Raw genomic sequence first — 120,360 nt, 5'->3', positions numbered from 1 at the left:
GTTGGCTGAGAATTTACCTCTTCTAGTCTTATCAGTTAGGGTTAGAAATGTCTGATCATCTTCATCAATGTTCTGAGACTGCTGTTGAATGCTGGCTTATTTTAGCATATTTCAGCTCATATTTCTGAGCGGTGAACTTTTCAAAGAGAAGCAGTGTCTGTGGCTGCCACTCTTGTAACATCTTCTTTGAGTGGCCAAGTTTTCTGGGTTACTCAATTTCACAAGATGAAGTCACAGTGTTGAACATACTGTTGAATGCACTCAGTGGTTGGAAGCCACGTGGCTTGTATCCTCCTTGCTTGTGAACAGGGAGTGCAGTTGACATGTGTGTACATGTTTTCTTTTGCATTGGCAGTGCCCGTATATAATAAGTAGTCTTAGCACAATTGGAGGCTGTAGGAAACTCCAGGATAGAACAGGCTTAATTCTCAAAGAGTTCCTGAAATCCGTACCGTAGCCTTATGAATTGTTCCTGCTATTTCCTTGGTAACAAACGGTATTTTCAGCCCCACCTCACCCACAGTTCATATTTGCCCCTTTTCCCTGCATCCCACAGCACAGCAGTGCAAGTGTCACTGAACGGAAGCATATTCAGGCTCCATCTGAGAGTAGGAAACAGGACTCCAAACTTTTGTTTCCCATTTGGTCCTGGCGGCCCTCTGCAGCTCTGCGTTCATTGTTTGCCTCCTTAGTGCCAGTGCTTTTCTGTGAGGCTTCGGCTCTCCATGACCTTGCCAACAATATTTGGCCTTCTACTTGGAATTCTTCCAGTGCCTGGGACTAATGATAAGAATTCTTAGCACCTTTTGTGGGCCAGGGCTAGGTCCTCCTACATGGTTAATCCTTAGGGCAGCCTGGGGGATGGGAGGCACTATCTCATATTCGCTTGAGGAAACAGACTTACATTCAAACCTGAGATTCAGGCTTAAGTGATTCAAAAGTTGGTGTTCATTTTTCTGTGCCGCAGAATCTCAGAAAGAATACTCCTTGTATGTTACTGACAACCACTGGGCCTTTACTGTTCTAGCAGCAGTGAGAACAGACAAAGCTGAGATGGAGGGAAACGGTACTGTGTACAATAAGGATGTCATCCTTACAGAAAGCCTTTCTGTAAGCTTTCTTTTTATAGACGGAGTACCCGAGGCCTAAAGAGGTTAAGTCACTTAACCTCAGTCAATCTTGCCACCAATCTTGGTGGCACCAAGATTTCAGTCCAGATCAGTCTTACTCAGAACTCATGCATGCTCTTAGCACCATGTAATATTAAGCTAGACAACATGGAAATATGTTGAAATACATAAGGAATATATGTTGGAATGTATATCCAAGTAATCTACATTTTAAAAGTTTTATATAAGTAATCTCTGTACCCAACATGGGGCTCGAACTCATGGCCTTGAGATCAAGACTCACATGCTCTATTGACTGAGCCAGCCAGGCACCCCTCTGCATTACCTTTTTAATAAAAGGGATTGGTCAGTGCTAACTTCTGCAATGTGGCTATCCAAGACTGAGCAAAATGGTTTCCTGAAATTCCTGTATGTAGAACAGTGACATGGGGACATGTGGATGCAAGGGGTATGGTGAAACTTAAATGAGGCTTAGGTTTTAGGGCAAGAGCTATACAGTCTGATCTTTGTATTAAGTCTAATGATTCTTAACATAGAATGTTAAAGCTTCACTGGTGATTCATTTGTTACAAACATTTACTTTTTCTAATTGAAGGACAGATTGGTTCTCTGATATAAAGTAATTTTATGGAAATTCTGCTTTAAGTGATTCTTATATCTGAAAACACTAAACAAAAAAAATAGAACATAACTATTTACAATATTGAATAGTGATTATGAACTTGGACTCAGATTCTCTGGCTCTCTTCTACTGGCATTGTGACCTCAGCAAGTCACATAACCTCTCTGCCTCCATTTCCTCGTCTGTAAAATGGGGGTAATAGTACCTTGGGCAAAGTGTTGCTGTATTAAATGAGTCCATATATAGAGAGTACTTAGAACAGCACCTGGCACATTGAGTGCTAGGACAGCACGGTATGTCTTGTTGGTGTTGCTATTACTTTCAAGGTAATAAGTCTTTTATGTTGCAAATGCCCCTAAATATAAGTCATTGTACAAAGTTTTTCAGAGATTGGCAGCTAAGAGAGGATCCTGTTGAAATGTCTAGCAGGCATGTTGCCTGCCCTGGCAAGCTCTTCTGTGCAGATCTCTGGGCAGGGCAGTAGGGATGCATTCAAGGACAGGAGAAGGGAATGGAGACACATGCTTGCCAAGTGCTGCTGTACATCAGGTGCTTTCGGTATAGAAGGTTATGTGAACCTAACAATATCCATCTGAGGTAAGTGACTAGGATCAGTTGTTTGTTGTCACACAGTCTAGAAATGGTAGACTGTGCTTTCCAGGACCCCACAGTCTCCCAGGTACTGGAGTGCTGTCAAAAGGGGAAGGTGCCTCTGGGAGCGTCATGTTGTCCAATGTGGCCCTAGCACTGTGGCCCCATCATTGTTTGCTTTGAATGCTCTGATCTAGTGGGTACTCTTGAATGGTGGCCACCCTCGTGCCCACCACTTTGTAGGGGCCTCCATGAGTGTGCGTGTGCGTGAGGTCTGTGCATTGATGGGAAGCAAGGGGTGGCAGGATGCAGCCAGCAGCCTCTAAACCATAATAAAGAAATAGCATATAGGTGCTGGGGATGTGATGCTTAGGGCACTCTTAAAAAGTGCAAATGCAACATGGGTCTTAAAGGATTAGTCTGATACAAAATGCCTCCTCTGCTCCCCACCCCCCAAAAAAATCCCACATGAACCAGGAAGTGCCACTCTAGCTAACTGACAAAGTCAAAGCACAGAAGCAAATTTTGCAAAATTGGAAAATAAAGATGCTGACAAACCAGAGATTCCAGGCAGGTCTAAATTAGAAATTGGCTGAGGGGGAGAAAAAGTGATGAGGCCCCTAATGGATTCCAATGAGAATTCTTTAATTCACAGTCCTAATAGACCAGCAGTAGGCAAGGGACCTTGGGGATGAATATGCGCTCACCAAGTGAGGGGGTGGCTCAGTTCTGTTCACTAGAAACAGATGCGTGGGTGAGGTTTAAAGCTAGCAAGCTAGTTGGGACAGGGTGCCTACTTTACCCTCAGCCCTAGACAATCCTCTTCCTTCTTGTGTTTCACCTTCATCCCATCTTCTGGACCTTCTGCTGGGTCTGTGAACCGAGACTGATCACCTGGCCCTCAGCACTGTATGGATCAGGGCCCTTGGTAGGAAAGGACTCTGGCCACACTGCCGATGCGTATGGCTGCTGCTACTTCTGCTGGCATGGTGTCTGAAGGAGGACAGAGCAGAGGCTGTTGCAACTTTGGTTTGAAGGTGGTCTTCCCAAAGATCCCCCTTGATGGGATGCTTTCATCTATTTGTCTGCCTTTGGCTTTAAAATCTTAAAATCCTAACTTGATTGTGTTAGGATTGTGTTGATTGTGTTAGATTGTGTTAGGATTGTGTTGATTGTGTTTATGTTTGTGTCATATTTGTGGTCTGGCACATGAATATTGGACAAGGTCTCACAAATATTTAGAATCTGAGAATTCTAGAGGAGAAAGGAACCTTGGAGGTCAGCCATTCCAGTGGCCTGACTTGGCTTTGTTCTGGTGTCTGTCTTGAGAAGCAGTGACCCTGCAGGTGGGAAGGAAAGATAGGCAAGAAGAGGACAGCAAATACTATATTTTTTGTTCCAAGACAGGAAAAAAAAAAAAAAAAAAAACACTAAAGGGCTTTTGTGAAAATCTGAGTGGCCAAGAAAAGCTATAGTACTTATAGTAAGCGGACCTCATTTCACCTGCTGTCAACCTTGAGAAGTGGCAAGCCCTGTATCCCTGCAAGATCATCAGGACCCAGCCAGATCAGTGCACTGGACAGAAGTGCCTGTGGGCACAGAAGTGCCACAGCTTTTATCCTTGAGGATCAGAGCAGCCTCAGGACATGCACCAGGTCTTTCTCCCACTGCCTCCTGGGCCAGGGAGGAAGCACAAGTGAGAAAATGTATAGGAAAGCTCTTTATACACTTTGGATTAAGTTCATCCAAAGGCAGGGTGTGGAGGGCATGGTATTCTCTGGTCTGCCGTGCCCTCTCTGTACCTCCTCCATAGAAAACACAAGCCCTCCAGCTCTCCTCCTGACCCCTGTGCTAGGTGATACTTGCCATGGCCAGCATGGCCCAGACTTTCAGTCCCTTCCTTCTAGAGACAACCTGTACATCATTTGTTCTCTTCAGTGAGGAGTTATTTTGATTTAGACAAATTCAAAAGTGGGGAGTTTTCATAGTGTGTGTCCCTGCCACTGCTGCTCTGTTGTTCAGTTGGTAGTGAGAATCTGCTCAGCGCTACTTCTGAGCATTGTGCATCCCAGCGCCCAAGAATGCTTTCCTGTCCTGAAATGATACGGATTCAGCATCTTTCCCAAGCTCTGGAGGTTTGCTTTCTGCTAATTAGCAACTCATGGCCAGCTTGCAACATTATGGAAAATAGGCACATTTTATCATGTAAAAACTATAGCTCTGGGCATCATTTAACTGTATGACACTCAGGTGATAATCTGCTTTTGGAAAAGTTCTGTAAATGTATTTGTGTTTTTGAAAGTCTTAAAGTAACAGGACTATCTGGTGAATATGTAGCTTCCGCTCCCTCAGTGCACCAAGCTTCACTGTGCCTTCCCATAAACATTGCTAATCTCCCTCCCCCACCCCCACCCCCAAATCAGATCATCAGCATGTTGGCTGAAGTCTGGTCTTGGTTTTAATGGTCTTTGCTGTCAGTGGATTTTTTTTTTTAAGTTTATTTATTTTCACAGAGAACAAGTGTGGGGGGAGGGGGAAGGGGCAGAGAGAGAGAGGAGGACAGAGGATCTGAAGCGGACTCTGCTGAGTGCAGACAGCCTGATGCAGGGCTGGAATTCCGGAACTGTGAGATGATGACCTGGGCTGAAGTTGGATGTTTAACCGACTGAGCCTGCCAGGCCCCCATAATATACTGCCTTCTGCGGGCACACTGTCAACGGATGTTAAAGCGGTGTTCAAAACTCACCACACATGTGTCTTTACTAATAAGTTTTGCTAATTAACATTCTAGGTTTGGATATGCTTTTGCACAAAAGTATAAATCTATAAGGGAGAAACAGATACGTTCTCTGGAATTAGTTCAATGGAGATGGGAATGCGAAGGGCTTATGAAGGTTATGAGTTGCATTCCTTTGCTGTCCTGTGTGTTGGGTGTGCATGCATGCGCATCTGGTGCCACGGACCTGCCTGAGGACTCGCCCTCACTTAGTCCAGTCAGCCTAAAGCTTGGCCTTTTCATTTGGTTTCCTTTTCTAATTGATGTACCCTAGCCTGAAAAGTTCTCAGAGTTAAACATGAGCTCTATACCATTGCATCCTTTACCATGGACAGTGGGATTGCTAATGCTATTCAATTCTTTGGAGCAGGGGACCTGCCTATGACCAGGACTGCCATGGCTATGTCTCCATGTGGCCATTGTTGAAATAAACCCAGTGAAGTCTTTTTCACTGGCTCCTTCATTTTCACTTGATCAGATCCCTCTGGTTTTATTTCCTGAGCCCAAATGTAGCCCGGCATTTGATGGGTGCGGCCGACAGGAACTGCCTTTCTGCCACCTTTCCTTTCCTCTCGAGGTAAGAGGAGTCCTGGGGCATGCATGAAGCTACCTGTATGAGCTTAGCAGACAGGCCTGCTCTGAATCTCTTCTCTCTTAATTACCAGTTGTAGGAGTTTAGGCAAGTAACTCAACCTCTCTGTATCTCTTCATCAGTGAAATGTGGTGGCCAGGAGGATTAAATGAGATGAAGTTTGTGTGATGCTTTTCCCTGTGTCTGGCACATAGTGTCCAGTAAATGGTAGCCACGGTTATTAGCTGCCCAAGTCCAATCAGTACACTTTCAGCCTGCATCTCCCTGTCCTCCCTGCTACTTGGGTCCTTTCGATCTGTGTTCTTGTATTTTCAACTTTCTTTCCCTTAGCATAGAAATGAGTTGGGCTCACTTGTTTTAAATCCTCTTCCCCTCAACCCTGCATCTTTTCTGGTCCCATCCTAAATCCCTTGTCCCTTCACTCCTGGTGTCTCTCACCTCCTCATTCCTCAGCCCGCTGCACTCTGGAACCTGCTCCTCAGCCCAGTGAACTAACTCTCGCCAAGGTCACCAATGCTGTCTCACCTGACTGCCACAATGACTGCAGGCCTTCGCCGACATTCTCCCCGTAGCAGCGTGCTGTTCCCCACTCAAGGTAGGTCTCTGCCCTCTGGGGCTCCCTGCCCAGTGCCCCAGCAAGGGCCGAGGGCACTGTTCTTCAGACTGGAACCAGGCCCTTGGCCCAAGCCACAAATCAGACCAGGACACATTACCAGTGAAAGTGTTTAATAGTTAAATTATTTAAATAGACTTTTCAATTTCCATGGGAAATCATAATCCTATCTGTTTTTGCAAGAGCAGGAATAAAAAGAGTGCACACCCTTGGAGGGAATGAAGAGCTAGCACTGCATGGTGTCGCCAGTCACTGCTGGGATAGGAGGGATGGGCCCCCGAGAGGCCAAGGAGACCGTAACCAATGGGGGGAACCACCGGAGGAACTCAGCACGCACATGTTACTCAGGTTGGAAGCAAAATTAAAACCTAGCACCACTGGTGGGTGCTATGGAGGGGCTGGGGACTTGAGAATGCCACCATGGAGAAAGCCAGTCCCCCCAACAGATGCAAGAGGGGCAATGCAGAACTCAAAGGACAGAGCAGCAGAAGCATGGACAGACTTGAGCTGACAGTTTTAGGTCCGTAAACTTTGCTTCTCAGAGCTGTGTTCAAATTGGGGTGAGAGATGGTGTGTGGAAAGGGGAGCTCGCTTCGGCAGCACATATACTGAAGAAAAAAGGGGAGGCCGGTGCTAGTGTCCAGTGAGAGGTGGTGCAGATGGGGATCAAAATAACATTTTGCAGTTGGCATATAGCTGCCGCCCTACCTCCTTCAAGCTCGTGTTAGAGGTGAGAATAATTCTGCCCTGAGAAGCAACAAAAAGATGTGGGCACAGGACCCAAGGATTCTGTTTGAATATATCCCTATGATAATATATCATTTTTCAGTTTTAAGCCCATTTCCATTTTATACCCTCAGAGGATATAACAAATACTATTTTTTCCAATATATTTCACTTCCACCTCCCAAAAAACCAAAAACCAGACAAAATTTCTGCTAGCTTTGCCCTTTGGATGCTGAAGCTAGCTAGGCTCTATCCTTTTCTCTGGTCTGCAGATGAAGAGCAAAGCCACCACCCTCCCTGAACCCGAGGGCTGCACATTACCCCCAAGTCTGAGGCACTATCTCTGGGCAAGCCACCTGCACGGTAGCCAACTGAGAAAGGTAGGCAGGTAAGGCTTCCCACCACCACCGCCCCCCCCCCCTCCCTGCCACCTGAGCACCTGCGGCCATCCCTGAGCACTCACGGCTGCCTCACTGCAGGCAGCAAATAGTTGGCATCTCAGGGAGAAGAGGGGACAGGGGCCGTGCTGTCTGTTGCAGGCTGAGGCTGCTTCCCTTGGTTCCACCTGAGCCTGAGATGGGAAGGCAGTTTTTGTTTTATTATCCATTTGCATTTTACTTAGGGGAAGTGATGTGTTAGAGAGATGGGGTAATGTACGCATGCACCTTCCCATTTAATTTGACTGTAGGGCACCCCAAAAGGACACGCTCACTGCTCTGGTTGGACCTGGGAAAACCCAAAACTGCCTAATCTGAAGTGAAGTGAGGGCAACAGGCATCCTGCATGTGACCAGTTCCACGGCATAAACACACACACATCTACACCAGTACATACGCTGACACACGTACAGTACAAATGCTGTGCACAGCTGTTTTCTAATATAGTTTACAAAATATAGAATTTGGTATATTTGTTAGATCTCCAAGGTTTTCAATAATACAAAATAAAAAATACAAAAAAGACAAGTTGGGATCCTTGCCCTCCCCCCAACCACCAGTGGCATCTTTGTTTGCTTGTGGGTCTCTTATACGCATACAACTAGCATAGTCTAAAGAAGGGCACAGAAAGTTGTTTTATTTAATAAATATTTTCTTTTTCTCAGAACCACCCCTCCTTGCCTCGCGTCTTCTCGCCACCCCCTCACAATTTGTTCTGTTCCCCTCCAAGAGGCGTTGTCCACCTGTGTAGGTGAGGAGGAGGGCTGCGGAGAAGGCCGCAGTCCCTCCAGAGCCAGCACTCCTGCCAGCAAGCCCCTCCATGGGGCAGGGGCCGTGGCCTCTGTCAGGGGTTTAAAGGCTCACACAGGGAAGTGGACCCCTGGGGCCGCTGGGTTACCCTGGGCCAGAGTTGGGCCGCCGACCGACCCACCCACCCGAGGCTGAGGCCTCCCCCTCAGCTCTGTCGTTGCACACTCGGCTGCCACACACCGTAAGCACTCAGCAGCTCCTTTCCACCTGCGCAGCAGCATCCGTTAGAAAACTCGGGATTCGGATCGCGCCTAGCGGAGTCTTCTACGGAGGAAACATCTTTGGTCAGCTTGGTGCTCGCAGGACGCTGGCACCCTGGGGCCTGGGACGGAGGCTGCGGCCTGCCCACAAAGGCAGAAGCTGCTTCTGGAGTCAAAGTGGAGAATCTCACCGGCGCAGCCACGTGGGCTAGAGCGCAGGCTTCCACCTGCCCCCCCTCCGGCATACAAAGAAGCCATTTCCGTTTCTCTGGAGGCCAGGCTGCCTGGCATCACTGGCTGGCAGCTGCTAACTGAGCGGGGGCCCACCGTTGAGGAAGTAGGTCATCATCTCTCCTTTGCCCTTGACCTTGACCACACCCCTGCACTCCAGCTGGTATGTGTTGGCAGCCAGCACCTGGTACATGTCTGTGGTGACCTGAGGAGGCAAAGAAGGGGAGTGGATAGGCCATTGTTGAGCCAAGCCGTGAGCCTGTTGTCAGGCAGCTCTGTCCGACTGTCCCCAACACACAAGGGTGGGTGGCACCTCCCTGGCAGGGGCTCTCGGGGACTGACAGCTGCTCGCCCCTAGACTTGCCTGTTTGAAACAAGAAGGATGACAGCACCTACTTTGTGCCAGCCAGGGTGGCCTGTGGTCCCTGAACTGCCTGTCATTGTCCGCAATGAGAGAGGTGCAGAAGCTGAGCAGAACTGCTTAGGGCATCCACAGCATTCTGACACTGCCCCACTGATACCAAGCATGGGCCCAGCGTGTCCACCCAAGTCTCGCTCCAGGACAGATCAGCGATGTTCCTGGAAATTGGTTTTTCACACCACAGATGGAGAGCCACTGTTTCTCTCACTGAATCTATGAGGTAAATACTGTTATCTCAGCCTCAGGAAACCTAAATCACTTGCCTGAGGCTACATAGCTAACAAATGGCAGAGTGTGGATTCAGTTCTGTATCCTAGTGCCCACCTCTGCTATAGCTTTTGGAACAAAGAGGGGAACTCACCAGTGGCTTCAGTAATCACTGCACTATTGTAGGGCTGATGTGAGCAGCAATACAGATGAATGCTTCATGAAGTGACCCAAAAGCCATCTGAGTACAGCCCACACGCCCCGCCAGCCACCCCACAAAACCTCTGCTGAGGATCCTGGCCCTGCCTGGCTGTCAGGCCAGGGAAGAAGAGGCCAGAAATCTCTAGATGGGCTGCTGGAAGGTGACCCTACTGGGTTATCACGTGTATTCCACGAATGGGAAAGCCCTATGCAAAGGTGAGGTGCCGGGCCGTTGTGTGGCTGCTGACAGAGTCCCTCACACCTGTCTGTGGGTGGGGTCGGACACTCTGCAAGCACACATTCCTTTTCCCCCAGCTGCCATCTTGTTGTCCCTTCTCCCTTTGGCACAGGGATAGAAGTAAGAGAAAGCCATTTGGCCAGGTTCCTCCAACAGCACCTATCAGGCCAGGGCCGTGCTTGGGCTGACCCTTTGTTCAGAGGTCCCACAGAAGAGAGGATTTAAGGGACATTTAAGCAGTGTCAGTGTGAGCAAAGGGCCATGGAGAGAGCAGAGTTCAAACTTGGGAAAACAGATCAGGGAGGCTAAGTGACCTGCCCACTTATGGCAGGACTTATGGGGGCCCTGGGGGTTCAGAGGTACAGGAATACAGCCCAATCCAGGACCTCACTGTTGTCAGACGGGAGCAGAAGGAATTAAGGGCAGTCTAAGAAAAACAAAAGCAGTTGAAGAGAGGCCTGGGAATCGCAAGAGCCAGCTTGCACAGGATGAAGAGAGGAGAAAAAGTCTCTGGGTCTCTGGCCAGGCCCCTTGGCAACTAGGGTGGTGGGAGCACCATCCCAGGGATCACTGGCCTTCCCTGGTTCTATTGCACCAGGCCCTGAGTGCTGTGGGCTCCAACTGGCAAGACCTTGCTCCCTGCAACCATCTTGGTGTCCCCTTGTATGCCTGGGTCGTGGCATTAGCACTCCTGGTTTAGCATCAGCAGTGGTTCCCGCCTTTACTCCCCCAATTCCTTCTGTGGCCAGTAGAGGGCTTTGCACAGGAGTGAAGATCTGTCCAAGGTCCTGAGGGCCTGAAACACAATGATCTCCAAGCTCCCGAGACAGTGCCAGCTACCTTCAAAATTGGCTGCAGAAATTCTGACTGGGGACTGTGGGCAGCTTGCACTAGGGACCTGGAGTATCAGGCAGAGGCCCCCATGGGGGTGAGCTGGGTGGTGGATGCTCCGGCACTCACCTGGATGCGGTCAGGCACACCGGTGCTGTCCATGCGGCTGGCCACGTTCACCGTATTGCCCCAGATGTCGTACTGAGGCTTGCGAGCCCCGATCACCCCAGCCACCACGGGGCCAATATTGAGCCCTGCAGGGGACAGAAGTCAGCAATGTCATCAGGGCTCAGACCAGTGCTCACCACACTATCATTCCTCCCTTGACACTTAGCAAGTTCCTCTGGACTCAGTCTGAAGACCGCCAGTGTCCTCCAGGCCCGAGACCATGCTTTACCCTGCAGTTCCCACGAAATGCTTGCCAACCCAGACCATGGGGTCTGTTCCCACAGCACTGTTCCTGTGTCCTCGCCCCCAATCAGGTCTCAGCTCCTGCAAGTCCATCACCAGGACCACCTTCTTCAAGGATCCAGTGACTCACTGCAGCATCCCACTGCCTGTCCTTAATCATCCCTGTTGGTGGCATTTCAGTTTTCAGTTCATTCTAACCACACGTACCAGAACTCATCCTTTTCTTCCTCATCACTCCTGTTTCTTTCAGGGGCACAACCATTTTCATTCTTAGTACCTTGCTCCTAACCCACAGTGTCTTCTCTGTCCAGGTGATCCTCCCCTGGGCGTCTGAGCTCAGGCAGGGAGGCCACCGTGACCCAGCTCCAGGAAGCAAGGCTGCCATCTCCCTCCTGGCACTTCTGCTCTCATCTGTCCACCTTCCCGGTCCTAGGCACGCCAACCCCGATCACCCTGCCCCTCAGCCTTTGCCATGCTGGCTCCCCACCTCAAATGTCCTCCCTCCTCTTCAAGCAAGAACCTTACCCAACACACCTGGCTTAACTGACACTGTCTAGACATTTTCTGCTGTGTTTCCAAGCCCCTGGGCACTCCCCCTCCTCTCTCACATGGGGCCACATTAAACCTCCCTGTTGTGTGTGAAGTAGGACTGCAAACATAGCAGAAGCTCCCAAATAGAAACACCGTCCGTCCTTAAGACCCTTCCCTCCACGACCCTCCTCTCCAGTCCTGTCAAGGCCCTGCAGCTTTTTACCCGACCTGCTCTTCCCAGGCTGGACTGGCCAGAAGGCAAGCTCACCGATCTTCATCTGGAAGTTGTTGAAGGAGTGCTCATTGATGTACTTCATTTGGTCCATGAGCTTCATGGCAAAGTCAGCCAGGGCTTTGATGTGGGTCTTGCCCACCTTGTCATATGTAGAGTCATTGAGGCCTGAGGCAGCCATGTAGGTGCTGCCAATGGTCTTGATCTTTTCCAGCTGCCTGAACCGATCCTCGCTGATGATCTAGATGGAAGGAGGCCAAACTTGGGTTACCACCAAGGCTGGGGCACTGAAGTCTATGGGGGAAGGGCAACAGCATGGCCCCTCATGTCCTCCCAGTTCACACAGGAGGCCCAACTCCACACCAGCTCAGTGTGAGGCCAACAGAGCAGGCCTCCTCCCATACTTACCCATGTGTGGTCACCGTGAGTCACTGTCTGCCCTGCACCAAGAGCCCCAGGCCAGCCCACTAGTCACCTCAGCGTCTCTTGCCCCCAACAGGGGCTGGTGGCCTTCTCCTCCCTTCCCTGGCTCATACCCCATCCCTCCCAGGGACACCACCTCATCTTTGTCCAACGAGACACCCACCTTCTATCTCCATTGTCTGTCAAAAGCCTGCCCAGACCCAACTTCAGTCAATTCCAGCTACGCTCTGCCCCAGGAGCCTCATGGGCTGTTTCCAGCACAGCCCGTTCCCAGTTCCATCCTCCTCTTCCTCCTCCCAAGGCTCTGTATTCCCGCTGGGGTTGACCTTCTCACCCTCACCACTCAGGGGGCTCCCAGGGTCGAAATGCCCTATTGGGCACAGAACTCCCAGTACCTGGCACACACTAGGTGCTTGGCAAGGGTGTAGTAAATAAGACACGTTTGTGTTTCCACCTCTGCTATTCCGGGCTTTGCGTCTTTGTCCTGCCTTCTCCCTTGCCTAGGAGTCCCTCCTTCCTTGGACTCCCTCAAAGGCTGGGCCCCAGCCTGGTGGGAAAGGAACAGTGGCTGATGGAGAGTGGCTGGCAAGGTAGCTGGGCAGGGCCTCAGTGGGACAACAGACCTGCAGAGACTTCAAATTCCAAATGCCTGGGCTGGGACCCCCATTCTTCCACCTACTAGCACTGACCTTAGGCAAGCAGTGTCTCTAGGCCTGTTTTCTCCTTTGTAACACAATAGAGGAAGAAATGTAGGCAAGGTGCCTGTCTCCCCCGCCCCTCTCCTGTTTGCCCACCCGTCGCACCTCGTCAAAGTCGGCGATGATCTCATTGAGCAGTCGCAGGCACTCAACACCCTCATTGTTGGCCTCCAGCTCCACGTAGAACTCAGAGAAGTTGGCGATGGAGGCGAACATGACGGCCACGCACTCACACGACTGGTAGTAGAGCTCATCATTGCGTCGCTCGCGGGCCAGGAAGTGGGCGGCCACATCCTTGGGCAGGATGTTGTGCAGCAGCCGCCGGTTGTAGGCCTGCAGCTCCTCCATCTCCTCCTTTTCCTCCGTGGCCTAGGACACGGCACCCGGTCAAGAGAGGCATGCGGCCTGCCCGCGTGCACCCGAGACCTCCACTGTGCCCAGCCTCTGTCCCCCTGCTGTCCCCACCTCTGGCTTTCCATGAGGAAGCACCAGAAAAGTGAGACACTTGTACACATCCAACTGGGCTCTGCTTGCCTGCCCCTCGGAATGTGTTGGCCCCGAAGGAGGGAACCCCAGACTGGAAACGGGTCCTGGAAGACAGGTTGAGAGCATCCTGTCCGACCAAAGCTAGACCAAGGCAGGGGGTTACAGGGATGGCCAAAACCACAGCCCCAGTGGCCCTCCAGCTACCAAGTGCTCCACAACTGTCCATTTTCTTCTTCATATCAGGAAGTACAATCAGAAAAGCAGTTTGATAAGGATCACTTAATAGACCAACCCCACTGGGACGATGGCTTAAAGCCCCACCAATCTCCCTGGTTCCCACCAGAGCAGACTCACCCCAGGGCCAGAAGGTACAGATGCCCCAAAGTGCCAACAGGGGTGGGATGGGCACATCACCATTGACTTTGGTTCCCCCCAGTTTGGGTCCTGGGTCTGGGAAATTGGGGTTTGTGGTCACTCACCCTCTAGCTTAAGAGCCCTCAAATCAAAGAGGCCAACAGTGGCCCACAGCCTGAAGAGCAGAGATAGTTATGCACCAAAGTGTGCAAGGAGCCATCTGACCAGAGTTCATGTGACACAGGAGGTACACAGTGCAGTCTGCTAGCTTCCTCCCCCTTGATGGCAAACAAAATGGCCCCTTTAACTGGGAGTGATCATGTTGGTAAAACAGGCAGGTAAAGGGTCATTAGCAGGGCCATTGAAAAGATCTAGCCAGCCTGCTGGGGGCTTTCCTAACTAAACGTGGAGGCCTTTCTATTTGGCTGCAGCTACAACCTCCAAAAGCACCAGGACCACTTCCCTGGCTCTCCCTGTGGATGGTGGCTGCTCATGGGGAAACTGCTGGCACACCCACCCAAAGCCACAGGACCTGGGTCCAGCAGGTAGGGTAGAAAGCTCAGGGACCCCAGGACTCAGAGGCCTAGCCTTGCACCTGAGGTGAGAGGACCCACAGCCCATCAGTCCTAGAGCCACTGGAAACACAGCCTTGACAATAGGGGTTATGCCTAAGGAAGTTCCTGGATCCTGAGATGCCACGTGGGTCCAGTGGGACCTTTGCTTCTGAGATGCCTTGATCAGGCCCCTCCTCCCAAGTCACCCTCTGCCTAGCTCTGGTACAGGTGAGCCAGCGGGAGTAGGCCAGAGTGGGAATCTCTGTACTTCTCGAAGGTTACTCCCTGGAAGAGCCCCAGCCGGGCCATCTGCCTCGGAAAATGCACAGGCTGCCCACGGTGCTACTACTGCTGAGACCACATGCCTGGGGGCCCAGGAGCACTCTAGCTCCTTTGATCAGCCCAGCAGTGGCAGAAACATAACACATGCCCTTCCCAGAGTGCATCTGCCCAGTGCCAGGCAGCTGGTGGTGGAGGCTGGGGTTGAGATAGTCGGAGACTGGTTACTGCAGGGAGCACAGGCCAAGGGCCCAGGGTTCTGACCAGGAACTCCCACCACATCTGGACAACTCTGCCCTGAGACGTGACGTTGGGCAGCTCCCAACACAGCCAACCGCTTCTAGGATTAGGCTCTGGCCAGGTGGAGGGCTCAGGGGTCCACAGCCCCCTTGCTGATCCTAAGAAGGTCAATGCTGTGGGAGAGGGATAAGACCTGAGACCCAGTGGTCTGGCCAGGGGCAGGCTTGCGGATAAGGGTGTGTTCCTGGTACAGACGCTTCAGGGAAGCAAAGGACCTCGGGCTTCCCCAGCTCACTGCCAGCACCACACCCACCCACCATGACCTTAGATCCAACAGCAAAATTGGCTGCTGAGTTAGACTGGAGGGGTGGGGAGCACCCGACTATCACTCACACAACCCAAGGACCTGTGTTCAGGTTTTTGCTTGTTGGTATGTATTTGATGTTGTTCCACCTCCCAAAAGTCCTGGAGGAGGACGGGAGATGAAGGGACGTGTAAGCATCATGAGCCTGTTGCAGGGGTTCAGTGGAGAGAGGCTGACACGCCTGCCAGGTAGAGACATGCTCACCCCCAACTCCACACACCTGTGTACAGGCCTTCTTAATTGTTTTCAAAATGGGAGGGGAGCTGCGGTTGCCTGAACACTGGGGTGGGGTTGTGAGGGAAGCTCAGACTGCTCTGTTCAGCCCTGGCAGGCAGCCTCACTTCGACCCTGCGTACTCAGGAGCTAGACAAAGAAGCGGGGTGGGGTGACAGGGCAGCAGGTCACAAAGGCAGGCTGAGTGGCAGGCTCACCTGTCCCTTGCTTCCAGCCCTTTCTCGAGATCTTTGCCACACAAATGAGTGGCAGGACAACCACTGTCTTGGGGGTGGGGGACTTCCTTGGGGCTCACATGGGAGGTGGGGTGCGAGTGAGCAGAGAAGTGGAGGGAAATCAGCCCCAGGTCCCACAGAGCCTGGTCAGCCCCTAGGAGAGAGCTGGGGCCTCTGGGGAGCTTCCCCAGAGGCATGAGGGGCATGAGAGCTGGGAGGAGGCAGGGAGGCAGCAATCTGAGCCAGGAAGGTATGGCCTCACACTGGATATCCCCCGGGTCCCTCCCAACCCAGGGATGATAAGGGGGCATTCCACATGCAAAACAGTTTTCCCCCAACCTCAGGGCATCCGTTCAGTGGGGAATCTCAGCCAACCTCCTGCAAAACACAGCAGGGGCCACTGGATGCCCCATCTTTAAGAATGAAGTAACTGGAATAACAGGTCTGAGGCTGCCCACAAGGAAGACTTTCTCACCGTGGGCGCCCTCTCCTGGACCTTCTGAGTCGGTCCAGCAGGTAACAAGCAGCGGCTGGGTCCATCACTAGCACCTGGAGCATTACCCTGTGTGTGGCCCAGTGGCATCCCCTCCTCCGGGTTTTGACACCATCAGGGCACAGGGCACAAAGCCTGGAGGCTGGAGCACTTCCCTGGGCACTAGCACCCCACTGCCTCTGCCCCAACCTGGACCACCTCTCCCCAGGGCCAGGGCACAGCCACCTGTCCAGGCTTCCAGTTGATGGTCTTTGATGCCCCCTCAATCCTTTCTCCCCTGGAAGAGTCTTCAAGCCAGTTCTGGTCACATCAGGCCCTGCTCAGGAGCCTGCGGGACCAGCTCCTGCACTGCAGCCTCTGTGACATGGGGACTACGCATCCCACAGTCCTCACCTCCTGTCCGCTCCCCTCTCTCCTGACTCCTCGCTGCCCACACTACAGACTAGAGGCCATGCCTCCCCTCTGTCCCTGCCTCTGGATGCACACAGCAATGCCTGGCCAATATTTGTGACTTAAGAGCATATGTCTTGGGACCGTCAAAGTCCCAGCACTGTCAAGGGTGGGATGGTTTGGAATAAGCTCCAGGGTTTTGGCTCTTGGCTCCAGAAAGCAGGGAGCAGACCTGCTGGGACATGGGGCACAGATTAGTGGGACTGAGCAGGACACCTTTTCAGTGCAGGACGAAGTCTCAGCCCAGGTGATGAACTCGTTCACTCACAAAATGCTGTGAGGACTGGGTGTGTCCCCCATCCCAGTTCCAGTCCCAGGGCCACCCACCTGCAGTTTCCAGAGGAAGTCCAGGCGGGCGGTGGACTCTACTTGCTGGGCGTGCAGGTACAGGGCCAGCACGAAGACTGAGATGATGATGGGCGTCACCACCTTCAGCGCCACCTTGGTCGCATGCTCAGGGCTGCAGGCAGGAGGCAGATGCCTGGCACCTCATGGCAGGCTCAGAGGCCCCCTCAGGCCTTTGTCTTCCTCCTACTACTCCCCCTTCTCCTTAACCTCCCACTGAAATTTTGCCTGAGGTAATGCCTCCTCCAGGAAGCCGCCTCAGCTGGCAGCCCTGACTCAGCCCCTGCTCACACCAGCAGCTCAGCAGCCATTACTCCTTTCCTGATGCCCGCCTCTCCCCCATCACTGGGGAGCTTCCCTCTGGTCACATCAGTGGATAAATGAGGCCCTTGTAAAAGGCAGCATGTACATCCCAGGCGTCTCCCAGTGGACAAGATAGTGGTCGTGGGCATAGTAACAAGGGAGCCAGGCAGGCCATACTGGCCGTCTCTGGGCTTTGGGCAAGTCTCTTAACCTCTCTGAACCGTAGTTTCCTAATCTGTAAAATGGGATAACAATACCCACATTTTAAGAATTAAAGATACCAGGGGCACCTGGGTGGCTCAGCGAATTAAGTGTTCAACTCTTGATTTCAACTCAGGTCATGATCTCACAGTTGTGGGATCGAGCCCCTGCATCACGCTCCAGGCTGAGCATGGAGCCTGCCTGGGATTTTCTCTCTGTCCCTCCCCTGCTTGCGCTCTCTCTCCAAAATAAATAAATAAACATTAAAAAAGAAAAATACTGTACACAAAATTCCTTGTACAGCACCTGACAAACAGTAGGAACTCCACACCTGGTAGCTAATAATGACTAATTGCATTCCTGTTAACATTAATACATACTCTTCATAAAAGCTGCTCTCCCAAACCCTGCTTGCTCCCTGTCCCAGCAGAGAGCCTGAGCCTCGAACACTGCACAGACTCCCTGACCAGCAGTAGCCCTAGTTCAGGGCCTACCCCACAAAGCCCACAGGCCTTGCTGGCCCCTCTCTTCTGGCAGGGAGCCAGGGGGCACCAGCTCCTATTCTCCCGGGCCTGGGGTCTGACACATGCTCCTGGGGAAGAGTGGGAAGCCAGATGCCTTAAGGTGAGGTCTCTGGAAATGACCTGTGCGTCCTAGGTCATCTTGGGCTGGTGGGAATCGCACAAGAAGGGCATCTACCCAATGAGGCATCCTTGGTCCCTGGGGAGTAAAGGGCTTCCCTTGCCCCCTCCAGCCTTCTCCTTCACTGCCTACCTTACCTCAGAGGCCCCCTCCCCAATGGGCACCACTGCCTTCTCTGCTGGGCCCTGGGCTGCTGGCCTCTGGCAGCTCTAGGCCAAGGGCAGGGAGAGGCTGTGTCAGAGGACTTGGAGAGTATCCACTCACCACTGGGAGGTCCCGTTGTTGCTGAAGTCTCTGTGAACAGGAAGCGGGGAGGGCGGTTCGGGGCTGCTCTTCGACTTGGCAGTCTCCACTCCCGCTCTGCCCCCCTCCCCCGTTCTGTCTCCCACCTTGCTCTGCCCCTCCCACCGCCGTGCTCCCCCACCACTCCCAGCCCTGCTGCCCGTGCCTGATACCACTGCCCCCACTACGGTTGCTCCCTCATCCCCCGCCCCCAACACCCCTCTGGATCCAAGGAGACTTTCAGGATGGGAGGCTTACAGAAAGCTCAGCCCCAACTAGCATCTGGTCTCCGTGACCACAAATCACCCAAGCCCATACCTGGGACCCTGGGGCCCCCCAGCACCTCCGCCTGGACAGAAGCCAGCCCAGCCACCACCCCAGCCCTTTGCTGCATCCAGAGGAGAAGAAACACTACACCTATGCTGTGTCCAGTGTAGTTACCACAGCCACGTGTGGCTAGAGCCTTCAAGTGTGGCTAGTACAAGCTAAAATGTCCTGCAAGTGTAACACAGATACTAGGTTTTGAAGAATTAGTGTGGGAGAAAATGTAATAGGTTTCGTGAATCATTTTATATTGACTACATATTAAAATAATATCTTGAATATATTGGTTAAACAAAAATATGAAATTTGTATGCTTTGCCTTTTTAATATAGCTACTAGGAAAATTTTAAATTACATTGCATTATTTATCTATTGGACAGTGCTGCCCTGGAGCCAAGCCAGGGACTCCCAAACCAGAAATGACCTCTGTTCTCTGCTGCTGCTTCAGCAAAGGAGAGGGGAGGAGGGGGGAGGGGATGGGGGAAGGAACATGGTAGACCCTCGAGAAATATTTTTGGAAGAATGGGTAGATGGATGAATGGATCCCATCCTATAACTTGGAGAAAACACAGTTTGCTGCATTTTCTCAGGGGACACAGACCTGTCACATTTTTTGCACTTCCCAATGTATATGTGTGTGTGGGGGAGATAGAGTGATGGGAAGAAAAGAGCATTGATATCAGGCATTTTACCTACATTTTACTACTATAGGTATGATTCCCAATTTACTGGGAGCTAGGTAGCCTGAGGCACAACTCCCATGCCTGCTACCTAGATGTGGGACCTAACGACTCACCATCATAACTAGGAGCCTTTGAGCAGTGCACAGACTACCCAACCATCCTGGCAGCCCTGCCGACCTTGCTAAGTTGCTCTGAGGCTGAAAAGGGATAATGCATGTCCAGTGTCTAGCTCGAGGCAGGACATAGAGCCCATGAACAACAAAGGCTGTTCTTTTGCTCTCACAGACCTTGCCGTCCAGCTCTGTTGAATCTTTACCCCTCTGGGCCTGAGGTGCCACAGGCAGATGGAGTTAAGTGAAAATAGCTCATCAGAGACTGTCCTGAACAAATGAGGAACAATTCACTGAGGCCTGAGGGCAGGACTGAATAACAAACTGGAGGGGACAGCAGGACCTACTCACCCTGAGGCCACTCCCCCACCCACTGGGAAAGAGAGGAGGAAGACTAGACACTGGTGCTTTGCCCAGGTGGTAGGCTGGGGGGCAACACAACACTCCCCTTGCAAGCCCCCTGCAGCCCAGGTTCCCAGCCGCCTGCTCTTCCAACCTCCCTGCACTGCCCCAGACCCAGTGTGGGGAGCCACCTACATGGCGTTGGCGGTGACCAGCAGGTCAGCGTTGTCAAAGAGCGTGACGCGGGGCACCTCAACAATGAGCACGTATGTGAGCTCAATGGCCAGCATGAGCACCAGCTTCCCAATGCAGCTGATCTGCAGGAACACGGAGCAGGCCAGCAGGCTGAGCAGCACGCTGTAGGTGAAGTACTGCGGAGAGAGGGCAGCGGGCTTCAGCGCCCCGGCCCCACCCTTCCGGGCCCCACGCCCCGCCCCCCTGAGCCAACCACGTTTCGGCCAATGCGAACTTGTGACGAAACCAGAAGGGCCCTGGTTAGGAACCAGAAGATGGGGCTCTAGGCTGAGTCTGGCCAATGCTGGCAGCAGCGCCCAGTGGTTAGAGCAGAGCTCCAGGCTCAGGCAGACTTGAGTCGTAACTCTGATTCATTGTGGACTGTTGGTGTGACTTGCGCCATTTATTCAACTTTTCTAAGCCTCATTTTCCCCATCTGCAAAAGCTCCAATGTCACGGGCTCACCGCTGCCATTCCATGAGAGGAAGTGCCTGGTGCCCTCAGTAAATGCAGAGAGCACAGGCCCCAGCCCCTGACCTGCAACGTGAAATCCCATGGTTTGCAAACCGAAACTATTTTCATGACTAATGTGGTGGCAACATCTGAACTGGCCTTATTTGATGACAAAGCCTGCCCCACGTGATGTGATGCTAATTATCATCTTTAGCCTGCTTCTGGGGACGATTCATACATTTTGCTGCAGAAATATTACTGTATTTCATTATCAGGTGCTGCCCAGGCTACACTGGGGGTGTGAGATACTCTTTCAAACTCTGAAAAATTCCAAAGTTCTGAATCTGTCTGGCCCAGAAGGCTGCAGACCAGGGATTGTGTCCCTACACGATTTACCCTGGGGAAGTCCCTTCTGGTCTTGGAGCCTCGGTTTCTTTCTCAGACAATAGAGGAGCTGAACCAGAGACCTCGGAGGTTCCTTTCTGCTCTGTCGTCCCCTGATGCTAATCCTAGACATGCCATCGTCGTTATTTTGTTCTTTCTTTTAAATTTAGCATCGTGACTTCTGAGTCAGGCACTCAGACTCAATTTGCACTTCCTCTGCTTTGGGCTGGAGGCCAAATGGCAGTGGGGGACGCTCCCAGGTTGGACCTTGAGCCTCTTCAGGCCTTCAGGAACCCAGAGAGGGGATACAGAGGGCCCCCTGGGAGGGGCCAGCCTCAAGCCACTACCTGGAACAGGGGCAGAGGAAGGAGTAGGGGGGGGGTGTCCACCCAGATAAAAACAGCCCCAAGGATAATAATCCTGTCCTTGGGGGCGGGGGGGGTGTGTGGGGAGGGAGCCCCCAGGGCCAGCCTGGATGCCCATTCAGACCCTGAGCCAGACAGCCAGGAGGCCAAGGCTTACAGGTGGTGTCCCCAAGGGCCTTGGGATCTGTGAGGAGTTGCTGAATCAGAAGACATGTGAACCTGAGAGCTCTGTAGTCATCAAGGCCTGGGGTCAGTGGGACTGGAACCGGTCAGACTGGTGAGGGCTGAAGGCTGGGACCAACCATCTCCCTCAAGTGAGGAGCCGGAATAAGCCCTGCAGCCACCATCCCCACTCTCTTCGCCCACTCCTCAGCATCTGCCATGAAGCAGCAGCCACCAAGGGGCAACTGTAAGATCAAACAAGCCCCTGCTTCTCAGCAAACAGCCCTCAAGCAGCAGCTCCTGTGAGTTCCGCCAGCTGCACGAGGGAGCAGAGGCAGAAGGGAGACTCGGCTGCCTCCCCCCGCCCCACCGCCCCGGCAGGTTGGGAGGGCTCAGCCGGACCCAGCGGCAGGTGGAAGAGAGGCGCTTGTCTAGGTGAATGCTGGCGGGAGTCCTGCCCTTCATGGAGGTTCCCTTGTCCCATCTGTACAGGGGAGACGGATCGGGCTCCTTCCCAGGGCTGGGGGAGGGAGGCCAGCTCTGTGACTGCCCCGGCGGCCCTCACTGCAGTTCTGGACCTTTCTGTGAGTCACGGGGCCCTTTTGGAACTGGATGAAAGCTTGGACTTTCCCCAGAAAAGGGTAACAACTACCATCACCTCACAGGTTCCGTGAGAGCCCTGAAGGCATCTGGGGTATGGGACTACCCAGTGCATGCAGTAGATGCCCTGGGCTGGAAGCCTGGCCTCAGGCTCGGAGAGCTTCCTGAGGAAAAGGTAAATGAAGCACCGCACCTACCATCAGCACTTAATGCATGCTGCTCTCTAAGGGTTCTCGGTGTTTAAACCCAATAACCTATGGGTATGATTTCTTTGGGGGTAATGAAAATGTTCTACCTAGATTACGATGATGGCTGCACACATCTGTGAATATCCTAAAAGCCAATGAATTGTATGTACACTTTGAAAGGATGACCTTGATGGCAGTACTGGGTTGGGACTGGGTTCCTTTGCTTCCCTCCCTGCTCTCTGGCCCATAGCAGAGAAGCTCAGGCAGGTTCTCCTGAGGCAGGCCTGCTCCAAAGTGGAGGGTCCACAAACAGCTCTGCCCTCAGGTTAAGGCTAAGAATTCTGGAGCCAGAGGACCTGGGTGAAAGCTCTGGCTTTACCACTTCCTAGCTGTGTGACCTTGGGCAAGCGACTTACCCTCTCTGTGCCTCACTTTCATCTGTGTAAAAAAGATGTTAACAGTGTCTATGTCAAAGGGCTGCTGTGAGGACGAAATGAGTAAATCTATGTCAAATACTCAGCACAGTGCCTGGCCCACGGCAAGCATGCTGTTTTACTGTTGCATGGAGAAGGCTGGCCTCGTTCACTGATGTACGGCACACGGACTGAGAGACTGGGACAAGGTCTCTGGGATGGCTGTGAGCTTGAGAGCCCTTGACTCCCCCAGAGCAGCCAAAGGCAGAGAGGGAGCGGGGCAGAGGGGTCTGTCTGCACCCAGAGCCCCCTGCCCATTACCTCGGGGAAGTTGCAGTTGGGCCGGGGGCTGCTGCAGAAGCCCCGCTCGTCACCCAGGCTGTAGTTGACTGCCGACTCCACCACATGGCACGCGTTGACCTGGCTGGTGCTGATGTTGTGCTCGTCCGCCAGGCAGCCGAACAGGTCCTTGGAGTTACACATGAACTAGGGGCAGCGGGGGAGAGGGTCAGCTGTGGGGGCCAGGCGAGGGCAGCCCATCTCCACAGGGCAGCGGGTGTCTGTCCACCCTGGTCTCAGGTGCAGCCTGACACTGACAGGGGGGACAGGAGAGGAGCCTGGAAGAAGTCAAGGAGCCGGCAAGGTTGGCCCGGCTGCCCAGGCTAGGGCTCGTAAACGTCCCCTGGGGACTTCCTGAGTCTTTCTGGTCCCTCCAGCCTTGAGAGCAAGGAACTAAAAGCCTGTGTGAGAGGCTTTAGGAGTCAAATCTGAATCCAGACCTGAGAGGAAGACCGAATAAGAAATTCTGGGGGAGAGGGAGCTTCAGGGAGGCGTGGGGGGTAGAGCCACCTACCATGTTGACAAAAGCCGACAGGAACACCAGGGTGATGGTGAACACTCCGACCAGGGTGCTGTTCGTCTTGGACCGCACGATCTTCCTGGAAAGGGTCTGCAGCGGGGCCGGGAAGAGCTGAACCAAGGGAAGAGGAGGGAGAGAGAGACAGAACAGAGTTCAGTGAGGACTCTCCAGACCGCCATAGAGGAGCTGGGGGAGCCCTCCCTCCCCTCCACCTTTGTCTCGTGCCAGCATAACCCCAGGTCCTTTCTGAATGCCCTCCTAGTGTGCAAGTGTGCGATGGCTCACACCACTGACCCACTGCTCCCGGCCGACGACAGCACAGAATCTGCGGCTGGCCAGGAGTGAGTCTACCTGGGAAGCTTACAGGGGAGAGAGGCGTGGTGGAAGGAAAGGTGCTATCCGGGCCCCAGCAGAACAGAGGAAAAGGCACATGAATCCGCCATGTGAGTTCTGGGCCGGTCAGGGTTACAATCAGGCAGTTAAGGAAGCCTGGAAGGACCCAGAACTTTCCCAAGGAGGGTCAGAAGGCTTCTTGGCAGTAAGAAGCTGTGGGTCTGAGGACCTGGAGAAAACTTAGGGTCTGAAGGGAGGAAATGGGCTTGTGAGAAGGGGACAGAGTAGCATGTGAGCAGGAGGGTGGGGCCCTAGACAAGTGAATTAAGTGAACCTTTTGTTCAGGACTCCCATTGATCTCCTGTTTCCCCTCACCTACCCTCCCTACATTTCCTTCAATTAGACAAACAGCATGTCCAACCAAAGACCCACCTCAGTTTTGGTAGCTAAATGACTCAGTCCACTGTATCTACACAGTTGGCTTTGTCCACCATGGCGGGTGCCAGGGGTAAAGGCAGAGTGGGGAGTTAATTGGTTAATGGGTATAGAGGTTCAGTTTGGGAAGATGAAAAAGTTCTGGAGATGGACAGTGATGATGGTTGCACCAGAGAGTGAATTCATTTAATGCTGCTGAACTGTACATTTAAAAAGGTTACAATGGAGAATTTTGTATTATGTACCATTTAAGAAAGAAAGCAAAAAGACAACCCAGAGAATAGGAGAAAATTTTTGCAAACCATATCTCTAATAAGGGTGTTGCAACCAGAATACAGTAGTCTCCTCTTATGCGTGGGGATATATTCCAAGACCCCCCCCCAGAGGCCTAAAATTGTACACAGTACAGAAATGCATATATATTATGCTTTGTCCTATATACATACACTTAGCATAAAGTTTAATTTATAAATTAGGCATGGTTAGACATTAATAACAATAACTAATACAAACGTAGAACAATTACAAAAATATACTACAATAAAAGTTATGTGAATGTGGTCTCTCCTCTCTCTGAAAATATCTTATTGGATTCGCCCTTCTGCTGATGATGTGAGATGATAAAATGCCTACGTGATGTGAGGAAGCGAGGTGAATAATGTAGGTACCGTGAGGTAGTGTTAGGCTACTACTGACCTTCTGACGATACGTCAGAAGGAGGGTCATCTGTTTCCAGACCACAGGAACTGAAACCATAATAAATGAAATCATGGATAAGGGGGGGGACTACAGTATACAAGGAGCTCTTACAACTCAACAATAAGATAACCCAATTTAAAAATGGGACAATGATTTGAATAGGTATCTCTCCAAAGAATCTATACAAATGGCCAATGAGCACATGACATGAAAAGATGTTTGTTGTGAGTCATCAGGGAAATGCATATCAAAAACATGAGATACCAGCTCACACCCACCAGGATGGCTATAATCCAAAAGTCAGGTGATAATAAGTGTTGGTAAGGACATAGGGATATCAGAATCCTCATCCATTGCTGGTGGGAATGTAAAATAGTGCAGGTGCTTTGGAAAACAGGTTGGCAGTTTCTCAAAATGATCAACAGTTACCATATGACCCAACAACTGTACTTGTAGGTATATACCCAAGAGAACTGAAAACGTAAGTCCATGTAAAACCTCGTATACAAATGTTCATAGCAGTACTATTCATTATAGCTTGAAAGTGGAAACTACTCAAATTGATAAACTAAATGTGATATTTCCACAGAATGGAATGTCATTTGGCCATGAAAAGGAACAAAATGTTTTTACATGATATGACACGGGTGAACCTTGAGAGTATATGCTAAGTGAAAGAAGACAATCTCAAAAGGCCACACGTTGTAGGAGTTCAGGCAAATTCATATGGACAGAAAGGAGAGTTTGAGGCTGCCAGGGGCTGTGGCGAGCAGGGAATGAACAGCGACTGCTAAAAGGTATGGGGTTTCTTTTCAGGATGATGACAATGTTCTGGAATTATAGTGGTTAACAGTTGCCCAACTTTATGAATATACTAAAAACTACTGAATTACAGTTTCATCCACCTTCATAAAGGTGCATCTTATAGATGTGAATTGTATCTCAATAAGGAACTTATTACACAGCTCTTACCAGCTGCCTGACCCTGGGAAAATCATCAAGGGCTCTGAGCTGCAGCTTTCCTATTTATATGTAGGGGAGATCTATCTCCCAAGGTGGCCATGAAGACTCGGTGAAATGATGCATACTAAAGTGCTTTGTGAGCTGCTAAATTCAATAGAAAATTTAGTTAATATTTGCATTTTTAAAGAGCTCTATTGCCAGTAAAAGTGAAAATCCCTGTTTCCTATTGAAGGACTTTTTTTTCATAGATGGGGAAAGTGTTCTGGCACTAGTAAGAGGATCCCACTCTGAAAAGGTATGACAGATGGTTTCTAATTTTTGTCTGCTTGAAATGTTGCCATTCCATCCTATCCCCCGACCCATGTTATTTAAATAATTTCAGTTCTAATCACCCTATCCATCAATTGAAGGGTTTCTTTTATTATTTTGCACTCACCGATGAGATGTAGGCAAAAGTTATTAGTTATTAGAAATTGGCTGGGGAACAGGATATGCACACGGGCTTGCTTCCCGGGGAAGGTGGGACCAGGAGCCCCACAGGGGCCACCCAGAGGCCGGGAGAAGAACTGCAGGCTATTTTTAAAATTCAGGCTGGAAAAGTACTTCACATCTAACAAATGATTGACTTTTAATGCACTGGCTTGCTACAAGCCGATTTCCTTTGTCATCCTTTAAAAAGACCTGCTCTTCACTTTAAAACTTCAAATCTCCAGAAGATTTGACATCCTGCTCTGGTATCAGTTGATATAGAGTATCTCATCTCCTGTAGTCAAAAAGTTCATCTGTATGTTGACCCTAACTCCCATCATATTAATCCCAGTGCGGACGGTGAACGTCTTCACCTGGACAGAGTTTTCTCACAGAGATGCATCACAGCTGCCACCAGATTTTGGAGACTATTTTTTTTTTTTCCAGCAGGATAATTGTGCCTGTGCAAACAATTGTTCAATGCCTGCTCACTCACAATTAGAGCTCAAAAAACAAAAACAAAAAGATTAAAAAAAAATTCCAAACTAGTACATTCCCAGTCCGATGAACTCAAATCAATTCAACATGAATACAGGAGTGGGGACATAATTAATAAACCATGACTGGGGTGAAGGACAGTTTTGATCTCGGCCACTCTGAAAACCTCCAGGCAAATTGATGACCAGCCTGGGGTCCTGGTTCTGTGATGTGGGGTCAAGGTATTGCAGAGATGAAAAAAGGTGATGAAATCTAATGGGGGAAAAAATGAAGAAAACAGCCTTTTTGACAAGAAACTGATTTTAAAAAGCAGTAGCTCCTACTTTACGACATTTTTTTTTTTAAAGATATAAAAACTGCAGAGGCCAAACAAGGCAGGCTCCACACCACTGCACTCCTTGGGGTCAAATGGACATATTAACAAAAGCAGTGTCTTTGGGAGGAAGGACTGTGGCTCTGGAATCTAGAACCACTGGGGTTTAAATCCCAGCTATGGCACCTCCTAGCCCCAGGGCTTCAGGAAAGCTGCCTAACCTCTCTGAGCCTCACTGACCCCATCTGCAGTATGGATATGATAAACGCCCTCTTCAAAGCTTAGAAAACACAGCTCCAAGTGCAGAGCTGGGATGTGGACCCTCAACTGCCTGGCTCAACAGCCATGGGATGAACTGAAGATACGCCTCCTGGAGTGAAATGCTCTCTATCCCCAAAGAAACGTGTGTCTGGCAAAATGTATCCTCTAATAGACAAAACGTGCCCCTGAGCATGCTAGGAGAAGGTGAGTGTGGGGCTCTAAAGTCCCCACAGGACAGAAGATACCTAAGAGGTAAGAGGTACTGTAGTGTAGTAAGACCCTATTTCAGAAACTGGGGACAGTAGCCAGGCTGGGGTTGAAAGAAGTGCCAGCAAGGGCAGGGGGGTGCGGTGGTGGACTTCAGGCTGCAGGGAGGGAGAAGAGGTTTCTGGTGACTGCACAGAGCACACAGAGCCTAGAAGCAGCCCTGGCCACAGTTCCCAGGAGCTCAGGCAGTCAGGTCCCGGGAGTCTGTGGGAGACAAGCTAAGAGGAGCCAGCAGCCTGGAGGATGGAGATTTAAACACACACATGTATACACCTGTGCACGCAAGCATGCGCACACACGCCAAGAGCTATGTGGCCAAGTACTCCTTCTGTGCCTATCTACTCCCAAGCTCCAAAATGCAGGAAAGGAGTCTGGCCTTCCAAGTAAGAACGTGCTAATGAGCCACAGTAAAGACAGGGGGGCCCAGACCAGAAGGTGGGGAAAGGAGGCAGCCAACCTCTTCTACCCATCTGAGTGGAGGTAGCAGAAATGCTAGCATTGTCAGAAACAAGCATAGGAGGATGGGGCAGAAGTCACAGGGAGGCTGATGGAACAGTCAGAGGTGCCCAAAAAGAGGAGAGGCTGTACTCAGGAGACATGACTGAGCTCACCATCCCTGAAGGTAATCAAGCAGAGGCCAGCCCATCCTTATTATCATAAAGGGATTCCAGTCTCAGGTGGGTGTCTGGGCTGCTTCACTGCTCCAGCCATTTCCAATTTGAGATTCTGAGTCCGGACCCTTGTGTGATGGCAAGGAGGGATGCAGCGTGGCTTTTTCTTTTCTTTTTAAATTAAAAAAAAAATTTTTTTTAACGTTTATTTATTTTTGAGACAGAGAGAGACAGAGCATGAACAGGGGAGGGGCAGAGAGAGAGGCAGACACAGAATCTGAAACAGGCTCCAGGCTCTGAACGGTCAGCACAGAGCCCGACGCGGGGCTCGATCTCACGGACCGTGAGATCATGACCTGAGCCGAAGTCGGACGCTTAACCGACCAAGCCACCCAGGCGCCCCTCTTTTTTAATTTTTTTAACGTTTATTTATTTTTGAGAGACAGAGAGAGACAGAGCATGAGTGAGGGAAAGGCAGAGAGAGAGGGAGACACAGAATCTGAAGCAGCTAAAGGCTCTGAGCTGTCAGCACAGAGCCCGACACGGGGCTCAAACCCACAAACCGTGAGATCATGACCTGAGCTGAAGACAGACGCTTCACCATCTGAGCCACCCAGGCGCCCCTCAGCATGGCTTTTTCTAAGACAAGCAGCTGTGGGGCCCAGGGCAGCACAGATGCCGAGGGAAGGGAGGAGCGACGTGTGCAGATGCTCAGACTGGCCTTCTGAGACGGCATCGCCAGAAGAAAAGAAGTGCTCCAGGGATGATCCTTAGGGCAAAGCAGCCCGGAGACCGCGGGGCCCTGAAGGGAAGCTGATACTCTGAGCAGCGAGGCCAGGAGACCAAGACACCAGGTTAGCCCCAAGTCCCCAGAGATGTCTGTGAACCAGATCACGCTGTGTCAGGAAAGGACCAAACAGGCCCACCATGAAAAGGCCATCGGAGCACTCGGTGGGAAGTTCCAGAAAAACTTTCCCACAAAAAGGACCCAAGAAGCCATTCCCTGACAGACAGCTGACACAACTAACTTGGCTAATCCGACTAATTCAGTCGATACTTTCTTCACATTTCTCTCTACAAAAAGGTGAAAACATCGACATTTGAGCAAGTAAGGCCACGCTGTATTGGGGAAATGGGAAAACAAATGGAAAAGAGAAAGAAACCATGTCTGACAGAGCTGCCTGGCTTTGGATCCGCTGGGCTCATGCTGCGGGTAATTTAGAACTGTCATATCTCATCAGAAAGCCACTGCCCATGACTCCTGAAAAACTGTGCAAGTAAGATGAGAAATGTCTGGGTTCTGCTAAAGGGCAAGTGTTTTCGAAGTGAAAACAGAACGACACGGAAAATTCCAGTTCAGTCAGCTATAGGGCAATACCTTGAAAAGGTGATAAAATCAACTTTTAGTCCGTGCATCTGCAGGCAGTGTGCAGTGGGGTCCAGGACAGGCCGCGCCCGGCATTAGGGAAAGCGAGGCCAGTCCACCCTGCTGCACAGATGCCAGAGAAGTACCCCTGTCACATCTCAGTGTGCAAACAGTTCATCCACATGGAAGAGGAAAGAATAATGAAATGGAAGAGGAGTTCAAGCTACAGACAACTTCTCCAGTGAGGGTCTACTTCCCAGAAAGTGGAGAAATGCTGAGCAGATGGCGCATCAGAGGTGGTGGTGGGAGGGGGGGGAGTGCAGGGAAATGCAGTGAGGACCTCAAGGTGGGTACTACAGTCTACTTGACTCCTGGCCCAAAGGCCCAAATCAGCAGGTGTCAGATTTGTTACGCCAGGGAGCACTTTTCTCCTAAATAGTTTATAGAAGCTCTATATCTATAAGCTGGAAGCAGCAGCCTCTCCTGGTTGAGGGGGGTGTGTGCGGAGGGGCGAGGGATGGAGTGGGTGGGGGACAGGCACTCCATCCACCAGGCTCTCCCGCCGAGGGAACCCTGGCCACCACAGAAGCGTCAGAAAAATCATTGAGCTGGATAAAGGAATTGAGAATAAAATTATTGAAGGCGACATTGATTACAAAATAGATAGATTCAAAAAAACACAAAGAGGCAGGAATGATTTTCATAAATAATCTCGAACAGTGGCAAAAAGAATTCACTGAACCAAAGTATTAACTCAAAATAGCCAGTGCAGGCGGGGCCATGAGCCTTCCTCCCCCACCTCCACTCCCCCCTACCATCAGGAACACATGCCAATCAGGAAACATAAATGAAGTCAGAGCAGCTCAGATTTCTCAAAGCAGGGAACAGGAAAGAGAGAAGTCCAGATTCTAGTTTTAAAATTGTAGACTACATATAGCTTTGATTCAGACTTGAATAAGCTCATTGGGTAAGTGAAACAATGACTTTGCCTCAATTTATAACTTAAAAAGAGAGACGATTCTTTTGAATGTTCAGGTAAAGAATGTTTACAAGGCCTTTTTAGCTATGGTGCACCTTTTTTCTTAGGTTGTTGTGACTTTACTGTGGTAAAATACATGTACCATAAAATTTGCATTTTGGGTGCCTGGGTGGCTCAGTCAGTTAAGCGTCTGACTTCGGCTCAGGTCATAATCTCACGGCTTGTGAGTTTGAGCCCCGCATCGGGCTTTGTGCTGACAGCTCAGATCTTGGAGCCTGCTTTGGATTCTGTGTCTCCCTCTCCGCTCACACTCTGGCTCTCTCTCAAATTAGTAAATAAACATTAAAAAAAGATAAAAAATTTGCATTTTAACTGTACAAATTAGTGACATTAATTATATGCATAATGTGCAAACCATTACCACTCTATTTCCAAAATGCCCTAGTTTCAAAACCCTTCCATCACTCGATACAGAAACTCTGCACCCACGAAGCACTAATTCTCCATTCCCCATCCTGACAACCTCAGGACCCTCTATCTGCTTTCTGTCTCTATGAATTTGCCTATTCCAGATATTCTATACAAGTGGAATTATACAATACATGTCCCTTTGAGTCTGGCTTCTTTAAGCATGTTTTCAAGGTTCATCCATATTGTAGCATGTGTCAGAACTCCATTCCCTTCTGTGGGTAGGTAATAGTCCATTGCGTAGATATACCATTTTTGCTTATCTATTCATCTGTTGATGGACATTTGTGTTGTTTCCCCCTTTTGGCTACTGTGAATGTACCATGTACTTTCACAGCCACGAGATAGAGAAAGTGGAAGTGCTCCCGAGGGAAAAAGCAGGTTGGGAGTGAGGTGTAGGGGCAAGACAACAGAAAGACCAAAAGGCAGGAGGTGACTCGACACAGACTTGAGGAAGGAGCTGGTGGAGAGGCAGGGGACTAGGATTAAACCCTATGAGGCTGTGAAGTCACTGGCCAAGCACACAGCTCAACACGCCAACTGACCCAGGCCCACCCTGCCTCTCTCGGGGTGTCACCTTCTGTATCCGCTCAAGGAGAGGGCTAAACCACTCCGGAGGATTCCCAGTTGGGGGGTGGGGGGGGCTTCCAGTTCTGACAATTAGTCCACCAAGACCTTGACCATTAGGTAATTAAACAATTAACAGTCTAACAAAATACCCTGCTTTGAGTGTGGAGAGAGAAAGGGGACTCTGGAGGTGACAAAGGTCCAATCCTTCCAGAAGAAGAATGTGGTTCTTACTGCAGTGTGTGTAGGGAATGATGGCAGAGTCTGCCCCCCACCCTGCCCAGGGCTTGGCTCCAAGTGAGTGTTGAGGAGGAGCAGAGAAATGGTTACAGCAGAAGCCGGAGGGGCTTGTCCCTGCCTGAGGACAGAGTGCTTTCTGGGGCCAGGCTGTCCCACCAGGGAAGTCTTAAACCACTAGGGAAGGAAATGACGGAAAGGCTTGGTGGACAAAGCAAAGGGGAACCTGAGTGATTTCCACCACAGACCAGAATGGCTTGTGGCCAGGTCTCCTGAAGGACACAGCCTGCCTAAGAGGAGGCAGGGGAGAAAAACACAGAATAGGATTTTCTGCCCACATTATTAGCTGTGTGGCCCTGTTTGAAACACTGAACCACTCTGGGCCACTCTCCTCATCTATATGATGGGCGATTCAAAAGCCATCATCCCTGTGGTCCCCCCAGAGCCAATTCCAGGCACATGGGGACACTGAAGGGGTTGTTGAGAGAGGTCTCTTCCACACTCAGCCTTTTAGCAAATATTTATTGACCATTGCTCCAAGCAGGCATTGTGCTAGGTGCCCTTCCTTCATCCTACCGGATACCAAGGGGACAGACAGAAGAGGCAGTGACACTACCTCCTTGTTGCAAAGATTTGCAAAGGCAGATTAAAGTAGCCAACACAAATAAGGCTCCACTGACAAAGTGCTCCCTATAGTCGAGCTTGCTGCCAATGCCAATCAAGAGTTGTGCCCCAGCATAATGTACCCCTGACCCCAAGGGTGACTCCTGGGCTCCTAGGAGGAGCTCCTTATCAGTGGGCTGGGGAGGGAGGGAAGAAGGTGGCTGGGGGCTCAGGTGCGAGCTAGACTCACCTTCACGCAGGAATAAATCACGGACACAAACACCACCAAGGTCAGCAGCAGGAAACAGGTCAGGTAGAAACTCAACATGAACACGGAGCTGGAAAAAGAGAGGAGGTGGGGAATTCTGGGGCCCTGAAAACCTCTGGAAGGAAAAGAAAGTTGCTCCATTCCCCCTGAATCCATTGCCCAGTCTTTTCTAGCCCCTGATTCACTAAGAAGGGCTTACACAGCCTTGAGAACTGATTCAGGACCCCTCTGTAATGGTCTGGCTCCTGTCCTTGCCACCTCCCCGCACCTCCCTGTGGGGAGCAGAAGCCTGCAGCGGGGGGGGGGTGGGGGGGTGGGGGGGGAGGGGGGCTAAATGGAGAAGCAAGTGTCACCTGCTCAATATTTTGCCTAATTAAGGACCTGTTTTAAAAATCACCTGGTTATTCCCTCCAAGTAGTTACTCTCAGCTAGGATTAACTGTGAAAGCTGGAAACATTTGATAAACAGCCATCATTTTTAAAAATGCATTTGTCAGCAGCCCGACCAGACACTCTGAGAAACATCAGTGATGTATCCTTCTAGAGGAGAGAGTCCCTAAATCTTGTCCCCTGCCAAGCCCTACACCAAGTCCTACTCAATTTTGCTCCCCTGCTCTTCAGCCAGTTCAGCAAGAAAATGCAAGGAACCCCCCCACCTCCCCGCCCCTTCTTCCCGAGGCAGATCACCGGTGACTTTCACCATGGGCCAGAATCCTCAGACAAAAGTGTGGCCAGTGACTTTCCACCTGGAACCTTCGTTTGGCCCTCCTGGGGCAGGGGCTGGCCACGGTACACACCATCATATCAGGAGACCACAGAAGTCCCTTTTCCCTTTCAGGGAGTGAGAATGGCCTAGAGATGCCAGGCGTTGTGAGCTAGTTAAAGGCAAGTGGATGACTTGAAAAGGCAGGTGAATACCTCTAGAGAGGCATCCAAAGGGCGTCTGTGTTTCAGGCTCCCCCAGAGGCCAGCACTTAGATGCCTTACACAAATAGAACAAGGTAGAGAACTCTCTTCAGAGGGAAAGAAGGACCTTTAAAGTAGGTCTTTCCTGCTTCTGTAGAGAAAGGACTGCTAGAGAAAGACTTCCGTCAATGCCTTGGCAACCAGAGCTGCGGCCAGGGGGAATGAAGCCACTGTGGGCAGAGCAGGGAAGGAGGAAAACCCCGCCCACAAGCCATGCTGCAGAAAAAGAAAAGCGGCCCAGAGGCAGGGTTATGTGCCCAAGCTAAATGGACTAGCAGGTGCAGTGGGACAGAAGGACTAGGTTGCCTATTTATACCTGTAGCTCCATTTCAGTACCAGAAAAATTGGATCCTGTGGCAATAAGGACCCACAGTCCCACCAGCCCTGCGCCACCTCCGTGTGGGGGGCAATGGGCATCAGCTGCACAACCAGAGTGGAACTGGCTGCCAGTGTCTGGTATCCTGACAGAGTCATAGTGGGTATACATGTAATGGCTATCTCTGCAACAACGTGTCATTAAAAATTCAAGGCTTTGAGCAGCAAGACATGAAGGCATTGTGTACCTCCTGATAACATGCACTAAGAAGGACACATCACTTGTACGGGATTCTTGTCAAAAAAGCATAACCTCAGTCTAATCATGAGAAAACATCAGACAAGCACAAATTGAGACATCTGCACATTAATTGGCCAGTACTCATCAAGGGTGTTAAGGCCACAAAAGACAAATAAAGGCTGAGGAAGTATCACAGATTAGCTGGAGCCAAGGAGACAGAAGAGGTAAATGCAATGTGGGATCCTGGACTGGCCCCTGGGACACAAAAAGGCCATTAGGGGCAACACTGACGGAATTAGATTATGGTCACTAGTTACTAGTGTCACCCCAGTTACTAGTGTGTCATGCCAGTGTTAATCTCCTGGTTTCAACCATCACACTGCAGTTATGTAAGTGGTCAACATGAGGGAAAACTGGATGAAGGATGTACAGAAACCCTCCATAATACTTTTGTCACTTTTTTATAAGTCTATAATTATTTCAAAATGAAGAGTAGAAGGCATTGGGATGAGGGGCCCCTTCTGGATCAAGTTGGACTTAGGAGACATAACTGAACACAACCAGTGGGTCCTGGGTAGATCCTGGCTATGAATAAACTAACAGTTGAAGACATTGGGAGACAATTTTGGAAATCTGAACATGGACTTGGTGTTACACGACTGCAGAGAACCGCTGCTAATTTTGTCTGGTGTATAAGGCACTGTGGTTAAGAAGGGAAAGCCCTTAAAATAGGACTGTATTGAGGGTTTTTGAGGGGAGGGGGGAATGTCCTTTTGTCTAAAATTTAAATAAGCAGAAAAAAAACAGATAAATTATAAAATACCAACAATAGTTATACTTTACAGTATAGGGGATGGGTGCTGCTTATATTAATTACTTTTCTGTATGTTTGAAAGGTTGCATAAGAAGTAACAAATATGTGTACAGACATGGGCACACACACATACAAATGTATACACACACACACAAACAGACATGGAGCAGTTATCTTTCCTGTTTAGATGTGACTCTACTGTGACTATGTCCCTAACACTTCATCTCAAAAAGCCCACTGGCAACATCCGAGTGGTTCCTCAGAAGCTACAGGCCTCTGTAAGGGACACAGTCAGTCCTTGGAAGCATTCTAGAATATCTCTTTGAGGAAAGCCGTCAGAACCAGAAATCCATTCTTTAAAATACCCAGAGTTGCAGAAAACCCTTATCTTTTGAAGATGTATTGATGATTTTGCAAGAACCAAAGGTCACACAGAAGCAAACCTGAGTACTTTTGGGTGATTTAATGGGCAGCCGCAGTGTGGGTACAATGGGCCAAGATGACGAAGTGCCGACAAGGAGTCTCTCATGCAGCAAGGCAGTGCCCAGAGGGAAGTCTCCCACCCTGGAAGGAGCAACTCACCTCTCTGTCACAAGGGAGTCAGACTTGTAGCTTCCCGGTCCCACCGAGGACACATTTGGAAACTTCTCCCTCTAAACAGGCTTAGCGCAGACCTCCGCCTCTGCTCTCCTACATGACCTCCCCTCCCACCCTTGAAGCCCCACAGCCAGAGGGATGGTACTTACTGGGGCACGATGGTGATCTGGACAAAGCAGATGAAGAGGAAGACAAGCGAGGCACATGCCACATAGGCACCGAATCGGTCATCCACCTGCTTGGAGTACTGAGAGGGATGTGCGGGGTGAGAGGGGCAGAGACTCCATCCACTCCAGCCCCGCTCCACCCCAGAACACTCCCAAGACCTGGAGACCTGGAAGAACCAGCACTAGCCTTGGTGCTCAAGAAACCAGTCCAAAGCACTATAAAGTGGTGCCTGTTGGGGAGGACAGTTGAATTGTGTCAAATCAGAAACTTCCTGTAGGTCGGGTCACCATGACAGTAACTCGTCACGATCATGGCTCACATCACAGAGCGCCATCTGCGCACGAGGACACATATCAGGTCTATGGCATCCTTATGCATGGACGTAGGTACTGGACCTATATAGCTGCTACTTCCCAGGTGAGCGAGCTGGGGCTCAGAGAGGACATGAGGCTCACCCAAAATCACAGAGCTCGTCTCTGAGGGCCCAGCTCCCAGCCCCAGCTCCTCCCAAGACACCAACAGGCGGTGGGAACAGAGGCTGTGCTGGCACAGAGTCACCAGAGAGGGTGCTTTGTGACTCAGTTCCATTAACTGCTGGTGAACAGTGCTTGCCTCCTAGGCTTGCCTCACCGGACGATGACGTGAGTTCAACAAGCCCGTTTTAACTCAACACTGGGAAAACGCCGTGGCGTGGACAAAGACCCTGGACCAAGGTCTGGTTCTGGCTCTTTCACTACTTCACTGGTGGCCTAGAGCAAGTCACCCAACCTCTCAGTCACAATTTAAGGAGATGGGACAAAGAGATCTCAACTGACTGCCTCTTCCAAATGTTTTCCAGTGTGCCAGAGGCAGCAGGGGGATCCACTGGTGATGATAATGATAGCAATAATAGCAATAATAAAAATAACATAAACATAGCAATAATAAAAATAACATAAACAGCAATGGACATTCACGGAACATCTATGTGGCCAATACTATCTTATGTGCTTTCTATATATGGATTTATTTAATACTCACTATGACCCTATGAAGAAGGTATGTTAAATATCCCCATTTTTCCAGATAAGGAAATGGAGACATGAGGAAGTGAAGACTTCTCTCTTCTGACCATGAAAGTCCCCCTAAAATCTCCATCTACTGGGTAGCATGGCATTGGAGCAGAGGGAACGGAGACAAAGGGCTCTTTCCATGGTGATGGAGAGCAGAAGGGAGCCTTCTATTGTCCTGTCCCCTCCCCCTGGTTCTGGTTCTGCCCAGGGCCTCGTTCCCACCCAGGGTGCTGTACCTTCTTCTCTAAGTCAGGCTCCCTGAAGGTCAAGAGGAACTTGCGGACATGCTCAGACCGCAGCCTGTCGATGCTCCTGGCGTCAATGGCACGGCCCAGAAATTCGTCCACTTCATCCTCGGGGTTTGCACTTTCCTGGGCGTTCCTGGGAAGCAAGACATGCAGACACACCGCAGGCTGACCACCAGGGGGCGCCGCAAGAGGGCCCACTTGGGCCCATGCACCCAGGCCCATTAGAAGGGCCCTAATAAGGGCTGGGGAAGCTGGGACTGAGATCCGGAACCCAAGTCCCCCCGCTTCTTAACTGCACACATGCACAGAAAGCTGCCAGTGTCTGACCTTCTGGCTGAAGGGCCTCGCCGACAGTAAGACTTTTCTGACTCTACTCATATATTATTATAGTATAATATGACTTATCATCAAAGTTTTCATTGTTTTTCCCCACAGCTAACAGTCTCTGCTCTTCACTCTCCAGCGGTACCATCATCCTGAAATAAAGGCCAAGATACGGAGGCAAGACTGCTGCCCCAGGGGCTGTGAGCTACCCCGCTGCTTTAACCCGGCCCAGGGCACCCTCTGGGAAGCAGGTGTCATGATCAGGGTGCCAAACTAAAAGCCCATCACTCAAGGTGATGCCTAGTCCTTGAGTGGGGTTTCTGACAGCCCCCAAGAACCAGGAAATGGAAGAGAAAGAGGAGCACATTCCCTCAAGGCACCAGGATGTGGCCAGACCTGGTGACCAACGTGCAAGGTCTGCATTTTGCTGAGAGCAGCAGGCGCGTGTGTGTGCGTGCACACAGGTATGTGAAGAGCATGCACGTATGCAGTTGTGAGTGCACACATATGTCCACGTGTGTGTTTGTGGGAAGATTACAAACGGGCAGTGCCGAGCCCAGCCTCTCGGCCCTGGGCTCCTGGGCTGCCCATCTGTCAGCTGCAGTGCTCTGGTCATTCTCAGCCAAGGCTGTGTGGCCTCACTCCCCAAGCAATGCGGGGAAACTGAGCTATAAGACGAATGTGGGCCTATCCCCCAGGCCAAGAGAGCAGGAATAAAGAAGGGCATGTTACTCACTTGTCCTTGGGGTCTTCAAAGCCCTAAAAAAGAGGGACAGAGAGAGAAGGAAAGAAGTATGAGAACAGAGAGGATGGAGAACTGAGGCTTCCAGAGGGACTACGGGAAGGCTGCAGCTCATTTACTCTCTACGGCTCACCGAGGAGTCTGCACAGAGAGAGGACTGTCACCCAGGAGTTTGTCCTTCCTTCCCTCAGTGAATACAGCCAGGTTCTTCCTATGGGATATGCTCTGCTACGTGCTGGGGGCACACTGTGATTTCATGTCGCCCACTGGCAAAACTCACGTGTCTAAGCTCTTCCTGTCCCCACATCCAATTCCCCAACTCCCCTTGCCCCAGAGCCTGGGCTTGGTGGGTCCCTCTCAATTCTACCACTTACTCAGATGGAATAAGAGAAACCATTAAGTGACCACTGCCCCCACCCCAGCCTCACTGAGCACACAAAATCTGGGAATTCACATGTTTTGAGCTTAAGAAAGTTAAGCTCCAGTTACCTGTAACAGCTTTCCTAGCGTATGAGAACTAGCGTGTTCTTACAAAGCCAGGATTGGTTGGGGTGAGAAACCTGTGTTCCATGGGTTTGACTGCCGCTCACATACACAGGGCAGGGGTGAGTGTGAAGGTCCCTTACCGGTCTCCAAACTCAAATCCCTATTTATCTACGCAGTCCACAAAGGGACAGATGTGTCTCGGGGTGTGACCAGCTGTGGCAGAATGAAGGGTGGGTTCCCTAAAGTGGCAAAGGGGTGGAATCCAAGAGGTAGTGGAGGAGGTAGCAAGCAGCCCCAGGACTGTGTCAGGTAAGGCTCCAGTTGCCAGGGCAAGGACCGAGTGTGACCTGTGGTCTTTTGGGGCCCAGCGTGGGGCACACTGCTGGGCAAACGTGGAGGTCAGTAAGCGCCAGGTGAACCCAAGGCCAAATGAACACACCTCTCTTTATGCACACTGCAGACAGTTTGAAAATGCAAAAAGCATTCATGAGCCAGAGTTGCCAGGAACTAAAACAGATGTGGGGTCCACACCACACCCCATGTTCTCTTTTCTACCCCCCCCAGTGGAGGGCCCCAGGGGCCTCGGCAGCCTCTAGTGGCACATCCAAGTGCCCAACTGTGGACCCCGAGCTCCTCCGAGGATGCCAGACCCTTCTTGTCCTCTGAGAACCATCGGGCCCTCTGTCCAGGCTGTAAGACCCGGCCCACTTCACCATCCCAGCCCCAGGCTGGAGGAGTTGGTGTTAGTCAAGTGGGTGCTCCGCCTAGGGAGCAGGCCCAAGCTGGGTGCCCCCCCGCGATCCCTCAGAGCACGAGCTTGAGTGGGCAGCACAGGGCCTGGACAGGCCAGCTCTCCGCAGAATATGGTGAGGCGCTGGCACTGAATTCCACCACGGGGGCCAGCAAGGATTTTACTCCGGGACTGAGGACAACCAGGCTGTACTATGCTTATGCAGGTCTCTGCAGCTCAGAAATCTACCCGACACGTTTTTAACAAACCTATTTCTGACCTTCCCCTACGCTCCTTTGGTCATTTACTGGGGTTGGCTGGGGACTGGGTCCGGTGGATGCCATGTTAGTGTGGAGAGCTCAGCACTGGGTTAGGGTGTCGGCAAAAGAACCTTGGCAAATGGTTGTTAAGAACACAGTCCCGCAGATGGGTTCAAGTCTCACGATCTGCTTACTACTTCTAGAACAACGGTCCTCAGCCTGGCTAGGAGGACCCTCACATGGGTTCTGCCACAGCACCCAGCTCAGCTCAGGGGGTCCTGTGTGGTTCCCAATTCCGGTCCCTTGGCCCTAAAAGCAGGAACAGAGGCCACGGCCCCTCGGCTCATCCACACGGAGGTTCGTACGCCCGCTTGGCAAGCTGCTCATCTCCTCTGGGCACTCGGGCTCAGCCCGCTGCCCCCACAGAATGCAGAGCTTCCCTGGTTAGATGAGCAGATGCCCCTGCATGCCCTTCCTGTCAACCTTCTTATTAGTAAGTACCCTCAGGGACTTCACGACACTTGTGCCTAAGCACACACCAGAGCAGCTCGTCACTACGTTTTAAAAGCTGAGTAAAAGCCGAAACAAGATTTAAAGAAATAAGAGTGCTGCCTACAGGTTAGTACCTTTCTTAGTGTTCTCAGACACCGCTTAACCTAATCCTCCACCCCCACCATCGGTGGAAGTCAGGGTAGCATCTCTCCTTTTGAGCATCTTTACCAAAGATTTCAGGCAAGTTTTACACCAGAAGTCAGTGGTGTGCCTGGTGGCTGGCAGAACTACCCCCTCAACAGCCTAGACACTCAGACTGGGCGGGCTGGGGGCTGGAACTGGTCCTTTGACGCCGGCCTCTGGCGACTCTGCCTGGCCAGGATGAGGGATGGGAGTCTCTTCTCCCAAAGGCTGCTGCAGAGGCGTCCCCAACCCTGTTCTTCCACACACCTTCCCATCCCTCTGTGCTGGCGAGGCAGCTGATGCCACGGAGGAGCCTGGCAGCCAGTCTCCCCCGAGACGGCCCTTTCCCCAGTTACAGCCCTTCCGCTGATGGTTCCAAGGCTCCTGGTCCTAACAATGATTAATGCATCTGCTAAACCGGTGCTTATGCTCCAAACTGTCTCCTTTGGGACTCTGAAATAACTGAAGACTCTGCTTACACCAAGTATCTCCAAAGAAAAAAGCTTTCCAACAATTTTAAACAGAGAAAGCCCACCAGGCACCTTTCCTGCCTGCTTGTGGCTCTTCTTCCTCTCCTCTCCCCGCCTAGTCTCCTGCTCAGCTCTGTCCTCTCCCTCCTGTCTTTCTGCTCCTCTTCCCTCCCACCTGGATGAGAGCCTCCCTCTTTGCACCCAGCTCTCAGTGGCCCCACACTGTGCTCACCCCCTCTGGACCCAGTCACATGGATACAGAATCCACAGCAGATTATTAAAGGGCTAGGGTGAGAACAAAGAGGTCCACCGACTGCTCTTTGCCTTGAGGAGGGCCCCCCAGGGAGAGGGAATGTGGCTAGTGGCCTGGGCGGCACTGGCCAGACCTGTGAAGTCCAAGTTCAAAGCCCTGGGGGAAGGCTGGGTCCCTCCCACTCTGTTCCCTCATAACCTTCATGTCCTGCAAGTTGCTTCTTGACTGTCAAAAACTAAAATAGAGGTCTTGACTCAATTCATTTTTTGATCTTACACATTTTCCTTGAACCTCTGTCATCTGCTATTTGCCAGTTAGCAAGCAGCAGAGTGGCTGGGTCCCCAGCCTGTCCCTGGCTCAGTCAGCTGACTCAGCTGGATTTTCATGGAGTTTATCTCTAGTCCCTGCTGCTGTAGCTAAAACCTGCTCCAACCTACAGACCCCAAATTGGGGATCCTACTGCTGGCGCGCCCCACCTCATTCTTCTACCCTGGCGCGTGCGTGTGCGCGCTCTCTGTCTGTCTGTCTGTCTCTCTCTCTCTCTCACACACACACACACACACATACACACACATGGCTCCCCACAACCTGCTGCTTCACCCACCCCTCTCTCACGGTGGGCGACTCCCATGGGAACCAGGCTGCCTGTGAGCCAAGGAGTTTGTTCGGACATGGATGCCAAACTCTTTGATAAAAACAAAGGAAAACACTGCTGCCAGACCCTGACTTCTGTTACCCCTCTCCCTCTTCCTCTCACCCTCTGAATTCTTTGTCATCACTGACAGAACCCAGGCAGCACATCCTGAATTAGCCTGTTCTTGGTGTGTGTTTAGGGACAGTGGGGGGGCGGGGGGGTGTCTGTCCTCCAAGGCAGTTGGGGTCCCGTGTCCCCCGCCCCTTCCATGGCCTCTGCTCACCCCACAGAGTGCCCCGCAGTGAGCAGGGGCACTTCTCAGCACAGAGGGCAGAGGGGACCATCACCTGGCACTTCACCAAAAAGTACTGAGATGGTCTCTGAGCAACTGAGCCAAAGGATGTGTTTTCAGCTGCCCAGGAAGGGCACCTGATAAGCTGGTGCCCACCAGACAGTGCCAACGGACCACTGGAGGCTCTGGCTGGACTCAGGGGCTGCTTCCAGCCTGTGGGACTCATAGAGAGAGCCCAGGGCCAGAAATCAGGCATTCTGGCTCCTAGTCCAAAGTGGATTCTGTGGCTCTCCAGGTGCCATCAGGCAACACAAGGGGCCTGACCCCATCCTCACACTCAAGGAAGGCCCTAGCCCTGGAGAGTACTGCCCACCTGCTGTTCCCCCCACTACTCACCATCCGCTTCATCTCCTTGGACACCTGGTTGCCCCCTAGGTGGTTGTAGAAGGGACGCTCAGCCCCCCAGTGGGGCGGGTTGTGCCCAATGGAGTTGGTTCTCTGGCGATTCATCTTGGCGATCATGGCCTTTTCTTCTTTCTGGGAGTGCCAAACACATGCATCAGTCTGTGGGCAGAGCCTACCAGGTGAGCCCAAGTGGGCAGTTTCTCATGGCTCCCAGGTGCCTGGCCAGGTAGGGGCTGAGGCAGGTGCCCCTCTCTTCTGTGCACATCCTGGAGCCTAGACATCTGCCAGGATCCTAGAGCTCACTGGAGAAAGCATCTTAAATCCCTCCAAATTCCCCAACATAGCCCTAGCTGGCTTAGGTGGGAGGTTGGTCTTATGAGAAAGCAAAGAGGCTTTCCCAATTGTCACTGGCATAGAATCCTCAGGGGTGGGCAGAGCTTGGGTCTGAGGCGCTCAAGGTGAAGGAGGGAGAAGAAACCTAGGATTCCAATCCACTCAACTTATCCCAAACAACCATGTTCTGCCAGAGGGTGCAGTAAGACAGGCCCTGCTGCCCAGAAGGCAGCTCGGAGAGGTTTGGGTCACTAGAGCTTGAGATGCAAAGGCCGATAGACACTGTACAAATACACAAGCGGGGCCTCAGCTGGCTCCCCACGTGCCAACCATCATCTCTGTCTGTCCATCCATCCAATGGGCTCCAGTTGGAGGGCTGGAGAGGTCCTGGGGAGACCTGAGGCAGCCTTCCCCTCAACTTCCTCTCTGAGCCTGGGAAGGGAGCCCATCAGATCAGGGACACAGAGGGGAGGGGACACAGCCTACTTCAGCTGACATTGCTCTGGATGCGGGGTGTCACTCATCCTTTCTGGACCGCTTATCAAGAAGCTGGAAGAACACACCCCATAGAATCCAGGGTAGAAGGTAACAGCCCTCAGCCTGGGTGGGGCAGGAAGGTGGGGCTGAAGACCTCATCAACCTAGCAGAGGGGAGGGGGTGGGAGGAAGGCCTGGGAGGAGGTCAGTTCACTTGAACTATAGTCAAACAGTAAGCAAATGTTCAAAAATGTGACAAATAAGCCACCAGGTGCTCTCCCCAGAACGTATAAATCCTCCCATCCCTCTTCATGGTCTGTGGGGGGCCTGGCACAGCTCCCTGGAAGGGGCCCCACAGCCAGGACCTGTCTCCAGGGCTGCACTGCTGCGGCGGATGAGGTGCCCGTGTGATGTCCCTGTCAGGGTGGACACCTGTCCCAAGGAGCCCTGTATCCCTTTAAAAAATCAACCTCTGCTGTCACTCAACACTTTCTCTGAACTTTTCTCCCAGCTTAATTTTATCTTTAGTCTAATGTCTTTTTTTTTAATTTTTTTTTAATGTTTATTTATTTTTGAGAGAGAGAGAGAGACAGACAAACAGAGCATGAGCAGGGAAGGGGCAGAGAGAGAGGGAGACACAGACTCTGAAGCAGGCTTCAGGCTCTGAGCTGTCCGCACAGAGCCCAACACGGGGCTTGAACTCATGAGCCATGAGATCATGACCTGAGCCAAAACCAAGAGTCAGACGCTTAAACGACTGAGCCACCCAGGCACCCCTAGTCTAACTTCTTAAGAAAGGAAGAGGGAAGATTTCTCTGTCAAAAGGTTCTGACCAACAGGTCAGTTCAATGGAAAGATTCACCAGTAAAAGGCATTTTAATCTAGGGAGAAATAGAAAATGTTCTCTTCATTCACTTTAAAAATTAAGAACATGGAACATGACACTATTAAAAATAGAATGCCAAAGTCTGCTAATAATTCAGTTTTATATTTGGGCAAGTGTGGGATGGGACAAAGTGAGGGGGAAGAAGGGGACTATAAGGTGAAAGAAGGAAAGAACAGAGGTCCTCTCGAGAAATAAAGGTCTGCAGGGACAGAGACCTATTGAGACGAAGAGATAGGGAAGGAACGAATCCACCTAGTTCACGCAACAGACAAGGAGCAAGGCAGAGATGAAACCAATGGCTGGAGATACAGTAGATGACGGACAGACCTCCTAGTTGTTTTATTTCCATGCCCTGGCCTACTGCTATGTTGCTAACTGATTTGAGGCCTGTTGCATTTTTGCAACAGAAGCAAAATGAAAACATTCCCTCTTTGCTGTCAGCCGTCACAAGGCCTTTCTAACTCTCATGTCCTTCCTGAGATGCAGGAACCACGACCGTGTGAGGAATTCACGACTTGACTCAAGGGAAGAGTGAGAAGACAAGGTAGCGGCTGCCAAGAAACATTCCTCCCCAGAAGAAGAAGGCCGAGCAACCCCTGGAGCCCTCCCCCACCCACCTGGCCCACCCGGTCCACCCGGCCCCTCAGCCCTTGGCCCGACCCGCTTCTGGGTGCAGCGCAGGATGAGGAAGGTCTCAATGCTGTGCTCCTTGAGGTAGGCGTTGCGCTCGCCCCCACAGCCTGGCTCCACCTCATAGTCACCATTCAGGTAGTTGAGCGTGGCCTTGGTGATGTGGATGCGCCTGCAGGTGGGGAGAGATGCAGGGAGAGCAGGGCAGAAAACATGACTTCAGAACTCCAGTCCCCATACAGAACCACACTGCAACCGACTTGGCCACAGTTCAAACCCCAGGGCCCGAACCCTGGCTCAGATGCTAAGCCCAACTTAGATCCCAGCCTCAACACACTGCATCTCTCCACTGTTCAAGGTAGACCCCTTCCCACCTGACCACACCACATCACATCTACGTTATGTCATCCTCATCACAGAATACATCATTAGTCTGTCAGAAGGACACAGCCTGTCTCACAGATCTCACAAACCCGCTCAGGAGCCAGCAGTGACTCTGGCTGAGTACACGACTGAGTCCAGATACCCCAGCCTGGCACGAATGTTCTTTTAACACAGGCACTGTTTTTCCCACTGGTCCCTAAGCGGTCATGTGCTCTACTTCCATTCCTTGGAAATACCATGTTTCCTATACCTGTGCCTGTCCTCACTGTGGTCCCTCATCCTGGCCCTCTCTCCACTCCTACCTTCCTCACCTGTCCGAATCCCGCCCAGTCACCCTGGCCAGCTCACATCCTTTCCATCCTGGCCACCCCTGAAAATTACCCACAGTTCCTCCCTCCTCCAGAACTCTACCCCATCTATCACATCACACAACAAGTTGCCCTGTTTTGTGCAAATATCTTCTGGGTAAAGCCCGGGCAAAGGTTGAGAGGTTGCTCCCTACAACTTGCCATGGTGTGGTGCAAGTAATTTGTTAAGGAGAGGACCTTCTACTAAAATTCTGCCAACCCCATCCTGCCCACCCCCTGCCCCATGCCTCGGGACAGTCACCCTGAGTGGGGTTGGGTGGGAAGCAAAGTCTGGGCCCTCACTCACCCTGCCTTGCCTCCAGCTTCCATGTGGTTGGCCAGCGTGACGTCATTAGACCAGACGTCGAACTGCCACTTCCTGAGACCAAGGACACCGCAGTGTACTCGCCCGCTGTGAATTCCCACGCGCATGTTCACGTTCACCCCAGTCACCTCCCGGACCAACCTGGGGATGGAGCAGGGGTAAGGATGGGAGAGGGTCGGGGGCCAGGCACACAGAGTGGGGGCGGGGCTGGAAGGCACGGGGTCGGGGGTGTGACAGAAGGTGCAGGGGTCAAAGAGTCATTTCTCTCTGGTCCAGCCCAAATTCGGAGTCTGAGACTGTTCCACCCGAGGGGCACCGCACAGGCTGGGCCCTGGTGCTCAGGTGCTGTAAGAAGTGAGGCGTTGCTTCCCGGCATGGCCACAAGGGGGCACAGCGCCTCACACTACAACCCAGGACTCGCTGCTTCCCCACTAAGGTAACTAAGGTTCTCTTTGCTACCCTCAAGTCAATTCAGCTGTGTTCCGCATATTAGTGCTCGACCGAGACAGGGAAGTTATAGCCGCTTCAAACCCCATTCATAGAATACTCGGATCTGTCCACATTGCTGCTGCTTCTTGGACGTTAGCAGGATAACAGAGAAAGGTGGTTAACTATTTCAAGAGAGGACACATGTCCTGCTCAGGAGAGAAGGGGAGCCTGAGCAGGTGCAGGGGACCAGGGATGTTCCATGTGCTGGAAGACAGCACCAGTCCCCACCGCGGTGGCACATGCACCACACCCTGGGGCGCGGGGGCCTCTAGTAGATGGGTGGGCCCTCTGCAGGATGGAGAGTGTGATGGAAGCTATATTGCTCTGGGTGTATGTCTGAGGTGCAGGGTCTGCAGAAGAGGGTACAGGTGCTTGGGGGGGGAGGGGGTACACGGTGTGTACTCTTTAGGGACCTGGATACTCTCTGATACCCTGGGATAGATCTACTCAGCCAGCTGTGGGACCAGCAGTCTGACCTGGCCTAGAGGGCAGGCCCATCATGTGGACACTTGCCCTCCTCACCACCTCACTGGCAAGAGGCTGACGCCTGACACAGGAAAGACTGATGTCATTCATCATTGCTCTTGTCCTGGGATACCTCGGCTGTGGCTGCGCCTTCCATCCACAGTGCCTCCGGCCCCTTGCTTAGGTTGATAACATCTCATTCCGCCGAAATTTCTGTCTTAACTCTGGGGCCACTTCCTACATGAAGCCTCTCTTGGTCTTCCCAATGGAAACAACTGACCCTTCCTGGACCCTCCCATCTCGATTTGCCTCTCCCACCTGGTGGCGTCTGCTCGGCATGCCTGGTATCACAGCAGCGGGAGTCCCAGCCTCTCCCTCAACAGACTCCGTGCTTCCAGGCAAGGGAGGGAAGCACTGGCTAGCCCAAGCATGCAGGGGCAGTCAGTAAACACTGCAGAAAGGAACTCCACCAAACCGAATGGACCCTGCCACCTTCCTGGACAGCTACTCTGACTTCTGACCTTGTCCACTGTGGCTTTTCCTTTGCCCCTCCCTGGCTACTTCTGAACCTCGAAATTCCTGAGCCTAAGCTTGGATTACCCATACCTTTTCATGACTGGACCCCCTTCTCTGGCCAGCAGTGACCAAGAATTGGCCAAAGATGTTTTTTGCTATTGCTCCCAGGAAGGACGGGACACCTGTTTGCATCCACTTGCCCTGTTGTGTTACCCTGGGGACCTGTTTAATCCCTCTGAGTCCAACCTTACTCATCTGGAAAGAAATGGGACCAATGGGCTCTGCCCCTGGCTGGGTAGTCGTGGGACCTAAGAGACTAGGGTGCAATGCATAGGACCAGCACGACGGCCACCTGGTCCTCCTCTCTTGCAGAGGTGAGGCCACATCTCCCGCTACCCTGGAGTCTGCAAACCCCTCCCCTCCTAGAGGACATGTTCCCCTGGGAAAAGCTTCCTAGGCTGCTGTGGATAGAAGTTGCCCAGGAGAAGGCTCAAAGTCTAGAGGTGCAAATCAGCCCTCCAGCATGGCCACGGGGTCTTGGGAGACAGCTTTGCCCCAGTTTCCCTGCCTCTATTAGTTCCACCTGGAGGCTAGCTGGTCAGTTACTCAGGCTGTGGGACAGCACCCCCACAGATGGACAGTCCCCCCGCAGACTGGCACTTACGAGATGGCCTCAATCATGTCCATGCCCATCTCCACGCAGCAGTGAGCGTGGTCAGCCCTCGCTTCAGGCAGCCCAGAGACACAGTAATAACAATCCCCCAGGATCTTAATACGTAAACAGTGATTCTCCTGGAAAGCAAATTAATTTTAAAAATTAAAAATAGTAGGAAAGAGAAGTGGGAGGGAAAGAAACGGGAAGCAAACAGATTCACCCCATGCCTGGAATAACTTGCCTTTTAGGGCAGTGAGCACAGACCCAGTGCCGGCAGATGCATGGCCCCGGCCCCAGGACAGGCTTATCGGGACTGGCGGGGGGGGGGGGGGGGGGCGGTGGAGGACAGGCTGAGCAGCCCTCACAGAGGCATTCCAGCCTCCCCAGGCTCAGGAACTCACTTTTATGGTCACTGCTGAGACCCAAGAAGAATGCAGTTGGTCTGATGAGGGAGCAAATAGGGCAGAGACTCATCAGAGTGAGGAAGGTCCCAAGTTGAGAGCCAGCCCCTGGTTCTACTGCCAGGCCCCAGAGAATGCTCTGACTCTTGGCCTAAGGTTCTACGAACAGTTTGCTGATTCTCCTTCTTTTATAAAAAGACTGAAGCAGAAATGAGACCTAACCAAAGCTCATCTGACCCTCAGCCTGAGACTTATACCAAAAAGAATGCTGCTAAACCAGCAAGCACATGAGCGCTAAGATACCCACAGAGCTGAAGCACCCGCCCACTGCTGCTCCTGAACAGAGGAACTGGCAGGGTCACCCGACAGTCAGGGTGACCCATGACTAGGGTTGGGATGGGATGTCGTTAGTCACCAATTCTCCAAATCTGGCCCCTAGGAGTTACTCCATGAAGTGGGATGCTAGGACACACCAGTCCGTGTGGCCTGGACTCTCATTTAAGGCCCCCCCAAAACCCAAGGGCCCAGCATACACCCACTCGCCCCACCCACGTTCAGTGATAGAAACAACCAGTGAGGTGTGAGACCCGCCATCTAATGCCCTTGGCGGCCCTGCTGCCGCCTCTGACCAGCACTGGCCTCTCATCAATGATCTGGTCTGGTGTCCTGAGAGGGCAAAAGGGAACGTGTCCACATGTCGGTGATACCGCAGCAAGCAGCCCCTGACGAGCAAGGACTCTACAAGGGCCAGAGCATCACTCAAAGACACGAAAGCTGGGAAAGGATGACAGTGTCAGCAAGGGCCTAACGAACGAACGCACAGTTTACCACTCCAGGCCCCGGGTGCTACTTCCAATTTGCCAAACAGTGCAGCATCCTCTTTCCGGAAGCCTCTAGGGGGTGGCACGTAGCTGTCTGCAGGCCAGTTGCGACTCAGACTCATTCTCTTATCACTGGCCAACCTCATCAAGAAAATGGCTCTATGGCACCTAATTTGCCGACCAAACAGAAATTCCTCAGGGGCCTGGGCAGTGTTACCTGCAGGCCTTGCCACACCCCCCTCCTCAGATGGAGGGCTCGCCCACTTGCCCCCACCCGTGACCAGTGACAGTGTAAAAGTAAGGTGTGAGGATACGCAGCCACAGCCCGTGCAACCCCTCTGCCCCTCCCCAGTTCTCAACAGTGGACTCTGCCCAGCAGGGCACACGCTGGCACAGTGCCTGTCCCTGGGGTTCAGCGAGTCCTTGGCCACAGCACTCTCCCTCAGGCAGCCCAGATGGAGCCACCCTCTGGCTCCAGCACAGGCCCTTGGGTGCTGAGGACAGCAGGCAGGAGACTCACCGCAGCCAGCTTGTCGAAGCGGGCGAAGAGCTCATTGAGGGTCATGACTAGCTCCTGGGCAGTGCACTGGGACGCCAGGCTGGTGAAGCCCTCGATGTCAGCAAACAGGATGCTGGGGAGACAGGTGGAGGAAGACCCCCATGAGAGAGGGAGTTCAGGGGGACACAGCCAGGGCCACCCTCTGCCTTAGGAGAGCTGTTGGCCAGAAAGAGTCCAGGCCCAGGCGGGGGCAGGCGGGGGGCTCCAAATGGCTGCTGGGGAACAGATCAAGAGCCCTGGCACCAGAGAGTTGAGGATGCTGGCCTCTCCATGCTGGCCGGGAGATATGCTAGAGTCCTGCTTCCTGTGCTCTAATTGTGTCCTCACTCCCACTCAGGAGGAAAGATGGGACAGAGGCATATGAAGTCTGGGAGTATGCATCTGCCTGAGTTACCAAAGTCAGGGGCCTGCCCCCCTCCCCCAGTTCTGTCACCTTTTGGGCCTGCCCTGTTTAACTCCTGAGCAAACCCCTCAAGGTAACTGGGGCCTTTGATTCATCTGCTTGGAAAGTGTTTCAGGCCTAAAGGGCAGCCATATTAAGGTCTCACCTCTCCACCCTCCAGATAGGGTTTTAGACCCCAAGCCCTCCATCCCAAGGGAGTCCTCTAGAAGGGACAGACTAAAGCGGCCTAGGGGAGAGAGACAGAGAGGAAGACACAGCCAGCAAGCTTCTCTGGAAGCCTCCAACTCATCCCTGCCAGCAACTTCAGCCTCATCCCCAGGCACGTAGTCAAATGTACCAGCCGTTCCCCGCAGTGTGCATTGTGGATCTTCTATCCGTTTCTCTGGCTTTTGTTCAGGAGACTGAAAACGTCTTCCTTTTCTCCCACAGCACACTGCCAGAGGTGAGTCCTCAGGGCTGGAATGTGTAAGAGCCCCGAGAGTTCTTTTCTTTCCCCCCGGATGGACACAAAAATGTAATCACTCTCAGGTACTGAGATGCTCCCGGTGGCCCGGCTCACGGCTGGGAGTTTCCAAACTGTCTTCTCACCAAGTCCTCCAGGCAGCCCCAAAGCCAAGGCTTGGTGTCTTCTCACAAATGAGGAGGCTGCGCCTCCGGGAAGAAGCTGCAGACAGCAGTGCGGTGGGCTCCTTTGCCCAGGCCTGCGTTCTCCCCACTGCACCGCGAGGCTCTGAGGCACCTGACTCTTCCTTTTTCAAATGAAGAGCGTAGAACTAAACAGATTTTGTCATTTTATTTGGAAAATGTGTGTTGGTAAATTAAGCTTGTCTTTCTATCCTGATGCTTGATCTCTGGGGCCTTACTGACCCTGGGGAGCCTGTCTCTCCCAGGCTAGCCTTTCTTGGAGATAAGTCAAAACTCACGCTGGGGTCAGAGCCCGGCACCCCAACCGGCTCTCACACCCGGGGCCACTACTCCCCTGCCCTAATCACCCCAGGGACAAGTACGGGACCCGAGATAGTCCCTCTACTCCAGAGCCTGATGAAACTATTCAAACTAGCCCATCCCAAACCTGCTTATCCTGCCTCACCCATTCCTTTCCGCAGAAACCCCAATAAACGCTCTCGTCCACAGTGCCCTCTCACCCTGCCTCCCGATCCTCCACAGCGCTTCTGCACATGGCCCCCATGGTGTGTGCTATGCTCCCTTCTCTTGGGATGAATAACAAACGATCTTTTCAATGGCAGCTGCCTCCTGATCTATTTGCCTTTGTACACCTGGATAATAATAAAACCTACCTTTTAAAACAGCTGGACACTGTTCTGAGCACTTTGTGTGCATCAACTCACTTAAACATCATGACCATCCTATGAGGTTAGTATCCTCCTTTTACAAGTGAGAAAACAGACACAGAGAGATTGAGTCACTTGCCCATGGCAACCTGGCCAGGCTGTTGGCCCCACAGCCAACTTAAACCAATAAAAGCATAATTCAGTGGTCTGGCATTGTATATGGGGCAGAGAGGGGCAGATGGGCACTGCGGGTAGGCAAGTCCAGGACTCCATCAAGAGGGGGCACAGTTAGCAGCTGCTTGCCAGCTCACACGAGGTAAGGTGGAAGCAGAGACGAGCCAAATGGGGGGAAAGAAGAAAAGCTGAGGAGAAAGAAGAGGAACGGAGAGGAGATACACTGCTCCATCAGGCCACAGGACTAAGGACAGCAGACAGGCTGCTTCTGAGTGGACAGCTATGCAGGCAGGGGCTCAAGAGATGCAAAGGATTTGGGGTCTCCATCAGGCTTTGATGCCTGGGGTCTGACGGGGCAGATGGGCTCAGCACCCTGCCCAGAGGGAGTGCATGGTGTCTGCATGCGGGGTAAGAGGAGCAGGTGAGGGGAGGCCGCTATGCTCCAGATGCTGATCTCAGGCCCTAACTAGGTGCAGCCCCCTCCCCACCCACCTGCTGCTTCTCCAGCTCTCAGTCTCTTAGGCAACTGCCCCACTCCATTCAAGAACAAGGGAACCGGCTCTCAGTCTATGTGAAAGCACCATCACATAGTTGCTCTGGAAATTCTTTAACTCTCAAGACACCAAAGCCAATTGAGATTGGGATCAAGACCTGTTGCTCCAGAGTTAAGAAACATATGCATTCAGTTCAAGTCAGTTTTTCAAATGCAAAGCCAGGAGATACCAGGCCCAGCAGCAGCTCCATGCAGAGTAAAGCTACAGAGCAGACGCCTGGCCTCGGGGGGCTGATGAGACCCCCACAGCAGGAAGAGAAAAACGTCCTGAACCCGAACCGAACCCAGCAAGGCAGGATGACTACTACTAGGGTCAGGTAACCCACAGCACCGGGCCAAAAAGAGGAGTGGAGAGAGAGAGAATGGGCTGCCCCTAGAATCAGGAGTGTGGACCAGGGGTTCAGAGGGCAAGTACAGGATCCATCAAGAGGGGTCACACTCTGTAGATGTGACCCCCACACCTGCGGAGCTTACCTACCTACTCAGGAGGGACACTCCGGCAGGGCTGGCCATGGGCAGGCCTGCCATCGTTCTCCTTCTCCATAGGGGACCTTGCTGGGCCTTAGAGCACTGTCCTCCACAGCTGCTCACATCCTGCTAGACCAGTGGGCCTCAGACTTGGTGTCTGTTAGAAACACCAGGCACTTTCACAGGAGTGGTCCCTAAGCCCCACCCCCAGAGATTCTGGCTTAATTAGCCTGAGGTGGGGCTCTGCTCTTGATGGATTCTGTTCCGTTTTGTTTTATTTTAAGCTTCCCCGGTGATTCTAACATACAGCCACGGTTGAGAGCCACTGCACTAGTTTAAATGTCACTTCAAGGAGACCTTCATCACCCTATGTGAATCTATAACCCCTCCCATGTCTGTCTCCCTTCCCTGCTGTATTTTTCTCCACTGTACATTTCACTATTTAATATATTATTGCGGGTGTTTTTGTTATTATTATGCTCCTGTCTCTCTCTGTCCTCGCTAGAATGCAAAGTCCTTGAGGGAGGGATTTTGGCCTCGTCCATTCACTGCCACATCTCAGCTACCAGCACAACGTCTGGCACATGGAATAAATGTTCAGTAAAATTCACAACCGGATAACCGTCTGACTGAGACGGGTCACATCCCCCTCACCCTCTGCCTTATTCCCCACCCTCCCCCGCTCTCGCCCCACCCTGCACAATGCCCAGCCCGCAGCAGCTGCCTCTATTAGTCTCCTGCCATAGCAAAGTACTACAAGCTGCGTGGCTTGAAACAACAGAAATGTGTTCTCTCACAGTTCTGGAGGCTAGAGGTCGGAAATCCAGCTGTCACCTGGGCAGTCCTCCCTCTGAGACTCTGGGTAGGACCCTTCCTCGCCTCTTCCTACTTGCTGGTGGTGGCTGCCCACCCTCGGTATTCTGGGACTCAGGAGCTCTGTCACTCCAGTCTCTGCCTCTGTCCTCACACAGCGCTGTCCCTGTGTATCTGTGTCTTCGTCTTCTTTTAAGGACACCACTTATATTGGATTAGGGGCTCACCCTACACTAGCATCCTAATCTGATTTCATCTGCAAGGACCCTATATCCAAATAAGGCCATATTCACAGGGACCAGGGGTTAGGACTCCAACATATTTTGTAGGGAGACACAGTTCAACCCATAACAGTGCCTAATATAGGTTTGTTGAATGGAAGAGGATATGCACAGTTTGAAAGCAAGCAAGAGGCAAGGCCAGCAATTCCAACAGTTCTTCCTTCGACCCCATGGGGCCTCTTGGGATCCCAAGCAGGTTGCCTGAGACAGGAGCCTGTGGAGCCCAGGGCCTGGCATCAGCAGACACCACAACGACATCCACGGGATAAATGGTAGAATGGTTGCAGAGGCCATGAGCAGCTTCCTGGTTAATGCCAGGAGGTGTCGGAAACAACATCGACCACGCCAGTGTGTGAGGGGCCTGCAGGTGGCTGAGAAAGCCAGAGCCTCCCTCCAGACTGCTGGGATCTACTCTTTGTGCCCCCCCCCCACCCCCACTGCCGCCGCCGCCTGGGGCTTTCAACAGACACTGAGGAGTCAGAGAAGGTAGGCTGCTGGCTGGCTGACGAGTGGGTGGTGAGCCAGCCTGCTGGAGAGGAGAGGCTCAGAGCAGGCTCCTCACTTGTGCAGAGGTTTGGACAGGGTCTCTGAGGTCCCAGCTCTGAACATTTATGGAAATTCTGCCACCTCCACGTTCCCCCCACCTCCTGTCAAAGGCAAAGTCACCCTCCTCTGCTGCCTTGGGGGAGGCTTCTACTCAGCGGCTGTCACTCTGGAAGCTCCTCTGTTTCTGAGGTTGACCCAACTGCAGACTTCTCCTGGCCGAGGTTTCCTGATGTGCTCCTTGGTAATCCTCAGGGCCACTGTACAGCCATGCCAGGCCCAGACCTGCAGTCCGGTGTTCGTTCATTGATCAGCTCCCACTTGAGAGCTCATCTCGGCAACGCGATCAGGCCCTGGCGGTGGGCACGTGGAAGCAGGGTCGGCCGGCCCTGGCAATGCACTCCTCCCTAATTGCCTGCCATCCATCACTCGTGGTTGCCTGCCTCCTACTCCAGAGGCAAGAGCAGGCAGGCACTTCAGCCCAATTACCACAATAGGTCCTTCAGTGTTCCGTCGCAGCTCGGCTCAGCTTTTCCACACGTATTTGTGGGTAAGCACATTTCCTCACCGTTGCTCCCTCTTGCACCAACAGGTGCTGTGGCCTGATGAAGATGTTGGAGTCTGACCCCGCTCCCAAACAGAAGCCACTCCAGGGAGCGCGTGGGACGCCTAGATGCTGAGTTCTCGTGGTGGTCTGGGCGGGAGGCCATGCCCAGGACCTGCTGCTCTGATCTGCAGTCCTCAGCCCTGCGTGCAGAGGGGGCTCAAGAGATGCTAGAGGCAAACCGTCTGTTGAATTGGGCCCAGGAAAGGTCATCGGGTAGGGGCAGGAAGGGGGTATGGCCAGGTCTCAGCCCAAATCCCAGGATGTTGGGCCCAGCGGGGCTAAAGGTCTTAGGGAAGCAGGGCAAGAAGTGCTGTATGGGCCCCAGCAGCGTAGCCTGAGAAGTCCCAGCCACAGGCCAGGGGTCCCACTTGCTGCGGCATGCCTCCCACTTGCTTCAAGCCATACAACCTGGGGAGCCTCTCAGGTCCACACCCCTTGTAAGATAGAAGAGGAGTGATGGGTCACTCGCAAGCATTAGGTGAGCAGCACGGTCAGTGTTGTGTGGTCATATCAATATCTGGCTGAGAATGGACACCAGGTGACTGGGCATTTTCCAAGGGGTGGTGCAAAAACAATTAGAGCGGGGTATGTGGACCATGCCCTATCTGAGGGACAGGCTGGGAGAGGCAGAGGGGGAAGGCCAATGAGAGAATGCTGAACACAACGGATATCTGCACAGACTCCACCAGCAGGGCAATCCACCCGGGGACAGCCATGCCTTCTCCACTCTCACGGAAATGGACCCCTTCCTTCAGAACCTGGAAGGGACCCAAGACTGGCCTGACTATCAGGATTGGTTCCAGAGGGTCTGGGGTCGATCTATGCCCTGGAATCCGTGTTGCCAGCCTCAGGATCCCCTGCAGACCCCATTCCATCCCCTGAGCCCTTGATCTTGTTTCTGCCCACCAAATCCTACAGCCACCACCCAGACAATGGACTTTGTGTTCACAAAGCCTTGCAAGAGCTGGGGAAATGTATCTCAAAAGAGAAGCCCATGAGGGGGAGGGGACTGCACCAAGACCGAGCAGTAGTCAGTGACCTCTCAGTGATGAGAATGTGGTGCTTTCTATTGTCTTCTTATATTGTTGATTCCTAATTTGTCTACAAAGAACATACATCCTCATATAATAAAAGAGGTTGAAAACAAATCATATTTTTCTAGGATCTCATTCTAACCCTTCCATCTTCATGATATCTTCTCTGATATCTTTCTTGCTCTGATTTCTTACAAGAATCAGAATTTCACAGACATAGCCTGACACATTCAACAGGTTAGTGCTTCTTCAGCCTAACTTATCTCCCTTCCTACCTACCCACCCCAGGGCCCCCAATTTTGAGTCCAAAGAGCTAAAATAATAAGTCCTTGCTGGCCACTGGCTCCTTTGCCCACTGATCCCCATTCTGTGTCCAAGGACAAACTTAGGTCTCTTGTGAGGCCCAATTCCATGCGAGGAAGTGAAGAGACTAGAGCCCTTATACACTGCTGGTGGAAAGGTCAGAGGGTGAACCACTATGGAAAACAGTATGGACTTATTTAAAAAATTAAAAATAGGGGACACCTGGGTGGCTCTGTGAGTTAAGGGTCCGGCTCTTCATTTGGGCTCAGGTCATGATCTCACAGTTGTGAGATCGAGCCCCTTGTCAGGCTCCAAGCTGGGCATGGAGCCTGCTTAAGATTCATATTCTCATATTCTCTCATTCTCTCTCTCTCCCCCCCTCTCCTTACCCCTTTCCCTCTGGCCCTCCCCAACTTGTGCTCGCTCTCTCTCTCAAAAAAAAATTAAAAATGGGATTACATGCCATATGATATAGCAATTTCACTTCTAGATATACACCCAAAAGAACTGAAAGCAGGGACTCAAGAAGGTATTTGCACACCCATAGCACCATCATTCACAACAGCCAAAAGGTTGAAGCAACCCAAGTGTCCATCAACAAATGAATGGATAAACTAAATGTGGCACCTACATGCAATGGAATATCATTTAGCCTTAAAAAGGATGGAGAATCTGGGGTGCCTGGTGGCTCAGTCAGTTAAGTGTCCGACTTGGGCTCGGGTCATGATCTCATGTTCTGTGGGTTCAAGCACCGTGTCAGGCTCTGTGCTGACAGCTCAGAGCCTGGAGCCTGCTTCAGATTGTGTGCTTCCCTCTCTCTCTGCCCCTCCCTTGCTTGCACTCTTTCTCTCAAAAATAAAATAAACATTAAAAAATTAAAACAAAAAAGAATGGAAAGTCTGACACATGCTACAACATGCATGAACCTTGAATACGCTATGCTGAGTGACATAAGCCTGTCACAGAAGAACAGATACTCTATGATCCCACTTAAATAAGGTACCCACAGAAGCCAAATTCATAGGCAGAAAGTAGAATGGTGTTTGTCAGGGGCCAGGTGAGGGAGGTATGGGGAGCTGTTAACAGGTACAGAGTTTCAGTTTTGCAAGATGAAAAAAAGTTCTGGAGATGGACAGTGGTGGTGGTTTGCACCACAACGTGAATGGTTAAAATGGTCAGTTTTATACTATGTATATTTTACCACAAGTAAAATAATTAATTATTTAGTTAGTTAATTAAAGAGATAAGACCCAGCCCCAGTGGCTTCCCCCATGGGGCCAGCTGCGTTCTGAGGCTGCTGTCCTCATGGCACTGGGCTCGGCCCGGCCTCACTGGTGAGGCCCAGATACTCCCTGAGGGGCAAGCGTGGTATCTTTTCTGTCTACTCTTAGTCACTCCTGGCAAAGAGTGGCAGCACAATAAATGTGGAATGAATGAGATAATAATATAAAGGCCACCTCTGTCTATAACTGGTATAACGTAGAGCTCAGAATACTTTTCTTAATATCAGGTTGGAGACAGGAACGCTAGGTGTTTACAGAACCATCCCTCATGTGGTCGGATGCCGGGAATATGACTGGAGGTAAACATTTTCCCTCTCTGCCCACAGGGTGCACAATCCACCCACAGGTATCTGAGCATCACGGACGTTGTCGTGAGGCCATTACAATTCACAGCCATGCTGCAGCTGAGCCAGACACCAGAAAGACCTGGGGAATGCAGCCAAGTCCTTGAAGGAGACAGGAGAGGAGATGATAACCTTAAAAGGGGGAGGTTCAGGAGAGCCTGAGGGGAGAAGGGAAAGGAGGGGAAGTGAGTGAGAAGAGGGCAGCCTTCCCCACACCACCCCCCCAACACACACAACCCTGCTGTGCAGGGATGGGCATTACCTCAATTTCACCCCTGGGTTAGCAGCTCTTCCGGCCAGGCCCGTGAGAATGAGGCTGTGATTCGAGCCAATGAGCCAAGACCCCCATACTTCATCCAGGACCCCTCCCAAGGTCCAAACAGACGGGGCCAGGTGAGGAGTGTGTTACCTCAGCTGAGGACCAGTGCCCCAGGGAGGAGTTGGCACAGACGGCAGTCTGGAATGCTCTGTGTTCCTCCCACCATCTACAACCTTTAAAACCTAAGGGCTCCAACATAAGGACAGGTCATTCAGGCGTGGAGCTGTCTTCATTCAATAGCGACCCTTAATGGAAGTGGGGAATCCTTCAGTGCTCTTCAGAATCCTTCAGGTGCTCCCTGGCTCCTGAAACATTTGGGGTATTGGTCACCTGACCTTGACTCTTGCCTGGTAGCCTGCTTCACCTCCATAGGAGGAACAGTCTATAGCTACTGCCTGGGTGGGGGGCCTGGCCAGGGACACCCCCATAAGGAGTGAGTCTTAGGGCCCCGTCTTACAGGCTCTGTTCCTTTGTGGCTTCTATCATGACAGAATAATTGAGCAGTAAGTTTTGTAACATCGATAGCCTTCAAGAATGCAAAGCCCTACCCCCATTCCTCATGTGATACGTTCCCACATTACTAATTAATCCATTGTGTAGTGCATGTCTTCCTGAAAGGAAAGTGAGCCTGCCAATATCAGAGAGGGGGTCCCTCTCAGTTCCCACTGCAATCCCTGCCTCATAGCTAAGGGTCTGTGAGTGCAGTTGGTGGTCTCCACCCATGGAAGCAGAGGAAAACATCCACTGAATGAATGAGTAAGGGGACACCACTATTCCCCTTTACAGATGCGGAAACTGAGGCTCAGGTTAGGTGACTCATCCAAGTTCCCGCAGCTATTAAGTGGCAGAGCAGGGTGTGACCCAGGCTGTTCAACACAGACACTCATCTTGCTTCACAACGGTGACCTCTTGGCGAGGGCAACCTGGTGGCACATGAGCTCTGACAACATCTGTACACTTACTGTGACCCACGGGGATGTGCCTTCCCCTGCCGTGAGCTTCTAGGGCTGGCCCCTTCCTCCACCCTCACTGTCTCTCCTCCAAGGCAGAGCACTGGGACCCCCCAGCCCAGGGCTGTCTCTGCTGGCATGTGCTGGAGGCCCAGGATGGCACAGCCCCCCTCTGCTGGCTGCAGGAGAGGCAGGCATCTGGGGAGAGGACAGTGAGGAGGGCTCTCAAGCCACAGGTCTGACACCCAGCAAGGGCCCCAGCCCCACCGACCAGTCCAGCTAGAGGGGTTAACACATCTCCATCCGTCACCACATGAAAGACGGGAGAGGCTGGGGGCTCCAGGGAAGGGGTCTCCAAGGGTCCTTGGCCTCTGGTCCACCTCAATGCATAGCCAGCACCAAAGCACCTGACAGCCTCCTGGCAATCCCAGGAGCGACTTTTGTGTTGGGGGCCAGGAAAGGGTGAGGCCACAGAGCGCGTTGGGGGCCTGTTGTCACCCCTTCCTGCCCAGGCTAAACTCTCCCCACCCATTAGTCTCTTCCCCTTCCGTAGATCCAGGCCCAGCCTGTCACACCGCAGGGTTGATTTATTTTTCTTGTGGCCTTGCTCTCGGAGGGGCTAGAGGGCAGCACGTCGTCACCCTTTTAAATATTACCACTCCGCAGAGAATTGACAAGCGTGACTCCTCACCCCTCCACTCTCCAGCTAGAGAATCCCCAGGCCTTTCTTTGTTGATAGGAGCACGATAATAATCATAATAGCAGTACCAACAATAATAAATGTTCCCAATTACTGAACACATGTCCTGTGCCAGACGCTGCACTAAGTGCTTTCCTCACACGATTTCATTTGCTTTTCACAACCCTACGAGGTAAGTATTCTTCCTGCCCTATCATGTAGATGAGGAGACTGACGTTCACAGCATCAGTACCTATAACTTGCCCTGGTCACATGGCCACGAACAGCAGAGCTCGGGTGACTCGCAGGGCTGCCTGACCCCACGCCTAATCACTGTGCCATGAGCCCAGCCCCAAAGTGCCCTTCTACACTATGATGTCACCCCTCCACCTACTACTCAACCCCCAATCTGAGTCAAAGGTTCAACCCAAAAGAGACACCAAGTGTGCAATGTGTTTCCATCAAGAGCTGCAGCCAGGGTTGCTAATGGAACAAGAAACAGGGCTCCCGCGAGGTATTTGCATATGATTGCTTGTGGCTGGCCTCGGATGTGTACCAGCCACAACTAGCCTGGCAATTTCAGAGTCAGAATTATGTCTGTCCCTATAAAAAGGGCAGCATCTTGATTTGTCTCTCCTTTTATCTCTTTCCTGCTTGCTGTCATTGATCCTCTGCACGTCCTAAAACAGAAATACCCTCGTTGTGGCTGCAGGTCTGATTCTTGCCACATGGACACTGACGCTCCAGCCACTTTGTGATTAGAGTACTATTCTTTTTTTATTTCAATGTTTACTTATTTTTGAGAGAGAGAAAGACAGTGTATACACATGTGAGAGTGGGGGAGGGGCAGAGGGAGAGGGGACAGAGCATCTGAAATGGGCTCTGCACTGACAGCAGTGAGCCTGATGCGGGGCTTGAGCTCACAAGCTGTGAGATCATGACCTGAACCAAAGCTGGACACGCAACCGACCGAACCACACAGGCGTCCCTAGAGTACTAGTCTTTTACCCATCCAAAGTCAAGCCTCTGTGGGAGTGGAAGGGTGAGGGCGATGTCACCCCAGGGGTGGGCCACTCTTTGTGGTGGTGGAAGAGGCGTGAGTCAGCCCCTCTGACCAAACCCCCTTGCTGGAGGGATAGGGGCCCAAAGCCACTGAGAGGAGGAGATGAGTGGGCAAGGTGCTGGGCAGAGATGCAGAGGTGGCCGGATGTGTTAACCAAGTCAGGCTGAGAATCTATGCCTTCAATGCCAAACTGTTTCTGAGCACTAAATTTTCCTCATTCCCTTCGTGTTCTACCTTATATTTGAGTGGAATCTGCCAAAAGCACTGCCACACTGAGAACAGTCAAAGAAAGCACCTTTTGTCCAAGCTGTGTTTGGAAGGACGCCAGGGCCAGTGAGATGGTGAAGACAGGATCAAGAGAGAAAATCCCAGAAACAGGGAGCTCAGGGCTTTATATGTGCTAGAACCACTAGGCAGGTTACTCCTTCCCAACCTGATTTGGGCTTCTGGGATTTGTTCTAATAGGGAAGGCTCTTTCTTTCCATGTCATAGAGTCCCCAGATCTCAGGGGTTTCAATCACACAGGAAAGGCCCATGGTGGGTACACACACACACACACACACACACACACACACACACGCTAGAAGCCAAACCTCCTTCCTCTCTCTCTTCTGAGTCTCCCCTTGGCTTGGGGGCTCCCTGACTCCTTCCCACAAACCCTCATACACACTCCTTTCTCCTAAGCAATATAAAAAACCCCTAGTCAGGCTAGGTAAGAACTCTGATACCAAAAAGTTTCTGGAGACAGTTGTCCTAATTAACCAGCTCTGCGATCTTAGACAAATTAATCTCTGTGCCTCAGTTTCCTATAAAATGGAGATAATAATAGCACCAACCTCTTATATTGTGAGGACTCCGTGAATATAGTGAAGCATTGACCAGTGTGTGAGTTAAAGAAGGCACTATACAAGTTTAACTACTGTTGTTACCAATTATTCCACCTTGTGGGTCAGAGATGGGTGTGAGAAGAAGTGGGAAAACAGTATGTCAGCATGACCTACCAAGTCCTGGGCCCCACTTCTCTCTCTGAGCTTTGGGACACCTCCTGAGCAGACATGGGGGGGACTCGGCCATAGGCAGCCTTCTTCCTGCCGCTGTCTATGCTCTCCCTGCCTGACAGCGGAGCATGGGTGGGCTTCAGGGGGATTGGGGTACCCCCAAAATGGGGACAAAAGTGTTGTTCCGGTACCTTTTTCTCCCAAAGGTTTTGAGTCTGTTTTGGAAGATGGATACAGGACGCGTGGGCAGGAACAACGGTCTTAGATTCTAGGGCACACTTGGGAACTGGACAATTCTGCCTGAACTTCTGACAATTTCTACAGGAAAACACAGTGCCTGCCCCGCCCCCGTGGCCATCAACCTCACCTTGAAAGGACGTATATTTGTGTGTGTGTGTGTGTGTGTGTGTGCATGCACAGTAATTCATACTATCCCATTTAATCCCTTTATGAAAACTCAGCCCAAGCCTCAAAAGGTTCCCTCTACACCAGCCTTGGAAGACTTGTGGGGCCAAGGAAAACCTGCCCAGGGAGAAAGTAACTCTCTCAAAGGCAAACACAGTAGCTCCTTTTCTGGGCATATGGGAGGATTACTGGGCTCTCCAGGAAGCCATGCTGGATGAAGGCCACTGTATCGCTTCATGTCCCCATGGAACTCATAAGCAGATTTTGCACTCTATTAGTCTACATCTGTTTGCACGTCTCTGCTGCCGGCAGCTTCTGTCTAGAGAAGCGGCAAATGTGCAGTAAAAGGGGCATGGGCTTTGGGGCAGGCCAACCTAGATGTACCTCAGCTTTGCCACTCCTCGCTGAGTGACCCTGGGTGAGGGTCTTAGCCATTGCAAGCTAAGTCTCTAAACGAGGGATGCTGATAAGGGTCCCCACTTTGCTGCATGGTCAGGATGATTAGCAATAGATGGGTAATGGCTGGTTCAGCGCCTGACATACACTGGCTTAGAAGGCATGGAAGCTGCTAGATGGTGATGAAGGTTGAGACGATGATGGGGATATGTGGGTCCTAAGTCTGCTTTCTGTCTCCCTTGTTAGGCTAGGAATTTCCCCAACAGCTGGTGTTATTGCTTTCTCCTTTCTCCTCCTTCCTTCTATATCTTCTCCCTGCAACTTCACCTCCAACCTGTAGGGGTATGGTGCGGCCAGGGCGCCCCAGACAACACACACCCCAAAGCCACAGACCACCCTGTTGGGCTGTGCTCCCTTGAAGGGGAGGAGGTAGGGATGTTGTCTCCCTGGGGGATCAGTCCTTCCACCCCCAGCCTCACCCCCCAGCCTCATTCCTACCTCACGTTGTCATGTTTCTGGATGTAAATCTTATGGAACATCATATCCTCCTGCTTGGCATTGATGTCTGCTTTCATCTCCATGGCAACATGACGGGGCAGGACAGACAGCAGGAGCCGCTCCTGGGGAGGGAAGCACATGCTTTTGTCATAGCTCCTTCCACCTGCCTGGGTCCCCACCTGCAAAATCCTAGAAAACCTCTCAGGTCACCTGAAATCCACGGAGCTAACACCTGTGTGGGGGTGGGGCTAGAGTCATGCCCCCAGGGCTACTTGAATCCTGTCTCCCTGGGCAACCTCCTGGTTTTTCTGTGCACATACTTGGGGAAGAGCCCTCCTGGTGAACCTGTAGTACTGAGCCCCCTGGCATACTGGATGTCACCTGAGACTCCATGTGACCTCGTGCAAATTACTGAACCTCTCTGAGCCTCAGGTTCCTCATCTATAAATAGGGATGAGGTTGTTGAGAGCATTAAATGAGATGCATTCAATTAGTCATCAAATATTTACTGAGCACCTATCATGCTGGGTGCCAGGAGTTATAACTGTGAGTGAGACAGGCAAGGTTCCTCCTTCACAAAGCTCCCAGTCTCATGGGGGTGTGGGGTACTCTGCGGCACTGAGCAGGGGTACCTGACCCGGGCTGGGGAGAATGGGGTGGCCAGAGAAGGCTTCGCAGGGACCAGAAGGAGAAGGTTCAAGTGCTCCATTTCTACACAGGGGAGAGTAACCCAGAAGAGAGGGGAAATCACGCTGACTGACAAACTGAGAGAAGAGGTGGGAAAGAAGCAGGGAGAGGGGCCAGGGCCACACAGTGGAGGGGAGGGTCATGTGGGGCCCCGATAGGGTCTGGACTTGGCCTCCCTTCTGCGTCCTCCTCCCAGGCCCTCAGCTGTGGAGCTGAGCACGACACAGCAGCATCCTCGGGGGTATCTCATTGCATGCTCCCAGCACGCCCTGCATTGAAATCTGTGCTCTGCTCCAAACACAGAGAACCACGGGAAGCTTCCCAAGCTGCTGGTGGTGTTTTCTTGCCTTTGCACACAATCTCCTCAGCTAGACTCACCATCCTCACATATGGCTGGTAGCCCTCCTTCAGGCTTCCCCCCTTCCTGGCTCTGGCAGCAGCACCCCCTCACCACCCAGGGCCTTACTGCAGAATCCCTGATCACTTGGGGTTTTGGTAATTTGTTAACAGGGTCTCCCTGTAGCAATGAGATACCCCGAGGATGGGGCTGTGTTGTGCTCAGCTCCACAGCTGACGGCCTGCGTGCGGCCTGGAAAACACTGTTAATCTAGCGAGGGTGCTCTCTGTGGGTTAGCTTGGTCTCCCTGAGCACCAGTGGACATGGCCACTGAAGGCCACCTCCTATTTACTGAACTCTCAGTAAATGGTTACTGGTGACAAAAACAAAATAAAGAGCAATTCTGTGGAAATCCAAGACAGCTGGGAGAGAGTGTGCTACATACGGTTTATATCCATGAAAGATCTTCCTACAACTATAACCACTTCTGGGCTGAGGGTCAGGAAGGTGGGGGGGGCGTTGGGGAACAGTTCTGAGTCCCATTATCAGGTGGCACCGAGGAGTGTTCCCAAGGACCCAAGGGTGGGGGAAGGCCCGAGAGCCACAAGGCTCTGGCTGGGTGAGGAGTACCCGCCCCCAGTAAGTACGCCTCTCCTCCCTGGTATCTTGGCTCAGAACATGGTAAAGCAAATAGATTTTCTCTCCCAAATCCCTGTGGATTTGCTGGAATGTCCAGCCTGTCCAGGGCTAGTGGAAGTAAACGGTGATGAGCTATAAAATGTTCTTTTTACTGGAGAAGGGACAAGGTCCAGGAGTGAGAAGGGACACTCCCTAACACAAAAAGGGACGGATCTCTGGCAAGAGATGCCAGAGCCTGGAACTGGGATGAGAGAGGGGGCCGCTGAGGAGCGTAGGGGCCTTCAGTAGGTTGCAGAAGTGCAGCAAGCATGTCAGACAAAGACAGTGGGAGGACTCAGGGACACTGCTGAGCAAGGGTCTCATTCAAGAGCTGGACCAGGAGTTCAGACAGGGCCAAAAGAATGCCTGGGGCAGGCCAGGCCGCCGACTGGACAGCATGAGCTGGGGACCTGGCAGGACACAACAGCCACAGCGGCAGGGCTGGACAGGAAGCAGGGATAGGCAGCGACTCGCGGGGGCGGGGAGGAATGGTGCCAGAGCGTCACCCCCTTGCTCAGCCATCCAGATATGGCCAGCCCGTGCCATTAACTCCTCAGGATGCATCCAGATGGAGTCAGAGACCCTCTCACACTGTGGTCAAAGGGCACTTGGGACGTCCACAGCACACGCTCTGTGCCAGCGAGGAGGGTGCAGGGGACTACCGATGTCTAGGCCTTTGTCTCCCTTATCCCCAAGCTAGAAGGCAGCAGGACTCCATTCAGCTTGCTGGGTAGGCACAAACATAAGAAGAGAGGAGAACCTGCTTTGGAGTAACCTCATCTCTAACAACTACAACTGGTACAAGTCTAGTGGGGGCCCCCGTCACCCTGCTGACCTGCCCACACACTCCCCTGGGGTCACATGGTCCCATCTCCGGAGCTCCTGCCTGAGAGCTATTCAGCTCCATTGTGGCCCAGGGTCCCCAGACCTCATCTGGTTCACACGCAGGAGACGACACGATGGTCCTGAACCCCAAACAGGATGCCAGGCAGCCAGGAGGGGAACGCTGACCAGCCCTCAGTCCTTGCCCTGCCCTTACCCAAGAGAGCACACAGGGGCAGGACACCCTGCCCCAGTGCTCACTCGGAAAAGTCCTGCAAGTCTCTGGCCCACGTGAGTGGCTTACTTCCCTCCCAAAAGTTCTCTGAGGATGAGGTTTAGGGTGAGACAATCATCATCCTTTCTCTGAACCAACCAAACCCCAGAACTCAGCACAGAGGACGTGCCTGGCGAGGGTGTCCCAGGGGTTGACAGCTCTCCCTTCTCTCCTCTCTCATGGGGGAGCACCTGAATCCCAGGTGGGAATGCTGATGCAGACGCTCCTTCACCTCATCAGCACTGGGGACAGGTGGAGGGTGCTTTTCTGTGCCCAGGGCCTGGGCAGCCTGGCTTCTTTGCAGTCCACAGGGGAACACTGAGGAGGCAGTGGGCAAGGGCTGGGGTAGAGTTCTTTCTCCAAAGTCTCCCTAGAGCATGCCCACAGAGCCAGAAATGCTAGGCTCCCTCCAGGGAAAACATTCCCCTCTGGCTGGGTCCCTGCCCAGAAGACAGGGCAGGGCAGCTACAAGGAGCTGAGCTGGGGGTGGGGGTGGCGGGCAGCTGGGCTAAGGCAGGTCCTGGGCCTGTGCTCCCTGTAGCCACGAAAGGACAAGAGGGCCCTACTCACCTGTTGCTGGTTCTCCCGTTGTGAGTGGAGCCGTGCCTGGATGCACTCCCGGGTTTCCTGGAAGGCCTGTCTCTGAGAGACCTCAGCTGGGTAGTGGGTGCAGACACCCACGATGTTGGTGCAGGAGAAAATGAGGACATTGGAGACAAGCTGCAGAGGGAGAGATGAAGACACTGAGCTCAGGCCTGGAGCTCCAACCAGTCACTGGAGCCCCAACCCTGACCCTCCGGCCCCCAAGCATAGGGCCCCCAGCCTCAACATTAGCAAAAACCACCTAGCCGTGAGCAAACCAATGCCAAGGACACCCACCCATGGCTGACCACAGGGAGTAGCCAAGCATAATAGGTCAGGCTCTCTGACTTCCTCAAAGGCCAAAACTTGGCTGGCCTGTGACAGGTTATGGCCCTAAGGAACCAAGTCTCTGAATAATCATACTGAACGTGTCCATAGCCCCAGAGCTGAAAAGGTTGGGGATACTGGTGATGCTGTGATGGAGCTGTGTATTGTGGGAGGTGGCAGGGGCATTGCAAGGAAGGTTCCATAAGCATTGTGAGATTTCTTTTTTTGAAAGTGCGATAAAGTCCAGGGCAGGACAAAGGGCTACCCTTTGGCAGAGAATCCTTAGCTTATTATTATTTTTATATTAGCTTATTATTCCCCAGGGATCAACTGCGATGAAGCACGCACTTGCTGGCTACCCATGAGATACCCAGCACTGTGCTAAATCCCCTGGGAAATGAGAGACGGATAAGGTCCCCAGCCAGTAGGGATCAGTGGCAATAGCTGGTCTCATCTCCTCTTCCTCGGCTTCCATTCCTTCTCTGCACCAGCACCACAGCCCTCTGACAACTCCACCATACCAGCTGGAGAGCATCCACCATCACCCTCTGCTCCTCACTAATGCCCTTCTCCGTGCTGACTGAGGTATGTGTGTGGAAAAATACTACTGCCCCTCAGGTTACAGAGACAAGGTTGGAATTCTTTGGAAAGGAACATTTACTGAAAAGTGAAGGGAAAGCAAAACACAACACTACACACCCCACGAAAGCAAGTTTCACAGCACATTTCAGATCCTGGCAATGGTGCTGCTGAGACAAATTTTTTCTTGGTAGGTACAGCTCCTGGGATATCTAGGTAAACTAATCCTGGTCCTGCCCTGGCCTTAGGCCACACAGGACAGAAGCCATGCAGAGATGCTCAGGCTTCTAGGACTCCATCCCTCCCTTGAAAAACTTAATTCTTAGTCTCAACTATAGAAGGGGTAACCCTAATTGGCCCTCAAACCTTCCGTTATAGTTCCAGAAGCCCTCTGGGACTTCAGCTGCCTGGCGGTGACCTGGCAGACAGCCCTCCACACTCTTCTTCCAGGGTCCTCTTTGTCCACTGGATCCTAGAATTCCTGTCCTTGACTCAGGTCTGCATTCCACCTGAAGGCTTTCCCCACCCCAGCTCTGAGGTACTCTGACCTCTACCCAGGGTCCTCAGCCAGCTTAGGCCTGGAGGCCATGTGGGCTCATGCGGGATGTGGTGCCATGTTTCCCTGGAGACATCCTTTATAGTGACTGTCCCAATCCATGAACAGAAAGAGACTCTCTTTCCTGTCTCAAAGTCCTGCTCTCTCCTTGGCTACACAATAAATTCTGGTTTCCTGGCTGAAGGACATTATAAGCTCCCCTCACCCACCTCCTGGATATCTTCCAGATGCTTCCTGGATGTGCCTTCAGGGAAAGGGCAAACTCAGATTACCAGCTCCACCAACTCTTATGTTGACTCACAACTCCTCCAAACCCCATCCCAAACCTATCCAACCTCAGAATCCTACCATTGTCATTTCATGTAAAAACATGGCGGAGAAAAACACAACCTACTTATCACGAGGAAAGAAAACCCCTGCTCTACAGAAGCTTACAATCCAGGTGAAGAGATAAGTGGTCAAGACTGACAAAGAACCAGTGATAGGAAACAGAAACTGCCTCACACTAAGCAAGAGGGAGACGAGGGGAGCATGGGGGGCAGGAGGGCAGAGGAGGGCACACTGGGCCTGGGGTTGGAGGCATAATTGGTGAGTCTGGCAGGCATGGGAAAGGACATCCCTGGAAAGAGTATCCACTAAACTCATGTTTGTGAGGTACTCAGGGTCCTTGAAGAAATAATCCAGGCTTTCTGATCCTGAAGAGAAGTCCATAGAGAGAAGATAGAGCTGGAAAGGCAGACCAGAGCCAGACTGAAGGGGCATCTGAATGTCAGGCTGAGAGGCCTAGCACAATCCTTACAAAATAGGAGCATGAAGGACTAATGAAGGAAACAACAGCAGCATGAGCACATAGCTTCAAGAAGATAACCGGGGGCGCCTGGGTGGCTCGGTCGGTTGAGTGTGTGACTCTTGGCTTTGGCTCAGGTCATGATCTCACAGTTCATGGGCTGAAGTGCAGGGCCTGCTCAGATTCTCTCTCTCCCTCTTTCTCTGTCTGCTCCTGCCACACACATGCTCTCTCTCTCAAATTAAAAAAAAAAAAAAAAAAGAAGATGACGACTCATCAAGGGCAAAAGTAATGCAGGGAGTGGGAGACAGGTCAGGAGGCTGCCACAAAAGCCCAAAGATTTATATGAGGCTGGGGGCCAGGCAAAGCAGAGCTGACTCAGAAGAAGGAGCCCCTAAGACCAAGGGGATAAGGTTCAGGAAGAAATAGACTGTGGCCTACAGTAGTAACCAATGCAAGTGACTCTGAAGGAAAACCCTGAAGACATACCTCTAGGAAGTCACTGGGACCACTGAGAAAGAGATAAGGAAAAAGAAGGAAATGAGGAGATGAAGGCTGAAGGTACGATCTTCAGGGAATGCTGGAGCATGTTCTTCCCTAACTAGAACATTCTCCAGCATGCTCCTTTTTAAAAGGAAAGGAAGGTACCAGACGACTAAAAACAGGAGAAAGGAAAAACTGGGAAGGAGAAGATGAAGAGCTGCCCTCAGACAGGAAATTGCATCATAATAATGCCCCATGGCCAAGTGCGGTTTATCCCAGGAATGGAAGGCTGGTTCAACTTTGAAAAATCAGTGTAGGGTCACCTGGGTAGCTCAATTGGTTGAGCACCCGACTTCGGCTCAGGTCATGATCTCCCAGTTCGTGAGTTCAGGCTCGCTAATGTCAGCTAAGAGGCTGCTTCAGATCCTCTATCCCCCTCCCTGCCCCTCCCCCGTTTGTGCTGTCTCTCAAAAATAAACATTAAAAAACAAAAGAAAAGAAAAATCAATGTAATTCACCATATTAACAGACTAAATAGAAAAAAACGTATAGTTATTTCAGTAGTTACTGAAAAAATATACGGAAAAAATTCAACATCAGTGAACGGTTAAGAAAGAAAAACTCAGAGCACCTGGGTGGCTCACTCAGTTAAGTGTCCAACTTTGGCTCAGGTCATGATCTCACAGTTCATGGGTTCAAGCCCCATGTCAGGCTCTGTGCTGACAACTTGGGAGTCTGGAGCTTGCTTCAGATTCTGTGTTTCCCTCTCTGCCCCTTCCCCACTCGTGCTCTCTCTCTCTCTCACACACACACACTCTCTCTCTCAAAAATAAACATTAAAAAAAAGGAAAAAAAAGAAAAATTTGGATGCCTGGGTGACTCAGTCAGTTAAGCATTCAACTTCAGCCCAGGTCATGATCTCATGGTTCTTAAGTTTGAGCCCCATGTTGGGCTCTGTTCTAACAGCTCAGAGCCTGGAGCCTGCTTCAGATTCTGTCTGTCTGTCTCTCTCTGCAACCCCTCCACTCACACTCTGTCTCTCTCTCTCTCTCAAAAATAAATAATCATTTTTTAAAAAATTAGGAATGGAAGGGACAGTCCTCAATCTGATCAATGGCATATGCAAAAATGTATAGTTAACATCATACTTAATAGTGAAAGACTGAACGTTTCCTGCTAAGACCAGGAACAAAGCAAGACAGTGTCCTTTCATCACTCTTATTCAGCATTGTACTGGAGGTTCTAGACGATGCAATAAGACAGGAAAAAGACAGGAAAAAGGCATACAGATTGGAAAGGAAGAAATAAAACTGTCTATATTTGCAGATGACATGATTGTGTCATGAAAGTCTCCCCCAAATTCTACCAGAATTAATAAGCAAGTTTAAAAATATAAAGATACAAGATCACAGGATACCAGATCAATATATAAAAAGCAACTGCAATACTTGACAAATATTTCCTCCATAATAAAGTCAGTCAATGACTCAGTCTATTAACACACATATACACAACTGGGATAAGGCAGAGACAAGACTTAACCCAGTTGTGATAATTTGCTAAACCCATGCATCGCTTATCTTACCCAGCGGCCTTTCATTTACAAAAGAAAAAATTAATTCAAAAAAAAAGCAACTGCATTTCTATATGCAAGCAATTAACAATCAGACATGGAATCTTTTAAAGTAGCATTTAAATATCACCAAATCTATGAAATATTTATGGATTAACCTAACAAAAAGATGCAAACCTGTTCACTGAAAACTATAAAACACTGATGAAAGAAATCAAAAAGACCTGAATAAATGGAGAGATATACCATGTTTCACATGTTGGAAAATTCAATATTATTCAGATGTCAATTCTCCCCAAAATGATGTATAGCTGCAACACATTCATAATCAACATCCAACAAGATTTTTTTTAGATATTAACAAATTAACAAGCTGAGTTGATAATTTATATGGAAAAGCAAAGCAACTAGAATAGCCAAAATAATTTTGAGAAAGATGTTCTAGTTGGAAGACTCCCACTACTCAATAGCAAGACTTACTATAAAGCTGCAGTAATTAAGGTAGTGCAATACTGGCATAAGGACAGAAATACAGTTCAGTGGAATAAAATTGGGAGTCTATAAATAAACCCTTACATTTATGGTTAGTTGATATTTGACAAGGTATCAAGACAGTTCAGTGGGGGAAAACTACTCCTTTCAGTAAATGATGCTAGGATAACTTGATATCCATATGAAAAATAATGAAGTTGGATCCCCTACCTCACACCATATACAAAATTAACTCAAAGTGGATCAGAGACCTCAATGTAAGAGCTATAGCTATAAAACTCAGAAGAAAACATAAGAGTAAATCCTCATGACCTGGGATTAGACAATGATTTCTTAGTCATGACACCAATAGCACAGATGACAAAAATTTAAAAAAGATCAATTACACTTTGTCAAAATTAAAACCTTTTGCTCTTTAAAAGGCACCATCAAGAAACTAAAAAGACAACGTACCAAATGGAAGAAAATATCTGCAAATCATATATCATACTTTTATTTTTTACAAATATATAAAGACTAAAGACTAAAGAAAGGACAATCTTTTCAACAAATGGTGCCAGAACAATTGGCTATCCATAGGCCTAACTCAAACCTCACAAGATACATAAAAATTTACTCAAAATGGTTCACAGGCTCAAATGCAAATCTGAAACTGTTAAATTTCTACAAGAAAACACAGGACTTCAGGTTAGGTGAAGATTTCTCAGATGCAACAGCAAAATCATGATCCATAAAAGACATGAAATGATAAATTAAAAAATTAGATGTCATCCAAAAAACACTGGTCTTCAAAACACACTGTTAAGATAATGAAAAGACAAGTCACAGACTGGGAGAACTTATTTGTAAATCACATGTCTGATAAGAAGATTTGTACCCAGAATTCATAAAGAACTCTCAAAGTCAACAAGCAGAAAACGACCCACTTTTTAAAAGAGCAAAAGATCTGAATAGACAATTCACAAAATAAGATATAAAGATGGCAAATGAGCACACAGAAAGATGCTCAAAATCATTACCCATTAGGGAAACGCAAATTTTAAAAAAACAATGAGACACTACTAAGCACTATTAGAATGGCTAAAATTAAATTTAAAAAGGAAAAGGAAAAAGAATTGCCACACTGACACTGGTAAGAAAGCAGGGCAACTGCGTTCTCAGACCTTGCTATTAGAAATAAAAAGTAGTAGGGGTGCATGGGTGACTCAGCTGGTTGAGCATCCAACTCCTGATTTCTGTTCAGGGTCATGGGCTCTGTGCAGAGCATGGAGCCTGCCTAAGATTCTCTCTCTCCCTCTTTCTCTCTCTGCCCCTCTCCCCCACTCGTACTCTCTCTATAAAATTAACAAGAGTTGGCATTTCTCATGAAGTATTTCACATACTTGCCATATGACCAACAACCCCACTCCTAGGTATTTGCCCAAATGAAATGAAAAGTTTTGTTCACAAAGAGACCTGTGCAGGAATGTTTATGGAGTATTATTCATCTATAAAATGGAGAGATTTAATGATAACACACAACGTTGATGAGTCTCAAATACATTATGCTGAGTGAAAGAAGCCACACTCAAAAGGTCAGTTGCATGGCATTCTAGAAAAGGCAAAACTGTAGGGACTGAAAACAGACCAGTGGTTGCCAGGGGCTGGAGGGAGAGGATGACTAAAAGGGGCAGCAGGAGGAAATCCTTCTGGGGGATGGAACGGTTCCAGATCTTGATTGTGTTGGCGGTTACACATCTGTATGCCTTTGTCAAATGTCAAACCCACACAACTGTATACCAGAAGGGGTGAATTCTACTGCTTGTAAATTATACTTAAAAATAACAGGAGTAAGATGCAGGAGGGACTAAAAAAAAGAATGGGAAAGCCAGCCAAATAGAGAAAGAGCAGCCTTACCTCTCTGAGGCGAGAAAGAGGGGCCAGAGTCTATTTCGGGACATGACCCCGAAGGTAATTATCAACTGGCCGCTGGAGCATCTCAGTACTAATCCTCCTGGTCTCTCCTGCTGTAATCTGACCCCTCCTGCAGCCAGAAGGCCAGTAGCCACAGACGGTGCAAATCCAGGTAAAATGATGCCCAGTAACCCAATAGGGGTCCAAATGGCTTTGCTCAGCTTAGTGTGTCTCAGTGTTTCTCTCTCTCATTCACTAAACACAAAACGGGGTGAGCAGTTACAGGGTGCTGGGGTGTGGGTCAGGGGTCTTGAGCAAAGTCATTGGGAAGGATGACTGTGGCAATTTCACCCGAAAGTGAAAAAGAGATCGATGTCTGTTACACACACATACACCACTCACCAAAAAAGCAGAAATCTGCTCCCCAGTTCTCACAGGTGCTAATGCTCCTGTGCAGACACTAATGTTATGAATGGAGAGGAGACATAGTAAAATCTAATGGAATTCTGCTTAAAGCCTTCTTCTAGGAAGGAGTTTGTAGCTTAAACCTGATCTCACACCTTGAGCACAAGGGTCCAAATGCTGACTGGCTCTCTTCTCCACTAAAAACAATTTTTCAATTATTGAGCCCCTTGCAGACACAGTAAAAGTATAAACCCTGTCCTTATGTAAAAGAGTTGATTAGTAAATAGGAACAGGTATCATTCACAACAGCAGGGAAGCAAGGCCTAATTAAGGGTTTGTTGGTTTCCCTTGCGTGGACCTCGAGGGATGTATCTAACCACACAGAACATGTGCACACTCGAGTGTTTGTGTGTGTGTGTGCACCTACAGCAGGCAGAGTAATGAGGGGACCTGACAATACAGCAAACCTCAGCCCTGGGATTCGCCTCAGCATCTGCTTTTAAAACAAGCCCAGCAGATGGTTTGGGTCCAGGTGGTCTCAGGACCACACCAGGAGAAACCCCGGGGGAGGGGAATGTTTGGAATTCTAGTCTCTGCGTGGAAACCCAGGGGAGTTGCCTATGAATATTTACAATGCTGGCGGCAGTGGTGGCGGTATTTCTAAAACCCCAGCACTTTCAGAAATCCAATCTCTTTGCTGGCTGCAGGCTGCAGGTTTGATTTGGCCCAGGGTGAAGTTACAGCGCTCCGTGGTTTGCGCAGCGCCTCCTCGCGGAGGCTGACAGAACTCCCCGCAGCAGACCTCCAGCGCTGCAAACACCACCGCCTCTCTGACTTTTCAGGAGGCTCCCTGGATCTGCTGCCATAGGCTTGCTACTCGCCAATCCTGGGGCAGGCGCAAGACAAAGAGGAATGGGGAATGAACACAAGTGAAGGAAATGAGTTGGAGACGAACCCCTGGCAATTTGTTACTTTGCATGGCTTCTGTTCTGGACAAGTCAGTTTGCCTCTTGCACCACGGTTCTCAGGGTGTATCTGCTGTTGGCGGCAGTGGCAGAGGTAAGGATCAGAACACCCCAAGGAACCAGATTTGGTGATGGGGGGAACGAGATGTTCAGTTAAATGTGAAATTTCAAATAAAAAATAAAAAAAATTAGTATAAGTATGTCCCATGCAATATTTGGAACATACTTACACTAAAAAATTATTTATCTGAAATTCAAATGTAACCAGGTATCCATATTTACCTGGCAATCCGATGAGGGAGGCTTTTTAAACCTGCCCTCCCCCAGCTCTGACAACCCCCTCCCCCTTGGCAGGGTCTCAGCACCTACTCCACCCTACTCCTTCTTCCAGATCGTCCTCCACCCTCTGTGGTTCCTGCACAGACCACAGTGCTTTCTCTTCACATTGAAGTCTGAAATCTTCTCAATTAAGTGCGAGCCAAAGCTGGGATTTGATTTTCCAAATCCACCCATCTGGCTGCAAGGAGCCAGACCCACTCTGGGCCCCTGGGGGCCGAGGACCAGCTCTCCACTGCTCTAGGTATTAGGCAGGGAAGAAAGGTCCTCTTTTGGGACCCCAGCCCCAAGGATAGGCATAGCCCCTCCTGTTCTAGCCCTTTTTTCTATTTGCAACCACACAAAACTAGCAACCAAATGAGCCCAAAATCAAAGGAGCTGACAAGACTGACAAGAGCCCCTTCCGCCTGCCCCAGATTTCATTTGTTCTACACGGTGGTGCTGGGAAGCTCGGGGGACCTCGGTGGAATCCTATTATGATATAAAATACAATAAATCAAGGAAGGATCATCTTAAATTATATACTCTTGGAAGTCCTATCAGCACAGTTCCGTGTATACTGCACCATGCTCAATGAGGTGTTAAATGGCTTTTTAACAATATTACATATTTTTAACTTTTTAAAAAATCATAGTGACACCTCTTAGAAATTTGTTCCCTACAAAGACTGCTGTATGCTTTTTTGGTGAGCAAAGCCGCATTATCTCCGCTTGGGGGCTTTTGTGATGAGGTCTTCTTTTGTGGAGGTAGCTTGTCTATCTCAGTGGCTCTGAGCTAAAAGGACCAGACTCTCTGCTGTCTTCATTCCCATAGGGTCCTGCCCAGAAGGCAGCCCCCACCCCCTTCTTCGTCCAGAGAGAGTCTAGTGGCTCAGGACTTATCATTTTCTCCTGCTCTGAAATGCACTATCTCAGAGAGCCCTATCTACCTTTACACCATGGTGCCTCCTGCTCAAAAGCCTGCCATGACTCCCTATTACCAGTAAGACAAAGCCTCAATCTCTGTGCTGGCATTAGGCCTCTACAAGCCTCACTACAAGGCACACCTCCCTTCTCATCTCCTACTTCAATCATACGGGCTACTGTCTCTGGGAAACACCAACCTATAATATGACTTTAAAAGTATAATGCTGGGGTGCCTGGGTGGCTCAGTCGGTTAAGCATCTGACTTCGGCTCAGGTCATGATCTCACAACTTGTGGGTTCAAGCCCCACATCAGGCTCTGTGCTGACAGCTCAGAGCCTGGAGCCTGCTTTAGATTCTGTGTCTCCCTGTCTCTCTGCCCCTCTCCTGCTTTTGCTCTCTCTCAAAAATAAGTAAACATTAAAAAGTTTTTTAAAAGTATAATGTTTACTTAGTACAATATCACTGTTACTAAAAGCAGGGCATGAAATATTAACAAATCAATAATTAACATCTGCTTAACACATTTTCAAGAAAGACGAGATAGACCAAAATGTGAAGAAAGACCATTATCTAGGAATGACATTTACAACATTAAAACACTTTGCGCACATACTATCTCACTGCATCTTCATCACATCCTTCCAGGATAAGCAAGCCAGGTGGTATCACCCCTCTTTTGCTAATGAGGACACCAAGGTTCGAGGCAAGGAGTCCTGTCTGCACTACCCAGCACGGCAGCAGCCGAGCTAAACCACAGATTCTCATTCCAAGTGCAGAGCTCATCCTGTTCTACTGTACTAAGCTGTTATTTATCCCAACCTAATTTAGGTCCATTTTTGCTTTATTCTATTTAATAAAGAGACACTCGACTTTCTTTCACTCTCATCCTAGGTGCCCCAGGCCTTCCTCATAGATCCTGGTCACATAAAATGGTGCTGATTAGGGACCTGCTCCCGGCTACCGCCTCCAAAGCTCTTTCCAAGGAACCTCCTCTGTGGGTGAGAAAGGCCCACACTGTGCCTTGGGGAGGCCACGCCTGTTTCTAGCACAGTTTCCCTTAATTACTTTTTCATTGAGATATAATTTTTATACCATAAAATTCACCCTTTGAAAGTATATAATTCAGTAGTTTTTAGTGTATGTTCAAGGTTGTGCAACCTTCACCACTAATTCCAGAGCATTTCAACATCTCAAAAAGAAATCCCACGCCCATTAATCACTGCTTATTTCCCATCTGCACCCCCACCCCCAAGCTCCTGTCAACTACTAATTTACTTTCTGTCTCGATGGATTTGCCTGTGCTGGACATTTCATATAAACAGAATCTCATAATAGCTAGTTATTGTCTAGCTATTTTCTTGTCTAGCTATTGTCACTCAGCATAATACTTTCAGGATCCATCTCTGTTGTGGCATGTATCAGTTCTTCAGTCTTTCATCGCCAAATACTATTCCGTAGTATGGCTATGCTACATTTTACTTATCCATGAGTTACGGACATATGGGTTGTGTCGGTTGTGTCGCTATGAATGTTCATGTGCAAAGCTTTTGCACAGACGTATGTTTTCAGTTCTCTTGGGTATATACCTAGGAGTGGAATTGCTAGATGTTTTGGAATGAATGTTTGTGTCCCCTCGCCCCCAAATTCCTACGTTAAAATCTTCACCTCCAATGAGATGGCATTAGGAGGTGGGGCTTTGGGGAGGCGATCAGGTCACGAGGGTGGGATTAGTGAATGGGATTCGTGTCCTTATAAAAGAGATCTCGGGGAGTTCTAACTCCCCTTCCACCATGTGAGGACACAGTGAGAAGACAGCCATCTACAAGGCAGAAGTGGGTTCTCACCAGACACTGAATCTGTTGGTGCCTTGAACTTGGACTTGATAATGTCTAGAAATGTGAGAAATACATGTTTGTTGTCTAAGTCACCCAGCTTGTGGTATTTAGTTATGGCACCCTGAATGGACTGAGATGCTGGGTCACATGGTAACTCTATGCTTAACATTTTGAGGAACTGTCCAACTGTTTTCCAAAGTGGCAGTACCATTTTCTACTCCAACCAGAAGTATGTAAGGGCTCTGATTCCTCACACCCTCCCCAGCACTTGTTTTTATCCATCTTTTTGATGATAGCCATCCAGTGGGAGTAAGGGGGTATCTCATTGTGGCTTTGATTCCCTTAAATTTAAAAAAAAATTTTTTTTAATGTTTATTTATTTTTGAGACAGGGAGAGACAGCATGAACGGGGGAGGGTCAGAGAGAGGGAGACACAGAATCTGAATCAGGCTCCAGGCTCTGAGCTGTCAGCACAGAGCCCAACGCGGGGCTCGAACTCACGGACCGTGAGATCATGACCTGAGCCGAAGTCGGATGCCTAACCGACTGAGCCACCCAGGTGCCCCTGATTCCCTTAAATTTTAAAGCAAATGGTGACAATAACAAGGGAGATAGTGTATTCTATCTAACTTGAATAGCTCTACCTGTAGAGAGAAATGGCCACACTGTATACTTTATTTTTGTCATCTTGGTTACTCATTCCTAGGAAGACCCCATGACTCTGTATATACATTCAAAAGAAAAACAACAGCTTTCACAGAATAGTACTCACTTGAATGGGATATCCTCTTAATTCACTCAACAAACACTGAGCACCCAGTGCAGAGCATCGTGCTGGGGGTCTGGGAAAGCTCAGCCCTGGCCACCTGGCCCCTGCACCCAAGGACTGCAAGTCTGGTGATAGAGTCAGGCATTTTCAACTCCAAGTTAGCTTCACAAACACTCAGTTTGCAAAAAAAATATGCCAGAGGAGAGAAAAGTCTTAATATATGAAGTGTTTTCTAAATGAACAAGAATTGGGGCGCCTGGGTGGCGCAGTCGGTTAAGCGTCCGACTTCAGCCAGGTCACGATCTCGCGGTCTGTGAGTTCGAGCCCCGCGTCAGGCTCTGGGCTGATGGCTCAGAGCCTGGAGCCTGTTTCCGATTCTGTGTCTCCTTCTCTCTCTGCCCCTCCCCCGTTCATGCTCTGTCTCTCTCTGTCCCAAAAATAAATAAACGTTGAAAAAAAAAATTAAAAAAAAAATAAATGAACAAGAATTAAGTAGAACTTAACAGAAAAATTCAGTAATACAGATGAGCAAGCTACTCAATGAAGTAAAACTACAAATGACTGACAAATGAATGATGTGAAAAACATGTGAAACCTCACTAGCAAACAGTGAAATATAAATGAAAACAATATATGCCTATTAAAGTAGCAAAGCTTTTTTCATGGTAATAATATTAGCAAGAATGCAACAGAACAAATATGCTCCATCCATCAGCAGGGATAAGAATTGGTACCACTCTTCTGGAAAGCAGTTTAGCAATATGGATGAAGGTTTATACTCTACCCTCGTGCACTGTTGGTGGGAATATAAACTGGTGCAGCCACTATGTAAAACAGCATGGAGGTGCCTCAAAATTAAAAACCGTATGATCCAGTAATTCCACTACTGAGTATTTATCCAAAGAAAACAAAAACACTAATTCAAAAAGACATACACGCCCCTATGTGTATTGCAGCATTATTTACAATAGGCAAGATATGGAAGCAACGCAAGTGTCCACTGATAGATGAATGGATAAAGAAAACACGGTATGCATAGGGGTGTGTGTATGGGTACACACACACACACACACACACACACACTGGAAAATTAGCCATAGAAAAAGACAAAACCTTGCCATTTGCAACAACATGGGTGGATGTAGAGGGTATGATGCTAAGTGAAATAAGGCAGCCAGAGATAAATACCATATGATTTCACTTAAATGCAGAATCTAAAAACCAAATGAACAAACAAACAAACAAAGCAGAAACAGACCCATAAACACAGAGAACTGACGGTTGCCAGAAAGTGGCGGGGGGAAGTTGGGCACAAGAGGTGAAGGCGAGAGGGAGATACAGACTTCCTGCTATGGAATGAATAAGTCACAGGAATAAAAGGTACAGTACAAGGAGTACAGTCAGTGGTATTATAATAATGTTTATGGTGACAGATAGTAGCTATACTCATGGTGAGGACAGCATGGTATAGAGTTGTCCAGTCCCTATCTTGTACACCTGAAACTAATGTAATGTTCCATGTCAATGATACTCCAATAAAAAAATAAAATGTTTATACTCTTTGACCCACAGTGGGTCCCTTCCCAGGAATCGCTGCTACACAGAAACTCACTGGCCTGGGCAAGGCTTTATATGCAAGGATCATTAGAAAATTTTAAATGAGGAACAGCTAAATGTTGAACTAGAGAAGAGTTAAATAAATTATGGAGCTTCAAATACCCTGAAATATGTCAAGGCCTTTAAAATATTTTATTTGAAGAAGATTTAGCATCATGGGGAAATTTTCAAAATCTAATGTCAAGTGGGGGAAAAAAAGAATACGGAATTGCATATTCAACATGATCTCAATCTAAAAATATATACGTGTTAACAGTGGTAGAATGTCTCTAGGTGATGGCGGGATTGTAAATGTTTTTTAAGACCTTTTTCTTTAGACCACTGAATACTTCCCAACTTTTTTATTGTATGTATTACTCTTAAAAAAATTATAAATTTATATTAAAAAAGAAAAAACTACATGCTTTTACTGTGAGTAGGGCAGGCTGCAAGAACTTCTCGGCTAATAGAGGAGATAAGATGAGAATTCAAATGCCTACAAAGCCAGGCAGTATAAGCCAAATGGGAAAAGAGAGTCAAGTCAGAAAAAGAAATCATTCTAGGCAGTGGGACTAGGAAGACTTTATGGAGAGGGGTCTAGAGATGGAACTTGCAGTGTGGGCAGAACCCAGGCATCCAGGTGGGAGAAACCACATGAATAAAGGGGTGGAGGGAGTTCGAAGGGTGCAAGGGTACCTGGGGAACTCCAGAAAGTCAATGCTGACTGGAAAAGAACGAGCAAGGGAACTGGCCAGAGATGAGGTGAAGGTCACGGACAGATCACAAAGAATATGCTATCCATGACCAGGTAAGGACGTGGCACATGACCCGGGAAGCATTAAAACTCTGAGTGGCTGCGTTTCCAAAACTAAAAAGTATTCAAATTTCCATTTATAATATGTGCATTCATTAAAGAAAATTTCAATTTCTATCCAACAACAACCAGTGTTAAGTGGTTTATTCCTCTTTTTTAATCTACTCACAGGTTTTTGTTTGTTTTCATGCAGCTATGATCTTACCACTTATAGTAGCCTACTTTTTTCATTTAACATTATAACGTAAGTATATATTCCCCTGTTATTACAACTTCTAATGCTGCAGGCTTTCAGTAGGAAAATGTGATCAGAGCTGCACTTTGGGAATATTAATTTCATGGCTGGAAAGGGGGAGGCAAAGAGGAAGGTGCTAGAACTAAAGAGGCCAAAAAGAGAGCTGGGCAAATGGCACAGATGAGAAGGACCAGAGCCTGAGGGAGGCTAGGCACCCTGGAAAGGGGGGAGCAGTGTTTGGGCTGTCCCAAGCAGGGCGTCGTGGAGGAGTGAGTCTCCAGGGGGTAGGGAAGGGCTTTGGGTCTTAAGCCATGAAGGGAAGTCTAGGGAGGGACTGGTTTTAGGGTGAGTGGAATGAGTAAGACAGTGTCATAAAAGCTAAATGGAAGGGGGAGATTCAAGCAAGAGTCAGGTGCTGTGGGAGAGGCTGAAAAGATAAGGATGAATCAAAGGTTGTCAGGGGCCCCGAAGGTGACCTCTGAGAGAGATTAGGTAGAAGAGGAGTCCAGACTGTAAGGGAGTAAGTCATAAGGGGCGATGAGGGGGATGGTAGTGAAGGTGGCTCTTTCTCAGGATGCTTGGGAGAAGGCATGGGTTACAGCTGGAATGGATACAGCACGGTGTGGTGGGAGAAGCCAGAGAACCTGGTTTATCCAAAGGCAGAGGGAAGGGGTGCCTAAAGGGCAAAGGACAGACGCCTGTTGAACTGCAGGGCGGTGCTGTCCATGACGGCAGTCACCAGCCACAGGTGGCCACGAACGCTGGAAATGTGGCTAGTTTGCATTGAGATGTGCTGTAAGTGTAAAATTCACACCACAGTTTGAAAGCTTTTTTGTATTACTTACCTGTTGATATGATATTCTAGATACATTGGGTGGAACAAAAGATATTGTTAAAATTAATTTCATCTGTGTTTTTGTTGTTTTTCTTTTTTACTTTTTTGGCTACTGAAAAAATTAAAATTATGCATGTGGCTCTCGTTACATTTCTGTTGAACAGCATGGCTGGCTGAAGAACAAAGAGAAGGCAAATCAAGAGGGACCTGGAACACGCCATCATTACAGGCTGATTTGCAGAATATCAAACCGGTGTTTTGGAAACCTTGCCAATCAGTGAATTTATTGAGAGCCCCACCTTTGGGCCTCAGAGAGATGGGCCTCCCTCTCTGCCCTTTAGTGGGTCATTTTCCAAAGGCTCAGATTCATACATCTGCCAGGCTCAGAACACACTTCGGAGGCACACCCGATAGCAGCCACTCCCTCTGACTTTTGGGAGCATAAAATGTAGAGGAGGAAAGGGAAGGGGTGTGGGGGGGGCTGAGGTTCAACCATAAGACCCCAAGGGATAAGAAGGTCTCGGATGGGAGCCCAGGCATAGTCTCAGGCATTAGGACTATCTAGAGAGCAGGTCAACTTCTCTAGCATGTCATGAAACTTGAGGGCTTCAGGAAGGTATATAAATTTGAAACCATGGGGAGAAGGGGCAGCCTAGGAGCAATGACTGAAGGTAGTGTAGAGAAGGGACTGGGGACTTAGAAGCCTAAGTGCTCATCCTGGATTTGAAAAAAAAAAAAAATGTGTGTATATATATAAAACTAGAGAGGTGGGGCGCCCGGATGGCTCAGTCACTTAAGCGTCTGACTTCGGCTCAGGTCATGATCTCACAGTTCGTGAGTTCGAACTCCACATCCAGCTCACTTCAGACCCTCTGTCCTCCTCTCTCCTGCCCCTCCCCAACTTGTGCACATTCTCCCTCTCTCAAAAATAAAATAAAAAACATTAAAAAAATAAAACAAAAATAAAACTAGAGAGGCGATGGGTGATGGCCAAGGTCTCTGCCACCTGGGACAATCCATGGAGCAGCCACAGCCTGAGTCTCTGGCTGCTCAGACAGAACACTTGTCCTGACCATACTACCATGAATGGAGATGCCACAGACAGGATTTTCTGAGACATCCCCGATCTCAAATATTCTGTCCCTGTTCTCCTGGAATGCAACGGAACTCCCAACACTGCAGCACACACACTGCAGCTCTGAGACAGCTGGTTACACCTGGAAGTCATACCAGTCTCCTGTCCGACCCCATGCACCATCTGTGGGGAATCCTAGAGGAAGCCAGAGTTCTCCACAATCTGTCAGGCAACGGCCTCCCCACCCACCCAGGTGCAGGGATCACATGTACAAAGCAGTGTGGAAATGCAGATACATTCCCCTCCAGACCAAACCAAGGCCACAAGTTGGGGTGGAGGGGACTGGCCTGGTGGGAGAGGCTTAGAAAGGCTTTCTAGAGAAGCTGGGTGGTGGCTCTGCTCACCCATAAACTGCTTTTCATGCAGTTCTCTGATCTCCGGGGTAAGGAAGAGTTTGCTTTGTGGCCTGGCAAGAAGTTTTGTGGGCTAGAAGTTTATTTATAATCCAGTGCAAATGAAGTCTCTCTCATCCAAAAATCTCATCTCGGAGAACAATTATCCAGCCCCCCACCCCAGTTCCCCCACCCTCAGCTTCCTCCTCCCCCTTCCAGGAAAGCAGACAGGCTTGCATTGTTCCAGGTGAACAGTGGTGACAGATGAGGATGATGCCAGGCTGTGTAGGTGGAGGGAAGGGGCTGACAAGACGCTGGAATCGGATTCAGAAGGAGAGATGAGAGCACCACCACACACACAGCTCTGGTTCCCACCCTACACAGGTTAAGTGCAGCTTTCCGTTGACTCTCCACCCATTAACCTCCACCCACCCACACCTCCTGCCCCCTCCAGGCCTCACCTCCAGGGCCCATTTTAGGTCTGCTGAATTTGGAAGGAAAACAGAAAAACAAAAGAGAAAGTAGAACTGCCATTACCCTGCTCACCTCACCTTGACTTGAGAGCGGAACATGTAATGGGGCTATGTCTGTCTGTCTGTTTGTGTGGAAGGCCCAGGGGTCCTGCGGATGACCCAGGACAGAGGGACACCCTGGTGCTGCTCTGGACAAGGCGGGCTTGCCCAGGTGCCTTGTCAGGTGCCTTGACAGGGATCCAGGGGCCCCAGAGGAGTACCCCAGAGATTACCTGGATAGAAAGGCAGGGAGATGTAACCGAAGGAACGCTGTGCTGGAAGTCAGGGCTAGCCTTGTGACTTGGGGCAAATCCCATCACCTACTAGAATGTCAACGCCCTCATCTCTAAAATGGAGCTAAGGACACCTGCTAATAAAACACTGATGCCAACACACTACTGGCGTAAAGCACCGTGGTTGGGCTGGCCATGCCGTGAGCGGCTGAGAGCAGCAAGAGCTGGATGGAAGCCCCACAGGGCTGGCCATGCCTCCTTCTGCTCACTGGCACGTCCTCCTCCCCCAGGATGGAGCTGACACACAGCAGGCACCCATAAATGCTTGTTAAATGAATAAATGGATGAAAAGGAAGTTGAGGGCTGCAGGGCACTTTCAAGGCCTTGAATATTCCAGCACACATCAGAAGATAGTCGAGGCCCCCAGCAGTCTTTGATTCTGACACTGAACATATAGCACAAGGCAGGAAAGGGGGGTACAGGACCCCCATCCACAGGGAGGCCAAGGCTTGAGTCAGAATTACGAAACGCAGATGACCCAGCAAAAGACGACAAATGAAGGTAGCACTAACTGCCACACCAGTAAGGGCCTGGAGGTGGTTTCTCTCAGGAAGATGAGCCGTGAGACAAGTCTGTGTGTACCTGTGAGCGGGATGCAAGCTCAGTTGAGCTGGGAACTGCACCTGGGTGTCCTGTTGGTAAGTCCCTTACTGGCTGGCTGACCTTGGGCCTAGCACTGGGAAATCCCTAGAGGCTGAGCCTGTGAGGAGAGAAATAACGTCGAAATGGTGCTCGCAGAAAGGCTGAGTGAACAGCAAACGACCTGGATTACTGCAGGGCCAGCCCTCTCTTCCCTGGCTGGATTATCTCAGCAAGTCGTCTGGGTCCCATGAAGTTTCTTCTAATGTAAAACAGGAGAACGTGACCCCATGGCTCTCAGCTACTTCCCAAGGGCCCTGACATCCTGGGAGCCTTCTCTGTAGTGTGACTCAGCCTCCCACAGAGAAAACCAAGAGTTGGCTCTAGTCCAGCCGCCACTCACTCCCAGCCATCCTGCTAACACGGGGCAGGAAGGGCAACCATGGCTGGCACCGAGGCCACGAGGTATGAGGAGTTAAAGTCCTCCCCAGGGCCAATGGAAACATACCCTGGGTGTTGAGGGGTGAGCCATTAAACTCAACCATTACTGGCACATGCCTATAAAAAGCACCCAGTGGGAAGAATGTGGCAAGCATTCATTTGCAGACTGCCCCCCCCCAACACCCCTAGCCTCCAGAAGCATACTCTCAGCTTGAGGTCCACCTAGTGAGCTCTAGATTATCACACCAGTACCTCTTACCACATCCCTTTAGAATAATTGAGATTAACCTTTTTATTTTAAAAATACATTTAAAAAAATTTTATGGGGGGGGGAGGGGCAGGGAGAGAGGCAGACTGAGGATCCAAAGCAGATGGATGCGGGGCTTGAACTCACGAGCCATGAGATCATGACGTGAGCCACAGTCAGATGCTTAACTGACTGAGCCACCCAGGAACCCCTAAAAATACATTTTTTAAAAGGCTATGGCAGAGACTATTCATGGTCTACCTAAATCCATTCTCCCCTTCTTCCAAAACAGCACGCAGTAGCTGGGCGCACAGCTGCCATCCTTGCAGCCACATGGTGATGCTCGGGTCAAAGGAGCATGAGTGGAAGTGATGTGTGTGACTCTCCCTCATCAGACAAGCCCCCTGCCCTACCTGGACCAGCACCTTTTTGTACTTCCTTCTGGCCTGGACCATGGACAGGCCCCCAAACCCAGCTCTGACTATGCAGATAGGGATAATGTCCTTGTGGGTGGTGGAACAAGCCCATGGAACTGGACCAGGTCACTGCGACTCTCACCTCCTTAAAGATATAAACTCTCATCTCCTTAAAGCCCCAGTATCTTGGTGTCTCTGTGTTACGTGCCTTAGCCCTTCCCTCTAAGTAATATACTGCAAACAGGAAAGGTTTCCGGACCTGAGCATCCGATGGTCCATTGTTTCTCCTCCTCTGTGAATACTTGCTCCAGTACAGAAGGGAGAAACCACAACATGCAGAGCACATAAGATGAGGGAAGGCAGGAGGGGGCTGAAAGCGTGAAGAAGGAAAGGCTGCTTGAAAAACTGCGGAAGGTTTCTGAGGTAGTGGTCCTGACAAGAGCTGGGCCTGAGCCCAGACACCAGACCAGAGACAAAGCAGACAGAGTGGCTGGATTCTTAAGGGCGGAAGGAGGTGTAGTGGCTATGCACACTCCACAAGCTGGGAAACAGAGGCCCAGAGGAAAGAAGGAGCAGGCTCTGCGTTATCTCAAGGAGGTGAAGCCCGGTGTGTGGAAAGTGCGTGCGGTCTGGTGTCAGAAGACCTGGGTTCAGATCTCAGTTCAGTTACTTATTATTAGATGAGTGGTGGTAACTGAGTCGCTCCCCCTAGCGAGCCCTGGATTCTTCTATAAAATAAGGATGTACTATCTACTTCCCAGGGACTGTTCATAAACTAAATAGTGCGATGATATATAATGTCTGAAAAGCAATGATCTTCCACTGCTTATCTGGGTTTAGATACAGTGAAAGCAAGAAACTGAAGACCCCAACCAATCTATCCCCAGTCCCTGAGGGGGTCAGGAGGGGAAGGACATCAACTGGTATTTGTCCAGTGTCTTGAAGCACCAGGAACACTGCTGGGTGATTTTCCCAGAACATCCCCCAGGGAAAGGGACACGTGACCAGACCCACGAGGGTTCCAGTCTGGGGCCTCAAGGCATTGTGCACATGCAGCCCAGCCTCACGCACCCAGCCTTGGAGGGCAAGGGCTGGGGGCAAGGCTGCTGCTCCCACAGCCCTTTGGGCAACACCTCAGGGGCTCTGCCCATGAGGGGGAAGAGGCCCCCAAAGACAGGGACCACCCTGCTGGAGAAGGGGCTGCACTCCTCAGTCCAGTGGCCTCTTCAGGCTCTTGCCTGGGGATAACAGCCCTTCACTACAGAGTCTGCATGTCCTCTGCCTAAAAGCAGGGGCACTGGGAGGTATTTGGAGAGCTGCTAACTCAGGAGGGAAAGCAAAGACTGAAGCTTCTCAGGAGGCTCTCAGCAAGCTGCTGGGCCTGGGCTGGCACAGGCTATGGAACAGCTCACATTCCTGTCTGATGGGCCCTCAGCATTTCCACACAGCAAATGCAGGAAAGCAAAAGGTGCCCCAGTACTTTGCCTCAGAAGCCTGGGCCCCGGGCTCAGGCTCTGAACTGGGGGCACAGTGAGGGATTTTTCCAGAGGTTGGGGCAGCGAAGTCCCTGAGGCCTGCAGTGGGACTAGAACCACCCAGTGGCTCCCGTCTCATCGTTGGGCCCGTTTTCCTCTTTTTCTTCCACAACCCAAGTTCCTCTCTTTCTTCACAAAATTACTAGAGCTCGTGGAGGAAAGTGAGTGGAAACTCAGCCCATGCCTGGCCCCGCAAGGCCGTCCCCCGTAGTCCCAGCACCACCCTCTGCTGAGCCCACCACACAGATCCTTGGCCTCTCCACCCATCTGGCCTGTGTTCCTCTGCCAAGGGGCACGTCCACGATCCTCTGTCTTCTCCTAAAGGTGACCTCCTATGTCAGCCTAAAGACCTGTCTGTCCCTTAGTTGACCCCCATGTTCCCTGCTAGAACATCAACCTCTCTTAGTCCCAGCTGCTTAGACCCGCCCCAACCCCAATCCCACTGTGAAGAGCCCTCTCCTCCTCACCTCTCCCCAAAGACTCAGCACATTCTGCTCTGACCCTCCAGGACATAGGCATTTCCCAGGAACGCTTTGGGATCCAGGAGAGCATTGCGATGCCCTGCGGGGCAGAGTCTCAACCCCTGAATGACTGACGCCCCATCCTGAGAGTTCCCAGACCAGAGGAGCCAGGAGAGAGCTTTCTTATCCCCATCTGGAGGAAGCAGAGTCCCTCCCAGGGCTGAGGTGGATGGAAAGAGCCTGAGTCCTTAGGAAGGCAGACTCGAGCGGAACCCAAGCCAGCAACACCAGATGCTCTCATTCCCCGGCCACGTGCCTGCGCCTGGGATGACAAAGTGTGAGAACTCAAGAGGAGAGGAACGCGGCAGCCCACATCCCACCACCAAAACCCTGAGTGCCCTGCCCCACATCAGCCACAAAGGCAGGAAAGCCTGACCAGGCTCATGGCTGGCATCCGCCATTCCTGATGGTCTGCTGTGGACTAAGGCCTGTGCCAAGGGAGCCACCATGGGAAGGAAGCCTGGGGTGCATCCTTTGTAGTCCCCTAGTTGAAGCAAATAATCACTCCCCAAATAAATCAGCTTTGAGAGTTTGAATGTTTGTCAGCAGGCCTTTCTTAAAGAAGGCCACAGCTACAGCAGAAAGCAGAGCCCAGCAAGGCCACCTTGGACCCTGGGGAACCTGAACCCTGACAAACAGAGGAGAGGGCACACGTACCCAGAAAGGTGGGCACCGCAACACTCAGCCACAGGTTCTCTCCTGGTTGATTCAGGTCTTCACGCTGAGAAGTGTCCACAGCAAATTACTAAAGGATCAGCCGGGTGGCTCTCTGGGTGCTGAGACCACATCTCACAGAGCCTCAAAACCCCACACGGTGCCTGGCACGTGGCAGGCACTTGATAAAGGTGTGGTGAGTAAGAGAACGGGCAAACACATCAAGGAATGACTGGCTTAGCCTAAGCACGGCCATTTCCAGGCAGCAGTTATGTACACAAGGAATACAGACTGATTTGACCTCAGCATGAGCTCAAAATAATTGAGAGAGGAAGTCTGCTGCAAATCATCCACTGCATTCCCAGCTATCAAATGCATTTAGAAAGCCTCTGCTGCTTGGTATCATCCATGCTGCCGGCCTCCTTGCTTCACGCAGCTAACTGGATTGACACCCAGAGGGAAGGGGAACTCTCTTGGAGCCTCCCAGTCTCAGCTGGGCTGCTCCAGGAGCCAGAACAGGACTGGGAGAATGAGGGCTGAGGAAGGGACAAGTTCTCCCTACCCCGCCACCCCAGGTGTCACAGCATTGATGCCCCTTGTCCTGAAGGGCTTTCAGGAGTTGGGACAGAGGTCCTTTTGAGTATCTCAAGTGCTAGCACAAGCCACCTAAACTAAATTGCCCTTGTCAAAGTAAAGCCACTGCCTGGCACTTGCAGGGCTGGTCCCAGCTTTCATCACTGCCACTTGCTGAGCTATGGAATTTGGCCAGGGGCCCCCAAGCCCCCTGTCCCTCCAGGTAGCACACGATCAGGACTGAGGAAGCACAGGCCCTGGGCTGGAGTCCAATCCCATTTCTACTGCAGTCACTTGGGAATCTTAGGACACATCTCTTGACCTTTTGGTTCCTATAAAATCAGCATAGGACTTCCCCGTATTTGATGGAGAAGTTTCCACTGATGGTTATGGTCAACTCCCAACTATCCATATTACGGGAATCAAATCAGTACTTGGCTAACCCCATGAGTCATGCTACAAGCAAAAAACATGGCCCCTGCTCAAGGCACTCTCCGTTAAGGTAGGGATCACAAGGGAAACCATACAAATAGATAATGAAGAGCAAGATGGCTAGGTTTAGACTGGAGATGCCTCCCGTGGGCTAGAGAGGCCAAGACAGGCTTCAGGAAGGGGTGAGGTCTGGGTGGGGAGCTGAATGGAATCTGGATGGGGAGGGGAAATTTTCGAACAAAAGCAACAACCTTGAAAAACTACGGCATGACCAGGGTGGTGAAGAGGATAGCCAGCAGGATCAGAGAGTGACAGGGTATAGATGCTGCATATTCAAGTGGCCCAGATGATGAACCACTGTCTACCAAAACAGGAAGTTTGGTATCACAGGCAATAAAGAGCCACTGCAGGTTGGGCGGGATAGGGGGAGGGATTTCATGATGAGATGAGATTTAATAATGTCTACTGAGTGCTTATAGTATGCAGGTAAAACCCATCTAATCCTGATACCCCACGAGGTAGTGCAATTAGAATTTCCATTTTACAAAGAAACTGAGGCATGAGGCACCTGGGTGGCTCAGTCGGTTAAGCGTCCGACTTCGGCTCAGATCATGATCTCGCGGTTCCTGGGTTCGAGCCCACACCAGGCTCTGTGCTGACAGCTTGGAGCCTGGAGCCTGCTTTGGATTCTATGTCTCTGTCTTTCTCTGCCCCTCCCGGCCTCGCGCTGTCTCTTAAAAATAAATAAACATTTAAAAAAGAAAATGAGGCATAGCAAGACTAAGCAACTTGCTGAAGATGACACAGCTAGGAAATGGCTAACCACCATACAACACTGCTCCTCACCGCCACCAGGAAGGAAGAATAATTTGTCTCTAGCTGCAGAGAGGGGTAGAGACAACGAGGTCTGAAGACTCTAGGAATACTGCCCCATTATGGAGATAAGGGTGAGGGTGGACTGGAGAGATGAATCCAAAAGATCCCATGAGGGAGTACTGACAAAAGTACTGACTGACCCACATTGGGTCCATGGAGACCTGAACGCTCAGAAGACCTAGGACAGACATGGAAAAGTTGAGAAGGACACCAATTATGGGGCAGATGCGTTGAGAGTCGTCCACACTGTGGACACTTGTCACATCTCTCCTTGGTAGAAAGTTGTTCGCCCACACAGCTTAATGCTCAGCTTTAGCCCAGGCCTTTTTGAGTTAGTCCCACCCTCTCTCTGCCCCTCCACAGGCCCCTCCCCCCCATGACACCTCTACCCCTACCAGAGCCCCTGCTCCAGGGCAGCACATCTGTTCCCAGGGGAAATGGACCAGCTCTGGTTAGTGTCTGCTCACAGCCACAGAGTCCAAAGTGGGGGACTTGTTATGTCCGCGGCTGTGTGTGTGAAAGCACGCATACATGTATCAAGATCCTGCAGATATAAACAGCTCCATCTCTGAGAAGGAAGCATACTCTCATTTTTCCTCAGTGGACGACAAATAGAGATAAACCAGGCGCTGAGTTTTCCTAGGTCCTGCTGCCAGCAATCGCAGCCAAGAGGGCTTTCCACAGGGTGTCCTTCCTGGAAACTGGGCCCCGAAAGTCAAGTGTCAAGGCACCACCCCAGCATCACCCCAGCCTACTCTGTCTCTAGGCTCAGCCACCCATTGGGACAGACCCCTCTGTTGCCTGTTTTCAGAGTAATCTGGAGACGGAAGGATATTTACAACCCAAGGTCAGCAGGCACCATCTTGCTTTCTTGAGAAAGAATGTCTGTAGCTAAGAATTTGTCCCAGGAATGCATGGGGGGCCAGAAGGATGAGAGGGCTCGGGCAGGCCAGCCTTTCTAAGGGCTGATTTCATCCTTCAGTGTCCACTGAGGGCCCACTGTGTGCTGGGCACTCTGGCATCCAGAGATGCTGGACAGGGTGCTCACACGGCATGGGGATAGCTGGGAGGCTGGGCAAGATGACCACGAAAGCGGTGTTTAGGCATGGGAAGAGAACGCTTTGTTCCTCTGTCCATGTCGACATCTGTTCTGGTGACTGTTAGGCACTTGCCATGAGGAAGACAGCAGAATTCCTTGGGCTCCCTGCAGGTCTTCTGAGTAGCAGCGGGAGTTCTGGTGGTGACAGTGATGTGGGGGTTCTTAACCCAAAGACTGGGTTCTTTCGTGGCTGTGGGAGACTGTGTGTGAGGCTGACCCGTAAGTCCTCAATGTGCCTGCTCTCCAGGGCAAGGGCTGCAGCGAAGTATGGGGGGACTCAAGGGCCGCTTGGTAGTTCTGCCTGTTTTAGCAGGACTGTCACTAAGGTGGTCCTCGGTCTGGAGGCCCACCGGACTGAAGGGCAAGGAGTGATTCCTTGCCCTGAGTGTAGCCAAGGTGGTCCCAGTTAAGCTAAGGGGTACAGGGGCAGGCTCTGGACCCTGGCACTTCTACAAGAGAAATCAGAATTTCTTCTGAGGACTGTAAGTTCTTTCTGCCCAAGCCAGGGCCTCCCAGTCCAGGAACATCTCATTAGGGGAAGGAGACACTTGTTTCTAGAAGCCTTTCCTCCACTAGAGGCCTCAGGACATAACCTGCTAAGAGGAAATCACAGTCAGCCAATGGCCAGCCTGCCTACAACGTGCCTGCCCAATGAGAGCTAAAACATGTAACAACAGACCCCTCAGTCTTCGCCCCACGTGCCCCCAGAGCAGAGTGGGCCAAGTGAACTAAGAGGATGAACTGGTCAGAAGGAGAGGCTGGCGAAGAGAAGTTGAGGCAGGCAGGTGGAAGGAACCAGCACCAAGTCCCCATCAGGAAAAGGACAGGAAGAAGATGTTTCACTGAAATATTCCCAAAGCCTAATTTTAGACAATAGCTCCTTTCTCCATCAGCATTCTTCCCAGAATTAGGATTTGCCTCTGGTGAATTCCCGTCATCCCCTGGGGAAGTTTCATCCTCTGGTGTTTCAAGCATGGAGCGCTTTTTGTCCGTGCTGATGCAGACCAACAGAGACACGCCCCAGCAAGAAGAAGGGAACTCAGACCTTTCTAAAATTGTGCGTGTATTCACCCACACAAACACATGCACCTGTCCACCGCCAGTTGACAAGAACAGAGCAGACGAGCTGGAGCTCTACACAGCAGCCAAGATGATCTTTTCAAAACAAAGATCTGATCGTGTAAACTATACTTCCTCTCCCACTTCAAACTCTGATAACTTCTACGTCTCTTGGAATAAAATCCAGTCTCCTTAACTCAGCTACATGTGCTCCTGTCATCTGCTTCCTTCTGCCTCTCCAGCCTCATCTCACACTACCTCTTGCTATCAGTACCCTTGAATTCAATCCCTGCTCCATCCTGCCACAGGGCGTTTGCATATGCTAGTCCCTCTTCCAAAAAAACCCCACTCCCATGCTCACCCCTTTTTGCATAGCTGTCATCTACTCTTCCTTTATAAGAGTGTAATCATTTCAGCCTGTAGGTAAATGTTCTCACATTTAAACTGTGGGCCACTTGGGAAGAGCTGATCCTTCAGAAAGAGTGAAGGGCTGCTATGCATGAAATTGACCTTACAGACTTCTTGAGTGAAGAACTGAAGGGTCACTGATAGCAAACAGAGAAGTGAAAGCTGCCCTTCTTAGTCTGTACTCAGTCTCTTTCAGATGAAGAAAGACAAATATTCAATTCCTCTGAAAAGCCTTTTCTGACCTCCCAAAGTGACTGCGATGTCCCCACAACAGCCAGCACAGGCCCATGTCTCCCTCCCTTTTGTGCTGAGCATAAGTGAAATTTTACCATTGTCAATGTGATTTCTCATCAGAGAACCACTTGCCCACTAGACTGACAGCTCCATCAGGGCAAAGCCCAACTGCTCACAGTGAAATATCAGCACCGAGCACAGCATCTGGCACAGAATAAATGCTCAAAAAACACTGTATGAATGAATGAGTAGATGGATGAATGAATGAATGAATGGAGAAAAACCAGTTCTGAGCTGGGCATTCTCCAAAGCTAGATCCTTAAATTACACCTCAAAACAAAGCTGAGAAACAGCTAGGGCATGGCAGTCACCTGCCTACCTCCTCACCCATAGTCAGGAAGCCTTCCTTCTCCAACATGTTCACCCACCGGTCATCTTCAAATTTCAGATCCTGAAAAGGCTTTTTCAGATGAGGAGACACATTCACTGCCCAAGATCACACATCAGGCAGCAGCACAGCTCCTGGACCAAAATGTGCCGCTCTGCTAGAGCAGGCCAGGCCTTGCCACAAATACACCCCCGAATCTCGGGGGCTTACCTCCAGACAAGCTTAGTTCTGGCTCACGAAATACTTGAAACAGGCTGAGTGGCTACTCCCTCTGGGTCACGTGGCCTCTTGGGTCACCACTGAAGGGCGGGAGAAGGCAGGGGACTGCCTGGATGGGCACACGTTGTGGTATACGTGGCTCCTGCCCACATTCCACAGGCTACAATTCAGTCATCTGGCCCCAAACTCACTTTGAGGGAGACTGAGAAACCCATGAAGAGGGGACAGTATGGAGAACACATCCCTACCACTGTCCTGCTGCTCCTCACTAGGGTTATTTCCAGCCAGAGTCCTAAAGTGACCATAGCCTCCACTGGCCAAGTAGCCCCAAATCCCAACCAGGAGGACAAAGCTTCCTACCCCAACCAGGAGGACAAAGCTTCCTACCCCCTGATATACTGACCAGGAGCCCAGTTTCCCAGAGCAGAGAGCCCTCAGGCAGAGATCAGCAAGTGGTCTTCCAGATTGGTGTGGGGGCTGAGCGACAACAAAGACCACACCCTAGTCCCCTGACTATACTGACCTCACTCCTCACAGGCTCCAGATGGTCCAGCTGGTCCTGTCCCATGGGAGGGCAGCCTGACACTATCCTTGGGAAGCCCCACTACCATGTTCAAACTATAGGCTCTTATTCTGGTCATCTGCCTGTCAGAGATGCCAAAGGAATGCCAGGAGGAGGAAGCCCTGGCAAAGGAAAGTAACCAGGGGCTCAGGTCCTGGCCCTAGTCTGATTGGGGAAATGTCTTAGTTGCATCTCTTCTGGCCTTTGTTCCCTGGAAGGTAAAACGAGAATGCCCAGCACCGCCCCCCTTCTACGGTCCGGGGTTAGGGTGCAGATCAAAGAAGAGAGGTAGAAAGTGGCGTTCAGATCAAAGCGCCCTCAGTTATTATAGACAGAGTCACCTGAAGCTCCAGTGTGGCTCTTCTCTCAGCCCATCCTCTGACTCTGCCAAATAGGCCAGTGCTGCTGATGCCCTGTGCCACACTCTCATTTTCCAAGTATTCTAGCCTAGCTTCAGGAACTCAGGCTGGAATTCTCCAAGCGAAGTGAATTCCTGGTACTGGCTAGCTTCTTTGTCCTATGGTACATGGACACAGCATCAGACACAAACGTTCACTTTCAAATGTTTCTCCCACTCACCACACAGATGTCCACTGTCTCCGGTCAAGGCACTCTGGGATCACATCTGGTCTTATGCCAGTATTGGTTCTGGAGCTGGAGAGTGGGGTTGATGTGGGGTAGTGTTGGTACAGAGGACCCCTGGGGCGGGGGGAGTTGGGGGAGGGGCCCTCACAAGCCACTACAAGGCTGAGTCTGGGCCAGGGAACTCCCCTCCAGCAGGACTTCTGAGGCAAATCTCTTGAAATAATGCTGAGTCTCTCCACTCTGGGGAGGGGAGCCTTATGAGGTAAAAAAAGGAACAGACAGGGCAGGAGGCAAGAGGCTTCAGGCCCACAGAGCAGGTGGGTTTTCCAGAACTTTGAGACAATCCAGGAGAGCAACTGCTGCTGCCTGGGGTGGGGGTGCGGAAATGGGGGAGACGGGAAGGGGAGGAGAAGGTGTGAGAAGGGAGTGGGTGAGGCAGACAATGGAGGCTGTCAGGAGACACTTGTGTGACAGCACAGAGCGTGGGAAGGGCATGTGGGTGAGGGTGGGGTCGCCTCACGGGGGCTCAGAGAAGCAGGGACTTTGGAAGGGGGTGCTCAGTAACTGCAAAGTTGAGAAACCCATGGGGGTCTCAGGTCTTAGCCAACTGTCTGAAGAGCAGTCCAAAAAAGTTTCCAAAATTGCATTTGTCTTCCCTTCTTTTAAGGGTCTCACCATGGAAAGTTTCTACGTTAACTTTAGTAGATTATCCTCGCTTTTGCGGAAGAAGAAACAGACTCAAAGGAGAAACGAACTCAGCCCAAGGCTGCACAGAAGAAACAACAAATGCAGGGTTAGAATTCAAAGCCAGTTCCCTTCAACCCCAAAGGACACAGCCAGACATCCCTGGCTCTGAATATCCCCTCCCCACAAAGGGTCTGACGCTCTTGGCTAGGGCTCCTTCCCTCATTAGATGTAATTCTTCCCTCTCGTGGTCTCCAAAACAGGGAGTTCAGGTTTGAACATTTTGGTCTCCTAGGAAAAAATAAGCCAGAAGAATCCCAGTTACGATGACCACCGCCATCAGCATGGCTATCAACCACCAACATTTACAGGGAGCCATGAAAATGAGCAAGAACTGAAGGAGTTGAGTGGGAAAATGACAATCATGCCCTCTGCCTTCCGGTGGACATTCTGGTCCCTACGGGCGAAACCAAGTTCCAAACACTGGTGTTTGGGGGACTGTAGATCCTGGGCCCCACCTCTCCAGAGGAGGAAGCACAGAGAAGAGGTGTGTGAGACCTGGGTGACAAGCCTTATCAGCCTCATTTACCAACCTAAACCACGTGCTACAAACTATCTGCCACCCGGCCTGGTCAGCTTCCTCTCCTGGAGTCTGAAATCAGGGCAGGCATGTACCCACAAGGCCAGGGCCTGGAGTCACCTCAGATACTCTCTCCCCACCATGAGCAGTGCAAACAGCAAGTGCCCTTGCCCCCCATGGCACTTCACCTCTACCCATGGCAAGTACATGACTGTGCCCCAGTCTTCTGTGAAATGGAGATACCCTCTAGGCTGGCGTGAGGATTAAATGAGTTGTTATATTGGCAAGTACTAATAGTGCCAATAAAGATTGTTACCAACATAATTACTGTCTGAGAAAGGGATGAACACAGATGGGCCCCAAACAGGCATAATCTGCCTGTCTTTCCCCTTCCTTTGCTTCTCCAGGTCAGGGCGGGAAGCAGGAGCTCACAATTAATTCTGTCCCCGAGAGGTCAGGCACCAGCACCCAGGAGACAGCAAACCTGGGTTCCGTTCCTGGCCTCTCTACTTTGTGATGGGACTTTAGGCCAGTTACTTAAACCGCCTAAGCTTCAGTCTCCTGACCTGCAACAAAGAGATTATGACAGTATTCTCTCCATAGGGTGGTTTGAGGATTTTACAGGTAATATTAAGTGTAAACTGCTAACACATTTTTTAATAAAAACAGTGTAATATTACTGTTCCATTCTTCCATTACAGGAGGACAGCAGCTCTCTCCTTTCCAGCAAATGCCAAGAATGTTCTCAGCTCCCTTTCCTCAGAGCTGAGGTCCCAGCCATATTGTGCCAGAATGTGGGGATGGGAGCTCACCATCTGCTTCAGCCACAAGACCACCGTCTCCACTCTCCTGAGAGTCTTAACCTGTGGCCTGTGCAGCAGGGTCTCACAAAACCAATCCCAGAAGCCTCTCCCCAAAGGTGCCGTGAAACGGGCTCAATGGCCAGAGGGTCTCTTCGGTGCAGCTCTGCTCATTGGCTTGGGAGAAGCTGGATGACTTAGCAGCTGGGTGCACCTCGTGAATGTGTAATCCGTGCAGTTGCACAGAGCCATGCGCTCAGTTTAATGATCTGTTATCATCTCAAAATTCTCAATACTTCCGGAACAGGGGGCCCAGGGTTTTCATTTTGCACTGGGCCCTGCAAATCACACAGCACGTTTAGCAGGCTTCTCCACTGGTCTCCCAGGGGCTTCTCCTGTCACTTCCAAGCGGTGCCACTGTCACCAGGCTCAGGCTCCATGTTTGAAATCTTTCCTCCATATCAAGGCTCACCTGGATGCCTAAAACCCTCTCTGGCTTCTACCTTTGCCCCTTGCGGTTTCTTTTCAACAGGCAACCAGAGGATCCTTTTAAAATATGAGTCAGCATACTGTCACCCCTTGCTCAAACCCTGTAATGGTTCTCATTCCACTCAGAATGAAAGGAAGGACCAAGTCCTGACAGTGGTCCTTGAGTCTGTATCCTTCCCTTCCCTTCCCTCACTGACTTATCTGGAGTCCTCCCCTTTGCTGCCTCCACTCCAGCCACACTGGCCTCCTTGCTCTGTTGCAAAAAGGCCACCAGGCACATTCCCACCCCAGGGTCTTTGCTCTGGTTGTTCCCTCTGCAGAGGACCCACTTATTCCAGATATCCTTTCTAAACAGAGGACAAAACAGCCCTTTAATGCCAGAAAAGTCCTCTAAAATCATATCTATCCCTTCATCCCCAAATTGGACTACACTTAATCTGGCTTTTAAAAATGCATGGAGGGGGCGCCTGGGTGGTTCAGTCAGTTAAGCATCCCACTTTGGTTCAGATCATGATCTCACAGTTTGTGGGTTCGAGCCCTACACCAGGTTCTGTGCTGACGGCCCAGAGCCTGCTTCAGATTCTGTGTCTCCCTCTCTCTCTGCCCCTCCCCAACTTGTGCTCTGTCTCAAAAATAAATAGACGTTAAAAAAATTTTTAACGCATGGAATGTTGATGAAGATGTGGAGAAATTGGCACCCCTCTGCATTGTGTATGTGTGGTGGGGGGGCATGTAAAATAAGGCAACTGCTGTGGAAAACAGTATGAGAGTTCCTCAAAAAACTAAACATAGCATTATGATATATGATCCAGCAATTTCACCTTGGGGTAGACACCCAAAAGGAATTGAAAGCAGAGACTCAAATAGATACTTGTACCCCCATGTTCACAGCAGCATCATTCAAGACAGCCAAAATGTGCAAACAACCCAATGTCCATGGGCAGATGGATGGATACACAAAATGTGGGGGATGCACTCATTGGAATATTATTCAGTCTTAAAAAGGAATGAAATTCTAATACATGGGACAAGATGGATACGCTTTTTTTTTTTTAATGTTTATTTATTTATTTTGAGAGAATGAGTGGGTGAGAGGGGCCCGAGAGAGAGGGAGACAGAATCCCAAGCAGGCAGTGTGGGGCTCGATCCCACAAACAGTGAGATCATAATCTGAGCTGAAATCAAGAGTCAGACACTTAAACAACTGAGCCACCCAGGCGCCCCTGGATAAACTTTAAAGACATTATCCTAAGTGAAATAAGCCAGACACAAAAGGACAGATGTTGTAGGATTCAACTTAAACGCTGTAAAATTCATTGGGACAGAAAGTAAAATAGTGGTTACCAGGGGGAAGGGAGGATTAGGAGTTATTATTTAAAAGGTACAGAGTTTCTGCTTAGTTATGATGAAAAAGTTCTGGAAATGGGTAGTGGTGATGGTTGCATAACCTTGTGAATGTGCTTACGGCCACTGAATTGTACACTTAAAAATGGTTAAGGGGCACCTGGGTGCCTCAGTCAGTTAAGCATCCAACTTCGGCTCAGGTCATGATCTCACAGTTCGTGAGCTTGAGCCCTGCATCGGGCTCTGTGCTAACAGCTCAGAGCCTGGAGCCTGCCTCGGATTCTGTGTCTTCCTCTCTCTCTGTCCCTCCCCTGATTGCTCTCTGTCTCTCTCTCAAAAATAAACATTAAAAAAAATTGTTTTTAAATGGTTAAAATAGGGGCACCAGGGTGGCTCAGTCGGTTGAGCATCGGACTCTTGGTTTCAGCTCATGATCTCATGGTTGTGGGACTGAGCCCCGCATCGGGCTCCACACTGACATCACAGAGCCTGCTTGGATTCTCTCTCTCTCTCTGCCCCGCTCCTACTAGTGCACTCGTGCCCTCTCTCTCTCAAAATGAATAAACATTCTTTTTTAAAAATCCAGATAGTTTTTTAAAAATAGTTAAAATAACAACCTTCTTGTTATTGTATCTTATCAGAAGAAAAAAAAAGCAGGAGAGTAGAAGATTCAATTAGATATGGAATCTACTCTGGCCCCCTGAACTCCTTCTGGCCTAATCAGCCTCCTCCACAGCCACCCCAGGGTCTGATGCTATTCCCATGTAGCAGTGACCACCGTGCACAACAGGTGGGAAGAGGGGTGCTCCGGGTCTGCTGTACCCCCTAGTGACACTGTAAGGGACACGCAGACGCAGATAAACACGCACAGCCCAGGCCACAGGGGTGAGAGCACACAGCCTCTGCTGAAGAGGTAGGCCTTGTGAATACAGGGGAACGCTCAAAGGGAAAAGCAGTCTTTGGTGAGGCATTTGGGGAGCTCTGAATTGGGGAGCTCCATCTGCACTGTTACGGATTCCATTAAAGCCCAGCTGAGGGGCAGGCAGTGCCCACAGTGTGTGACAAGGAAGAGAGGAGGAGGCCTCTGTCCTGTGTAGCCCAGCCGGGCAGCTGCCCGCATTACCACTTCAGGAATGTGAAGTGGGTCAGCATGGCCTTGCACTTGGAGCAAGCTCCAAGACTCTCGGCTCTCCGTGCCTGGCTTTACCCACGATCGTCAAGGCTGGGAAGGGAGAGAGGAACTCTTCTAGTCTCCTGGAGAGTTTGAGATGCTCCCAGCACTGCCCCACACCAGAGTGGCGTAGGGGGTGGGGCTGCCTGGGCTCAGCTCCAGGTTCCCACCTTCCTGGAGAAAGACAAGCTCTTCAGGGAGAGGAATGCCGGATGAAAAAGTGCCCGCCCACTGGGCTAATTTTAGGATCACAGCAGCGGCCCCAGCAGCTCCTGGTGCAGAGCCCCCTGTACCACTCCGCTAAGGAGGTTTAAACTATCAAGCCAAACAGAAGGAAAAGAAAATATGCAGGTGCACATGCTCCCATCCACATGCACACACACCCTTCCTCCAGGCAGGCCTGGTAAATGCTCTCTCTTGCCCTATGAGAGGGAGGGAGTTGTCAACGCTTCTTACTCCCTGAAGCTCTGAACCCAGGAAGGCCCCACCAAATATTATTAGCCACGTGACCTTATGCTTCCCAGGTCAGAGGGCCTGAGGTCACTAGGCCTGGAGAAGAGACCCTGAGGGAGATTTAATAATAAACAGCCTTTAGCTCACAGCTGCAGATGGGACCAGCTGTCTCCTCTGAGAACAGAACAAGAAGGCTCAGCAGTACACATATCATCAAGGAATTTGGTTGGATTCGAGGATGAATCTTCCGACCAAGAGAAACCTAAAAGAGCCACAGAAGCTCCTCCCAGAGTATGACTGTGTCACAAAAGACTGCCTCTTCTGGGATAGGTCAAGAGTGGCCCCCATGTGGACAGGGGGTGCTTAAATGGCCTTCAGAGCTCTTGATAACACCTGCTTATATGCCCTGTGTATACATTACCTGGAGTTCAGAGATGTTGAGAGCCTTGCCCCAGATCACACAGCAGATAAGAGCCAGAGCTGGGATTTGAAGGCAGGTGTGTCTTTGTAAAGCCTGTCCACGTGCACTATCTTTTCTCTGACCCCAGAACCAAGCCCCAGGGGACTACTGGGCCGTTTAAATTGTTCCTTCTTTGTCCCCTCCCCATTAAAGCCACAAGAGCTGGCCTCAAGCCACAGGGTACCTCTTCTGTCCAGCCTCCCACTCTGAAACTCTGCTCTGGCACAATCTCTGAGCCCAAACTGTTCTAATTTGTGGACTATAGAGGCCACTAGCATCAACCACTTTTCTGTTCCTGGAGCCATCCTTGCTCCTCTGACCCATCAGCTGGGAGAAGGAGGGGACAACAGGACTTCAGGGATGCAGGCACCACATGGAGGACGAACCCTGCAGTCTCCTTGAAGTCCCTGGGGCCCCGCTCCGGTCCTCAGAGTCATAATATTTACAGGGAACACTGCAAAGCCAGCCACCCCGCAGCTCCGCCTGGCTGGCAAGTTACTGCAAACAGCAGATGTCTCTGAACAATGTGAACACGGCGCCCTGCTCCACTCCCGGTAAACAAATAAACAAATAAGTTGCCGAAGCCAAGATAGCTGCCCTTCCTGCAGAGGTCACCCTGGAGTCAGAGTTGCACACGCACACTCCATTTGAGAGCACATCCTTCTAGGGGCAAAAAATGTCCACTGCAGATGCAGACACACACACACACACACACACACACACACACACACACACACACAGATTATAGCACTGTGTGTGTGTGTGTGTGTGTGTGAGAGAGAGAGAGAGAGAGAGAGAGAGAGAGAGAGGGGGGGGGGGGATGCAGGGGGGAATGCAGAAAGGAGAGGGAAGAAATGTCAATAGAGTCAAAATGCTTATTTTATTAAAACCTTTTACAAATAAGCCCCACTTAGCCCCCGCCAGACATGCAGTGTCAGCGCCAGAAATCATGACTCTTCTACTTTCTGGAGACCTAGTTGGTGAGACAGAGGTGTGTGCAGCAGGGTGGGGAGACCTGCCAGTGTCTTGAATGCATATTTCTGTACCCTCCAGCCCACCAGAACTCCTATAAGGAGCCCCCTCTATCCCCGAGTTATCTAGAAAAGCCTAAACCTGAGTTCCACTGCACCACTTACTTGCTGTGTGACTGTGGACAGGTTACTTAAGCTCTCTGTGCCTCAGTTTCTCATCTGTAAGATGGAGAATAACAATATCTACATTCGGGAGCTGTGGAAATTAGATACTAGCCCTCATAACAATGATCTCATTCTCCACGTTCCTTACTTCCCTTTCTAAGGTCTCCAAAAAGACTTCCTTTGTGGATTAACAGAGAATCATCATCACCATCTTTCTCTCTTTAATCCCGAGACAGCATTCCAAGGTAGCTGTCCTTATCTCCATCTTAGAGGCTCAGAAAAGCTTTGAGAGTGGCCTGAGGTCACAACATAAGTGACAGAGCCTGGGAAGGACTGTCCTAGACACGGGCAGAGACTCAGAGGCACCAGCCCTGTGGAAAGGCTTTCAAAAGACTCAGCCCTCTTCAGAACTCATGAAGCCAACAGAAAGTGAGGAAAGGCACATGGGTGTGAATGAGCCTGGGGTGGCTCAGCTGGGGTGGGTGTGAGGGCACAGGGCTGGCTGCCGAGCCACGTGCCTCAGCCTTGACACTTCACACTTCTTGGTGGCCAGAACCCTGAGTTCCCAAGAAAGGGTCCCCCACAGGACGTTAGCAACCCAGGACCCTAACTCCTACCCTGGTAATCTCTCAACTTCTTGCAACACTGCCACGCTGCTCCAGCTCTCTACCTGAGGGGACTCTCCGGACAGAACTGAAAAGCCCCCCAGAACAGGCCTGTCTTCCACTCAGGAGACCATACGTTCTGATTTGCCCTGGATGATCCTGGTTTACACCTGCTGTTTTGGAGCAGTAATTGATAAAGCTCCCCTTCCCTTTCACTGTCAAAAATGTCCTGGTTTTGATACTTAATTATATGGTCACCATACTCCAACACCACCCCCCAGGCTCCTGAGCCCTGGGCTAAAATCTGCCATCCAAGGGGAACACCCCACCCCCCCCTGGGCCAGTTCCAGGAACCTTCAAGAAACATTCCTGACCAGCCTCCTTTACTTTCCAGGCTGTAGAAACTTTCTTCCCACACTGCCTGCCAGCCCCCTCTGCCTGTGACTTCTAGAAGCAGCACAGCTGGGTCTCCTCAACACAAGTGACCAGAGGTCGTGAGCCTGTCAGTGTGGAAGGCAACTCCAGCAGCAACTGGCCACTCCAGAACAGAGAAAGGAGGCAGCCAGACGCATCATCCAGCACCTCTTTTTTTTTTTTTTTAAATTTTTTTTTTCAACGTTTATTTATTTTTGGGACAGAGAGAGACAGAGCATGAACGGGGGAGGGGCAGAGAGAGAGGGAGACACAGAATCGGAAACAGGCTCCAGGCTCCGAGCCATCAGCCCAGAGCCTGACGCGGGGCTCGAACTCACGGACCGCGAGATCGTGACCTGGCTGAAGTCGGACGCTTAACCGACTGCGCCACCCAGGCGCCCCATCCAGCACCTCTTGTGGACACATTAGATCCTTGAGATCCATGGGAAATCATTACACCTTCAACAAGAGAAAAAGCATTCCCTCAAGCTCTAATCTGCTCGTTCATTCATTTGTTCATTTGTTCATTCATTCATTCAACAAAAATTGAACATCCATGAGGTTCAAAGCTATGTCCTATAATCAACAAAACCAAAACTTGCAAAATTAAGATGTATAGAAAACCTAGAGAATTAGGATGAAGACACACACAGACACATGCATATACAGATTTAGTTATCTGTGTTTGCAAGTCGTGAGCTATCCCAGGAATAATCTGAAAATCACTGGAATCTGGCTTTGAAATGCATTAGGTGATCTTTTTCAATGCCTTTACCTCATGGGTGATGTTTCAGCCCATGTGATATGACACTGTTATTTAAATGAGCCTAGATTCTGAGACCTCTTCTAGATTCTCAGAAAATACCAGGAGTTGGGGAAGCTAGCCAGGGGGAAAAAAAAATCAATTCGGCCAAATTTATCGATCTGGAAGTATGTATTAATTGTCCAGGATGTAACCAGCAGTGCAAGAAGCTGGGGGGTAAACCACAGAGGGAATACATGAGGTGAGAGTAATAAAAACATGCAAATCCAACAGCCTGCAGAGAGAAACCTGCCTCTTGCTGAGGAGGACATTCATCTCAGCCCAGCCACAAACACGAGACATTCAAACTAAGTGACACAGTAACCTCCCTTAAGAAGACCTATTAGCAGATACAAGGAGAATTTATCTTCATACAAAATTAATTAGACAAACGTACTGAGACCAGTGGCAGGCCAGGCACTCTGCTAGGGCTGGAGAAATCAGCAATAAATAAGGCCTGTCTCAGATCTTGAGACACACCCAGTCTAGGGGGAGAAAGACAAAGAAAACCAGGGAGAACACAACAGCCTGGGGAGTGTGGTCCTGGCGGGGGGGGGGGGCAAGAAAGGAGGGAAAGAGCCCATTCCTGTGTATTGAGGCATGGTCCAGGAAGGCTTCCTGGAGGAGGTGATGTTTGACTTGGGCTCTGGAATGCAGATGAGCAGTGGCAGAGTGGGCAGGAGGAGGGAGAGAAAGCATTCCAGGGAAGCTTGAGAGGCAGCTATGCAAGCATACAGGGCAAAGGGGGCAAGCTGATACTGAGGGCTGGAATGGCCAGGAAGCAGTATGCTCAGACCTGAGCTATGGCAATGTAGCATTATAGCTGTGTGGCAGATGCACCCAAGAGGGAGAGGGCTGAGTCAGGGCGACCATCTAAAGGCCGTTGCAACAGTATGGATGAGGGATGAGGGGCTAAGCAAGGCGGGTGAGGAGGGGATGTGGAGGGAGGGGGTAGGGGGAAGAATGGAGAGGACATTTTAAAGTCAAAACCATCAGCCCAAGGGACACAAAGCTTGGGAGCAACAGACAGCTGGAAATCTGCGAGTGTATCTCCAGAGAGGTCTGGGTTGGAGGATAGATATGGAGACAATTACTGAATCACAGAGGTAGGCAAGACCAGCTAGAAGAGAGTCCCATGTGGAGCCCTGGGAAACACTTAAATGCTTAAAGAGGAAGCAGAGGACCAGAGGCCAAGACAAGAGATGAAGCAGGAGAAAAGGTCAGGAAGGAGGCAGTAGACCAGCAGCTAAGGAGGCTCAACCATGTGGCAGCCAGGAGACCCCAAGATGTACCGCAAGGGCCACTTTCATCATGTTGGGGGGTGGAAATGGGGAGTTGAGGGAGACACACACGCTGAGAACCACCCTGTCGGGAGGGCTGATGGTAATAAGAAAGAAAGAGAACGTGGAGAAATGGAGGCAGGCCTCGGCGGGGGGCAGGGGGTGATAATCGGGAGAACCTGTGCCCATACTCAGCCCCTGAGGGAGGGAGCTGGGCAGGGAGGGAGGCACTTCTGTTGGTGGAGGGAGCGCCCTAGGCAGCAGAAGGTACTGGGCTGGCTCTGGGAGGCCAGGAAGGGTACCCAGGAGGTCAGCTGAGAGAGGGACGGACAGAGGCTGAAGGGTGTTCAGTGAGGCACAGAGTTCACGTGCCAACAATGAGGGCCTGGTGGTGACACAGGACTGGGAGCTAGAGAGACAGTGGAGAGGGCTCCAGCTGGCCACTCTGGAGAGGAGGATGTGAATCAAACCACAAACCTCATTAGAAGATCCTTGCTAGGAATTCTGGCCCAGGAGGGGAAATGGTTCTAAAGAGTTAGGAACACGGCTAAGAGTTTCCTCTGGGCTCAGGTTTGCAGCCCTGTCCCCAAAATCTTTCAATCCCCTCTCCCCCAATACCAATAGGGTCCATCTGCACACGGAGAGCTTCCAGCAGAGAATTCCCACCCCCACACACACTCCCTGCACATCACCGCCGAACTCCGGGGCCAACACAGCCCACATCTGTTTCTTGCTTTTGGTGACGCCCCCAGCAGAGCACCACATGCAGAGAGGCATGTGACAAGCAGATGAGAGGGACACTAACCCAGAGGTTAGAAAAACCTATAACTTTCCCCCTCGCTGACCACAGGGTCAATCAACTCTCCCAGAATAAGTGCTTCACTGTTCGTAGTTCTGAGCAGGATAAACTCCAGAGTAAAGTGAACATGACCTAAACCTACTTTAGCAGAGAGTACACAGATGTCCAAACAGGTCTCTGAGCCCCAAGAAACAAAGGGTACAGAGCATGCTGGGGAGCCTGGCTCGTAGGGAGCTACAAATGACCCTTGTCCTTCCTCAAGAGCAGTGGGGGGTACAAATGGGGACAGGGCCATAGGAAGTGCCTGGGAAGGGGTCCTGCACAGGGCTGGACACGGGGGCAGAGCAGGTGGCCCTGGGTGATGGGCGGCTGCCAGTCCCTGAACAATCAAGATTCTAGCTTTGGTTGTAGGCTGGAAAGTTGGACAGACACTTGGAGCCATCAGCTCAGAGGACAGACCACCGCACCCCAGAGGAGCCAGTGGCCCAAAAGGCTGTGATTATGGCAAGTGCGGAGCAGCCTTCGGGGTCCACTAATCACCCGGTGCCGTGCCAGTCTTCTCCTCGCCCTCTATGCCCCCCACCCCGTGTCTTCAAGCCCGTTCCCCTCCTGCACACACTGGTGGAATGGGCCACAGAGGTCCAGCCGTGCTGTGTGTGATCTGGTTAGCAGGGGCTCTGAGGCGTGCACAGGTGGTCTTCGGGAACCCAGGACCCCCTAAGATGGTTTTGAGCTTTCTCTGTGTGCGAAGAAGTACATTTCCCTGCAGGGAGGGTTTATAGCTCTGCTTAGATTTGCAGAGGGGCGGAGACCCAAAGGAGGATAAAAAGTTGTTTTAGGGGACTAAGAGGTGCCACGGAGCAAGTAGCAAGGGCTGGGCTGGGCTCTGGTGGCTGTGGGCGAAGCCACCAGGCAGACCTGGACCTGGCAGCTGGGTTTCCCAGTCACATCCCCAGGATGGACTCATCCTGCTTCTTTCTCCCCCTTCATCTGCACAGGGTGGCAGGCTGAGGTCTGTATCTATGGGGGCTCATCTCTGTGGACTGTTCCCCCAAATCTCCAAATGAGAAGGGAGTATTCATTCCAACTTCAACCAAGTACTACAGAGACTCATGAGGGCCAGAGGTGGGCATCTTGAGGTTTCCCTCCTCTCTGGAATGAGGTGGCCAAAGCTGACTTCGGAAAACCAGAAGCAAACAGTACCAGCACACTTCGCTGATTCAGCCTTGGGCAGGGGCCAGCGCACTTCCCAGCTGCCCCTCCTGGGGCCTGGGGGCCGCCCAGTGCACCTGCACACGAGGACCAGCTGCCCAAACAGATTGGCCAAGGGGTTCCCAGAAGCTCAAAGAATGTGCAGGCATGCTGAGCCCTGCAGGGTGGGATGGGAGGAGATACATGGAAAAGGAAGCAAAAGTGTGTGGGTCTGGGATGAAAAAAGCTGTCTTCTGAGAATTTCAAAGCATGTGCCATCCCTGAGGCCATTGGGCCACTGAGCTAGGCCAAACCTAGCTGGTCCGTGGTACTGCTGCCCAATGACCACAGACTGTCTAAACACTTCCAGATGTCCTTGAGGGCCGTGCAGGGGACAGCAAGTGCAGTTGGGACAAAATAAAGTGAAAGATCATCTCTTGGGAAAGAGAGGCTATAAATTACAATTATGACTTCCCACCCAGAAGGAGGGAGAAACCCCGGGGATGAGGACTGAGGGCAGACGATGGGGTTGCCCTTCCTGAGAGGCGGCCTCACCCAGTCAAGGAGGCTGAGAAGCATGGACACTCCCCGCATGGAGTCTGGACTCCTTGCTGCAGCCCAGCTCCCACCATCTCCCCTTCCCAAGGTCCAAATGCCATGGGATGGAAACAGGACCAAAATAACCTCAGCCCATGAAATGTGCTCAGCTGTCTCCAGGCCCTGGGCTCCTATTAACTCCAAGTAGTGACGCAGGCAGTCCCTTGGGCTTAGGCCCACCCTTGTCATTGCACAACTCCAGGGGACGCCATTCATGGTGCAGACTACATATGAATGACCTCCTCCTTAGGCCAGGGAAGCTGTGCACCACAGCCTTACAGGCTAATGGGCGGTCACATCCTGGGGTGGCCAGTGACTCTACAACCAGCTCTCCCAGCCTCCAGAAAAGTAGCCCCATCCCTCAGGGGGAGGGATGGTCTCTGATCCCAGGAGCACCTGCAGCCCCCACCGTGGCCCCCTCTGTCACATTTCCCCATCAGACCAGGACTCGGAGGGTAAGGGCAGGGTCATTTTCAGAAGCCCCAGCGGAAGCACTGTGCTGACACAGGCTGCATAAGGTCCGCCTGCTCTGGACGAGCGCCTCCTCCTCGCATCTAATTCACTTCATATAATTAAGAAAAATTCACTATGTAGTGGCCAGAGTGGGGGAAGCAAGTTACAAAACAGTATATCCTATATTATACTCATTTTGGTTTTAAATGATTAGAAGGACATATAGAAATGTCATAGAATTAAGAGTGATTTTAGTTTCTCCATTATACTTTTTTCCTAATTTTCCAGACCGTGTTCAAGAGCTGTGTGTGGCTTTTATGATCAGAAAGAGAGGGCTACGAAAGCAATAAAGATTTTTTTTTTCCCCTCTGAGAAACACTGAATGGAAGGCTCTGTGAGCCTGCCAGGTTTTACAAAGACTGAGGGGAAAAGTTGAGATGGGCTGGTGTCTGCCAGTGAGGACCCGCTCCTTGAGGCTCTCGTAAACCCCACACGTAGAGACCAAGAAACCATCTCTAGCTCTCTTATCTCACGAGTGGCAACCTGAGGCCCAGAGGGCATGAGGCTGATAAGGTTGGCCTAAGGTCAGTTAGCCAGGGGCTAGTGGCTAAGCTGAGTCTGAACCCAGCCCCTTGACCCACAGGCAGAGGACATGGATATTTCCCTCCTCTGCTTCCCTCTCTGTGCCAGTTCCCCCCCCCCATCTCTCTCTCTCTCTCTCTCTCTCTCTCACACACACACACACACACACGCACACACACACAGTGCCCTTCTGCGTCCCACCACCTGCCCATAGGACAAGCTATTTGGACCGCGGGGGTGGGGAGGATACCAACATCCCCAGGGAGGCCACCACTGTCTCCCTCACCCCAAGTGGCTCAAGGGACACGTAACTCCAAATGCACTGGGCTTAGGAAGACTGGGAACTTCAGTCTCTGCATCAGGACACAAGGCAAATGTGTGCGCCCGCACAGAAACCCATGTTCCCACCACCTGAAACTTCCCCCCACCAACACACAGTGCGCCAACACCGTTGTCCCAAGAGGTGGAAAGGACCATGGGGTTTGGGAGTGGGACAGGCCTTAGTTCAAACCGGTTCACTCAGAACTCAGCTCTGTGGCCATGGGCATGTTATTCCTTTTCTCCAAGTCCTCATGTAAAATGAGGACAAGGACGTTAACTCCTAGGGGTGTGGTGTCACATGAGAACGAGATAACATGTACAAAGTGCCCATTTAGACTGGCCCGGCCAGGTGCTCATGAACTGGCAGCTATTGTTGTCACAAGCAGGGGCCCTCTGCAGACCAGTGCCAGACTCTAATTGCCCACCCCCGTCCCAGCTTCCTCTCCACCCCCAGGTGCTGAGGACCCTCACAGACTACATACAACAACAAATTTTTAAATGGTAACGTTTTAAATCTGATTTCTTAACTTAAAGTTTTTTTTCGGGGAGTCTGGGTAGCTCAGTAGGTTAAACGTCTGATTTCAGCTCAGGTCATGATCGAGTTCCGCGTCAGGCTCTGTGCTGACAGCTCGGAGACTGGAGCCTCTTTCGGATTCTGGGTCTCCCTCTTTCTCTGCCCCTCCCCTGCTCACACTCTGTCTTTCTCTCTCTCTTTCAAAAAAAAAAAAAAGAATAAAACATTTTAAAAAATTAAAAAATTTTTTTTCATTCACTTAACTCAATTTGATTTAAAAATTTTTTTCTTATCCAAATACAAAATAATAAAAAGATACTGCCTCCAATCCTACCACCTTAACAAATTGACTACTTTCATGTTCCCTTCTGGGGATCTGATGGTTTTTGAATAAAAAGAATGCGTATTTATAGAGGTACCTCATCCTTCCATAGTACAACTGAGAACCCAGAAATAAGCAAAAAGGCACCCCTATGAGACAAAACAGGCGTCACTTAGACTATGCACTCACATTCCTGAACTTTACCCATAAGTGATAATCTCAGGTTATCACTAAGTACCTGATAACTGTTAGTTTCCACAAATTCTAATAATACAGTTGCCAAGCTCGTGCAGTTTAGAAATAGCAAATTAGAAGTGGAGGTGGGGTGGGGGTGGGAGAGGTGAAGAACTGCCTGGGCAGGCACTGTGATAACTTTGAGAAGTGACAAGTGACAGTCTATTAACGATGAAGAAGACGCAAAGTGATTTTTTTAAAGCATGCTTAAGTTATCCAAAAGATCCAGCAGCGGGGGCTATCTAGTGCAGGAGCAAACATCCCTCCCCCCAACCTGGCCTGCCCTGTTCTGCAGCAGAACATGATAACATACTCACAGGATGGCCCAAATCACCCAGGAAAGGTTATATCAGGGACTTCTTAAGGAGGTGGACAAAGTACATATTTTAGGAAGATAGCATTAAAAAGTTATAATGATAAATGTTGGCATAAATTTTTAATTATCTGGGAAAAGGCCACACAGAATGGCGTGCTCCCTAAGGGTTCTGGGGGGCAGAGGGGTTACTGTGCAAACTTCATTTTTTTGTTTTGTAAGCGAAAATTGTCCTTTGCGCTTTACCAACTTTCCCTGGGCTATGTGTGGTGAGCAGAAGGGCTCCCCGCTCTCAAGGACATAGACTTCTCTTCACTCAGAAGGCCAATCAGGCCCATACCCGGCGTCCAGACAGAAACGTCAGTCCCAGCATCTCCTGGGCCAAACACGTGACAAATAGGCCACCCAGGACATGCAATGCCCCCCAGTGGGTCTCCACTGTGGTCCCAGTACATACCCATGCTCCAACTCCTGGCTCCTTTCTCCCAAACACACACACCTATCTTCACGCTGCCTGGCCTCGTTTGCTCCTGGCGCTCCCTCAGTATACCTCCTAGCACAGTGCCTGCTACCTCTCTCCGTTTCAAAACCCCATTCTGCCTGTTGAAATCTTCTTCACCTGGCAGGCCCCGCCTGGGGCTTCCCGTGAGCGCCTCTCCATCCTGTATTGAGCACAGCTGTCCGCACACCTGCCTCCCCCACTCCGCTCAACGGTAAGCTGCGTGCAGACGAGAACGGGCCTGTGTGGTCCCTTAGTGGGCATTTGATAAACTTGCTGGATTTGAAAACCTGTGTCCAGGCCACAGCAGACCAGGGACTGCTTTCTAGAGCACACACAAGCGTGCACGCCTGTGGGCACACTCCCATGCGTGCTTCACCCTTCCCACCACTTTGGGGAAACTCACGTACAATGTGATCTCCCAGAATTAGGAAGGAAACAAGGAGGTCCAGCTGGGAAGGAATTCCCCCTTGCCCAACAAGGATTTTATGCTAATGTTTTTCTCCATAAACTCTAAAAAATAGAAGGACTAAATTTGTCTCTGTCCTGGTGTTCCTGAGAATGGGTGGAACTAGGTGGAAGGGAAAGGGGCCCTGCCAACAATTTCCTCTGTGCCTTGCCTCACTGACTTTTTCCTTACTCTACATTGTGGCACAGAGGACGGCGAAGCACAGAAACATCCAGAATCCCTAGGTCCTTCTTTTCTCGCAGGAGTCTCCCCTGTCCTCAAAGACTGCCGTGGAAAGGAATGGCTGACTCATCCATTCCAGCACTTAATCTTCAGATCTGGAAGTTCTTCCTCATGTCTAGCTTAAATCCCTCCTGTTCTGGTTGAAGGATCTTCTTCCCCACTCCCAATCACTTTTCCCGTCTGATCTTAAGCGAAGTGGGCTTTTTCCAGCCAGAGGGGAAAGGGAGGAAGAAAAGGGCTTAAACCGGTGCTGGCTCAAGCTTTGTTTTATTTTAGGGATGAAACAGTGAAGGGGACTGTGTGGGGGAGACGCAGGACCAGCAGTGCACCTGGCTCGAGAGGCTCCTGGGAAGAGTGAAGAGAGGACAGGAAGAGAGTAAGAAGGGAAATTTGAGGGTGAACTCTCCTGTGGCCAAGTCCAGCCAGCTGCTGGGCAATGGCAAAGCTGCTCACAGGGGCTTGGGGTTCAAGCACCGCCTTGTCTGGGGTGCCCCATCCCCTCGGCCCTGCAGTACCTAAGCAGCCATAGGCTGCCCTCCTCCTCAGAGTACCCACTGCCGTGGCAACCAGCTCTTCCAGCACCTCACCAGCAAGGCCCCCAGGTGACCTCTAACAAAGCCCAGGGCTTTCTCCAAAGCCAAGGGCTCCACCAAGCCTTGGGCTGGGACACACCACCCAGCTACAGAGTGACTGAGAGGGTGGAGTACACCCTGATTCGGGCCTGTTGTCCAGGCCTTCGCACAGTCTCGGGCGGGGGCGGGGGGGGGGTCTGCCTTGGTCCCAGGGCTGAGATGATACAGGGACACTGGAAGGTGCTCACTTCTTGAGATTCTGCAAGGATGAGTCAGTCCCTTATCACCTCAGCTCCACATCCCAGGCCAGGCTCCCCTCGTCTACACCATCAAGCTCACGGCCACCACCACCGGGATAATTTTCTTCAAATACTATTTTTATCCAATCACTTTTCAGTGCCTAAAATAGCTTGCTCTGGCTTATCAGATCTCATCTAAACCTTTATGGTATTTACGCCCCCACATACTCCAAATTCAACCCTAGGTCCTCACCATTGCAGTCATGCCAGTCTGCTCCGTACCAACATTTCCTGTTCTGCCCTTTTCTCTGCTCGTGCCATTATCCCTCCTGAAGGTCTTTGCCTCCTGGTTCACATTCACCTCCACAACAGGCCAGGCTGTAGTCCGTCACTATAACTACTTGCAACCGCCATGATGTTACTGTGAATGACCATCAGACTGTGGGCTCCAAGTTTGTAACTTCAAGGCCAACTCCTCAAGGGGATAACTTTCTCTCTCATTGGGCTGCGAGACTGGGACCTCCCAGAGGACCCACCATGCAGCTTCCTCCATCAGACTAGGCACTCCCTAGGGACCAAGAGCACAGTGTCCCCCCTTTCCGCATAAGAATTCTCCAGGCACAGGGCTGGGGGCGCTATCTCTAAGCCTCATGCCTCACGCAGGGCTCTAGTCCCTCCTTGGCTTCTCCATACCACAGCTGTGGCTCCTAAGGCAAGTTGAAGGATTTGAAGTCCAGGGCAGGGCTATCTGCTGGAACTTTCTGCAACACTGGAAATGTTCTGTAGCTGAGCAGTTCAAAATAGTGGCACTGGTTGCATGTAGCTACTGGACATTTGAAATGTGACTAGTCTCAAATGAGATCTACTGTAAGCATCATAGAGACACCAGATTTCAAAGACTCAGTCAAGATATAAAATATCTCACTGATGATTTGTTTTTATACTGGCTGCACGTTAAAATGATAATCCTTTGCATATGTGGGGTGAGATAAAATACAGTGCTAAAAATAAACTTACCTGTTTGTTCTCATTGTTTTAAATGTGGTTACACTAGAAAATTTTTAAAGTATACACGTGGCTCACATTATGTTTCTATTGGACGGGCCAATCTAGAGAGCTTTGGGTATATCCATCGGCTTGTACCTTTGAGTTAAAATAGTCCCTCTTTGACCTCTGAAGGATGTAATGAGTGTCCCTTCTGCATTATCTTCATATATCCCCTTTTATTCCCCTCTCCCTATTGCTTATTGTAGTAAAAACCACATAACATGAAGTTTACCCTCATAACAAATGTTTAAGTCTACAGTGCAGGATTACTAACTTCATGCACATTGTTGTACAGCATCACTTTTCTTAGTCTTATTTTATCTTGATGAACGCCTCTCTGGTAGACGCCTTCAATGTTCTGTGGAACAAAATGTCATTACAAATTAGTGACTTAACTCAGACCTCAATGCCCTAATGCTGCATCTCCCATCCTGGGAGTGCTTTAAGGAATAACCACAATCAAAACAGCACATTTCCTTTATATCGTGCCTTACTGTATCATGGTGCTTTCGGCACGAGCTAGTTCACATACCGACCCTGCGAAGCAAGCAGGCCAGTCACTAATATTAACAGGTAAGAGAACACAAGTCGGCAGAGGGGGTGGGGCAGAGGAGGGTGAAGTGAAGCGTGCAAAGGCCGTGCCAGGACGAGACCCAAACTCTTAACACACAAACACTCCCCATTGTGCACATGCACACATGCAGGCAGGGCAGTGGACGTGGTTCAGAGTTCTGTCTATGATATCTTTGTCCCTACAGAGAGGCTGGGACACAGCTCAAACATGACAACGTTATTAAAGTAGAAGTAGGTGGTGAGATAGTTCATAGCCTGGGCCTGGGTTCCAGAATCACCTCTGCTGCCCAGGAGCCGTGCATCCTTGGCTCACCCCTTTCACATCCGTGTGCTTCGGTTTCCTCGTCTGTAACATAAGCAGCTGGATGCTTCGAGATGCAGCCGGATAGGCACCGCTTACCCAGCTAGCGGGAATGCGAACCAGCTCGATCCTTTTGTACAGCAATTTGGCAATATGTGTCAAGAGCCTTATAAATGTTCAAACTCTGACCCAGTAATTCCACTTCTGAGAATCCCAAGAAAATCAACCTAAATAAGGAAAAAGCTTTATGTGCAAGGACCTTCATCTCAGCACTACTTATAACACTAAAATACTGGAAATGAGCTAATGTCTAATAATAGGAGAATGGCTAAACTACGTATGGTAAATCCACTTAGTGAAGTTATACAGTTACATAAAAGAACAAAAGCATCAAGCAAGAGCGTGCTCTCAGCTATGTGAAAACTGCAGGATACAAAAAGGCTAGTACTATATAAAAGTTTTGCACGCCTTTGCATGCGCTCACATACATATTCACAAAACTCGAAAGATAATGCCACAATGCCAATAGTGGCTGTTTAGAGTGATGGGACTCTACGGGGGCCTGGGTGGCTCAGTCCGTTAAGCGTCCAACTTCAGCTCAGGTCATGATCTCACAGTCCGTGAGTTCGAGCCCCGCGTTGGGCTCTGTGCTGACAGCTCAGAGCGTGGAGCCTACTTCAGATTCTGTGTCTCCCTCTCTCTGCCCCTCCCCTGCTTATGCTCTGTCTCTCTCTGTCTCAAAAATAAATAAAGACATCAAAAAAAAATTTAGAGTGATGGTACTCTGCATGCATATGCTTTTTTTCTACTTTTTGAAATTTCCAAATGTGCATAAATAATTTTGGAGACAATGTATATAACGAGGATCCTGATTTGAAGTTCCCCAACGTCACTTATGGCTCAAGCAGGTCTGGAGGGGTCAGAGAGATGGTAAAAGGGACACTGATGCTAAGGCCAGACCCACGGCTGGGTTGGTCAGGGAAATGCCAAGCACATGAGGACTCCTCCGCAGGAAAAACAAAATCCTAGGAGACCAGGGACGAATATAATTCACATAGAGGTGGGGAATGACCATGCCACTGCCCCATCCCTCTAATTAAAAAAAAAAAAAAATTGCGGCTTTTGCACTTAGTATAAAAATAAGCATACGTGTGACCACCGTATATACGTATATCCTAGAGCCTATGATTTTCAACCTGTGTTCACTGGAGCCCAGTTAGTGGCTGGGATCAAAATGGGGAAGGTGGGCATGGCAGGGGAGACCACCTAAATGACTATTAACTGGCCCAGGGACACCTATGTAAGGTGTCACTGAGCAAATGGTGGAAAGATCGAGGTGACTGTTCTTGCAGGGTGGGGAAAAAAGCCAGGATCAGCCTGAGTCCTGACCTCAGAAGGACCATAGTTAGGGAGAGTGTTCAAAGAGGACACTAATCATGCCTACAGTACTTTCTTTTGGGCAAAGAACATGAACTTATGTTATATTTATTATATAATCAAAGACTGGCAATGAAAAGAAAAAAAAAACCCATTAAAGCATTTCTCCATACTGATGTGATGGACAGTGAAATCAAAGGGTCTCTTTACCAGTACCTTCACATCTTGCAGAGTCTTGAGTAGCACGAACAGCACAGATTTAGAGCCAGAAAGACCTGGGTTTGAATCATGACTCCACCACCTATGGCATGTGGGACCTGAGTCCAGTTTCCTTATCCATGAGATGGGGATGGTAATAACATCACCTAACATAACCACTCTGAGAAAAGTTCCAGCGTGTTCTTGAGTGGCTTAGCACAGTGAGCCATTGGGGCTCACCTCCATCTTCCTGAGGATGCCAGCTTCTCCCTCCCATCACTGCCACACCACTGCCAGATGTATGAACGAACCACATCAATCAAAAGCTCCCAAAGGGCTTCTGCTGACCATGAGATTAAGAACAAACCCCTGAGCCAGCCTTTCCCAGCCCTCCAGGGGCCTCTCCTCACACAATGCCCCTCAGAACGCTGGGTCCCTCCTTCCTCTCTGTCACTGTCTATCTCTTCTGCTTTCAATCCCATCTCTCTTTTGAATCCATACCCGTCCACAGTCCCTCTTCCATGAGGTCTTCTCTGACCCCTCCAGCCAGAAGGGAATCCTCTCTCTCTTACCACCTCCCTTACATGCTGCTTTGATAACAGTCAGCTGTATGAAGGTGTTCATCCTCCCAAGTGAGCAAACATTTCAAGTTTGGTTAGTTTATGAGGAAGCGATTCTTCCCTGGAAGAATCTGGAATCTGGTGAGGAAGAACAGAGATATGCCCACCCAAGAAACACTGAAGAAGACAGAACAGCTGATTGCAAAGTACCAGCAAAGGGGCACAATCAGCACGGTGTCTGACTCAAAACCTTGCCCGGGCCAAGCTCAGGGATGCTGCCTGCAGGCTTTGGACAGGGACTTTCAAATGCAGCTTGAATGCTGGTTAACAAGCATCACCCACGCACCCTGGTGCTGAGAACACAAGACCCAAACAAAGACAGTTCCCCCTTCCCATTGCTTCCAATCTTGGACAAACACTGTCTCAGACACAGGGTATGGACGTGATTATCCTCGAGCTGCTGGCCAGTTCAGAGCATCAAGCAGAGGGCCTCCTGGTACCTCTGGCTTTGCCTCACCAGCCCCACCCAGGACTTCCTGCCCTGGTGTAGCCAGTGAGATGGGGCCAGAAGGCGGGTGGTTGGCCCATGTCCCTGCCTGTGTTCGGGGCCTGGTTCCTGCCTTGTCCCTTCTCTCCAGCTGCGTTCTGGAGAGAAGAATGTGCACTATGCCCAGAACAAACACTCACACAGGCCTCCTGGGTGGGAAGGCAGCTCAGGAAAAGAAATGGGAACCTTCATCCCCCGCCCCCCTCCCATCAGACCAGGGATCCTGGCAGCTCTGTGGGCTATCTGTATGTGCCCCCAGAGCCACTCTGAGTTCAGCAACAGGGGATTTTCAAATCAGATGGAACATGGTGAGAAAGTCACAAAACCAGGGCTCACTACCCCGGCACCCTTGAAGGAGTCAAGCTGAGCATAGACAAGTCTGAGGATGATTCCCCTTGGCCACAAGGGAAGATGGCTGACACACATATTTCTGTCTTATTCCATCTTTTCATGTCCTATCTTCAATCGGCTCCCAAGAGAAGCCCTGTCAGAATGCGCCGGTAAATGTATTAATTAACTTTGGGGTTTGAGCCCCTAACTCTGGCCTCTGAGCCTCAGTTTGCCTACACAGCACAGACAGAAGTTGACAGACCCTCCCTGCCTCTAGGGTGCTTCTGGGACAACACAGAGATGCCAGAGGGAGAGCAGTGGGAAGCGAGTAAGCTAGAACCGCCAGGAAGGGTTTCCCATCACTGTGGCTGCTGTTTGGCAGGAGCAGCGCCTGAAAGCAGAGCAGCTCAGTGAAGGCCTGTGAGCCAACCAGTGCAGGCTCCCCAGGCCTGTCTTCTTGGCTGCTGTGGCCCTGATTCTGCAGCCAAAAGACCTGGTGACCACAGCAGCCCCACCCTTGCACGCTCCTCCCTCAGGCCCTTGGGGAGGCTCTGAGTGCCAGAGCTGACAGAGAGGGACAGGCAGACATAAGTCAACTCAGACTGTAGTCTGTCCACCTTCCAAGTCCTCCTTATCCAAACACAGAGTCCATGCAGGCAGAGAAGCTGAACTCCAACTGTTCTTCCCTTCAGGATCAGAGAAAGCTGAGCACAGAGCACCAGGAGGACCCAGCTGAAAACCAGGTCCTTGACGTTCCCCACCATATCTATCATGTCTTTTTATTTTTCTGTTTTTTGGATGCTTTGACATCTTGCAGTCCAGTCAATTCCTAAAGAGAGCAAATGACTTGCCTCTCACCTGCCTGCAAACCTTTTATATGCAAACCAACCAATCCAGGGCCCAAACTGCCAATCACCTCCTTTATCAAGCTTTTATGCACCCACACTCCACACCGTTACTCCCCTGCCCTAATCACCCCAGGGACAGGCACCAGGCCAGGGACAGTCCCTACACCCAAAGCCCGTTGAAATTATTCAAACGAGCCTATCCCAAGCCTGCTTACTCTGCCTCGCCCATTCCTTCCCACAGAAACCCCAATAAAAGCTCTCGTCCACGAATCCCCCTCACTCTGTCTCTTGACCCACCACAGTGTTTCCTCACATGGCGCCCCCTCCTAGGGAAACTGTGAGGAACAACTGATCTTCTCAATGGCAATTGGCCTCGCCACACCTGGGGAATAATAATACCTACATTTTAAAACACTCAAAACAAGAATTCTCCAGTCAGTTACAGAGATAATAACTGTCAGGTACCACTGACCAGCAAAGTGGTGTTTTCATTTGAGTTGGAGGCAGCAAAGAGGGGAGGAAAGGGATTTTTCCTCCTGAAATCGTGCTCTTGAGACTCAGGGTTGTTCCCTTTCCATTTCTCCTGTGATCACTCAAATGGCACAATGGTTTAATGAGCACTGACTGCTGTAAAGATGGGAGGGACAAGGACACTCGGGGGACATGGGGTTGAGCAAGCCAGCATTCCCACCACTCCACCCAGCTGGGCTCCTTATAAGGCTCTTGACAGTGTCCAGGCCCTCTCCACCCCTGCCCCATGCCAGCTCCTCTCGGGGACACATGGTCACCCTCAGCCAGCCTGTCACTCACACACCCGCCCTGCAAGCCAGGCCATAGCTATTGCTCCCATTTCTCAGGAAATACAGGACCTTTTCCATCTGGGCACCAGGTCACCCCTTGGTATTGGATCAAAATTCCTCAATTTGAAACCATTCACATCCAGGCTTGGGGACATCTTTGGAGTTCAGCCACCACATTTCCCTGAACTGCCTGCTCCTCTGTTCCAGGAATGTGACACCCCCTCCCAGCCAGGCTTCCTCATCCAGCTCTGCCCACTAGATCCCTCCAGGCCACATACCCAGGCTCAACCCTGACCACCAACTCTAGACACCCTCCCACTCTCCCACTGTCCCAAGCAGTCCCCCATGTATAAACTCCTCTCCAAGGGGCGCCTGGGTGGCTCAGGTGGTGAAGTGTCCTACTTCAGCTCACTTCATGATCTCGCAGTTCGTGAGTTTGAGCCCCGCATCCGGCTTTGTGCTGACAGCTCAGAGCCTGGAGCCTGCTTTGGATTCTGTGTCTCCCTCTCTCTCTGCCCCTCCCCTACTCTCTCTCTCTCTTTCTCTCTCAAAAATGAATAAACTAAAAAAAAAAAAAAAACCACTATAAACTCCTCTCCTAGACCCCTCTCTTCTCAAACATTAGCACCCAACATTGGCCCTTAGGTTTCTCTGGTCACCAACAACATGGGGCTGGACACACAAAATGTGCTACAGCCATGTGACTGAATATTATTCAGCCATAAAAAGGAATGACATACTAATAAATGCTACAACATGGATGAGCCTCAAAGACATTATGCTGAATAAAAGCCAGACACAAAAAGACACACATTACATGATTCCATTTATATGAAATATCCAGAATAGAGAAGTCCATAGAGACAGAAAGCAGACTAGGGGTTGCCCAGGGCCTGGGGGGAGGGAAGAATTAGGAATGACTACTACTGGTTTTGAGGTTTGCTGACCAGAAATGTTTGGGACGAGACAGAGGTGGTGGTCGCACAGCACTGTAAATGTACTAAATGCTACTGAATTAATGCATGTGGAAATGGCTTTGCGTTATGAAAATTTCACCTCAATTAAAAAAATCAGATTGGATAATCCATCAATGATGTACGGTGGGCGCATAGAAATGTAAGAGGTGGCCTGGGATAGCGCTAAAAGCGCTGGACCCACAGTGACAATTCTAAACACCAATTCAGTCCTC

The 120,360-nt window shown here is 50.5% G+C and overlaps 1 protein-coding gene and 1 long non-coding RNA gene across 2 annotated transcripts; one reads left to right on the top strand and one right to left on the bottom strand.

The window, feature by feature from the left end:
* The first annotated feature begins 4,964 nt into the window (after positions 1-4,964).
* Positions 4,965-7,999, top strand: LOC115523093. Its single transcript, XR_003971637.1, has 3 exons — positions 4,965-5,696; positions 6,165-6,306; positions 6,513-7,999. It is a non-coding gene; the product is annotated as an uncharacterized LOC115523093 (long non-coding RNA).
* A 104-nt stretch (positions 8,000-8,103) lies between these two features.
* Positions 8,104-113,950, bottom strand: ADCY5 (adenylate cyclase 5). Its single transcript, XM_030328747.1, has 21 exons — positions 113,912-113,950; positions 66,549-66,698; positions 63,181-63,302; positions 49,736-49,847; positions 48,003-48,130; positions 45,851-46,009; positions 44,843-44,984; positions 42,479-42,619; positions 38,277-38,299; positions 37,205-37,349; positions 35,898-35,995; positions 32,799-32,886; positions 23,475-23,591; positions 22,943-23,107; positions 20,018-20,193; positions 18,346-18,375; positions 16,918-17,050; positions 13,027-13,290; positions 11,837-12,041; positions 10,756-10,880; positions 8,104-8,933 (listed from the first exon to the last, which is right to left on the bottom strand). Exons 1-21 carry the CDS (start codon positions 113,933-113,935, stop codon positions 8,805-8,807), a joined length of 2,676 nt encoding a protein of 891 aa, XP_030184607.1. The 5' UTR covers positions 113,936-113,950; the 3' UTR covers positions 8,104-8,804.
* Between the last annotated feature and the right edge of the window lie 6,410 nt (positions 113,951-120,360).

This window comes from Lynx canadensis, chromosome C2 (genome assembly GCF_007474595.2).
Source record: "Lynx canadensis isolate LIC74 chromosome C2, mLynCan4.pri.v2, whole genome shotgun sequence".
In the NCBI taxonomy this organism is placed as follows: Eukaryota; Metazoa; Chordata; class Mammalia; order Carnivora; family Felidae; genus Lynx; species Lynx canadensis.
This window is presented reverse-complemented; position numbering and strand designations above follow the sequence as displayed.

Excerpts from the sequence above, each read along its gene's own strand:
- ADCY5 (XM_030328747.1), bottom strand. The coding sequence starts at position 113,935 with ATGCTGTACAACAATGTGCATGAA. Across the intron at positions 49,848-63,180 it reads CAGAAACATGACAACGTGAG|CATCCTGTTTGCTGACATCG; the intron begins GTAGGAATGAGG and ends CTGTCTCCCCAG. Across the intron at positions 35,996-37,204 it reads AGCCTGACTTAGAGAAGAAG|TACTCCAAGCAGGTGGATGA; the intron begins GTACAGCACCCT and ends CATCCCTCTCAG.